This window comes from Macrotis lagotis, chromosome X (genome assembly GCF_037893015.1).
Source record: "Macrotis lagotis isolate mMagLag1 chromosome X, bilby.v1.9.chrom.fasta, whole genome shotgun sequence".
Taxonomy (NCBI): Eukaryota; Metazoa; Chordata; class Mammalia; order Peramelemorphia; family Peramelidae; genus Macrotis; species Macrotis lagotis.
Window position 1 is genome coordinate 406,530,703 of NC_133666.1, and position 144,179 is coordinate 406,674,881.

Consider the following 144,179-nt stretch of genomic DNA (forward strand, 5'->3'; position numbering starts at 1 on the left):
TTAATCATGTTGTGAAAGAGGAATCAGAACAAAAAGAAAAAAACCATAAATAGGAAGAAATAGGAATAAGAATAAGAAGAAATCCATTAAAATATAAAATCCATTAAAATATAAAAAAAATTGAAAAAATGAAAACACTAGCTTTGGTCTACATTCAGATTCTGTTGTTCCCTCTCTGATATGCTTGGTACAAAAATGTACATCTTGTTCCACATCTTGAATTCATCATCTCTCTCAGAAAATATAGAACATCATCAATCCTCTGCTAACACTACTGGTTATTACATTGATCATTGCATTTTTCATTACATAATTTAAATCTTTCGAAGTTGTTTATCTTTACATATTTTTTCTCCTGGATTTCCTTACTTCACTATCAGTTCATATAATTCTTCCCAGGTTTCTCAGAACCAATTCTTTTCATCATTTCTTACAGCACAACAGGATTTTATTACATTCATATACCCAAATTAACTAATCATTAGGCAATAGTAATTTTACATATTTATTTTTGACATATATGTTTAAACCAATTCTTTTCTATGAAATAATATAATATAATAAATTTCACTTTTGTCTCATATTCATCTTATTAAAATTAAGCTATTTTTAAATAGGATTTGGGGTTATTTTTGGTGAATTTTTCCAAATGTGAATTTTTGTGTTGTCATTGTTTTTCTTTTTTTCAAATGTGAATTTTTACTGACATCATCCTTTTAATTACATTCACACTTCATAGATTCCTCATTGCAATTTACAGTAATGCAAAAAGTATTGGTTTCATGAGCAATATATGTATGTATGTTTGTATGTGTATATATATATATGTGTGTTTATTGTCTATAGACTAAACTAGCACCTAAATCTTTTATGTCAAACAGGCTTTCAGACAGTCAATAAGTTGTGTCTTATAGAGGAAGGAAATTAAATTTGATTGTCTTTAAGAAATTGTGCCAGGTTTTTCATGATGTCAAATAACTCATAACTGTATTTAAAAAAATCCAACATTCATTTAACAGGACTATTTTTCTGAAGGAGCTACATGGTTAATGTTTCAGTTATGACCTTCACAGAATTAAAATTACAAATAAAGAGCAATAAAAAATGCAAGAAGGGTGCTACATACTATAATGATAACTTGGCTACAAGATAGTATAAAGGCTATTACTTAGGACTTGTATGCCTAGAAAAGTATCATCATGTAATAAGAGATATATAGATAGACATAAGAGATAATAGATAGAGAGACTGAGAAAAAGAGAATGGCCTCTAATATAAAGACTTTTGGAGGATGAAATCTAAGAAAAGGTGTTATAATAATCACTCAGGATGAGAAGAAAGGAGATAATTTGTTTTCTGTATTTTGAAAGAGAATAATCACATGTATGACATCATGTATGAAAATGACATCAAATGTTGCAAAGCTTTCAGTATATTATACCAGGTTTTACTATCTATATAGCACTGAACTAAGACTGAAGGCTGAGAAAATCAGGGAAGGAAATAGTAATGATATCCAAGAATAACCCAGCAAATTTATATCACCTACTATATGCCAAATCCTTTATAAATATAATCTCGTTTGATCCTTACAACAACCCTGGAAGATAAGTACTATTATTTTCCCCATTTTACATATAAGGAAACTGAGGCAAACTAGTTAAATGAATTGCTCAAGGTCACATTGCTAGTAAGTATCTGAGACCATATTTGAAATTCCTGACTCAGTAAGTGTCTGAGGCCAGATTTGAAATTTCTTATTCTAAGTTCAGCATTCAAGTCAAATGCCCAACCAAGCTGCTGAGACACTAGACACTGTCTTCCCCCCAAGGTGTTTAGTGGGGAAGATGAGACACATATAACAAATAAACATAATAGAAGAAGGAATGTGATTATTGCTAACAGGGCTGCAAGTAAAGTATTTGGAGAACCCCAGAGAGAGACAAGTTCCTTTCACCTGGGGAGATATTGAGGAGAATTTTAGGGGAAATTATGAATAGAAGAAAAGGTGATGTTTTATGCTAGAGAAGACAAGATAAAGAGGAGATAAAATAGCTATTTTCAAGTAAGTTTGTGAAGGGTTGTTATGTGTAGGGGGGACTTAGCTTCAGAGAACAGAATAGGAACAAATGGATAGAAGTTGTAACAATCTATTGATATCCACTTAATAAGGAAATACTTGTGCCAGTGATTGGCACTAGAGATACAAAGAAAAGCAAAAGACAAGTCTTCAAAATCTAATGAGATTAAACTATATACAGGAAACAAAAACACTTTATGAGGCAACGGGAAAGGCTTCCTATGGAAGATGAATTTTTACCTGGGACATAAAGCCAGGAGACAGAGATGAGGAGGGAGAGCATTCCAGACATGGTGACAGTTAGGGAAAAAGCTTAGAACCATGAGATGGAGCATCTTATTTAAGGAACAGAAAGGTCAGGGTCACTGGGAATGTGGGTAAATATAAGGTGAAAGAAGATGGATAGGAACAACCCACCTACCCCCTTTATATTATGAAGGACATTGAAGATCAAACAGAGACTTTTATATTTGATCTTGAAAATGATGAGGATTCACTGGGATTGACTGAGTAAGAGTGGGATGGGGTAGTGACATAGTCAGATATTTACCTTAGGAAGATCATTTCAGTGGCTGAATGGTGAATGGACTACAGTAAGGAAAGACGCAGAAGGGAGACCAACCAGCAAGTTATTGCAATAGCCCAGATGTGAAGCAATTTAGGCTTAGGGGAAAAAACTTCCTAACAATTAGCCATTCAATAGCAGAATGGTGGTGTATACACCCTCCTTGAAAGTCTTCAAGTAGTAATCGGACAACTACTTGTTGGGAAAAATATGGATAAGATTCTTTTCTAAATGGACACTGGAAAAGCAGTACACAAATTCAATGATTCTATATGTAAATTAATCACTGGTGGATGATTTATGATTTCAACAAGTGAGAATATGAGGCAGAGTTAGAGTTAGGTGAAATTCCAAAAGGGATTTTGAGAAGGAAGGAAGGAAGGAAGGAAGGAAGGAAGGAAGGAAGGAAGGAAGGAAGGAAGGAAGGAAGGAAGGAAGGAGGGAGGGAGGAAAACAAAGAAAAGAAATAGTAGGATAAGGTGAATGATATTTTCAAGGATAGTGAACAGTTGCTTACATAATATATAATACCAAAGTTTGAAATGACATCAGAAAGCCATCTAATCTAATATCTTTATTTTTATAGATGATAAAATTAAGATGCAATTAAGTTAACATTGGTTAAGGTTACTCAGAAAGCTAATAACAGTTTTATTTCCTCACAACCCAGTAATCCTCTCCCTACACTGACTACTGAGTTGGTCAACCAATCAGCAAGAGTTTAATAAGTGCTTGCTATGGGTTAGGAACTAAACTAATAATTGGTGATACAAGGACAAAAATGAAAAAGTCCTTATAGTTTATAATCCAAGGGAAAGAGAGCATTTATGTATATATATATATATATATATATATATATATATATATATATATAGTTATATATGAAGAATGCAAGATAAGCAAGATGGGGTGAGAAGGGAGTACAGAAGTAAAAAGGGGGATCTGGAAAGGCTTCATATGGAAGTAGGTACTTGGGCTGATTCTTGAAGAGATTCTAAGAGATGTAAGGGAGTGCCTTGCAGGCATGGAGGACAGCTGATGCAAAATAGAAAGATGGAATGTTCTATGAAAGGAATGGAACTAGATGACAGAGTGAAAGGAAGGTAGCAATGTCTAACATGACTGCTAAAGTAGGAAGGGTTAAGGTAAAGAGGCCAGGCTATCAAGAGATTTAAATGGCAAAAAGGAATTTATATTTTAGCCTAAAGATAATTGGGATCCATTGGAGTATTTATATTAAAGTGGAGAGGAGTATGACATGCTCACATCTGCATTTTAGGAAAATCAATTTGGTAGCAATGTGGAAGATGGATTGGAATATAGAGAAGTTTTTTGATGGTGTATATGGAAACTATTTAAACTTATATAAAGCAAATACTAAAATGAATCTTGTCTTATACCTGACAATAAATTAGATTCAGCTCAACAAAAACTTATTAAACCCTTATTTGCATGCACAACCCTGTGCGAGATGCTGGGGTGATGCAAATTCAAATAAATTCAACAAATATTTATTAAATGGTTCATATGAACCGGCCAACTAGGTGGTGCAGTGCCAGACTTATAGCCAAAAAGACTTATCTTTCTGAATTCAAATCCAGCTTCAACCATTTATTATTGTTCTGATTCTTAGTAAGTCACTTAATCCTGTTTGCCTCAGTTTATTCCAATATCTTTGCCAAGAAATCCCTAAATAGGCTCAAGAAGAATCAGACACTGGGGGCAGCTGGGTGGCATAGTGGATAAAGCACCGGCCTTGGAGTCAGGAGTACCTGGGTTCAAATCCGGTCTGAGACACTTAATAATTACCTAGCTGTGTGGCCTTGGGCAAGCCACTTAACCCCGTTTGCCTTGCAAAATCCTAAAAAAAAGAAGAATCAGACACTACTGAAAAATGACTAAACAACAAAAAACATTAGCACTTACTTTGTGCCAGGCACAAATTGATAATTATTATGTCATTTCATCCTTACAACAACCCTAGGAGATTGATATCATCATCATCATCATCATCATCATCATCATACTTATTTTATAGATGAGGAAACTGAGGCAAACAGAAAAGTAGCAAAGGGTAGTGACATGTCCAGGGTCACAATAACTAGTAAGTATCTGAGTCCAGATTCAAACTCATGCCTTCCTTTCTGTAGGACCTCCAATCTATCCACTACCTGCCTTGGCTATTAAAAATGTACTACACATAAAGTAATATGTTAGGTCCTATGTGAGATATCAAGGTAAAAATGTACTTACCCTCATGGAACTTAAAGTCTGGACATAGGAGAAAGAGGAAAAAGATATGTGAGGTAGATGTAAATTTTGCAAACTAGGAATCATTACATCTTTCCCTAGCTTGCATTATTATATAATCAGGTCTGGTATTTGATCCCATGGTAGAGAATACACCATATCTCCTCTGCATATAATCCTTTGATAGATCCTAGAGACTCTTTTAACTTACAAGTTTTCCCACCCTTTCCCTAAAGGAAAATATACATCTGTACTAACAAAAGCCCCATTTTCCACTTTTTGTATTGACTGTAAGACTTACCACAGGGGAAAGATGTGTAACCCAGGGCCATCTAGAGATTGGAAACTTCCAGATTCTGGCATCCTTCAATAAAGTAAACCAACCATGAGTTTGCTTCACTGTTGCAGACCACAGAAATTCTTTGAATTCATCATCAAGAAAATATGACACATCTAACAATTACTGAAAAAGAAAATGGAACATGATTGTTGCACAAGAGATTGGTCAACACAGTGCCATGAATGATTCATGGAAGTAAAAGAGGATCTTCCCTAGGGAGGTGACTTGTAAGTTGGTTCTAGAAGTATGAACCTGAATTGAGGAGACTGAAGGGAGGAGTGAGGAAGGAAGAAGGAATATTCTGAATAGTAGTTCAGCAAAAAAGGTGCATTGAGGGTTAAGAATCAACAAGGTAAATGACAGTCAAGAAAGTAAAAGTGAATTTAGAGTACATCAAAAAATTCTAAGAATAAAGATATGATAGTCTCACTACCCTAAGTTAGAGTTCATCTGGGGTTTTGTTTGATTCTGGGTACTATTTTTTAGGAAGAACACTGATAAGCTTGTGTTCACAATAGGGTACCCAATATAATTAAAAATTTCAAATCCATGTAATATAAGGATTAGTAGAAGTAACGGAGAATGTTTGCCTAAAGAGGAAAACTCTTAGGAAGAATTCCTTATTTTCAGGATTGTTGCATGAAAAGGGGATTATAAAATATGTCACAAAAGTCTCAGGGCAGTAAAGCTTTAAAATTCCCTAAGGCTTTTGGGACATCCCATACTTGTTCTTAACCTCAAGAGAGAGAACTAGGGTCAATGACTAGGAGTTGCAAAGAAGCAAATTTAGGTTTACTGTCAATATAAACTTCTTAACAATTAGAAACTACAAAGATTTTCTTTGAGAAGGAGAGTCCCCCCCTTCAAATCCCATCTTTCAAGAAGGTTTTGGTTTAAATATAGCTTGGACTAAATGTTCTCTGCTAACTCTGAGATGTTGTGATGATAGAAAATAAGAAATAGAATGAGTGTAATAAATATTCATCTCTTAGAGATGAAGCACAGAACCTGGAGGACTGAAGTTGGAAGCATAGGATCTACATTGAATTTCAGTTCTGTCCTTTACTATCTTGAGGCAATGACTTACCCTCTCTGATCTCATTTTTTTCATCTGTAAAATAAGAGGATTGGCTTCTGAGACTCCTTCCAGCTTCAGAGATATGAACCCCTAAATATAGCTAATGCAATTTTTTCCTTCTTTTTTCTTTTTTCTTCTTTTTTTATTTTTTTGCAAGTGGACTTTAATTTATTATTACTATTATTACAATAATTTTGTTATAAGAATAAACATAACCCCCCCAAGAAGATGAGAAACCAAAAGAATAGTGAGAGAGAGGGAAAAAAATGTACTTCAGTCTGTGTTCAGATTTCAACGGCTCTCTCTCTCTCTCTCTCTCTCTCTCTCTCTCTCTCTCTCTCTCTCTCTCTCTCTGGGGTGCGTTGCTTTCTTTATCATAAGTCCACCAGAGAAATTGCTTCAATCCAAAAGTGTGTTGCAGCTGAGTACCCTCTTCATCAATCTTCCCTCTCTTCTATTACCTACTCTCCTCTTCCCGAGCCCCATTCCCCTTATCCCATCACTTTCTTCTCATTTTTCTCTAGGGTAAGATAGATTTCTTCACCTATTAAGTATGTATGTTATTTCCTCTCTGAGCCATTCCTGATGAGAATGAAGGCTCACTCATTCATCCTTGCCTTCACCCTTTCCACTCCACTGAAAAAGCTTTTTCTTGACTCTTATGTGAAATTTCTTAGCTTCTTCTTCCTCATCTCCTTTCCCTTCCTCCCAGTACTTTCCTTTATCATCCATTGACTCCATCTTTTTTACTATATTATACCATTATATTCAACTCCTTCTTGAGTCCTGACTATATATGCTCCTTCTAACAGCTCTTATAAATGAGAAAGTTCATATGAGTTATCAATACCTTCTTCCCATGCAGGAATACAAGCAGTTCAATATCATTAAGTTCTTCATGGTTAGTCCTTCTCATATACCCCCTCTATGGTTCACCAGAATCCTGTACTTGGAGATCAACTTTCTATTCAGCTCTGGTTGTTTCAATAGGAAAGTTTGAAAGTGCCCTGTTTCATTGAAAGTCCATCTTTTCCCCTGAAAGAGAATATTCATTTTTGCTGGGTAGTTGATTCTCAGTTGTAAACCAAGATCTTTTGCCTTCCGGAATATCATATTCTAAGCCCTACAACTCCTTAATGTAGATGCTGCCAGATCCTGTGTAATCCTGACTATGGAGCCTCAGTAGTTGAATTGCTTGTTTCTGGAAACTTTTAGAATTTTCTCTTTGATTTGGGAGTTTGGAAATTTGGCTATAATATTCCTGGAAGTTTTTCTTTTGGGATCTCTTTCAGGAGGTGACTGGTGAATTCCCTCAATTTCTATTTTGCCCTCTGCTTCTAGGATCTCAGGGCAATTTTGCTGTATTATCTCTTGAAAAATGAAGTCTAAGGGGAAGCTAAGTGGCACAGTAGATGCAGCACTGCCCTTGGAGTCAGGAGTACCTGGGTTCAAATTCAACTTCAGCCACAATAATTACCTAGCCATGTAGCCTTGGGCAAGCCACTTAACCCCATTGCATTGAAAAATCTAAAAAAAAAAATTAAAGTCTAGGCTCTTTTCCTGATCATAACTTCCAGACAGTCCAATAATTTTTAAATTATTTCTTCTGGATCTGTTTTTCAAGGTCAGTTGTTTTTCCAATGAAATATTACACATTTTCTTCTAATTTTGGCTTCTTTGGAAGAGTTTTATTTGTTCCTGTTTTCTTGCAAAGTTATCAGCTTCCATTAATTCCATTCTGCATTTGAAGGAGTTATTTTCTTCAGAGAGCTTTTTTTATCTCCTTTTTAAAGCATTCTTCTCCTCCTTTGTCTTTTGTTTTGCTTTCTCCATTAGATCTAAACTGGTTTTTTACATATTATTTTCTTCAGTATTTTTTTGTATGTCTTTCATCAAGCTGTTGATTTGGTTTTCATGATTTATCTGTATCCCTCTTGTTTCTCCTCCCAATTTTTCTTCCACCGCCCTTAATTGTTTTTCAAAGTCTTTTTTTGAGTTCATCCCTACTTCTCTTGGAGGTTTTGGATACAGAAGCTTCGATTTTGTCATCATCTGAGTATGTGTTTTGATCTTCCATGGGTCTAAAGTAATTCTCTATGGTCAGATTCTGCTTTTCTGCTGTTTACTCATTTCCTCAGCCCAAGACTAATTTACAGCACTTCCAAGGCTTTGGGGTGTTTTTTGGAGGGACACCCCACTGGGACCTTTATTTCTTCAAGGTCTTATGCTCTCTTGCCTGTGCTTTGATATATAGATGACCACCATACTTCCCTCTGCCCTGGAGCTGTAAGGAAGAGTCCTGCTTGACTACTTAGTATGGAAGTACAAACTGCAACCTGGATCTGAGTGTGGCCAAACAGCAGAGTCCTATCCCAAGGAAGAGAAGAGAAATCTCTGCATTCTTCCCTGAGCCCTATACCATCTCTAGGGGTGTAGGCGGCTTTCTCCAGATTCTCACTGCAGGTTCTGCAGTTGGTGCTCCCTCACTCCACACTCATTCTGGTATAGTAGAATTCTCTCCCCATCCCTTCAACCTGTTCCAGGTCTGCGCTGAGACCAGGGCTTTTTCCAATTCTGGGTTCTGATGAAACACATCTTTCTCACTTCTAAGTTATCTTGCATTGGGAAAATGTATCACTCAGTCTTTCTGTGGGTTCTTCCCCTCTAAATTTTCACTAGAGTCATAATTTGTTGGCTTTTGAAGTTTTGGGGGAAAGGAGTTCCCAGGAAATGCTGCCTTCACTCCACCATCTTGGCTCTGCCCCACTAATGCAATTTTTAATGTATTCACAAAACATTTATCTTCTAGGGAAAAAATAATGAATACAGCAGAAGGTGATTGAATGTATGAAACAGTCACATTTTCCCTAAAACATTATGAGTATGCCAGTCATTGAATAAGCAAATCAAGGCCAGATCAAAGTAACTGAGTTTGATGAGTTTTGTTTTCTTCTATATCGGGGTACTTACCATCTTGCTGCTACTCCTGTCTGCTCCAGGCCCTAAGAAAAGCACAAGGAAAGCAATCACACATGTTGAGAAGCTCCATATCTGTAAATAATTAGAGGAAAAATAAATGCATGCCCCTGGTGCACGATTATGTGAGAACCACTTGGACAAGTCTAAGTGAGTGTTGGCTTAATCGGCTTTGTTTGTATATCCCCAGTCAGTTGTTTGCAAACATTAACAAGATAACAACTTTTCAGTATGAATTGTACTCTGTCTGTTTCTTCTCCTCTTCCAGATGAGAAACATATAGGTCAAGTGCTATTTCCTCCTACATTCCTGATCCAGTAGTTAATCCCAAATTGGAACTCACAGCTCACCCCACTGAGCTGCAACTGTTCTGTGTTATCATCTTTCTCAAAGAGAAAATTCAGGCCACAATAGCAATTGAAAGATTTTTCCTCCCTTCTTCTGGTTTAGAATCTATGGATTCAATTTGACAAATTCAACATGAATCATTTATTGCATGCAGAGAACTGTTTTAAGCACTAGGCAAGGGGTGGGCAGGGACAGGAAATTTGGATGAAAAATATATAGTGTATTACCCAGTGAGAGAATTTTTTTTTAATTTTCCAAGTATATATAGGAAAAAATCTTGTACTGAAGTGAAAGTGGAAAGCATATCCATTCTCTCAAAAGGTACTAGGATTAGGAACATGGACTTTATTTTAATGACTTGGATGTTTTACAGGATTTTTTTTGTAGAAGTAATGACTTGTGATCAGTTTCTAAAGGCTATAAAATGGGAAACTGGAATAGTTTGGCAAATACTTTCCCCAGCTCAAGCTGCAGCTACCCTGACTACCACTTTTACCTGGTACCAATCGTGATCCCTATCATCATGAATAATTGAGAAAATGGAGGAAAAGAAAGATAGACTAATAGTGTGGAAATGGTATCTTTAAGTGCTTAACATGTTAAGATAAAAGTTGCTTTAAAAAAAAAAAAGGTTTTTCCTTTATCAAAATCTGATCCTCCATTTGTTATTGTGTAACATTATCCCCAGAGTATCACCTTCTCCCAGGTAGGCTAATGAGTTTCAAAGTGACAAGTTCTATTTAAAGTCTTAAAATAGAAATATATATTCTCTAATGCTACTCTCCCAAACTCTACTCTTATTCAATATATCAGGTTCTCATAGTTTATTACTACTATTTTACTCACAACATTTAAGCATAATCCTGAAAAATTCAGGATTGATTTCTTATACTATAGCTCAAGAACCACTTTTTGGTGTGCTTCCCATCTCTTTCTCCCTCCCATTGATTATCCATTGATATGCCTTAGCTAGTCAGACTTAATAAGCTTTTAGTTAGTTTTTAGTAAAGTGGTATAACAAGAATAGTTGATACCAAAAATTTCCACTAAAAGTTTGTGGCACACTGTCCCATGAGTACATATAGAATTTAGGGAAATCAGGTTCAAACTTAGGGGGCATATGTGGCAAAAAAGAGTAACTCTCAGCTTCTGGAAATCTCTTCTCTAGAGTTTTTGAGATATTTCTCAAGTATGATTTTTAGAACAAGTTTCCTCAACCATTATGAATATGCTTTCTTTATGAATAGACTTCATTCCATCTAATGGTTTTCAAGGACTTCTGAATTGATTGAGAATGTTTCACATCTAGTCTATAGACTTTGGTTGATTAATTCAGTAGAGATGTTCTCACCTGGCTAGATATTAAGAAGTAGCATCTTGTTATAAGTACTTTAAGTATGGTGAGATGATTGGGTGATTGAGTTCTTGACCAAACCAATCCCCACCTTTTTACAATGTTTTTTTTTACAATGTTACTGATTGTTGCAATAATAAAATTTAGTTTGAGGTTTCTAAATTCTCTCAAACTTATTTCCTTTTTTTTTCTTTTTTCATGGATTGTCAGTTATGTGCAAGCAACAACTGCTTTCCAGAATAGCAGAATTATTAAACACTATTTCCTCAGATTTTAAGAGATTTTCTCCTCAGAAACTATGGTACTGTGTCTATCTGCTGGAGAGTTGTTCTAGTAACCGTGATGATTCAATTACTTCACCTTTCATAGATTTTTCAATTACATATTAGATTATATGCAGTGGTAGGATTCAACTGGTTCACACTGGTTCAGCAGAACTGATACCTAATTTTATGTTGAGTTCGACAGATTGATTGTTAAAATGAGACTTGTAATCGGGGTTCTCACTAAGGTGAGTGCCTGGGCAGCCACCTAATATGGAAATCACAAATTTACATTCCTTATTTTTTTTAATGTTCCTCTATACAACAGCATTTTCTAAGTGCCCGTAGGTGAAAAATATTTGATAAAACTATGCTTGTAATATTTATTTATTCATTTCTTAAATCTCATTATCCCTTTGATGAAATGCTACATTTTATTCCCTTCAATAAACAAACATATATAACATAAAGAGGAAAAAGTGATTAAACAACAAGGGGGTGACAAGCTGTCATTTGTCTCTGCTTTGTGTTACACCCAAAATTCCCCAGAGATATTATGAGTGCTCTGGTGTTACCTGAACAGTGAAATCAATAGGAAACTGAGACACAATGATCTATTAGAAATTATAGATCTCAAGGATTATCTTATCCCCTATTTTGGAAGCCATGGAAGTAGAAGAAAAAAAGAGTTAGAATAGGTAGAATGAGTTTTGGTTCTGCATATGCTCCAACATTGTTTGCTGTGGTTACAAGTCTTTTGCTCCATAAGGATATGCTTACTTACTGGGAGTAATATAATATAATCTAGTTTTTTCCTTATTTGAGTATTAAATGAATGAAATATTAAACTTCCTTTTGATATATCTTTTTGTATACTTAAAATGGTCATTAATTTATTTGAATAACACTACTGAATATATGTATATATATATATATATATATAAATACATAAGAAAGGGTATATGTGGAAATATTACTAACATATGTTATATATATTATGAGTATATATGTTATATTTGCTAATATGTGGAGACAAAGACAGAGAAAGAGAAAGAGAGAGAGAGAGAGAGGAGAGAGAGAGAGAGAGAAGCAAGAATTTTCATATAAGTTATTGGTATAGAAATTCCTTACAGTGAGGCAAACAGTTTTGTAATTTATAAACTGGAGAGTTGATTAAGGCATGACTTGCTCTGACATGTATCAAATAGGACATGAACATCTCCTGACTCCTGTACCATCTTGACTACTACAACATGCTATTCTTCCATTATAGGATAGAAAGATGATAGATAGATAGATAGATAGATAGATAGATAGATAGATAGATAGATAGATAAGAGAGAGAGAGAGAGAGAGCATACATACATGGATTGGATTAGATTAGATTTTAGGGACAACTTAGACTTAATATATCATTCTCTCTTTTGCCCTTTTAATGGAATCTGAGATTGGAATGTGATCTCTAGAAATTCCTTAGTTATCCAGTTCTCAGGAGGGGTGGGTCCTCAATCCCACAGGGCTAAACTCAAAGTTCAACAGGACAGGCTTCTCCACAACCTTTCTCCACAGCTCCTTCAATTGTCTTATGTATGTTGCTTAAGACCTGAGAATTTTAGAAACTAAAAGGGTATTCAAGGTCATCTAGTCTAACTTCCACATTTTATAGATGAGAAAAATAGGGTTCAGAGAAAATAACTTGCCCAAGATGATACAGTGAATCAGCATCACAGCCTGGACTAAATCTGGGTCTTCAATGATTCTAAATTCAATGCTTATGTATGCATTCAATCTATTTTTCATGCAGCCAATTAAAGCTAACTTCTCCTGTTCTGCTTTTGGCTAAAGCAGACAACAGCTGGACACCATCAGGATGAGCTCTTTTCATAAATCTAAGGACCATTATTAAATTCCACCTTTGGGATTACTTACTTTTTAAACAGCTGTCTTTATTAATTGTATGCAGGCATTTGAAAGAGAATAACAACTTATGCTTATATAGCTAAGCAAAGTTTACAAAACACTTCCTTTATGCTATGACTGTGAAGTCAGTAATATAAGTATTATCCTCATCTTGCTGACAAGCAACCTGAGGCTGTATGAGGTTAATTGCCTTGCTCAAGTCGCCAAAGTAAAAGGTAGAACTGGAACTCAGAATCAGGTTCTCTTGCTCTGAAATCAGGGCCTTTCTATAACTTTGACCTGACTGTCCCCAATACCTAAAATATCCTATCCTATCCTCACTTCCATCTTGAAATCCCTTTAAGACTTAATGCAAGAGTTACCTTCTCCTGGAGATCTTTTCTGATCCTCCTAGCTGCTATAATAGTCCTTCTACAAACTAGGTTGTATTAATTTTGTGTATATTATGAATATATACTCATATTTGTACATTATTTCCAATTAAAGCGTAAACTGAGAACACATATCATTTCACTTTTGACTTTGTTTCCCCAAATGCCCAGAACAATGACTGCCACATAGTACATAATAAATGCATGTTGATTGATTAATTGATTAATGATTTACATCCACTCATTGATGCTAATAAGGCCCTTGGAGAGCTTTCTATGAAAGCACCAGTTTGAAACCCTGATAACTCACTAGCCAATGTGTTGCTGATTTAAACCTAATGCACCAGAAATGACTTAAAATGACATCTGTTCCCACCTGCCTCCTCTAAGAGGCTAGGGACACAGCACAGTGAGGATATTCAGCTGTTCTCACAGCAGTTCGGCAAGACCTGCTGTAAAAATGCCACAGCAAGAATAAATGATTGGTTAGGGTGCCAAAAGCAAATACATCATGAATAAGAAAAGATTATATAAAAGAAAGTAGAAGGGACAAAACTGACATGGAGTCAGAGGGTTGTTCATAGAAACTTCAAAAGTTGAATGAAGGCAAAATGTTACATTCCTCAAAACAGCAAAATAGCCTCACAATTTCACCTTCATAAAGGGAAGAGTATTTTTTGTTGATAGCGGAATAAAAATCAAAATAATCCTTGGAGAAACACTTGAGATACTAGGGCCATAAATATTTTCTCAAAATATTCTTAATAAAGAAATTTAATATTTCATAAAGATTTCTTGGACAACTTTTGAATGCTATGAGTTAAATATTTAGTAGATGATGTGTCATTTTCCATATGACCCATTCTTCATAGGTGTCTGATCCAGGTAAGATGAGCTTCAAGTAAAGAAGCAATTTATATGAATGCTACCTGTAATACATACCTTTCCCTGAGTTCCTACTGCCCTAGAATGGACCATTAAAAGATGCAAGTAGAATATTCCTAACTTTCCCCTTATAGAGATAAGCGATGTGAATTCAACCTCCAAATTGAAAGTTTTCTTTTCAAATGCATCCTTCAAGTAGCAATCCAAAGACCCAAGCATGCATAAGGAAATCTAGTCAACATTTATTCAAAATAAATATAAGAGTTATCTTAAAACACAAACACAACTAATCATGACATGAATTGGAAAGAGGCTGCTGCATAGAAATTTTCAAAAGATTAAAAATCCTCCCAAGAGTATTCAAAAGGCCAGAGGCTCTTTGCCACTTGCTCTGCAATTTTTCCTAAGGTAAAATGCATAAATTTTATTTAGAGTTGCTAGTAAATTTAGCCATTTAGTAGCTTCTGAGGGGCACAATCCTTGATTCCTGATATTCAGAGTAACTTTTTTTAAAAAATTACTTTATTTTTAATTTATGGAATAAAATAAGTTTTTCCATAATATACTATAATAAAAATATGATTTCACATGAAACAATAAATTGTTTATGTACAAGCAGTCATTCTTTTTAAAAATATAATACTAGTGCATTATGTAAATGTCACTTTTTTTACTTTTTTTCTTTCCCTTCACCCTAGAAATGACTACCATCACATATACACACACACACACAAAACACAAACACACATATGCAAATTTATTCTATACATAGTCCTATTTATAAGTTTTTTCTCTGGATGCAGATGGTATTTTTCTTATATGTCCTTTTTGGTTATTTGAGATATTTATAATAGTTAAAATAACATTCATTCAAAGTTGTTTTTAAAACAATATAGCTAGGGGCAGCTAGGTGGCACAGTGGATAGAGCACCGGCCTTGGAGTCAGGAGTACCTGGGTTCAAATCTGACCTCAGACACTTAATAATTACCTAACCATGTGGCCTTGGGCAAGCCACTTAACCCCATTGCCTTGAAAAATCTAAAAATCTAAAATAAAAACCAATATAGCTATATACAATGTTCTCTTGGTTCCAGAAACACATTTCACTCAAAGGCAGTTATATGTCAGATATCTATGACCTTGAAAACATAAGAGATCCAGGACAGCAGTGACTTGTATTCACCTAAACCAGGGATTTTTAGTATCTTTTGTGTCATGAAGTCCTTTGGTAAACTGGTGAAGTCTATGGATCCTCCTCTCAAAATAATGATTTTTAAAATACACAAAATAAAATACAAAGGATTACAAAGGAAACCAAATATATTGAAAAACTGTCCAAAAAAAATTTAAACCTAGACAATCTCAATTCTAGTATTCACAAGGTAACAGGGGAAAGCAGTTTCAAATACCCTCTGGACTCAGAATTCTAACTTTTATCAAACTGGCAGAGTCCCTAAAGGGCAGCAGCTACTTTTACTTCTTTTGAGTTCTGAGACTATTGTTGGAGTACCCTCCCACCCCGAATTTCAATTACCAGTTGGAACAGTTAAAGAAACTCTTCATCACCACAGCACCAACCCTTCATTCACTCATAGCCAGACAAAGCTATTTAAACCTCCATATGTTGGGTTGAAACCAAGAAAGGAATTTTGGGCATATGCATTCAATTAGCTTTAACAAAAGGATATTTACTGAGAAGGCATATCAAGGACAGAAGTGACAAAAAAATTTCTAAAACTAGAAGGGAGAAGAGGTACACTTCTCTCTGTAAACACTCAGTCTCTGGGGAGAATAGGTTCTAATTTGAAGCATAAATGTAGTGAGATAGCCATGGAGACAAGTGAGAAATTCTTCCAAAGTCTTGGCTAAACCTGCAGGTTCTTATCTTGAATCAAGGTATTCTAACCAAGTTTTCTTCTGGATGTGGCATCACCAATAAATGAGCTGGACTAGTTCCTTATAAAATTCAGCATTTCAACTGCTGAGTCAATTAACTGTTGGCTTGGGTCAGACTCCTCAGATCTGACTCCTCGCCAGAATCAGCTACTGCTGCTCTTCAAGTTCAGCAGTCTCTGCTGCCAAGTCTGGTAAGTGAGAGAGGATTCTGAAGGCTCTTCTTACCTTTCAAAACTCAGGAGGCTATACCCTAGTCTATTTCATCACTAGATATTCATTCATTCATCTAAGAGCATCAAAAAATAAACAAAATGGAAAGAAGTACCATGCACTTAGGAATATCTGGAAGCTCATAGCAGTACTTACTTTCTGTCACCAAGGAAGAGAGAGAACCCCAAAAATAAGACCAAGGAAATCCTTTGTAATTGAACACAGTTAGGTCTCCATTATCAAGAAGTCCTCTCATCAATAAATCCTCAATTATGAATAAGTCCTTTGAAACCAATTTTAAAAATTCTTCTTCACCACAGTACCATTTAAAAAACCTCTTTTTCACCACAGCACCAATCCCTCATTCACTCATGGATAGACATGGTGCTCCAAGCCTCCCTATGTTGAACTGAAACTAAGCAAAGAATATTATAAATATTCTATCTAACCTGCCAGGAAAGACAAATCCACAAATTTTTTAAATCCAAATTAGCCATGGTAATTTTTTTTTTTGCTGCCATCTTTTTTTCTAAGTTTTATTTAAATTTTTGAATCAATATTCTTTAGTAATCTCAGACTATAGTTCTTTTTTCTTTGCCTCACCATCCTTGGTTTAGGAATTAGGACTATATTTGTTTTGTTAAAAGGATTTGGTAAAGTGATTTCTCTCTCAATTATTAATAATAATTTATATAAGAGGTATTGATTTCTAAATGTGATAGAATGCATCCATAAGTCTGCTGGACCAGAATTTTTGTGATTCACTATTTGAGCAGTCAGCATTTATGGTTTATTAATTATAGCGCCTCCATTTTATGCACTACTAATTTGGGTTATTTTTTATTTTAGCTCATCCTTTATTTTATTTAAATACTCAAATTTGTTAGCAATTAATATGTAGTAGGTTGTGATTTTTTATATCCTTCCTTTTCCTGATTTGGATTCATTTTTTTTTTATTTTGGTCATATAATTTTCCTCCTTTTCTATCAAGTTAGTTAAAGAATTATTGATTTTGTCAATCTTTTCAAAAAACCAACTCTATCAGTTTTTCTTCCTTCGTGCTTATTTTGAGATTTATTAATCATGATTCCTTTGTTGTTTATATTGAATATTTAACTTATGAATCTTCTATTTTTATATGTTAATCTGATTTGAAGAGTTATAATATTCCTCTGGGGACTGCTTTAGGGGGCTTCCAAAATTTTTGGTATGTTGTTTCTTAATTATCTCTGTCCATCTTGTCTCCAATGTCAGTTTCTTTGGTTTATATTTGTGAGTTTAAGTCTTTGACTTTTGTCAAATTTTCTTTTACTTCTGAATTGTTTAGTTCATATCTGTCATTCTTCTTTTAGTCCTCAACTACTTTTAAAAAAGATTTTACATCATGCATTTTAATTTGTCTGCTATTTTTTTTGCTTTTGAGACCTCTGATCTACAACCTAATTTCTATCCAATTATTTTTTAAAGTGTTATTTTTTTCTTGTGAACCATTCTAGAGTTTCTACTCTGGTACCATGATCACTGAGGGGTCTTTTTCACTGAAGAATTTTGTTTTCATATATGTTTGAAATAGTATCTGACAGTATATGCATCACTCCACACCCATATTCTCCCATATTTCTACTTCAGGGAAGTGAAATGTGTTTCATTATCTATTCTCTGCAATCCTTTGTAATTGAACACAGTTCTGTCTCCATTATCAATAAGTCCTCTCATCAATAAGTCCTCCATTATGAATAAGTCCTGAAATTGGTCACTGCAATTAACTGACTTCTAACTCAAGTTATTTTCATTTACATTACTGTAGTACTAATATGTATCATTCTACTAGTTCTTTATTCCTTCTCAAATCTCTCTAAATTCTTCATATACATCATTTCTTAGTCTAAAAATATCCATTACAATCATTTATACCATTGATATACTATTTTCTAATCAAAGGTTACCAACTTTGTTTCCAGGAAGTTTTGTTCTTCCACAAAAAAAAAATGGTGATATAAATATTTTTGTGCATAAGAAACTTAATGCTCTTTCTATTACAATATTTTTCTACAACTACTTCCTTTCCTATACCCATATAAATGCATACACATAGATATATTTGTCTATCTCCCAATTAATATATCCCAAAAATGTTGACAGAAATTCCATCATTAAAATCTTTCTTTTCTCTATAAAAATGAAAATATCAAGTCAACAAGCATTTATTAAGTCCTTTCTATGGACTAGACACTTTGTTAAGTCCTGAGGATACAAGAAAAGTCAAAATCATTGATCCTACTTTCAAGTAGTTCCCATTTCTAATGGAGGAGAGGACATGGAAATAACTATGCATACAAAATAAAGACAAGGTAAATTTGAAATCCAAATGAAAGGTACTAGATGTAGAAATAGTGGAAAAGGTCTCTTATATAAGATGAAATTTGAGCTGCAATTTGAAAAAATCAGGGAAGCCAAAGGTGGAGTTAAGGAGGAAGAGAATTTCAGACATATAGGACAACCAGTGAAAAGGGACAAAGAGGGAGATGGAGTATTTTGTGGAAGGAATAGTAAGGAAATCAGTTTCTCTAGATCATACAGGATGTGAAAAAGAGTAAAGTATAAAAGACCAGAAATGTAGTAAGGGGGCAGGTTGTGAAGAGTTCTGAAAGTGAAAGTATGTCATATTCAATTTTGGAAGTATACAGAGTCACTAAATTGAGGAGGACAATGATATGGTAAAATCTGTTCTTAAGGGAAACCATTTAAATATTATTATATTGTTGGAAATAATGAATATAAAGCATAACAAGGCATATACAAACTGATGAAAAATGCTGTTAGTATAACCAGGAAAATAACATAAAAATTATTGCAATAAGGAAATTTTTTTTAAAAAAAACTTCTAAATTGAAAACTGTACAATTATAATGATCAAACTTGAGTTTAAGAGGAAAAAAAGGAGGGGCAAGGGATGGAGTTACTTCCATCCCTTCTCTGAAGAGATGTGGAATATTAATGTAAAATATGGCATGGGGGCAGCTAGGTGGCATAATGGATAGAGTGACGACTCTGGAGTCAGGAGGACCTGAGTTCAAATATAAACTCAAACTCTTAAAAATTCCCTGTGTGACCTTAGGCAAGTCACATAATCCCATTGCCTTGCAAAAACCAAAGAAAGAAAGAAAATATAACATAGGTTGTGAAGAAAACTGTTAATGTGTTAGTTTTACAAATTGCCTTTTTTATCCACATTTCTTTTTTCTATTCCTTGTTATTAAGAAATAGTTCTCCAGGTATAAAAGGGGAGGAGGAAAATATATCTGGATATTAGAATACAATAAATCAATAAATGTCTTTTCAAAAGAAAAGTACATAGCATATTCTCTAGTATATAAAAGGAACTTGACACAATAAATGCTCATTGAAATTAATTGGATTAATTTGATTTAAACAGACCTAATTTGAACTAAATATGGGGAATCTAGATGACCAAGTGAGGTTTCTTTTTTAATTATATTCCCACAGAACAAAATGAAGTATATGCTTGGGAGAAAGACAACAGTGATAGAGTTCTCTGAAGACTTCTCAAAACAATGAGAGTAATCTGTAGTGCCCCTCAAAAATTGTGACTTAATAGCAAAACAAGTTTTCTAAAATATTAAGTCACCTGGAATAATTCTCAAGGAAAACTTGTGAAGCCTTTTTAGTTATAGCATTTTTATAATTCAACCAGACTAAACAATGGACATTGAAAGGACCCATGCTGCCTCGGTATGAAAAAAGAGTCTAAGAGAGCTGGATTTGGCATTTCCCCCCCTCTCTAATTTCTCTGATAAGCTGTAACATACTACCAAAGGCAGTTTGGCTAATAGTTCAAGAGAGCTGGTCATTCACATTGACTCTCATTTTAACACAAGCATGTATAACCCTACCTGGGCCCTGCCTTCTTTTCAAATTCCTAGTAAGATCCCAGGAGAGAGTAGAAAACTAGGAAACTCATATATCTTTTCTTTCCTCTTTTGGCTCTTGTCACAGCGCCAATTCCTAAGTGCATAAAATGTTGGCAGGACACAATACATTGACATAATTTTCCCAGGGTTCAAAAGAATGGATAAACAATGGTCTTCTGGCTTCAGGGTAGGCAGAGTTTAGGAGGCAGATCATCTTTTTGATATTTCTGGCACAACTTTAAATCTCCTACATAGGTGAAAAGGGGGCTGAGGAAAGAAAAATCATCTTGTTCCTGGTTTCTGACACTGTGGTTTGGAGCCTGAGGATATTTTCTGGTTCACACAAGTTTGATGTTATTTTCTACAGGTAAAACTCAGGCCATCACCTCATCAAAGATTGAGGCCCCAGTTTGGAAAATATATAGAGAGAATGAAACACCTAATTAAAACTGGTCCTTAAGAGGGATTTGGATTTTCTATGACAGCAGAAATCAATGAATTGAGTCACACTTGAATAGGAGGAAAGATCTTTTCACTAGAAAATAGTTGGCATGTTCCTTAGATCTTAGTAAGTCATTTGATTAATTCTTTCATTAACTGAGGCCTAATATTAGTCTTTTTTGGTTTTTTTTTTCCTCTAGGATGAATGGCAGCATAGTTCAGGGGATGGAGAGTTAACTCTAGAGTAAAGACAGACATGGGTTCAAATCCTATCTCTGACGCATACTGGCTGTGAGTCTACAGTCAAGTAACTAAACTTTTCTCTCCCCAAGGGAACTCTCTAAGACTATGACTTATTGATCTGCAGGCTGAATGGACTTTCCACACTAGGAATTCTGTCACTGTTCTGAAACCCTCCCTGACTCAAAAATACGAATTTTCATAACCAACCATATAATCCCATTTGTCCCTGACTATCCTATGCAAACTATTCACCTTTTTTTCTAGTCTATCATCATTTTCTCCCCACCTCACAAGGACCAGTGATAAATTCCAATTGTCCACAAATCCTTTCTTACTCTTGACATATGATCACCCCAGCTTTCCTCCAAACCATACAGTTCCTTAATAATGACTTCTTTTTTCTTTTAGTTTCTAATTGATGCTATGCCACACCCTGTTCACTTCTACGAAAACCCTTTGTAGCTATGCTAAAATTTAATTTCAAAGGTTAAGAAATAAATACCAATGGACAGCTAGGTGGAGCAGTGGATAGAGCACCTGTCCTGGAGTCAGGAGTACCTGAGTTCAAATCAAGCCACTTAAGCCCATTGCTTGCAAAAATTAAAAAAAAAAAGAGAAAGAAAGAAATGAATACCGTTAATATTAAGAATCCATTTAAATGCAAGGTGTTCCTGTATTTAAATGATAATTTAAAACCAGGACTTTGGCATTAACTTTCTGTCCTGAGATTTTTCTGTATACTCCACAAAGTCAAGTAATATTTTTTTTAATTTTGTGTTTCACCTTTCTATGGATAAAATACAAGGTTTTCACTATTGAGCTGAAAATTAAGAAAAAAATAGACTGAATTATTTTTTAATCTTGTTTTTGGGGATCTTTGGCTTGAGGATTTTTTTTTTAATATTTGCCTGGAATAGGGGCAGATAGGTGGCATAGTGGATAAAGCACCGGCCCTGGAATCAGGAATACCTGGGTTCAAATCTGGTCTCAGATACTTAATAAGTACCTAGCTGTGTGGCCTTGGGCAAGTCACTTAACCCTGTTTGCCTTGCAAAAACCTAAAAAAAAAATATTTGCCTGGAATTACTGGGACTGAAATGAAGTCAAATACAAATGTCACAAAAAAAAAACAGTATCTAGGGGCAGCTAGGTGTCGCAGTAGATAAAGCACAGGCCCTGGAGTCAGGAGTACCTGAGTTCAAATCCACCTCAGACATTTAATAATTACCTAGCTGTGTGGCCTTGGGCAAGCCACTTAACACCATTTGCCTTGCAAAAACTTTAAAAAATTTTTAAATTTTAAAAATTAAAAAAAAAACAGTATCTTCTCCCAATCAAGAAGTATACAATGTTGAATATCAAAGATATTGTGACAATCAAAACTAGAATCAAGTGAGTTTGAGGAACTTAATTTAAGTAATCCTTTGTTTCTTGAACTCAATCAACTCAATATCTATCCTCTAATTCTCTCCTAGTTTTATGAAAAAAGAGAATAAACATATTACTAGTATGTAAATAGAAGAGAAAGATAAGGAACAAGTCACAGGTACCATGTCATTCCAATCACAATCACCACCATTTATACAAAGATAAAAGCTGAAGGAAATAAATATTGAGGTCATTGAAACCTTCTAAGTGCAAAGGTTCCATTCCATCTTATCTTCTTTAGCAGATTACCCCTTCTTTAATACTCACCTTCATACTTATCCCTCCCTATTTTTTAGCTGCTTATCTAGTATCTACAAACCTCCTATGTCTTTCCTATCTTCAAAAAAAAAAGAAACTTCTCACTTGTTCCATCCATCCTTGTCAACTATTGTCCCTTTTATGCCTAAATTCCTTAAGAAAGTCATCTGAAATAGATGCCTTCATTTCCTTTCCTCTTGTTCTCTTAACTGCCTATAATCTCACTTCCCTATCATTCAATCAAAACTGTTCTCTCCATTATTAAATAATCTCTTTATTGCTAAATCTTATAGCCTTTTCTCAATCTTCATCCCTCTGGGCCATAGGGCATTGGTCTTGGAGTCAGGAGGACAGAAATTTGAATCCAGCCTCAAACACTTGACACAATAGTTATGAGACCTTGGGCAAGTCACTTAAGCCTGACTGCCTCCCATCCAGGGCCATCTCCAGTCATAATAATCTGGCCACTGAACCCAGATGGATCTGGAAGAGAAAGTGAAGCTAGTAATTTAGCACAGCTCCCCCTCACTCAAATACAATTCATGTACTTGAAATGGCATCATTCCTTGATGTCATGGTCTTCTTCAAGTATGAAAGACAAACATCAAAAGGAGACTTAAACTATGATAAGAACATTAAGGAAGCACTAAAAATACCCCAAGGGTAACAACAATAAAGAAAAAGATTGTAAAAAATGTGAGGGGGTTTTGAGTGGTAACAAGCCAAGGTAGATAGAAAATGTGGTTTGGAGCAACCCAGATCCACAGAAAGACCCTGTTCAGGATCAGACACATGACTGGCAATGTCCAGGGAGTTCAAGAGAGTTTCTTAGGGTAGGAAAAGGAAAAGGAAAACCCAGAGTAATATGTTTCAGAGGCAGGATTTGAATGCATGTCTGTCCTTACTCTAAAACTTTAAACTTCTGAACCAATTTGCCCCTAATTCTGGAAGGAAAGAACAAATAGACACAGTGATTGGGTTTCAGTTAATGGAAAAAAATCAGTAACATGTCTTAATATATCTAAAGATCATATCAAGTAATATTTAGTCAAAAAAAGTTCTTTCCTCCTGTTAAAGTTTGACTTATTCCATTGATTTCTATTATCAAAGAAAATCCAAATCCCTTTCAAGGACCAGTTTTAATTAGTTTCATTCTCTCTATGAAACAGGAGGTGAACTTGACATAAGAATTGAACTCCCAGAAAACTAAAAATGAACAAAAAGCAAAAACCCCATGAGAGAACAATAAATATTAAAACAAAAAAGAAAATAAAAGTTATAAACTATCAAAAACAACTGATCTAGAAAACAGATCAAGAAGAAATGATCATCAGTTTACTTGAAAATCATGACTGTCCTCTTCCCAACCAATGAAAAAAGCCTAGATTTAATCCTTCATAAAATCATAAATGTGAACCACCCACATCTATTAGAACCAGAGGGCAATCTAAAAACAGAACTAATATATAGACTACCTCTTGAAAGAAGCACCTAAATAAAAATTCTTTAGCACATCTTAACCAAAATTCAGAGGTTTAAGGTCAAAGAAAAAAAATACCAAATGCATACAGAGAGTGTGGAGTAAGACAAACCGAGAGAATGAGGACAATTTTCTTCTGTTTTGTTGAAGGGAAAAAATTAGATCTCACAGGATGGATCTGAGTCAGACTTGTCTTCTGGTAATTTAAATCTGATATTAGAATAAATTCTCAAAGAATTGTCTCCATTCATTCCACAATTGCTCTCTCAGTCCAATATACTTGCTATGGCTTCAATTGCTTTTCCCTTGGTTCTCTAATTAGCCTTAGCTTAAGGGACTGAAGGGGAAAAGGGGAAGGGGTGGGGGTGGGGTGTCAGGGGGAGGGGGGAATGAAAGTGAAAAGGCTACTCCGTAAGGATTTTATCTGGGTTTTACTTTTGGTTGTAAGTGAGATTTTAATAATGAAAATAAAAACAAAAACTGAACCTCTTAAAATATATTTTGAAGACATAAATTGGGACTTTTTTTGTTTTAAGAAAAATTCCTTCCAGTCTTGTCATAACTATATTGTATTTTTTCATTTCCTCACCTCCTTTCCCACACACCATTTAATATATACCAAGATAATCTTGGAACAAGTTACCATGGTATAAATTATTTTTTCTTTTTTTCTTCCTTTTCCTGGGACTATGCTTACAAACTTTTTCCAATCTCCTATTTATATCAAGTTCTAAATATCTGCATAATCTAGTTTCATCAATCTAACTAGCTTTTTATTATGAAGAATCAGGTATAATAAAAAACTAATTTTTCCAAGGTGAGGGATGAATCTCTATTATCATAGGAGCCAATTTTTAAATCCCCACATTCAGAATCTCCACCACCCATGTCACCATCACCAGTTAATATTTCCAATATGTGGTGAAACATTTTCAGAACTCAGCTTCATTGTTCCAACAAAAATGCAAACTCTTCCAAATTGGCTGAAGAATCCTGCTCCTAAACATTGTCCACCTCCTATTTACCCTTCTAAACATAGTTTTTTACCAAAGAGTCTAGGAAAAGTTCATTTTCGACATAGCATGGCTAAGAGCACTCTCCTGAGACAAAGAATCGACATATTAAATGAACTCCTAAATCTATGGCTCCCTTAAGCACAATTTCCACACATTTGCATATGAGGGTTTGGCCATGAAGTCACTATGGGGAACACTATCTGAATAACCTATGGAAAGGTTTACCTATATTATATTTCTAAGTCTTATAAAAGAAGATCAAATGAAAAGATATAGGATAGTGGATAGAACAATGGATTTTACAATCAGCCTCAGTTCTGACATTTACTACTTGAGTGACATTGGTCAGCCCATTATCACCTGTGACCATCAGTTTTCTCAAATATAAAACTGAGGACTTGGCAGTTATGACTTCAGAAAACTAATGGGGTTTTCTGTCAGAAAGGTGATGGACAAAGGATGCAAAATAAGAAATATTTTCAAACATGGTTAATATGCTGACAAACTAGTTATTATAAGGGAGGATTTCTATTAGGGAATGGAGAATGAGTACTATGGGGATACTGAAAAGGGGGGCAAAAGAGATGGAGAGAAGAAAGAAAGAAAGAAAGAAAGAAAGAAAGAAAGAAAGAAAGAAAGAAAGAAAGAAAGAAAGAAAGAAAGAAAGAAAGAAAGAAAGAAGGGAGGGAGGGAGGGAGGGAGGGAGGGAGGGAAGGAAGGAAGGAAGGAAGGAAGGAAGGAAGGAAGGAAGGAAGGAAGGAAGGAAGGAAGGAAGGAAAGAGAGAAAGCAAAAATAAATAAAATATTTAAAAAACAATGAAGAAAACCTCAAAACGGGACCCAGACAGAGAGGCCAATTTTGTTACTACCTTATTAAATTTAATATGTACTTTAAAAAACAAACTGCATATAATAGAAATTCATAGTTTCATATAAAATCTTTATTTTCTTTTTCTTTATATATTAAAATGTACATTGCTGATTTTTAAGGTCATAACAAAAAATTAAGTTAAAAATAATTAAAGATGTTGGACTGAATGTTCTCTAAAGTGTTTTATAATACCTAACAGTATAATAACCTCAATATGAATTCTAACTTTCATTCATTCTTTTGGTTTAAAATAGTCATTATTATTATAAATAGTTTATTTCAGTTCTTTTTAACTAATATTCCTTTAGGGGGGTTTTTTCAGGAAATTTGTATGGTATATTGCTGGCCTTGGAATGGGGTGAGATCATAGTTCAAATACCTCCCTCTGACAGATACTAGCTATGTAATTAATCCTCATCAAGTTGGTTAAACTTTGTGTTTCAGGCAAGTTCCAAGGACATGTACTAAGTCATAAATGTGTCCTCCATTAGTTTAGTTAATTCCCACACCAGGTATTCTCATATCCTGACAAAAATCTCAATCCTTTGATATACTCAAGTAAAGACTGTAGTACCTATTCTACAGGGTAGTTATGGAGTACACAGTAAAATTATATTTAGGGCTATATAAATGACAATTATTCTTATCCTAAGAAGTTTTACAATATTTAAAACACCCTTTTTGCTCCTGAAATGTAGCCATCATCTGAGCCTTATGGCACCACTGCAAGAATAGCCTAATCAGACTTCTTCTGCTCTTCTCTTACCTATCCCCTGAGACTTCAGCTTCAAAGAGTTCCAGTGCCTGTTTCAGGCACAAAGGTCACCTTCTTCATATTCCCATAAATCTCTTGTCTGCCAGGCTTTCAGATCTTTTCCTTCTAATCTTCCAAACCCATAGTCAAAGGATAGTACTATTTGAAGGCTTCTTTCTCCTCTTCTTCACATTTCTTCATCCTTCCCATTTTGTTTTTTCCCTCTCTCCTCATTGGGGATTTACATTTAAAACAGTGAATAATTATTTCAACTGTTTTTCATCTATTTGAATATTTTGTCCTAATAACCATTACTTACTTAATTAATTATTAATTAATATTAAAATATGAGGGACTTTAATGAGGATGAACTGCATGTATTCCTGCATAGAAAAATGACACTGATAATACTCATATGAAACCTTCTCAGTTAATAGAGCAGGTAGAGAGAGCTTTTATAGTTGAAGCACAGGAGAAAGCTGAATTCGAAGATAAAATATGGTGTAAAAATGGAGTCAATACAAAAAAAAGGGAAATGGAATGGGAGAAAGAAAAAGGAGAGGGAGAATAGTCCAAGATATTTCACATAAGATTTTTTTTATTACAATGAGCTATTGCAATGATATGGAAGTGGGGAGGCAAGGGGGAATGAGGGAACCTTTGCTCTCATCAGAGATGGCTAGGAGAGGAAACTGCATATATACTCAATGGGGTATAGATATCTGGAGTAAGAAGGAGCGGGGAGCAAGGGGAAGGGGTGGGGATGTGAATAAAGGAGGAGAGGATAGACCATGGGGGCACAGTGGCCAGATATAACACATTTTCTTTCTTACTTCTTGCAAGGGGCTGGGATTGGAAGGCCTGTCCAGGACCATAGGGCCAGGTGGATTCTGGTCCTAAGGGGTGGTATGGGGGCTCAGGGCTTCTTGGCCCCAGGACCAGGGATCTGTCTGCTGCGCCACTCAGTGACCCTACGGCAGAGTCAGAGTGAAAGGAGAGAGAAAATAGAGTACATGGTAGTGGAGAAATAAGAAAGGAGGGAGTTGCGATCAGCAATGGCAACGGTGGAAAAATATGGAAATAACTTTTGTGATGGACTTATCATAAAGAATGAGATCCATCCATGACAGAGTTGTTGGTGTTGGAACAAAGACTCAAGCACATTTTTTGTTATTATTATTTGGGGGAGGGTGCAGGGCAAGTGGGGCTGGATGGCCTGCCTGGGGCCACATAGCAGGGTGATCTTTGGGTGTCTGGGGCCAGATTTGGACCCAGGTGCTCCTGGCTCAAGGGCCAATGCTCTGTCTGGCACCCAGCCACCCCTACTATTATTACTATTTCATTTTATTTTGGGTCTTTTTTTCTTTTTTTTAAGTTTTTGCAGGGCAGTGGGGATCGGGTGGCTTGCATGTCACACGGCTGGGTGATTGTTGGGTTTAAGAGGCTGGATATGGGCTTGGATGCTCGTGGCTCAAAGGCTGGTGCTTCGTCCATTGCACCACCTGGCCATAGCTACAATTATTACTATTTTTTTTTTAATTTTAATTTTTTTCTCTCCCCTTTACTTTTTTCACCCAAGCAAGTCTATCTATATTCATGGGGGAGGAGGGGTATTTTGTTTATTTGTAAACAAGAATATTTTATTAATGTAAAAAAACATTTGTACAAAATGAGAATAAAAAATAAATTTAAAAAAAATAAATAAAGTTACTTTGGTAAAAGTTCCAAGAGTTCCTAGCTTCAAGTCATGATCTTGGCCCTGCCCCAGAACTCTCAAAGCAAAACACTTCTAACATCATCTCTATCCTTAAATCTATAAATCTATAAGTGTTTTATTCCAACAACTAATTGTTACTATATCAAGGGAAGATTTTTCTTCAATTTCTTCATTTTCTTCAAAGCTTCTAAGATAGATCTATATGCACAGAAGTTACTCAATAAATCCTTTTTAAAAGAATGAATAAATTATTAAGCTAATATAGGAAATGAAGACCTTTATGGCCAAATGATATAAATCTTACTATTCACAACCCTCTTATTCCAATGTATTTAGGCAAGCACATATTAGAAATTAAGTCCACATTTCTCATTTTAAAATGGTCAAATTTTCTTCTGGAAATCTACACATTTCATTTAACTTTCTTTATTCTCCATATTAGAGACTTTTACCCTAACTTCATAGACCAATGGCCTTAAACAAAGTATACTGATTATTCCAAAGAGTTACAAGTATTATTTAAAAGACATTCTCTCATATTTAAGTTTGCTTCAAGTAAAATTTATCTAATATAGTACTGAAAATTCCATTTCATAAAGACAGACAAATATGCCAAAATTCCAGTAACAAACATTTCTAATCATCATGTTTCTGAAAAATGCTAGCAGTCATAACAAATAGCCATCTACAAACTAGTAAAAAAACTTTCTTTTTTAAATATAGAAATTGTACAAAGAATCATATTCAGTATAAGGTAGTTTTCATTTAGTAAGATAATAAAGTGGGTCCTAAAACTTCACAAGTCAGCCTTGCTCAAAACAAGGAATCATTTAAGATAGGGACAAGACCTGAGCTGATTTGTATAGGAAATGAAATTACTTCTACCATTTCAGGTCAGTATTCGGGGGTGGGGGGGAGCTGGCTATTTTTTTATACTAATCTATTCCATTACTAATCTATCGCCATTCTACTAACCAAAATTTTAAAACAAATACCTGAATACATATCTAGTCTGCCAAAACTAATTTCAGCATTAATAACATCCAGAAATGTATGTTTCTTTCGTCATTTTGAAATCATCACCTCTCTGTCAATAGGTGAGTGAAATGTTTTCTCTTCAGTTTTTTTTTTTTGCACTTATAGTTCATCCATTGCATTGATTAGAATTCTAAAATATTTCAAGGTTATTTTCTCAAAAATGTGATCACTGTATAATTTGTTCTCCAATTCTGCTTATTGTTAGTAGCATTATCCAAGTGCCCATGAATTTTGATGACAAAAAAAAGCAGGGCTCAACTCTGTCAATTTCACATCTCTCTCCAATCCTTTCCTCTTGTCTAAAAGGAAAAAGTTGCCCTCTTTCTTGTCCAAGCTAACCACTCTACTTGTATCCTTGATTCCATCATCTCCATGACCTTGCTCCATCATGCATCCATTACACTCTCCCATTGCTTCAATCTTTCTCATTTCTGCTGTCTTTTCTACTCACAAGTAAACTATGCTAGTAATGGCCTTTATCTCTTCTCCTCGTACAGTTTTAATATTTCTTCAAAATGGCTTTCCTATATTAGTCATGGGCCCCCCAGTTCATCCACCCTAATCTATCTATGTATATGTGTGTGCTTGTGTGGATGTAATAAAAACAGGTGACTTAGTCCTCTGACCTTAGGCACCAGACCATGTTTTAGATTCATGTGTTAACACCCCCAGGGCATCTCCCAATCTATCTGCTGCCTCTAATTTGCCTCTCCCCACCTTGTCCAACACCTAGACCTGGATCTCTATACCTAGGTTTCCTGAATCCATAGCCCAGTTCAACAGAAATTAATGCATTCATCTTTAGTTGTTGTTATTCTGTGACCAACTCTATGTTGGACCTCATGGTGCAATTGTGTCCATGGAATATACTTGGCAAAGACATTGGAATGGTTTGACATTTCCTTCTTTGTCAGGAAATCAGAAAGTAAATGACTTGACCAGCGTCACATAATGAAGAAGCATTTGGGACTGGATTTGTACTCAGATCTTCCAGTCCAGGGCCAGTGTTATATCCACTGAGCCACCAGAGCTTTATTCATCTTAAGAGCTATTACCACCTTAGGACCTATTATCTTAGTTGACTGAATGTATGCAATATAGCCCAATTAGCCCACTATATCTACTAGCTGACTTTAGACATTAGACCATCTTTCAGCTTTATATTCCATCCACCCAGGCCATTTATTCCTCATTCTATTACATGTCCTTTTGAGAATATAGTTCCCTTTTCTGGTCACTTCTCCTCTATATCAGTTGTCCTGTCCTATTAGAATATAAATTCCTTAGGAGAAGAAATATCTTTTTTTAAATACTTGGATTCCAATTATTTAGCACACTAATTGGCATGAAATAAAAATCTAATAATGGTTTTTCAGATAGTCATCCATACCATTTATTAATTCATCCATCTAAACAACTAGGATCATCCATAGTAGTCTTTTCCATAATGAAAGACAAAATATTTATTGTTCTTAGTCATTTTTTTCATTGATTCTGATTCTTTGTGACCTCATTTAGGATTTTCTTGGCAAAATATTGCCATTTCCTTTTCCAGCTCAAATTACACATGAGGAAATTGAGGCAAACAAGGTCATATCATTTTCCTAGGGTCATACAAAAAGATCCTTCAATTTGTTTACTATACTACCTAGCCACCCCTTAAGATAAGTGTGGGTAAATACATACTCAGATAGAATCAGGATTTAAAGTCATTACTTTATCAGAGAAAAGCTAATCCCCAATTGAAAAGGTGGCTTATGTATTCCACTTACTATTCATCAAAATTAATTGACAATTTGAACTTTAACTGATTAGTATCTGACCATTTAAAACAGCATGTCTATTGATTTATTTATTTATCAAATTTTATATCTACTTATGTATCACAAAGTACTAAGAATGAGAGATAGCAAGAGAGATAACATAGTTTTGGCCTTTAAGTCCTGCTTTTAAGAGGAAATCTATAAAAATTACAATTACAAGTCAGAATTGGAGAAGGGCTGGAACCTGTGATTTCATTGGCATAAGGAATTCTTGGTGTGGAAAATCTCAACTAATGAAGCTTGGCAACTCATTCGAATCATATGGTCAGAGAGTTGCCAAGAGTCCTGAAAGATTGTGATTTATCCATGGTCATATAAGCTATTATGTGTAAGAGATGGGCTTTGAACTCGGGTCTTCCTAACTCTAAAGTCATTTTTATCCACTCTTTCATTATAGTTCAGATAAGAGTATATATACTGAAGCAAAAATTTTATGACGCTTTTTCTGTTTATTACTACATAAATAACATACTGTGAAGAACATGAAACAATGTACCCGAAAGATGGTGAGACAACACAAAAAACCTTAAAAGGGCTTAAATTGTGGTCAAAATCATGCAGCTTCTCTTTATGGAAAAACATCCTGTAGATTAGAGACTATGGACTATACTAAGATCAAAAGGATGGCAGAGATACCATTACTAAGAGGTAGCTGATACTTTTGATGAACATCACAGAATGATGGTACATGCATTAGAAGGTACTTTCATGCCCAAATGACTGCCATAAAAAGAACTACAGAATGAATGGTAATGAAAACAGGGAGGGCATAACTTTTGCATGATGATGATGATGACTAAGAGGAGCTCAGGCAATGAACCAACTATGGTTTGAGGAATAGCCACATACTCTGGCTAAATATGTGATCTAGTTACATAGCTATTCCATTGAATTATAAATGTCAGCCCTGAGGAAATGATTGCCAGTGGTATTTTCCATAGTTTAGTGAGGTGATGTAGCTAGAAAGTAAAAGCTCAGCTGAAAAAAAAAAAGTCTGTTACTCCACCCATAATCACTTCTCAGTGCACTTGGGGAAAACTGAATAGTTATTGTTACAGAAGCAACTGGTATAACCAGTCATTGCAGAGCAGTATTATTTTCTTTATTTTCTCTATGGGGAGGAAAAAAACAAAATTATTATAATATCTAAAGCTCAGAAGCATCTATTAAAATGAAGTTATGCAGAATATAACTTATTAACATATTTTGGAGAAAGAAAAGTACCACCCAGAATTATGGGACAAAGAGAGAGAGAGAGAGAGAGAGAGAGAGAGAGAGAGAGAGAGAGAGAGAGAGAGAGTGAGAGAATTTCTCTAGTTCTTCATACTCTATAGCCAATAGTATAATTCTCAAATAGTGTAGTTGTCAGGCCCTCTGCTAGGCATTGACTATGAAAAGATAAAATCAAAACAGTCTCTGAACTCAAGAAGTTTACATTCTACTAGAAGGTAATATAAAGTGGCTATATACAGTGGTCTGACTATTGGCCTCAGAACCAAAAAGACCTGAGTTCAAGTCCTCCCCCTGCTATGTACCAGTTGTATATATAGCCACTTAATCTCTCAAGGGTCTGTATAACTTAAAGACCAATTAATACATAGGAGTCATCCTTATAAATGAAAAGTACATCTTTGCCCTTGACAATAGGAGAGTTTGGAAAAGAGAAAGGTTTTTGAGGAAAGATAATGACTTCACTTTTGAGAAATTTCATTTAAAATGTCTACATGAGATCTGAAAATCAAATTTAATTTTAAAAAATATGCCTTCAGGACATGTAAAGTACAGAAAATTCAATAAAAAGCTGATATCCTCTGACCTTTTATCAAAGAAGGTTTAGAAGAAAGGAAGAGAAAATGAAGTAGAAACATTTACTACAGATTACTTGTTCAAGGAGTTTAGCCATAAAGGTGAAATGTATATAAAGGGTGATGGCTAACTGGGATGGTCAAATCAAGAAAAATGGTTTGCTTTTTTTTAAGGATAGGAGATTCATGGGAGATAGTTATAAGCAGCAAAGAAAGAGCCAGTAGATATAGAGAAACTAAAGATTAAAGAGAGAATAGGAATGTGAAGGCTGCTGAATAAGATGGCAGACAATAGGATCAAGGGTGCATATAGAAGAATAGGCCTTGGCAAGGAGAACTAGCTATTCATCTGATGCCAAAGTGAATGAGGGTATATGGTAAGTGATTGGGTGGAGGGGAGAGATGCCTGATTCATTTGAGATGAACAGGTAGAGGGATCTCTTGGAAAATGGACTCAAATTTTTTTGTTAAAACATTAAGATCCTCAACAGATAATGTAAAAGAGGGAATAGAGGCAAGAAGGTTTGGAATAACTGCTGTGGTATAGTGAGATGGGGAATCTATTAGAAAGGAGTAGAATGATTACTTATATGTAGGGAAAAGAAAAATATTCATTAGTAGCTCTCACTGTGCTGAGCGATAGAGAAACAAAACAAAATAAGAAATCCTTGCCCTCAAGGATCTTATATTCTAATGGGGGAGAAAATACATTTAGGGAAATGGTGGCCATGGATGGGTGTTTTGGTTTGATAAATCAAAGGGAGAGTTAGTTGGTATGCCCTTTCCAGTAGCAATAGTAGTCTAAATTTAATTTGAGTTCCAAAACTAGCAAGGGGAAGGAGAAAGATGTAGGGGGTTTCAAGAAAAATGTACAATATCAGGGCAGAGGAAAGATGATTACCAGTTTGGAAAGTCCTAGCATAGATAGGACAGACTAGAATTATAGAGGGGGCATTCACCAATCAGAAAAGTTAGGGTTGATGAAAGTTCTAGAGTTGAGAGGCTTAAGTGGCTTAGGTTATTGTTCTTTGATCCAGAGGGTGCAGTTGCAGATGTGGTGGCTAGTAGGAAGACCTGGGTCAAGGAGAGAAGGCCATACCTCCCAAAGTACTTCTGGCTTTCCAGTTTTTAATGCTGTCATGTCTTAGCTGTTGTCTTATTTAAAGCTCCATCAACGTATGGAATCTCCTTACCAAAAAAAGTCCAGCAGTCCATGTAGTCTTGTTGGAACAATACCACTATTATATTGCCCCCTTCTCCCAGTGGTGAATTCCTCCTGGTGATTCAGTCTTGGGGATGGGGCCAGACCCCTCAACTTTCATTCCCTTCTTGGTCCTGTTTCTGACTTTATCACCCCTAGTTCCTATCCTGACTTTTTTTTAACTTCCTTATGTGATGCTCACCCCCATTAGACTATATGCTCCTTGAGAGTAGTGACTATCTTTCTTTTGGTAGTATTCTTTTCTCCAGCCCTAATAATGTCTGGCATATAATAAACACTTAATAAATGCTTGTTACCTCACTGCAGTCACAGGAGAAGGAAGTGAGGCTCGACCATGGCACCTGTGTTTAGATGAGAGACAATAAGTATTTTTACCCCATTCCCCCAGATTCTATGATCAGGGAAGGTTTCTATGCATAGCCTATTTTAACCATTCCTAGGCTTTAAAGATATTTTACATTCTTGGATCACAGTTTATTCAAAGGATGCCTTTAAACCTTGAATTCACTGTTTGTCAAAGGTGGGGGGGGGGGATAGGGTGAGCCAAAGGACTTGCCAGAAGACTTAGAGAAGAAGTTTTAACAAATTGTAAAAACGGAAAGAGAACAACAGAAACAAAGAAACAGAGACAGAGACAGACAGCCCACAGATAGAGATATAGAGAGAAAAAGGCATGTTGGTTTTTAAACAATAATGTAAGTAAAATTAATTTTTTAAGATTTCATATAGATTTCACTATAAGTATTTTAAAACTTTGATAAAATTGTTTAACTGCTTTTACATATCATCAAAACATAATAATTCACATAATGTAATTATATATGACCTATCAATAATAATTATAGAAATATAATATTATAAACATTTTATAATCTAGTAATCCTAAAATCAGAATGATAATCATATAATAAAATCCTATTATGATTATCTTATAAATAAATATATTAGTAATTAATAATAAAAACTTATATTGTGTTTACTAATCTAGAGGAATACAGGATCAAAAGTAAGAATTCAGATAATGGGTGGGAGTTGGGGGGAGAAAAGAAGAGAAGAAATCCCAGAGACTCTTAAACTGGGAAAAGAAAGCAAGAGATGGAGTGAAATGATTGGTGATAGATGACAGATAGAGAGAGAGAGAGAGAGAGAGAGAGAGAGAGAGAGAGAGAGAGAGAGATGTGTATGTGTGTGCATATATGTATGCCAGTATGATAATATCACATATGTGAATATATAGTGCATATTGTCAGACAAACACATATGTGAATACACAAATTCATATATATGATGCTACTATACGGATAAACAAATCTCTTCCTGCTCTAAAAACTCATAATTCTATGTTCAGTTTAAATAATTTTGGTCCATGGAAATTTATGTTTAAGTGAAAGATAAAAACAATACTGAAAGACAAAAAAGTACAAAGATTGTTGTTTTTTTCCTGGTATATATCTCATGAAGAAATGAGGGCTGGAGTTAGAAGAATGTGTGCTGATGAAATTATCACAGTTAACTTAAAAGCTGATCTGAGATATTCTGTAAGAAATTTACTCATCATTGGATGGAGATTTTCAAAACTAATTCTGTTGCTAAGTTTCTAATAATTTGTGGAGGCCCTTAAATTTTGTACCACTCTACAAAAAAAAATAGTAAACAAACTTTTTTAATCTAAATTATTTAATTAATTACATAATGATTATGTGTAATACATATAAATATGTATACCTATATAATATTACTATATATAATCATAGATAATTTAAGGTACACATACCTTGTGACTTCATTAATCATCAATTCATTGAAATGATTTATTCTGCATGCTACTTTAGCAAACTTCCCAATTGTATTTAACCTTTCCCAGTATTTCTAATGAAAATTTTTCAAATTTCTAATCTCTTTAGCCATCTTAGTCAACTCTTGCCAAATACATAGTGGAACACCAAGGGAATAATATTAACAGCTGAAAGGCTACCTAGAGAGAGAATGTGTGTGACAAAAAATGGAAATGTCTCCAGTTAGCTTTCAGAAATTCATTTTCCAAGAAGATTTAACATGTCCTGCATAATTATTGTGTTTACACTTACCTAGAGGAGAACTTTATGAATGCGTAAGTAATTCTATATCTACACTACGAATACAGATCATCTTTTGTCTTTTAAACATTTATTGAACTGTCTTGTTTATTCAACTTTTGTCATGTATGTAATGCAAACTTTGAATTCATAATTATTAACCCTTAAAAACACTGATTTTCCCAAATGTAGTAGTTCTTTTTAGTTTAATTTGATATAAACTGAACATGATTCAATTTAAGAAACATTTATGATGTATCTATTATTTTCAAGATACGAAAGAGGTTGTTGACATGAATAAAGGGAGAGGTTTGAAATTAAAGAGTCATGGATTCAAATCCTCTCTCTAACACATACTAGATGAATTACCAAGAGTGAGTCATTCAACCAGTTAGTCCCCTCACTGAGACTTAGAAATGAGGTAACAAGCTGCATTAGCACAAGGAGTTTACATTATAGAAATTCTCTACGCTGATGAAATTATAGGTCTGGACAAAAAATAGATATTCAAGGTATTGTGTTAAATTTTGGAGTTACCAAGACAAAACCAAAAACAATCCCCCCCCTCAAGAAACTGATATTTTAAGGGAGAGGAAAAAGCACATGTACCCAGAGAAATAAATAAAAAGAAATATGAGGAGAAAGAGAATGCCAACCACTGGAAACATATGGAAAGTCTTGGTGTGGTAGGAAATGCCTATTATCAAACTCTAGAGGAAATTAAAGGTTCTGAGAGATAGAGATTAAGAAGGAGGGTACTCTGGTCAATGAGGATAACCTGGGCAAAGGTATAAAAGATATAAGATGTAATGTTTTGCCTGGGGAGATATTATCTCATTAGTGAGTATTAATTCTAAAACCCCTCTGCATCATCTAATTTGGTACAATTCTTGGTCATGCTTTTCTAGAATTTCCCTCTAGTTTCCAACCAATGCAATGGAGGACATGTACTATTTCTTTTTCTATTGCATCATTAACAGCAGAGCTGGTTAACAGGAAAACCTATTGTAACAAATTCTCCATTATAAACCACTGCTCCCCAACACCTTCACTAACCCCAGGCCAACAAAGAACTCAACCATGTTGCTTATCTGTTCACTCAACTTGGGTGGACTGAGAGTCATCTTCAAGTGAGATGAGATAACCACCAAGTTTGATCATCTTCTCTGCTAGTACCATCCACTAGACCTTGCCATCTACCCTTTTCTCTGCCCTGCAAATCTCTGGAACTGTCATCTGACCAAATGATCTATAAACCCTTGAGTAATAGAGAATTATGTCCAATACAATGAACAATCATGACTCTGGAAGAATGATGATAAAACAGGCTTTCTATCTCTTTGTAGAGAGGTGATGGAAGTGGAGTAAAGAAGACGTATATTTTAGGCATATCCAATGTGTGGCTTTCTTAAAAAGAAGGATTTAGAAAGGGGAATGGAAGAGTTATAATGAAGAGTAAAGGAAGGAATCATAATGATATTTTCCTTGTCCAAAAAAAGGGGGGGAGGGAGAGAAATGAGTAACAATTAAACACTAAAATAATACACAGAAAATTGAAATAAAGAGAAGATTGAAAAGGGAAAGAAGTCATTGTAGACAAGTACTTTAAAAAGTATATGATATGTCCCAGACACCATGCATTATCATTCAGCATATACTTTAAAAATAATGATTCATGGTATCAGGCACATAATCTTTTTATATAAACAAATGTTCATTTTTGCTAATGCTTGTCAAGCTAATAATAATAATAATAATAATAATAATAAATAAAAAACTTTAAATGAAAGAAAATAATTCTTGACATCAAAGGACCTGAATTCAAAATCCAGCTCTGTCACTTGATACTTATGTGACCTTGGACTTGTCACTCAATTTCTTTGGACCCCAGTTTTTATTCATCTGCAAAATAAGGGAAGGTAGACTTAATGATCTTTAAGATCTTTTTCCAGGTCTAATATCTATGATCTTATAATTCTATGATGCAAAAGTAAGAGCATACCCTTCTATTTAGAACATGGAAGGTACCAGGAAGAAGTTGGTGCTGTTCTAAGCATTTCAATCTAATTACATGAGCATTGGTTCAATTAAACAAAAATCAATCTATAAATATTTATTAAACACTTTTTTTGTGCCAGACATTGTGTTAGGTATCAGGGCTAAAATACATATAATGCAACAATCTCTACTCTCAAGGAGCATATATTCTAGTGATTCAAGAAAGAACCATAGAACTAGTGTAATTCAATATATTAACAAATAATTGGAGAAAATTTGAGAATTGTATTCAAGCGTTTTTTTTTTTCAAAGAAAAGTGTAATCAACATGTATTGAATTCTTATAGAAAATAAAACCAATCAATTCTTTGGAACTTGTGTTTATGGATTTTTTCAAATCTCTGAAGGTAATAGGAAACATTAAAGTATTGTCCCAAAGGTAAAAAAAAACCACTTCACCTGGGATGCACTGGTCCAGAAACCAGAAAGTTTCTCTACTGTTGCTAAGATTTTATGGGAGTATTTCTCTGTTTATAAATTCTTTCCTCAAACCAATCAAACCAAGCTAGAAACTTCAAGAGCAAAATAATCAAGGAGATAATGGCACTGGAAGAAATTTAGAATTCTAGAAACCATAACCAACCATTTTTAGAAGACCCACCACATGAGTTCCTTGTATGTTTTGTTCACACAATACTGAATATGTTTGACATGCAAAGGCATGAACAAAAAGCACAGTAGAATTAACAATATGACATTACTAAATAATGTATACAACAGTACTAAGAATGATGCCACAGTCTTTACCAAATACCTGCCAGTGGATGGGTAAGAGTCAGTTTGCTATTGATTTGTGCCTTTGAATTAGAATTAGGTATTGTAGACCATACTTATTTAGAGAACAAAGTAGACATTTTTGAAGGTTAGTTTGGTTGTATAAAGACTCCTCAAGTGTTCACCTGCCTTCCTTCAAGGGCAACAGATTTCATTGATACAATAATGGAATAGTGATTAACCAGAGATTTTGATTTCTAAACTTAACTCATTACAGGACTACTGAATTTCTGAACTAAGTTCAAAGATAAAGAAACATGACAGATAGCTATAGGACAAAAATTACTTTTAAAAACTAACTAGGAGGCGGCTAGGTGGCGTAGTGGATAAAACACCAGCCTTGGAGTCAGGAGTACCTGGGTTCAAATCCGGTCTCAGACACTTAATATATTACCTAGCTGTGTTGCCTTGGGCAAGCCACTTAACCCCGTTTGCCTTGCAAAAAAAACCTAAAAAAAAACTAACTAGAATCAATTTTTTAAAAATAGAGAATAAACTTGATTTTTTTTATTCAGGGTTTCAATAAACAGCAGGACCTTGATTTTTGACCCACCAAAGGACACAGACATGCAAAGAACGTGGACTGGCTGTACCTATATGTACCAGCACAGAACTTGAGAAAATATTTCTAGCAGGTCTTCTTATTCTTCTGTTTAAGGGAAATGACTAATAGTAGTCCTCATTTACCAATAGCTCTCTGCAAGGCTAGATTGAAAACTCCCAAGATAGGGGTGGGGAATTGCTCTTTTTTCTTAAACCTGAGGAAGGGGGGGCAGAAGCACCCAATATATGATGATGATGAAGGAGAAACTCTAATGGATAGAACCTTTAAATCATTACCTATCTCTTGTGGACAGACTGTTCCCTAAGAGAAGGCAAGAGAAGAGAGCTACAGAGAAGAGTTGGGAAGAAAGCTGGGTTAGGAAACAGAAACAAGTAAATCTTTGCGTTTACTAAGCAGACACAAAAGTCCAGTGGAAAACAATAGATCAGAACATGGTCAGTCCCTTAGGCACAGGGATCCTTGCCAGAATTAAACAATTCACATCCCATGAGGATGGAGAGAAACAGTTGTTTTTCTCCTACTCCCAGGATAATGGTAGTCATGTCAAGTTAATAAGCTTTTATTAATGGCGAAAATAGCTACTACTTATATAGCACTTTAAAAGACAAGCATTGTAATAAATGCTAAGGATACACAGAAAGGTAAAAGATAATTCCTTCTCTCAAAGATCATGCTGTATAGGGGAATAGGATAAACACCATGAAAACAAGATATACATAGGATAAATTGGAGTTAATTTCAGAGGGAAGGTATTAACAATAACGGGGATTGATTAAGGCTTCTTGAAAAAGGTAACACTTTAGCTGAAACTTTAAAGAAAGAGGGCAAAGTCTGGAGGTGGAGATGAGGAAGAGAGTTCAATCTGAGCTCTGGGAGTTCAATATTAATCTCCCCATTTATTTTTACATAAAGAAACTGAGGTTCAAAGAGATTAACTGACTTTGCACAGTTCAAAATTATCTAAGGTGGAATTTGAACCCAGGCCTTTCTAATTCCATGCCCATGACTCAAGTCACAACACAATAGTTGGTGGAGCCCAGTCTTAATGAAGAGTATTGGAGCCTAGTGAAAGGATCAGTGGTAATATTATTTACTTGAAAATGAAGTAAAAGAAAGAAGTGGGTATTGTTGGGAGATGTAGTACTGCAATTGGTCATTTGCCTTAACTTTCTTTCCCTATCTATTCTACATCCATATATACAACATATTCAACTTTTTCTCAATTGATGGGTGCTTCCTTCCATTGCCAATTCTTTGCTACAACAACAAAAATGCAACTATAAATATGAATTCATATATATATATATATATGTATATATATATATATATATATATATATATATGTCTTTTTCCTTCTTACTTTCAGTTCTATGAGATATATTCCTAATAGTCATATCATTAAGTCAAAGAGTATCATAGTTTAGTGAGTTTGGGGGTATGAGTTCAAACTGATTTCCAGATTAATTCATAGCTACACCAATAATAATAACAACATAATAACGGTATCCATCCATCCATCCATCTATCTATCTACCTATATGTGTGCATAGGTGAGTGGGTATGATTGTACTTTATGCTAAGAGCTTTACAAATATTATCTCATTTGATTCTCACAGAAACCTGTCATGAAAGTGTTATAATAATCCCCATTTTATAAATTCAAAAAGTGAAGCAAACAGGGTCACATAGCTTGGAAGTGTCTGAGGACAGATTTAAACTGACTTCAAACAGATCTAAAGCTCTATCCACTGCACCAGTTAGATGCCTAATTTACCTATGCAAGGACTCATTTACCTATTCTTTTGGGGCCAGTAGTACTTTAGATTCCTAATGAAATGATAAATACTGTCACCCACATGCTTACTTCCCAATATTGTTGTCAAAATAAAAACAATTATATAACTATATGCGATATTTTATAATGCTTTAATTTAAAAATGCTTTACATTCATTATCCTACAGGGATTATTATGCCAAATGAGGAAACTAAAGTTCAGAGTGGTTTAGTAACTTACCAATGGGATGCATAGTTCAGAAACTTCAGCTGGAATTTGAACCTATCTTCCTCACTCCAAATCCAGCACATTATCTGGTATTAATAGTCATTCCTTCAACAAACATAGTTTTAATACAAAAACATCTGAAAGTTTTTAGATACAACAAGGAAAAAAGTGAACTTCCAAGGATTTATGTAGACTATACAACATAGCACTGAAAAATGTAAAATTGATACTAGCAAAAAAAAACCCTATTTCTCATATTCCTTTGGAAATCAACAATTTCCAATTGGTTACCTAGTCACTGAGAACTTCTTAACTGAATCAGATCATTTTAAATTTTTAAATTATTTTAATTTAAATTTAATTTTAATTTAAAATTATTTTTTTTTTCAATAACTTTCCTTATGTAGAATGCTATGGTTGTAAGGATGTCTTTTTTTCCTGACTCCTGTTTCCTTCTCTACCTTATCTTGAGAAATTGCATTCTATAAAGTTTGAGTGTTGAATCAGGGTGTTTGACTCTCATCATGTACCCTTGTCATATGACTCTGGGTGAATCACTGAGACTAAGTTGTCTCTTCTATAGGATGAGGAGAATAATAATAATAACCATCCCAAAAAGTTGTTGGGGGGGGGGATCAGATCTTCAGTAATAGTAACACTGACCTACAACTTAGTATTCAGGACTTGACTTTGAATCATAATTCTGTCATGAGTCACCTGTTCAAGCAAGTGATTTAACCTTTCTGCAAAATTGATCTCTCAACAACAGTGTGCTGGTAAATGTTTAACAAGTGGCTCTTCAGGAAAAAAAATGTATGCACAACGCACTTTTAATTAATCTGTCTTTTTGATGCTTTTTCCAACACTTTTTAAGTCTAGACTATCAACAATACCATAATATATGTGAAGAACTTGAAAATTTATAAAATGCTATAGAAAAGTGAGTTATTATTACTAAAGGCTTTGATGTCTTCCCTCAATTATTCTTAGCCAATACTCAAAAAAAGGTAACTATAAAGTTCAATGGAAAGCATTTTCTCCTGATATTTTCTATTGTCTGACTGACCTTTCCATCAAGAAAGAAATTAAAATTATCAGAAAGTATTTATTGCACCCATTTGCAGATGTATTTCATTAGATAAATCCAATATCTCCCTAACAATGTTTATACAGCTGAACCAAGACCTATGAACAACCAAAAACCATGCTATATCCCAGCCCCCATTGGCTTCCAGATAGTTGCCAAAATTATCCCAGCAAACATAGGAATTATCTTGCTTCCTTGAGCAGGAATATGTCTCTGCCTCCTAGGACCTTTCATACACAGAGATATTATGGCTTCCTTCACTCATAATAAGAGAATAATAATGTTGACATTTACTGAAATATATGAGACCTTAAGTCAACTAAATAGTGCATAGAACCATGAACATACATTCCTAAAGACCTGAATTCAAAACCAGCCTCAAACACTAGCTGGGTAACTCTGGACAAGTCACTCAACTTTTGTTTGTCTCAGGTTCATCAACTACAAAATGAGGATAATAATAGCATCTACACAAGGTTCTTTCAAGGATTAGATATGTAGAAAGCACTTAACATAGTCCTTGGCACATTGTAAAAGTTAATAAATGTTTACTTCCTCCCTCCCTCTCTTTGTCACTTCTTTCTTTTCTTATTCCCTCCCTTGCTTCATCTCTCCCTTCCTTTCTTCATCCAGTTGTTTCTTCTTTCTTTTTTATTCCATCCTCCTCCTTTCCATCCTTCTTTTCTTTCTCCATCTCTTTATTCATTCTTCTATCTTTCCTCCATTCTTTTTTTTCTTCCTTCCTTCTGTACTTCTTTCCTGTATTTTTTATCTAAAACTTCTTTGGAATCATCTAGATGAGAAAATATTCCAAAGTATCTGCTATGCCAGCTTAACAGGAACAGTGAGAAAAGTAAAAACAGCACTAGATCTACAAAAAACCTGACTTAAAGCTGGTTTCATCAATTTAAAGGCTATCTATCTTTGGGCCAGTCTTCGGAATAATGGTACTTTTTCCACAATAATTCTTATAATTATTCCAATTTGTTTCTTTTCTACAGGTACTCTCATAGGATTCTTATACATAAAAAAATATTGTCTTAATAAAAAAAATGGTGTCTTAAAAAAATCACTTTATAATTCTTCTCTAGTTCACATCTCACATGCTCTCTCTCCTAATCTAGATTGAAATTTTTCTGTATGCATTTTTTCTATATCTTTGCCCCAATATAGTCAAGCCTTCCAACCACTCTTAGCAAGACACTTAGCACAAAAAATCCAGTCTTCCACTTCGTCCAGGACCATCCCCACTTGTCCTGATCTATATCTAGTCACTGGACCCTGATGACTCCAGAGGAAAAAGGAAAGATAACATTGTACAGTACCCCCTCACTTAAATCCAACTTATTTGCATATCATGGCTTTATGATCTTCTTTGAGAATGAAGAACAAACAACAAAAACAGCTTGTAATTATGGTCCCATCTTATCTTCCCAATAAAATATTAGAGCCCTAAAGGCATAGATTATGTTTTTTACAGAACTGGAAACCCCATACTCCTAGAACAGCACTATACATGTAGTAGACTTTCAAGTATTTATTGCATAAATAAGCAAATGCTGGACATCCAACAGGCATTCATTCAATGGCATCTAAATTCAACAAGTTACTGGCAACGCATCTAATATGAGGGTTAGAATAAAAGGGAGTAATGGCCATATTTGGTCTATATCTACATGGAATCAAAATATTCAGTTCTGGAAAAATCCAACTGGTTATTTGATCCCATATGGTTAAAAAAAATCCTCAGTCATTTGACTCAATTTTTCATTTCAGGGTTGACTATGTTGATATCACCCACATCATAGCCAGAGAAGTTCAAGGTTGCCAAATAATAAGAAAGTCTTTTATTTTGGAATTTACCTTGGGTATCATCACATTTCAAACGGCACGACATTCACAGCTAGTCTCTTACACTTAGAACCTTTCTGAATAGAGGAAAATGTTAGAATGATTTAAAGATGTGAGATCTATAATATTAGAGACCATTATCCATCTTTCTCTATCCTGAGAACATTGGCATGTTGTGGTCTTTGGATTTATTTCCTTCATACCAAAGACAGGAAACACTAAATGGTAGCAAAATGTTTAGCCTATTTTAATCATTTCTTTAAAATTTCATCCATTGGCAAACCAACTTTTTTTTTTTTACTTGATAGGTGGCCCAGAAAAAAATGACTCATTACAATGGGAAGTTGATCAAATTCAAGACAGCTGAATAGTGCCCCAATTCTTGGCAGGGGGGATTTTGGCAACTTTCTTATGAGCACTTAATCTCCTTTATTCCCTGTCCTTTTATTATATTTAATCATCTTTGTAGAATTCCGCTTCAGCCACTACTGCCAAACCCTCCAGTCACAGACAAGATCTGTTTGTTAAGATTAAGTATCCAAGAAGGTGGGACACACATCTGCCATGTATGTTTTCATATTGGTGGGCAGCTAGTTAGGAAAATTATCTATGAAGATTGCCTGCCTGGAAAATTTTTTATTATATTAAAATTAATGTTATATTATAGGTTTTCCTTGATTTGATGATCAGTGTGGATGACGAAAAAGCAGTATTATAAATATATTAGGTGGTGAAAGTCAGCTGGTTGGACTCTTTAACTCAGGTCAAACCCTTGGCAGCAGAAATATAACATACTCCATCCTGCCTGGTGTTAGGCTGAAATAGATTGTTTGGCAAGTTGTTTTGATCTGATAGCATTACGTTAAGGGAGTTTGGGAGAGAAAATCTTTAAAAATCATTCATTTCATGAAAAGAGGAAAAGAGGGATAAACTCTGATGCTGAAACCATACTCACTTTTGGACTTATACAAGCAAGACTGTATCATATTGTTTTTTATGAAAATAAACCAAGTTAACTTTTGTTAGCATTTAATATACTTTTTTACGTTCCTGTAGCCAAAAGACAGATGTGTGTCTTAATAAGGTTTATCCATATAAGGAGACAATTTGAACTTCAATTCTATCCAGGAACTTACCTCATTCTTTTGTTATTTCAGTAGCTTTGTTTGGATTTAGGACTCAAGACAAATTGAAAAGGGTGCAGGGCTAAGATTATTGAAATCCCCTGAAGTTTTGTGCCACTTAAAAATCATCTTGTGTTTCTATTCACGATAGTCATTATGTATGTGATTTATTTTGAGAAACAAGATATCTCCAAATCTTGGGCAGTATTTATATGCTGAGTCTTTTATCTACCTGGTATGGTCCATGTGTTATCTCTATTAACAATTAATTAAATGTAAAGGTCCTTTCCTAATAACTGTTATTCTGGTGCTATTATATTTCTGGTTTAGCAAACCCCAGAAAGGCAGAGATGCACTGTCAGATTCCTAAATTCTAATCTTAGCATTTGTAGCATCTAGACAAGTCACTTGAGCTCTTAGTTTGTTTCTTTCTTTGTAAATTATTGAAGTACTTTTCCAAATAAAAGTTCTACATTCATATTATTCCATAAGAAGGTACCTGGTGGTTCAGTAGAGAGTATTTTTGGATTTGTAGTCAGGAATACCTGAATTCCAGTTACTGACTGTATCCTCCCTTAATCTCTCTTAGTTTTAATTTCCTCTTCTCAGCAGGAATAATAATAATAACCCTTTTCTCAAAGGGTTGTGATGAGGATCAAATGGAATAATATGTAAGGCACTTTGAAAACTTCAATTCAATTCTACAAACATTAAACACCCACTATTGTACTAAGTGCTGAGGATGCAAAAAGAAGAAAAAGATGGTCTCTGCCCTCAAGAAGCTTACAATCAAAGCAAACTATATACAGAATGAACAGCACACAAATAAGAGAAGGAAGGATAGGACTTTAGTTTTAACTTAAATGAAATAAGGGAAATCAATAGTCTGAGTAGAGGAGAGAGAATGTTCTAGGCATGGGGGACACCTGAGAAAATGTCAAGAATCAATAGATGGAGAGTCTTGTTCCTGTAACAGCCAGGATGACAGCCTCACAGAATTGAAGAGTAAATGTTGGGTACTAAAATGTAAGAAGACTGGAAAGGTGGAATTGGGCCAGATTATGAAGGGCTTTGAATGCCAAAGAAAGCATTTTGGATTGATCTGATCTTGGAGGTAGTAGAGAATCATTGGAGTTTACTGAGTAGGACTGGCATGATTAGACCTGAGATTAAGGAAAATCACTTTAATGGCTGAATAGAGAATAGACTGGAATGAGGAAACACTTGAAGAAGGCATATGTATAATAGCAATGTAAAAACAACACATATAGAAAAACTTAAACATATAGAATTTTCTCCTGATATATATCAGCTCACTAGGATTTTTGTTTTAATAAAACAATACAATCAATTCTTATTATTTTTTAATTTTGGTGGGGGTCTTAACAAATCTACTCATGGTATCCTTTTGGATAAGATGAAAAAATGTAAATATAGTTTAAATGTCAATATAGTTTAAAAAGTATTTAAACTGAGCCCATAGACTAATAGCTAATCTGGGAAAGAGGTTCCTAGTGGCTTGGATGAAGATGTAAAAAACATTTTAAAATTTGTAGACAGAACAAATATGTAAACAAATATAACTAATAATATTAGATGATAATTGAGATCCAAAAAATTTTCCAAAAGCTAAAATAATGAACCAAAGCAAATAAAATAAACATTGATTGAAATAAAAACAAAGTCCTGCACTTTGGCTTAAGAAATTTTAATTAGACAAGTACAGGAAGGTAGATAACAATTCATGTGAAAATATATAGTTTATTTAATTCAAGATATTTAAGTATTTCCAGTAGTTTAAGATGAGTACATATTCAATGTCAACCAAATATTCAAAATAAAACAAACAAAAAAAGACCTTGTACCTTCTTAGGTTACATATGTAGCAAAAGAAGACAAATCAGTGATAATCATAATCACTATTGTTCAGCTACTCTGAAACTGATTAGATCACTCTGAAAAAAATTATGACTAGTTCTAGTTAACACATTATCATTCAATCACAATTCAACAAATTTTATTAAGCATCTACCATATTAACTACTAAGAGAGAGTCAAAGATCAGAGAAGATTAAGTTCCTTCCCTCAATTTATAATCTAGTAACACTATGGTTCATTGAAGAAGAGGACTTCCTGAGTTCAAATCCTGTCTTTGTCACTACCTGTTTCACCTCGGGCATATCATTTAGCCTCTCTGGTATTGTTTCCTCATCTGTAAAATGGAGGTTCCCAGTTCTGTGAGCCTATGATCTTAACAACTAAGAAGCTAGGGGCAGCTAGGAGGTAGTGGATAGAGTACTGGCCATGGAGTCAAGAGAACCTGATATTTACTACCTGTGTGACTTTGGGCAAGTCACTAAACTCCATTGCCTCACCAAAAATAAAAAAGTCAAATAGGCTATTTCTAGAAAAGAGGGTATTTAAACAATATCATATGAAAATACTTTAAATGAACTAGGGATATTTGGTCAAGAGAAGAGAAGAAAGGATGGTGGAACATAAAGCTATCTAAATAATTAGGGAAAAAGAATTTTAATAGTAGCTAATAATTACTTAGTATCTACTATTTGCTAGGTATTGTTCTGTGTGCTTTTCAAATATTATCTCATTTGATCTTTACAACAACCCTGAGAGTAATGTGCTATTTTTATCCCTATTTTACAGAAATTAAGCCACTTGCCCAGTTATACAGCTATTGAGTTTATGAAACTGGATTTGAACTCAAATCTTCTGATGTCAAGCCCAATACTCTATCTACTGTACAACCAGTTGCTTCTATGTTATACAGAAGGAAAATGAGACCTATTTCTTATAGATATTAGTGGATGACCTCTTCTGGCCTCCCCACCCCAAGAACATGCATAGATATTTGCTGCTTGCTTCTAAACAAAGATGTGAAACATTGAGGGAGCTCACATCCAACAGTGTATGAATCATCCTCTGAGAGTCCCATGATGGAATGCTGAGGGTAGAACAGAAGTCCCAGGGGACTTTGTAAGAAGAGAAGTTTCCAAAACTTCTTCTTGGTTGCACTCTAGAAACAACAAGGTCTAATCCCAATTTAGGGTGCAATCTCCATCTTGAAATCATGTTGATAGCTACTACTAAAGGTCATCTTACTAAACGAGTCATCTTGGGGGTCTCTGGCTCTCTTTGTTCCATTTGAATTTCCTTTTCTTTGGTAGATGACCTGATGAATTTGAAAGGACTGGAGGTCTGCAAGTGGTCATGGCACCAACTACCAGAGTTTTTACAGTCAAGGCTACAGTGGGGACAAGAATCATTAGTGGACAAAGCCCAGTACAGAGGTAAAGGGTGAAATGCCTAAGGAACAATCTCACAACAAAGGTAGTTTTATATTCTGTTGAGGTCTAACTATAAGCCTCCAAGTCAACTGTATCCTTAGTTCTAAGCTATTATTGAATCTCATTTAAATCATTCTATTTAATGGACCAAACATGTTCTCTAGTTACCATTACTTTTAACAACTTATTTTATGCCTGACTCATATTGTGCACTGGATCTTTTGTTAATTTCATTTCCTCTTTCTGGGTAACCACTTAAATTTTCACACTATAAATAATTATAATTAATATGATTATATTGGTTATGATTAATAATATCACTTTCCCTGGGAAAGGGATGAGTCAATGAATGTGAGAATGGAAAGCATGATCCCATAAAGAGAGGTCAGGCTTCTTTAATACCAACATTTAAATCAATGTAGGACCAATCCCAGGACAAGACAGGTAGGAGCAGGTGGTCTAGTCCCTGTGATTTTCAAGAATGGTTTCTATATGATAAATATGGAAAATCATTAATAAAATATTATTAAAATGTACTTTCTTCTAGAGAGCTAAAGAATATGAAAGCATAAAGGTTACTTGCAAGATATCATGTTTTGTCAGAGTATCACTTCCTCTGACCCCCTTGTAAGTGCTTGCCCTGTGTAAATTCTGCATTCAAACAATATTAATAATATTAAACAGCTGCTGTATTTAAGGCACCATCAATTCACTTGCTCTGCCAATAGGATAAGGGAGTGAATGAAAAAAGAAATGGATTTCAAAGAATAGGTAAACCAGATAGGGCAAAATGTGGACATGGTAAGATGGAATCTTTGAAATCTGGATAATTGATATTTTGGTCCCTCTCCAACCCAGTTTTACTTCTTATTACTGGAATGATCTAGAGCAAGATTCTGGATCTCAAATTTCTTATGTATTAAGAGAGGGATTTCTTGATTTCTGAGATACTGTCCAGCTCAAAATCTATGATCATATGGGTTTTTTAAAAATATTATTCCATAGGAATCAGTTTCTAGTAATGTCATGTAAAACAGTGATATAATAAATTATTAATTTTCCAATTTTTCATTTTTCTGCTTCTGTGTCTCAATAAGACTTCTGCAAGAATGAAGTTCAGTTTTAAAATACATTTCTTGAAAGTTCAATTATCTCACATAGATTTATTTATCCTAATATTCTTACAATTTCTGGAAAAAGAACATATGATGGACATGTTACATATGTGGATAATAAATTGAAAATGCTCTCTTTGCCAGAATTACATGAAAAATTGGTGCTAGTTTAAGGATTCACATTCTACCCTCTTAATCTAGTGGCTTTACTACCAGAGAAGTAAATCTAACATTGAAATTTGTTTTATAAGTCCCCTATAGCTCTAATATAATGCATGCTGCAAAAATCCCCTGGAAAGGTTCTTGCAGCCATTTCTTTATATTCACATGCTGTAGACCATTTTTTGTATGGATTTCACATTTACTAACATGAAGGATAAAACCTTTTCATCTAACTTAGCCAAAGCATGTAATATAATAATATTAGCACTAATAATTAATAAATAACATTTTATATAATGCCTACTATATGTCAGTTGTGCTAAGCATTTTACATTTACAACAATTAATAGCTATTACTATTCCCATTTTACAGTTAAGAAAACTGAGACAGGATAAGTTACACAGCTAAAAAGTGACCAGTGTTTCATATCATGTCCCATACAATGAATAAGAATGGATATTCTTCATTAATAAACAAAAGAGACCATGAAATACTCAAAAATAATAATCTCAGTCCCTTTAAAAGTTTTATGGGAGACAAAACCAACCAAATCAATCAATAAGCATTAATTAAATACCTATATATGCCTAAGGAATATGCTAGGCACTGGGGATACAAAGACAAAAATCAAGGCAGTCTCTGACTTCAAGGACCCTACAGTATCCTTGGAGGAGGTAATATGATCACAGATAAATAAATGTATGATTTATACAAAAGAAACATACAACATAATTGGGGGGAAGGGAAAGAGAGGTGACAAAATAGCAATAGTTCATATCTTATTCTTTAGTTCATATATTGTTATTCAATAACCCAAAAGGAAATTTGTGGAAAAAACAGGCTTGTGCATAAAAGCATGCTGAAATCTTAGAAGGACATTATTAATTGAAAAGAAAATTTGGAAGACTGCAGATAAATCTTGGAAACCAATCAAAAGTGTTTAATTCAGTTGACCATGCTTCTCCTATGCAAAGACTCTTGTACTAGCTAGAGTTTGCAAAGTGGGGGAAAATATGACACAAAAACAGATTACTACAATGCACAATAATAAATAGTAAAGACATTAGAATCAATGGATAGGGAGAGGTTCAGAGAGACCTCTGATAGTGACCCTGAGACCCTGGATAAGTCACTTAGACTCCAGGCAACCTTCTACAGGGCAATTACTGATCCACTTTGGAAGTCACAGATCAGCACCTTCCTGTTCTCCAAATAAATATTAGTTTTATCCTGAGGCCTCATTGTGACAAAGAAGTGACCCTCTGTTCTCAAGGATTATATTACAAGTACAAGTTATTCTTAGTACTTTTTAGAGTAAAAGGTTTTCATTATGAGTCTTACAAAAACGGTAAATCATTAGCATTAGAATATCAGTCTGTATAAATTTGGAGAGACATTATGTTGACCAAACTCTTCACCAGCTCAGATGGCCACCCCTCTCTTTATCTTATTAGATAATCTTCCTGAATTGCTGTGTTCATCCCCTTTGACATGACTGACTCATCAATCCTTCATTGAAATATTAAATGTATTTAGGATTCCGGATCTAGAGTGGAAGAGACCTTCTAGAGTTCTACTAGTCCAACTCCATCATTTTACAGAGGAAAAAAATGAGTCCAAGAGAGGTTGAACCTGGCAAAAAGTAGGTGAGTAAAGCGAGGAGTCAAAATCTGGTCCTATGATTCCAAATCCAATGCTCTTTCCACTGTATTCCTCTAGCTCCATTAATCAAAATTGCTTCAGTAATTAGAGTTTTTACAAGCTCTCTAGAATTCATTAATCAGTCAATCAATATACATTGAGTTCCAGGCACCATGATAGATGCCGGGAATATAAAACAAGAAATTAAATAATTCTTACTCACACGTGTATTTTTCTCCATCAAATATATTTTAATTGGACCAAAGGGAAAATATAAATGGTGACATGGAGATACTCTTGGATTCAGTCTTGCATAAACCCAGATGAGCCATATTCAAGAAGATTTATACAAAATCCAGACCTCCTTCACATTTCCTTATAAGCTGATCTGAATGTGTGTTCTCTCAGAGATACAAATCACCTAGTAGCCCAGTGCCCAGATCACAGGGCATTGACAGCCTCAAGAGTTCTGCTAAGTCACATTTGGCAATGGCGATTTAACACCTCATAAAAGTACTGCTCTTCAGGGGGGCACTCTGGTCTTCAGGCAGAGGACATAAAGGGAAGAGCTTGTAATAGGTCAATTAGCCAACTTTTTTTAAATCTAAAAGCCTGTACAGAGCATGATATCACACACTTTAAAACGTTCAAAGAGAACGAATAATGCTTCCTTTATGGATGCAGCAAGGAGATTAATGGCTTTTCCCTATACACAATGTTTTATTTCCTCCAAACTTTTGACTGTGTTTATCTTTGTAGGTTTCACCAAATAATAGGGCAGTGGATTCAGTTATTGAATTTTCTCAATTTAAACCTTTTAAATATATTTAACATAACATTTTTAAACCCTACTATGTGCTCAGCACTGTACACCATTCTAGGGATACAAAGACAAAAATAAAACAGTCCTGCCCTCAAGAAACTTACATTCTACTATAGGGAAACTGCTTTTACACAAATAGGTGAATGCAAAATTATAAACAAAATCAGGAGAAAGTAATTATTAAAAATATTTAGTTGAATCACAAAAAGCCATGTCCTGCATGGTCTTTTACATGATGCCTTTTACTATTCATTTTTATTATACTATTTTATTATACTATTAATTTTTCCCTTTGCTCCCACCAAAAGATTCCCTTATATTTCTTATATGTATAGATATACCTGTATAACTGTTAGATATTATTACATCTATATAGTAATAAATTCAAATATTATCTATTATCATTTTTAGAAATAACTAACATTTATATAATATAATGAGATTTACAAAGTGCTTTACAATTATTATCATATATTATGTCCAAATATAGCTTATATCACATAAATCCTTCAAGTTACATGCTATTAGCATTTCCATTTTATAAGTGAGGAAAAGGAGACTAAGAGATATTAAATGATTTAACCAGGCTGATTTTCTGAGACAGAATGTGAAGTAAGAATTTCAATACTCCAAATTCATTGTTCTATTATACTACAAAACAAACACACATGCATATGTATAGCATACTATGTATTTACCAAATAACTCATCTGATCCTCATAATAGCCTTGGGAAATAGGTGCTATTTTGATTTCCTATTAAATTAAAAGAAACTAAGGCAGAAAGAGGTTAAGGGACTTAACCAGAGTAACACAATTAGTGAGTGTCTGAGAACAGATTTAATGATTCTAGGCCCAGCATTCTATTTCCTGAGCCACCTCCCTATCTTAGTGCCTAGTTGTTTTCTTTAGTAACCTGTAAGATTGAGGGCAAGCTCTACTTCAGCTTTGACATTGTACCTCTAGTACCTCCCCCACCTACATTACTCAAAACTGCTTCATTAATAGAAAGAGTTTTTCAAACTCTCTATCATACATTAATTAACCAATCAACTAGCTTTGATAAAGTATTCAGGCATTGTGATAGGTGCTAGGAATATGAAACAAGAAATGAAAAAATCCTTCCTCCCACATGTAGCCTATGTCTGGAATATAGTGATGCTTTATAAATTCTTGCTGATTAATTGATTGGTTACTGGAAAAGATCCTAGGACTGTTTTTATTCAACCTAAAAATTTAAGTGTAATTTCAAGAACAATAGTTTTCACTTATTAAATAATTGCTTTGAATTTTGAAAATAATTTGAAATTATTAATCAATCCAGACAATTAGAAAGAGACACAGACACAGAGACAGAGTAGATAGAGAGAGAGGAGAGAGAGAGAGAGAGAGAGAGAGAGAGAGAGAGAGAGAGAGAGAGAGAGAGAGAGAGAGAGAGTTGGCTGTAGGCCTCCAAAAAGAAAGCAATTTACTTGAAAATTACTCTCAAAACCTGCCAAATGAAAATTCTGAGGAACTGTCTCTCCACTTTGGACATCCTGTTCTAGATAAACAATGATCTTGGGACAAAAAATGGCCTGAGAATTTTATTATATTGGCAAGTTAGTAGAATCCACAATTACAAACCTAATGATAAGTACTACAAGAAGGCCCTTCCCGTAATCAGTCGTGTAGTCATTTTCATCCCATTTCTAGTTAGGGCTACATCAAGTACCTAGATTTGATTCAAATCAATTCAATAAGTTTTTATTAAATTCATACTATGGGAAACATAGTATCTTGTTTACTATTTAAAGGAAGAATTTAAAATGTTGAATTGCATTTAACTCTGAGTTTTTTCAGTTGGGTTTTTAAAATCAACATTTTAAACACTCAGAAATTACAAATAAATGATCAAAATATTGTATAAATATCCAAATAAATCTTTAAAATTTGAAATATTTATATTTTAGCAGGAATATGTAATATAAAATGTTAACAAAATAGTAACCATGATAATTTATTAGTTCTGTATCCTTTTTTGACTCAGCTATCTGTGCTGTCACAATATTTTGTTTTCTTTGTAGTATTTTTAAATGTGATTTTTAATAACTGTATATGCTTTTGGTCAACAAGAGTCTATTAAACATTGACTTTATGCAATGTAGGCACTGTACTGAGAACTCTGGAATACAAATATAAGCTATTAGAAAGATAATTCCTATAGAAGTGCTGCTATTAAAGAAGTTTCCAATATAAAAAAATGGTTCAGAGAATAAGAAATCATAATTCTGGGTCTTCCCCAAAATGCAGGTTCCTGGAAGAACTCACCAATGAAATAAGGGGCCCACAAAAATGGAATGAGGGAGCAGCTGAGGCACTGTAGCATATTCATAGAATATTAGTCTTGTAACCTTGGTTTTTGTAGTATTTTATTGTCCTTATTCTGTGTCTCCACTGAACATTTTTTGCTTCCCAAAACCTCAATCTTTCATCCATTTATGAATATGAACAATACCATAGATGCCAAAGAAACTAAGTCTTTTCAACTAGGATGTTCTCAATAGGAATTTATTGGAAACTTTAACTTTGGAGTCCATGAATATGAGTAAGTAGATCCTGGAGCTGCTGGTGCCAGAACCATGTATCAAATAGCCTATTTTTGACTCCAGGTAATTCAGACCAAAATTCAAAATAGAGAATAGAGAGAGTAGCCTGGGATTTCTGCTGGAAGTTTAATGTATCAAAGATGACAACCTAGAGGAATGAATTCAGACCTTGAAAGATGGAAGTAGTAAGAGTTATGGTAAAAGACTGAGTCAAATTGACTCCATCAAATGTGCCTAGAAGAGTGAAAAGAGAATTAGTTTTGAAATTAGAGGACCTGGATTCAAGTCTATCTCTTTTAATGTATTATCTGTATGAGTTGGACAATGTTAGAGACTGTTGTGTGTGGGAATACTGTAAATCTTCATCACCTGGTGCACTTGAGCACCAGAACATTATTTTCCTAAGTGCCATAGGACTGGGGGTGGATTAGGAACTGGGGAGGATATTTAAGCACTTGTATTTTGGTAAATAAACAGAGACTTTGTTGTATAAAGGGAGAACTTGTCTTACTTGTCTCCTGCCCCTTCAATGCCCTTCAATGATCACCTGGGGAAGGTTAAGGGAGTCTGGAAAGGGACTCAACGGGACATATCACATCATTTCTCTAAGCAACAATTTCTTCATCTATGAAATTAGATGTGGAGTGATCTGAAAAAGAATACATATATATATATATATATATATATATACATATATATGTATAGATATATGTACATACATATATATACATATATATATATATTAGACTATTTTGAGAATAAGTCATGAGAATGACCACCTACTTATTGATGCCCTATGAATTATCATTCTCTATTTCCCAGTCTGAGAACTAAGCCAAAAGAGAAAAATAAAGGAAAAAATCCCCAATAAATTCAATCAAATGAAACTAGTGATTCACTTCCATATCTAAGTCAAATAAGTGGGAAAAAAATCTCCAGGTTTGTACTGTCTCATATTTCTTCTTGTTCCTAGTTTTTAGTAAGAACCACGATGGCACATCTGAGAAATTTTTTTCCAATGAAAGAACATCCTGTGGTTTGTCCTCAGTGGAATTCCATAATGGTGCACCTCAGAATTTCATAAGGATGACCTACTACAGAACTGGTACATTTTTATTGTTTTCAGATTGTCATTACCAGAAGGAAGAGGTAGATCAGATAGAAAGAAATGAAAATTTTTTTTCAAAAAAGCACCACCTATGATGAACCAGACTGATGAAAATGTGACTTGATTACTTGTTTATTTGGTGACCAATAAGGTCTAGAGGAAGTACTTTACAGTCCAACACTTCTGGTATGCTTTGGAAGCCAGGGTATTTTGGGAAATAGACCTATAATTTCATTCATATAAAAAACTCTTATGTGAAAACTTTCTCTATTCATGTAGATTAGTACCTATCTACCACTAATAATAATTGGGTATTAAATGATTAAATTCTAAAGATACTGGAATTTAGAACTTCAAAGTTGAAAATGCTAAACCAATTCCAGAGAAAAGGGTGATATATCCAAGTTTATGATAGGAACAGAATTTGCCAACTCCCAGGTCTTGCAGACTTCCAAGGACAGTTTCTAGCCAACTATGTCTCCTATACTGAATACTCCAACAGCAAAGGGGGGGGGCATTTTATTATCAAAACTAAAATAAGTCAGTATGCTCTAGGAAAATTTTGAGAAAGGAACAAGGTTTTGGTAGATTATATAGAATGTCTTGAATGGCAGACTGAGTCTCAAAAATCTAGAAAACAGAAAGTAGCCATGAGGAAGGGCTGGTCAATAGTCTGAAAAACACCAAAAAGGTTAAGGGGGTAAAAAGGATGACAACTGAGAAAGGTCATCAGATTTCACAATTAAGAGTTCGTTGCTAATCTTAGAGAAATTAATTTCAGTTGAGTGGTGGAGCTGACATGAGATTGCAAAGGACTGAAAAATGATTAGGAATTGGAGGTAATAGAGATGAATCTTGCTAAGAATTTGTCTATGACAGGGAAAAGATATAGGATGTTAGCTTGAGAGAGGATGATAGGATAAAGGAAACCTTTTTAGAGAATCAGGGCAGGGGAGTCTGGGAACATTTGCAAGTACTAGAAAAGTAGTAAGCAAATAAAGAGGGATTTAAAATGATAGAGAGAATGATAGGAAAAGGCTCTTTGATAATATAAGAGGAGAAGGTATAAATCGAGAGGGCTTAGCAAGAGATATCTCGCAGAAACTAGAACAAAGAAGAGATTGAGAAATGATGAGAAATTGTGTGGTACAGAAAAGTGGGAAAAAGGAAGTCCATGATGAACAGAGAGACTGTTCTCTCTCAATTAGCTCTGATCCAATCAATTGCCAGCCTCTCTCTATTCTTCCTCCTCCACAATGTATCTGCAGTAGATACCAAATTCAATGGTGACCATAAATGGGCAAAAGATATTTTTATAAAGAAAAATATTAATTAATTAATCTACTGAATTGTCTCCAATGAGAGGCAAAGTGATTGGGTGGGTGATGGGGAAGAAGGAGAGAATTTGGTAGAGAAGGATTGAAATAGAGATCAAGTTTATAGATTTGGAATAGACCTAGTTAATATAGGTGTGTGATTTACGCTAGTCCTACCAGAGTTGGTAAGTATAAGCAGATTGATAAATGAATCAATCAAAATCATTTATTAAGCACTTACAGGCACTATCTTGAAAACTAATACTACAAAGAAAAACAACTGCTTGTCCTCAATAAGTTTTTATTTAAGGGGGTAGACAAGATGTAAATAATTAGGTACCTAGAAGATACAGAATATATGAGAGATAATCTCAGGGAGGGAAAGCTGGAAAAACCAAGAAAGACCTACAGAAGGTGGAATTTCAGACTTTAAGGAATCCAGAAAGCCAAGAGGTATTTGTGAGAAGGGAAAATAATCTTAGCAGGAAGTAAAACAAAGAAATCAAATCAGATGTATAACTCAGAATTGGGGTTTACAATGACAATAATAATAAATCACTTTAAATTTTACAGCAAACTTTATATATAGTCTCACAGTCTTCACAATAACCCTGAGAGGTAGATGTTATTATGATCTCCTTTTATAAATGAGGAAACTGAGGCTGAGAAGGGTTGTGTCTTGCTTATAAGCATTTGAATCAGAATTATGAATCAGAATTTTAACTTGGGGCTTTCCTACTCCACATCCAACAATCGAAGGAATTCAAAACTAGAAGAAAGCATATAGTTGAACCAATTAAGAAGGAATAAATTACAAAGTGCAAAGTGAAGCTAGTACAAGGATGATGCATTGGTAAAGGAAGGAGGAGTTGAAAAACAGGAAGTCACCCTGAAGACTAAATAAAGATTTAGGAGAACTGAGGCAGAGGGAGAAATTAAAATGGAGGAGATATATAAAATGTAGAAGAAGAGGGGGACTTAAGATTTCTAGATAGTGGAGGTAAAACATTCTTGAATGATAAGAAAAATCAAGGCTATGACTGCTCTATTGTGAACAAACTGTAGCAAGTTATAAAAGGTCAGTGCTGAGGTGGATTAATGAGAAACAAAAGGACATAAAATAGCATATTACAGTGTGAAGACAAGGGTAACAGAGAAAAAGACTGAGGCAGTTTGAGAAATCAGGGATAATTGTCTAGGAACTGGTATGCAACCACCTTGGAATTTGGGTTGGGCACAGGAGAACTTTAGTTGGGGCACAGGAATTTGGTGTTAGAGACGGGGGGAAAGGGGAAAAGGAAGAAAGGGAAGGAGGGAGGTGGTGGAAGTAGATAAATGCATATACACAATTAAATCTATTTTTGATGACTGTCAATAGATTTTATTTCCTTTTTAATTTTATTCATTTTATTTTATAAATTTGACTATTATTTTGAAAAGGAGTTCATAGGTTTCACCAAACTGTCAAAGGGGTCCATGACACACATGCAAAAAAAAAAATTAAAAACATCTGGAAGGATGATGTTCATAGATGGAAGGAATCTTGAAATCAGGAACAGTTTAGGAGTGATGAAAGCAAAAGAAGAGAATCTGGAGGCAGTAGTGAGGAGCAAGGAGTTTGCCTCCTCTTTCTCCTGGCCCAGTGCTAAAGAAAATGGGAGAAATGGTTCATCCAACACTGGACAGATCAGTCTGCATGTTCTTAATTTTCCAATAAATTCAAGAGGATGGAAGGAGGAAAGATAAAAGCAAAAATCCTTTAGAAAGATCAGGATAGCTCCAGAGAGCAAAATGGAAAAGGTGAGCAAGAGAGAAAGGAGGAATTCAATGTGGATGGGGTTGAGGCAGACAAGAATGAGAGTGAGGAGTAATAGCAAAGTTAAGGAAAACTTACCAAAAATGGTAGCAATTCTGTGTCACCAGAATTAGAAGAGGAGGTTGTCATTTGCTCACCATTGGATCAGGAAGTTGGGCTGTCTGAACAATAATCCTATACTCAAGGTTCCTGTGATGACATCATTGTACTCTTTCTCTCTCAAGTATCAGGCAGAAAGGGAGATGGGAGCAAGCATATGGCTCTATGATTTCCCAGTGTTTGGGTGCCATAGCCTTGATTCAATTCACATTTCTTCCCTCCACTCACTCTAGTGCCTTCCTCTCTAAGGTTACCTTGTTTCTACTTTGTATCTTCTATATATCTATATGGGTCTACATTACGTTCACAATTAAAATGTAAGTTCTTTGAGGGTAAGAACTATTTCCATTTTTTTATTTGTAACTCTAGCCTTTATCACAGAGTCTGGCATATGAATTAATTAATTAATTAATGCATTTTGGTAGTTAATTGATTCATGGGTAATTCTTTTGCCCATCTCAGGATAGTAAGGAATAAATCACAAACCTAAGATTCCCTGAACATGAAGGAGATACTTGGCTCCTGTTTGGATCAGATGATTATCTGGCCAAACAATGGGAGATCTGGTGTCTGGTCTCTAATCCCAAGAAAAAGCACATATATATGTATGTACGTATACATGTATGCATGCAGCGTAAGTGCAACATTCATTCAGGAGGCATACCTCCTTCAGTATCCCTCATTACTAGGATTACCATTCCAACTCTCTTAGCAATAAAACTGTCTTTTGTTTTTATACTTCACTGCTATCTGATAAGGGAAACACATGGCAAAAAAAAAAGAGAAGAGTTTTTTAAAGCCACAGTCCTGGTGGCCAATGAAGAAAAACGTTTATGCATATTCATAGGTTAATGACAACTAAAAACTGGAGATCTCTCATAAATATTAGGCACTAAAAACTATAACATTTCCCTTGTTTTCCTGAGGTTGGTGGTATGGCTTCCTGAAAGTGGCAATCACATTTTCATGAGCCTGTCATTCACTCCTTTTAGGACGCATACAAGCTTGTTGACTAGATTAGCTTTGATTATAAAATTTATGCCACTTTCCTGATGCTCCCCATCATTGTAGCAAAAACATGTAACCAACTGGCCTTCATTTGCCATACTTTTTTCACTCAGGGCTGCAATTTGGATGTGATACTCCCTGAGTTTTCTAGCAACAAGAATTGTTCGTCTTTCAGATTTACTGGATTTCTTGTCCATAAATGTAAGCATATTCTATGTGCCAATAATGAATGTAATCATCTTCACAAAAGTTTTTTGTACATATTTTTGTGTTTCAACAGCAGAGTGGAATCCTTTCCTTCCATGGTAAACAGGCAAGAATTTTTGTTCACAAATAATTGTATACTCATTGCAGGCTCAGAGGCTAAGATAAGTACAGATCAATTCTCTGCTACTTTGCCAATATTGGTCTAACAACACCAAGAAAACGTAGGTTCTCTACAAGCTGTCACCACATCATTCATACTTGGAAAGATCAGTTACAGTACATCTGTATTTAATATTTACTGTACATACAATAAATAGAGAAGTTTTGAATGCTGTGGATAAGTTAATTTATCTTGGCAGTATACTGTCTAATGAGAGGGGGTACACCTAAATAATGAGATTGCCAGAGCTAGCTCAGAATTTGAGAGATTTCAAAGGAAAGTTGTGTGAGAAGAGTTATTAAGCTGACTACCAAACTGATCTACTATGTAAAGAAAGCCTACAGAGAGTCTTTGTGCTGACTTCACTGTTGTATGCCTGTGAAACCTGGTCATTACAATGGTGCCATGTCAGAAAATTGAACTTCTTCCATTTGTTTTGTCTTAGGAAGATTCTGACAATCATCTGGCAAAACTAAGTCTTTTCGTGAACTGAACTACCAAGTATTCAAATTTTACCAAAGAAAGAATAATTCTTACAGACTGATGGATTTGACAAAAAACCGTCTAAATAACTATTTTATAGAGAATTCACACAAAGAAGGAACTCACAAGGTGGTCAGAAGAAAATATAAGGACATTCACAAGTCTCTCTGAAGAACTTTGGTATTGACTGGAAGACATAGGAGACACTGACACATAGAACACTCAGCATGTCATACCCATCAAAGAAGGCACTGTGCTCTATGACCAATGAAGAATTACAGTAGCTAAAAAAAAGTTGAGATGTGCAAATTTGAGACATCTCTCTCCAAAATGGTTATTTGAACTATTTGTACCTGACCTGTGGTAAAGGTTTCTGAGCTCATATTGGTCTGATTAACCACAATGGATACACTGTAAACTGACTTCAACATTACAGTGTTATTTTGGTTCTCTTTAAACACACAGAACAAACAATTTCAGGGTAATGCAAATGGTAATTCAAAGTTACATATAGTTTTCACCACTTACCAAGGACTTTCCTCAAAGTAATTTTGTGAGATCTATAGAATAAAAGCATTTTTATATGATGATAATTTATGTAAATGGAATGATAATATTTAATAATAAATAATTTCTTTTAAACAAAAGTCAAGGGGATCCAGATAATTTGTTCAATATCACATAGCTAGTAAGTCAGAGCTAGAATCAAACTTGCTTCTTCAACCTTCAAATCTCTTTATCCTAACATGCAACAATATTATAATTAATAATAAACTTATGCTTGAGTTCAAAAAAACCAATTGTGCAAGATAGGGGGAGCACAGTTGTTGAAGTCCTATCTTAAAGAAACAGAACTAAATTTATTCTGTTTGGTCCCTAAGGAAAGAACTAAGACCAACAGATAAAATTTGCAGGGAAGTATGTTTAAATTCAATACTACACAAATTTACTGAGGATTAAGGATGTCCAAAAATCAAAGGACTTGCTTTCTAAAATATTAAGGTCTTTGTCACAAGATGTGTTGAGGGAGAGGTTTAATAATCATTTGTCTGAAATCTTTTAGTGACCTACAATTTCCCCCTGAAGGTAAAAATTGTTTCTTTTTTTTCTTATATTCCCTAGTACCAGGAAAGCAGTAGGTACTTCATAAATACTTGATGATTGATAGTTGTAATAGAAAACTTCTAAGGTGACTTTCAACTTTACTGTTCTATATATTGGATTAATTCTGAATGTAGTTTTTCACTTTCATTTTTCTCCATCTCCAACACCTATTTTTATACCATATTACTATATGTACCCTAAAGAATTCTGGTCTCCTAATTCATTAATCCACCTCAACATTGACACCTCTCACAATATACACCTTTATTTCATCTTATTCACGGTAGAATAGTCATAGCTTTGATAAATCAGGAGTTAAAGGAGTTAAGATGAATTATCAATATTATGCATCTCAGTATTTTTTCACAATTTTTTCACAACTCTCCTATGTGTACAACCTAGTAACTATGCAAGATGTTGTATTTTACACTCTCTTTTGCATACCAAAGTGACCTATTAAACCACCACCTAAGAAAATGGTCTCCAACCTGTTTTCCCAAAAACAGTAATGGACTTGGTCATAAGACTTCTAGAGTAATACTTTGTGATCAACAGCATGTCGCTGTAAAACACCTGGTCACTATTAAGGATGCAGCCTATAGCCTCAGAACAGTTTTTCCTCTAACAAAAGCTAAGCAAACCATATGGGGACTGAACCTCTCTCTGCCCTTGTCCTCATTAGGGCCATGCTCCAACCCACTCTGCTAACCAGCCCAGACACTTAACACCTTGAAGATTATAGATCCCTGTGCAAACGTTAACTATTCATACCACTGGCTAGAGCTCTCAACATTGCAACCCCAATCCATGTTTTCCATTAAAGTCAAAGGGAATTAAACTAATTTAGAAACTAAAGAATCTGACCCTGGGGACAAATACAGCTATGGATTTTTATAAGGTCTTGTTTTCCCCCCAGTATCATCTAGGTAGAATTCCCAAACCAGGATGGTTCAAAAACCAAGAATACCTTGTCTAGAGATTAGGTGACAATCAGTTGAAGGCACATCAGGATTTTATGTGAATTTGCCTGACCAGTTAAAGCTTGGAACACCTGGTTCTCAACAATTATTATACATACAATTCAGGACAGATTTTTATGAATGCTTTCCTTAAGGTAAAGTACTTAGCCTTCTGAGTCAATTTTATAGCCCCTTTCTGCTTTCACCTTAATGGATAACATCCAAACCACAAATCTGTAACATCAGTGAGTTCAAATAATGACTAGCAAGAATTTGTCCTTATTTAAAGGTTAGGGCATTTTAAACTTCATTTCATACTATTGCTTAATCTAAAAGTTAATCAGCCTCAACCTTAGAGATTTAACAAAGACATAAAGGAATAGCTCTGAGACTGACCTGTTTTCCACTAAGGACTCTAAGGGAAAGTAAAGTGGCTGATCTCTTTATTGGATCCAGCACTAAGAAGTAGCTCTCCAACTTGCTTGCAGACATTAACCCCTGCAGTCTACATTCAGGGGGAAAATGTTTCTCAGTTTGTCTCATAGCTAGTATATGGCCATAAAAGAAGGAGGTTTTCTTGTTGACCCATGAAGATCATTCCAGTCAATAAACCCCCAAATTAAAGAATTCTGAAACAGTTTCTAAATCCAAGGGCTATTTTCTCTTTGGTTCATGCTGAAAAGCAATGATGATGGCAGGGTGATGGTAGTAGTGATGGTAGTAATGGTGATAATTGATGCCATGTCATATATCCAATTGTATTGCCATCTAAAGTTGAGGGCGTGGTGGATTTCACCTTTTAAAACATTAGATGCCATTATTTTTGGCATAGTGGAAAACATTCTGTATTTGTTCTTGTAAAACCCATCTGGGCTCCATCACTTAACTACCCATATGACCTTAGGCAAGTCATTTACTTGGCTTTCTCGGCTCTACAGTTTTCTGATGTGTAAAAGGAGAAGTAGTATGTTGTTGTAGATAGATGGTCAGCCTTGAGGTCAGGAAGAACTGGATTTAAATGTCACCTCTTACATATGTTACCTATGTGGCTCTGAACAAGTCATTTATTGTCACAATACTCCAAAGAAAACCTCTAAGTCAATATGTTGGATTGGAAAAGAAAGTTTCCTTATTATGCCTTCCTCATATCCATAAAAATCACAGTTCTAACATAGCGCCTTGGCAACTCCTTACCCCCCCCAAAAAAAAATTTGAACTAAACTACAGTGATCTCTAAGATCTCCTTTAGCTAAAAGTTATGTGATCCTACTTATCTGCATTCATGAAATATTTTGGCAGAAATCACCAGGAAATGCAGATAGTCATTCAAAATATGGTTTAATCATTCCTAGATTATAAATAAAAAAATTGGTAATATGCCCCATTTCAAAATAAGGGGTTAAAGGGTTGTGGGCAAGGAAGGAAAAAATAATTTTACTTGCTTTGAGTTGACTTTAGAGCTCTTTAATAGTCTCCATGCTAAAACAAAAAATAAGATACCATTTAATGGCTCAATTCTGGAGTTGATTAGCTAGCTATCTAAGAAATAAAACAATACTGAAAAGTCAGTGAGGAATGTTGGAAGGAATAGTGGCTTTGGAATCAGGAAGACTTAAATTCAATACTGCTCTATCTGTCTCTAATGTTTGCTAGTTGTGTGTATTCAGAGTCATGGAGTCTGGGTTAGAATCATAATTTTGCCACTTACTATCAATATAAGCATGGATAAGTTATTTAACTTTCCTTGACCTCAGTTTCTTCATATATAGATTGAAGGACTTGAAACAGTTGATTTGTTGGGTGCTTTCTGCTCTTGTTGTTCATTCATTTTTCAGTTGAGTCTGACTATTCATGTCCTCTTTTGAGGTTTTCTTGTTAAAGTTACTAGAGTAGTTTGCCATTTCCTTTTCCAATTGATTTTAAAGATGAGGAACTATTAAATGACTTGCCCAGAGTCACATGGCTAGAAATGGCTGAGGTCATATTTTCTTTTTTAGGTTTTTGCAAGGCAATGGGGTTAAGTGGCTTGCCCAAGGCCACACAGCTAGGTAATTATTAAGTGTCTGAGGCCAGAGTTGAACTCAAGTACTCCTGACTCTAGGGCTGGTGCTCTATCTACAGCACCATCTAGCTGCCCCTGAGGTCAGATTTTAATACACAGAGATGAGTCTTCCTGTTTCCAAGTACAGTGCACCATCTAACTGGTTCTAAATCTAATGCAGTAGGGATCTGGTTCATGTGCACATAGCATAGTTAGCTAAAATGGCATCATCAACATGAAAGATATGAAGGATCTGCTAAAGGGAGAACCATGAGGATTAGAACATATGTAGACATTCTTCATTGACCTGTCATACAATATGAAGGAGCCTTTTTCCATTGCTACTTTGTTAAAACTGTAGGAATCTCTAAAAAGGCTCAAGTAAGCACCATTCATGGCTTTTGCTGCATTGTCATCTTGAAGACCAAGGTGACACCACTCACAGCTGGTGAGACCATGGGATAACAAGAGAAGACTCCAGGATCTCATTCTCCCCCCTTACTCCCCACCATGTGCCAAAGATCATATTGTCCCTAAAAAAATAGACTCAATCTTTCTCCTTTTCATTTTATTTTCCATTCCAAGTTTAAGCAATGGAGGGATCTCAAGCTGCAAGGATTTGGGAGTCCAGGAATTCAAAATGGATGTTGCAGACAGCCCAATGACAGCACTAGCAGAAGCAAGGGTTTATGGTTCCAGTCTAGCAGAAACAGGTACTAAGGCTGGCTTTATACTTACATACCAATGTTACTGTATGGTTAATACATAAGATATAAGATTTTCCATGGTAAGGCCTTATAGTTTAGCTACAGAGAATTACTGACCCCCAATTCACCCAATGTACAGGGAGGGGAGAAGAGCAGGACTGATTTCATGCACATATTTAAAACAGCTTGAGCATTTAAAAGAACTGAAGAATGTCCTTGACCGGTCCTGGCCAGACTCTCAAGGCCTTACTTGATTAACATTGGGCCTATCTCTTCAGGAACTAGCCATTCCTTAATGTAAACACTATAATTCTTGGGGTTCAGAGAGGGATGGCTCCCTCTTCGGACAACCTGGAAAATTTGGTTTTATTCCACAAAAAGTTGGCAAGAAGCCTTCTTTGTTCTCAAGCTATAGAAGATCTAATTACACCCCAGTTTAACGAAGTTTCACCCATGGAGAGGACACTCTGCCTGGGGTCTTCCTGATCGGGACTCTGAAGGCTGTACCCCCAGGACTCCCCAGCCATTATTGATTCAGATGTTGAAGCTCCCCCAATTGGTGATGTTTTCTTTTAATATCTATATTTATGTAGACTGCTCTTCTTTTTATTATATTGGGACTTATTGGTTACTTTTGCCATAAAAATGATTTATTTCTACCTATTTTATAATCACTTTATTAAATACACTCTTTTTAGTTTTGTTGGTGTGAATGTATCTTTTTGTAGGAGCGAATCGAAACCAAAACTCCTTAATCAAACAGTTACATATATGAATCGAGTTAAATTGTATACTTATCCCCGATCAGAGAGCAGGGTAGTCTATGAGGGATTTGCTCCCTTGCCATGTTAGAGAAAATATTTCTATGTTTGTTCTTGCTATAATCTGAAAAAATAAATCTCCCTTTTTAAAAAAAAACTATTGAAAGAAATTATTATTAATAACTAATGATTGGTGGGGATAAAATCTTTGAATAGAGTATCCAAGACCAGGGGCAACTTAAAAATAAATGAAATAATAAAAATTCATTTGAATAATTTAGTAACATGGCTCTTCCAATGGGCATATAAGCCATGACTGTTTTTGACCTAAGAGAGAGATGACTAAATGACCATCCCTTTATTTAAAATGTTGGAATTAAAAATAACGTGATTGAGGGGCGGCGAGGGTGTAGTGGATAGAGCACTGGCCCTGGAGTCAGGAGTATCTGGGTTCAAATCTGGTCTCAGACACTTGGTGATTACCTAGCTGTGTGGCCTTGGGCAAGCCAGTTGGCCCTGTTTGCCTTGCAAAAAAAAAAAAAAACTAAAAAAAAAAAATAATAATGTGATTAAATTACACAGAAAAAAATCTCTTAAACTTTTTTAAATGCCTCAGTATCCAATGTTAAATGGTTAAATGGAACTGGGGTACTAGTCATTGGGCCCCTAAAATGGGGGAAAACTAAGCCAGTGAAGGCTTTAGTCAATGACAGAAAAAAAGTATCACCCCAATCCATATGGGAACCTGAAAACCCTGAGAGGGAGATATAACTGGACCTCAGGGAGTGACTCCAGAGTCAATGATGTTATATAGGATCCCAAATCAATTAATCTCTTTATACCTATATATCTCTTAACATTCTTCTGGGTATCAAAACATGTAGTGTCATACTTTTAGACAGAGTCAACATGGGAATTTGTTTTACCTTATTTTACTTATTTGTTACAAGAGTTTTGAATTTCATTTTTTCCCAGTTGGGAGGGAGGGGATATATTAAAAGGGTCAAGTCAACTTAAGGTGGCAATAAAAAAGGATTATTAAAATTCTTTTAAATGAAGAGATCAGTCTAGAAGAAAGACCAAAAGAATCATCAGAAGTTACAACAAATTTGTTTTGATCCCAAGCTGTCAGAGATACCAAAGAAAAACCTGCATCTAAGAGGGGAATAAATAATATCATCTAGGAAATAGCTAAACAAAATTCATTATATGTTTTATAAGAAAAACAATCTGTACATAATAGGAATTTGTATTTTTATGACCTTTAGGTTTTTTGTATTATATATATATAATATATATATATATATGGAAATAATTTTATTTTATTTTTGTTAAATTAAGAATAAAAAAAGAAAAAGAAAAAAGATGTTACATATAAAGACCCAACAGGTTATATAAATGCCAAGACCAGCCCCTTCAACATTAGACACTGACAGGTTCTGATTTACAAATTAATGGTCTTTAATATCTAATCCTTTCAATCAAGCAAGTTTCTATTTTTTGCTTTATCTAGAGCATTCAAGTCTAGTAGATGATACAGTGAATAGAGGGAAGGGTCTAGAGTCAGAAAATCATCTTCCTGAGTTCCTGAGTTCCTGAGTTCCTGAGTTCCTGAGTTCCTGAGTTCCTGAGTTCCTGAGTTCCTGAGTTCCTGAGTTCAAATCTGGCCTCAGATACTTACAACCATGTGAACCTTGGACAAGTCATTTTGCTCTATTTGTCTTAGTTCATTCATCTGTAAAAATGAGATAGAGAAGAAAATGACAAGTCATTCCAATATCTTTGCCAAGAAAAACCCAAATGGGATCACAAAGAGTCAAAAATGACTGAAAAAAATGACTGAATAGAGCACTTTAAAATCTCTGAATGATTTGAATGTTTCTTTTTATCTCAGCTTGTTTCTAACCCAAAATTTGACTCTTAGACCTCTTAATAAGCTTTAAGACACAACTTAGTCAATCAAGCGCCAGTTTGGTGTTCCTCTAAACAGCCAATAATTAACATCTCTCTACTTACTTGGGTGATCAAGGGCACAACCATTTTTTTTTTCACAAGATCTCACTGAAAACACTTATGTTGGATTAAATTCTCTTGGAGAAGTTTGCCATGAGTTGAAGCAAAAAATAGAAATGTTTTTTAAAGAACTCCCAGAATTACATTGTAGGAAAACCACTGTCATATTCTATTTTGCCTTCTTTCTTCTCTAAAGCTAGGGTTGGAAAGCTTTGGCCCAAGGTTCAAAGAGTCTACCTCTTGTTTTTGAACATCCTCAACCTGGGAAAAAGCACCTTTAACTTTTAGGCCATACAAAAACAAAAAGAAGGTCAGATTTGGTCCAAAGACAATGGTTTACAGATCCCTGGTCTAGAGTACAGCTTCCTGAAATAATATTTATGTATATTATGTTAACAGGAATACCCTAGCTACAAAATTGTTCAGCATATTTCTATAAATTCTGCATGAAAATAATCTAGAAATATACTATGGGTAAATTTGAGGAAAATATGAGAAAACAGTCAAGAAGAGGAAACTACATAATTGATAGTGACACATACAATTGACTAGAAGGTGGAGATATTCCAAGGTCCTATTGTGTTTTTTGACACAAAGCATTTGACTAGGTAGAGTAAAATATAGCTTTAAAGCAGGGATTCTTAGTCTTTCTTGACAGTATTTCTAGCCCCTTTGACAGTCTGGTGAAGACTATGGACCTCTTTTCAGAATAATGTTCATAAATATACAAAATAAAAGACATTGGCTTACAAAGGAAGTCAATTACCTTGAAATACAAAGAGCAAAATATATTTTTCATTGAGCCCCAAGTTAAGAATCCCTGCATTAAAAGCTATCCTCCAAAAAAGACATCTTCCCATATTAAACTTGGACAAAAAAAAATTTGAAAGATTAAACAACAGATAATTTTGTTCCACAATACTCTTATTTTCAAAATCAAGCAAAATATAAAACAAGGAAACTGTCTACCAAAAGTATTTGTCACTGTCATGGAAGATGCCAAAGAGTCCAAATGGAAGAATAGTTTCCATTAGATGATGAGCTAATTCAGATACTCCTGCTTACAAATGACATTGTGTCTCTTTAAAGAGATTCATAGTCACGTAAAAGTTTCTAATCAAAAATCCAATTAATCAACAAATATGTATCAGACACTGAAAATCCACACCTATAAGAACACAGAACTTGGTAATGGAAGGCAGAATTATCTCTCCCCCCACCATAATAATGAATAAAAAGCTTATTAGTTAGCACCATAAATTAGAATCTTTATTCATTTCTACAGTAACTATCCTGTTATTTGTAATTGTTATATCACAGGACTGATTGGCCTTCCGAGATTGTTACTTGCCTTTAGGTTCTTAAACCATCTGACAGAAATGAATGTAACTCATGCTCATGAATCTCAAAAGCAGAATTGCAAGGATGTCACCATTTCTGTCAATTAGAAAAATCTCTGGATTATAAAATATTTTCAAAAAATAGGTATATAAATATTATTTAATGTTTATTCCTAGAAAAAAATCATCCACCTGCAGACTAATTAATTTTCTAATTGACTATTTCTTATATTTACAGAAAATTTTTATCCTCTTTCCTTTTTTAAAAAAGTAATATGGAATGCTTCACAAATTTGAACATCATCCTTGAGTAGTACAATACTAATCTTCTACATATGATTCCAGTTTTGGTATATGTGTTACTAAAGTAAGCACCCTCTTCTCATTTCCAATTTTATCCCATTTTTCTATTACATATCTCACTGTTATCACCCAGTCATTTGTAGACATTCATATTGGCACTATATTCTTTCCAGAATTTTGTCCCTCATTTATAATCCATATAATTTTACTTTATTTTTTCCTTCCAGAAGCTCCCAGAAGTTCTTTCCTCATATTCCTATTTGCCTCATCTTTTCTCCATTCTGTCATTTGTCAATTGACTCCATAATTTTTTGACTGTTACACAAATAACTGTCTGGTATTGCTAGGTCTTGGATTTGACCATAGATGTCTTCTATAGTATTTATCATGTCATGCATTTACTCATTTCTTTGAGTTCATATAAAATTGGTTGTTTTCAATATCTGTGCCCTCAATTAATTTTTTCTAATTGTATAAATACATTGCCCTTCCATTTTTAAAAATCTCTGGAGAATTTATTAAAGAAACAAAATATCTTTTTCTGTCTCTATAAGTCTGGAAATAATTGTGTTCTTACAAAAGGCACTTGTTTCACAATCCCCAAAAATGAAAATCTTTTTATCTCATGAACTACACACTTGGCTGCAAAATTCTATTTTGTTAAGACTAGTTCAGTTCTAGCCACCACACCAGCACACTTGTTTCATTCAGTGTCAACATCTGGTTCTGAGATGGTACCAAACTTTCCATCTTTACAGTGCTTTTCTACCAACATCAGCCCTAGAGTTTCTAGACTAGAATTAGCTTGTTCCCAGTTTCATGGATGCCAGGAAGTCTATCTGGGGATCCTCTTCTCTTTTTCCTCTATTTTCTCTCAAATGGTGATCTCAACAATTTGGATTCAATTATCTTCCATATGCATAACTGTCAGATCCATATAGCCAGCCCTCACTTTTTCCACCTTCAGTTCCCATATGATATTCCTATAGGGCATCTCAAACTAGATTCTCATAGAAAACATATCTAAAACCAAACTATCTTTTCTCCATTCTCTCCCCTCTTCCCAGTTTCTCTATTATTACTGAAGGTACTGCTATCCTTCTAATTACCCAGATTCAAAAACTCAATTTCATCCTAAACTCTTAACTCTCCCCCATGAAGGCAATATGCTGCCAAATATTTTCATTTCTACCTTCACCTCAGATATATCCTCTTCTCTCTCTGTTCACATAGCCATCTCACTAATTCAGCCCTTATCACCTCTCAGATATACTATTACCAGTGAAATGACTTTCTAATTGTTCCTCATGCCTCCAGTTTCTACCTTCTCCAATTTAGCTCCAATCCACACAGCTTCCGAAGTGATTTTTAAAAGCATGCTCAAAAGACTCCAGTGGTTCCTTATTAGATCCAGGATTAATAAAAAGACTTTTCTTTGGCATTTAGAGATCTTCATACCCTATCCACTTCCTACTTTTCCATTCTACTTATACTTTACTTCCTTCCACACTATGATTCAGCTGCACTGTCCTGAGTGATCTTCCCATATGACCCTCAGTCTGCACATCTTTGTACTTCCCCCTTTGTCTGGAATGCTTTCCTTTTCCACCTATACCTCTTAGTTTCTCTGGATTCCTTTAAGATTCAAATGAGATCCTACCTTCTATAGAAGATCTTCTTCAAACCTTAAATTGCTGGTTCCTTCTGACTCTACAATTACCTCTCTATTCTATACTATATGTCTTTTTTGTGCCTTGCTATTTACATGTTGTCTCTCCTATTAGAAGAGAATTCCTTAGGGGAAAGGACAGTTTTGGTCTTTATTTGTAACCCCAGACCTTAACAAAGTCTGGCATATAAGTACTTAAATGCTTGATTCAGCAAGTTCAATTATGAAAGAACCTCAAAGACTTCTAGTAACATTCTTCATCTCAGTCCAGAACTTATCAAATAGCAACACATGAGTAGGGATGGGAAAAGGAGAGAGAGAGAGTAGATAACCTCAAATTGCATTGTATTTCTAGATAGTATTCAGGACTATTCAACTTCCTTCATCCCTCTATGACTACAGGACTGGTAGTGAGCAGTATAGCCATTGGAATCCAACTCAAATTCAAATCTGACCAATTTTGAGAATGGGAACCAAATAGCCATTCAACTTTCACAGCAAATCTACTAAGAAGGGCATATGCACCAATGTTCCCACACACTCATATAACCAAACCCTTTAATCAAGGATATGAGCCCATTACTTCATATTTTCTTGTGGGTAGCAGAAATCTGTCATTCTTATTATCTAATACTCCCATAATAGTTAAAATGGAGGCCCTCAATTCTCCATGTGACTTCTCTTCCCTTCAGCAGAGTCTTCCAGCACTCAATCATTATTGATTAATCATGTCTGATATCACAGAATTTAAAATATTCAACAGAATAAATGAGAGGGAGTGTGGTATGGGGAGAAAATGCTGATCTTGAAGTCAAGAAGAGCTGTTTTTAAGTCTTACCTTTGATGGATACTAGCTAAGTGATCATGGGCAAATTATTCCACTTCTCAATCCCCCCAAGTAATTGTATTAGTCTCTAAATCAAGAAAGAGTTGCCTACCTCTTTTGGTGGAAAAAAAAGTTTCCACATTGTGAGTTATAAATCACCAATCTGGTCCAAAAGTTACAATTAGTAAATAATTCCAAACATTCAATAAAACACAAAAATCTGAAAATTCCCTTAAGAGACCAGGGTCTATAAAAATGTCATCACACTAATTGTTTTCCACATTGCTATTTAAAATTCTAGATTTTCCTAGTCCAGAGGAAAGAGACTGGAATTCAAAGCATCATACCAATCTTCATGGCATTCACCTGATTTCTACCTTCCTTAAAATTCCCTAGGAACACTGCTATTAGCATCATGAGATATATCACTACTGGTAGAAACTCCATAAATTACTTGAAAGTTACTAATTGAAATATACTACTGGGATATGATATCTGTCATTTATTCAGCACAAGAGTAGCTGTGTCCTATATCAAACTGGATTTGGTCCTATGCACAAAGCTTACAAATCTCTAATGTCAACCCATGTTAAAGTTCCATTTGCCCAAGGAAGATTTGAAGAACATGAGTGAATAAAGGAGAGTAGGTCCAGATGTTCAGTTTTAACCCAGGTGTGGTACAGTTGGCCTGTTTGGTGATGACAGATTTTCCAGAGCACAGGAAGTAGCACCTGTGCAAGATTACACACAGATTTAAACTTGCTACAAAATAGACTGAATGCTGTCTGATTTTCCCTTAATTGCAGTGTCTTGGACAGAGCTTAGATGAAACTGGTCTAAGCATAAGACATTGCTTGGATAGCTCTTGCAAGTGTCTGAAAATTATTTTAAAGGTGTGACATTTAGAAAGGTGGTTCTAAAATATGATTTAGTTTTATTAAATATGAAAGAACAATGAAAAACTTATAGTAACAAAACCCACTCAAAGAATAATTCATAAAGATTAGTGTCTCCATACTAACTCTTAGAAAGAGCACTGAATCTCTAGAACTTCTGTTATCCAAGAAATGTTCATCTAAGAGTAGCATTGAAACTAGAAAATAGGAATTCCCATGAATCCACCAGACCTCTGGTGGTGTTCCATACAGAGAAAACCAGTTTATTGCAAAGACCTGTTGAAGTCTCCGGGCTGCCTTGTTAAAGGAAAATTCTTCTAGTAAAACTGCACAGCACCGTTTTTTCCCCCTTGGATATCGTAAACAGATGTCAGCCTTCCATTGTAAGGCATTTTTGATGCAGTAGTTGTCACATATTACTTTAACAGACAGTTCCTGTCTACAAAGAATAGCTAACATTTGTAAGATGAAATAGCAACTCAAAAGACTTTTTTTTTATATATGTTAGTAATGAGGCGATATTTAAGGACCATTAAAAATAAATGGCTTTGAAAATCTGTTCTTAGCACTTTCAAGGTGAGTTCTGTGTCTGAATCTCCTATGGCTCATGATTTTGCAGTAATAAACATACAAGAATTACAGTTTACACACACATATATGGGTAGTGGGGGAGAGTTTTCCACCATCCTAAAAACCTAAATGCTAAGAACCATTTCTTTTTCGTAAAGTAATAATTTCTTTCATTCATAGATACATACCTAAAACTAGAAAGTATCTCCAAAAGTCACATAGTTCAATTCTTTGATGTGACAGATGGGAAAACTGAAACTCAGAGAGTTTGTGACTAGCTTAAGAGCATATAAGTAGTAAATACTATAAGTAATAAGTCAGATAAAGGGTTTGAATCAAGATTCCATTATCTTAGCAAAAAAATCCAGCGTAGTTAGCCAACTTAAGATAGGTCTCCCTAATTAAGTGAATGTCCTTCAATTGGGGGATGGCTTAACAAACTATGGTATATGTATGTCATGGAACACTATTGTTTTATTAGAAACTAGAAGGGATGGGAATTCAGGGAAGCCTGGAAAGATTTGCATGAAATGATGCTGAGCAAGATGAGCAGAACCAGAAAAACATTGTACACCCTAACAGCAACATGGGGGTGATGATCAACCCTGATGGACTTGCTCATCCCTTCAGTGCAACAACCAGGGACAATTTTGAGCTATCTGCAAAGAAAAATATGATCTGTATCCAGCATTATATTCTTATCTAATTTTACTATCTCGTACTTTATTTTTCTTCCTTAAGGATATAATTTCTCTGTCATCGCATTCAACTGAGATCAATGTATAAAATGGAACCAATGTAAACACTAACGGAATGCCTTCTGTGGGGGGTGGGAGAGGGAAGCAAGAATGGGGGGAAATTGTAAAACTCAAAATAAATAAAATCTTTCTTTAAAAATAAAAAGATAGGTCTCCCTGATGAAAGAGATCATTATTTTTAAGGCAAATGCATATTAAGGTTAACTTCCTTCCAAAGATAGAAAAGGAAACAAATTCTTTAAAATCTTAGCATTAGATCATGTGTCATAGATTTAAAGCTGGATGAAGTCTTAAAGGTTAAAGAGTCTAATGCCTCATTTTATAGATATCCAGAGTAATAGAATTGGGGCAGGATTCAAACCCAGGACTTCCTTACTCTAAGTCCAGTACTCTAGTCACTACAGCATCATGTTTCTATTAAGATAAATTAAATACTATTCCCTAAAGCAACAATTATTAAATTTATTATCTACAAAGAAATGTCTCTAATTCATCAATGAGGTTTCTCATAGCTAAAATTTGAACATAGATTGAGAGCTAGAGATACCTTCTTGTCAAATAAAACTGAAACCCAGAATGATGAGTCGCTAGAGGTTATACAACAAGCAAATAGCAATGTGAAGACTCAAACCCAGGTCCTTTGACTCGCAAATCTAATATTCTTCCTACCATAACATATTTTAAGCCAAAAATGTTATCATATACCAGATGTTATTTTTTTTTTGCTTTTTTCATAGGAACATAAAAAGATTTAGAACTGGAAGGGTCTTTTGAAATAAATTAGTTAAAAGCTTTCTAACTTAAATGGGAAAGAATATTAAGTAACATAGATTCTAACAATTAACATAGTCAACTATATATAAATATATAGTGTGCATATTCTTATGGTATATAAATATATACTGCATAGTATATTTTATATATATTAACATATTCATATAAAATAGTATATCACATATAAACTAAAACATTAACATAAATTCCAAACTAGTGAATAATTCCCTTAGTCAGTAAGAATATATTCATTCAATTAGACCACTTGGACCCCAGGTTCAATGTCATGAAAATATCAAACACTGAGAAATTCATTCTAATTTTTAGCAGGAATTTATTAATAATCCATTGGATGCCTAGAGCACTGTGACTTAGGATACAAAAGCAAAAACAATGACTTTGATCAAAGGAGTAAATTTTTATAGGTGGGATAAATATCTTCACAGAAAAACAACACAAAATACATTGAAAATAGGTACAAATGACTGAAGACATAAAGGAGATAGGTGCTAGTATTATTCCTATTTTTTATGTTGCCTAGAAGTTGCTAATCTGTGTTGGTAGAGTGTGTCCTCTGTAAAAGTTGCACAATATAGGCGGCATATTAGATAGAATGCAGGGCGGCTAGGTGGCGCAGTGGATAAAGCACCAGCCCTGGAGTCAGGAGTACCTGGGTTCAAATCCGGTCTCAGGCACTTAATAATTACCTAGCTGTGTGGCCATAGGCAAGCCACTTAACCCCATTTGCCTTGCAAAAAAACCTAAAAAAAAAATAGAATGCTAAGCTTGGAGTCAGGAAGACCTGAGTGCTAACACAAATCCAGTCTTAGATATATACCAGTTGGGTAAATCAGGTAACCTGTTTGGCTCTCTTTCTTCAATTGTAAATTAAACATATCAGGGCTATTGTGAGGATGAAATAAAATAGTACTTGTCAAGTACTTAGCTAGCAACTTAAATACTTGTATGTTTCCTCTCCTTTTTCATTTTTTCCTCTCTTCCTTCCTTCTTTCTTTTCTTCTTTCTTTCCTTTTCTTCCTTCTTTCCTACATCAAAGAAATTACAGATTTAGTCCCGTTTCTTATCCATGCTTTATAGATAAGATTCAGCAAGGTTGAATGAATTACCTAGAATCACATAGATAGGAAGTATCAGGAGCAGGACTGAAACCCAGTTCCTCCTGACTGCAATTCCAGTGTTCTCCCCATTTCCTAGAACTGCTCATATATTTAATATAGATCATCTCAATTGATTCTCACAACTATTCTCTGGTTAGTAAAGCAAATACCATCATCTCACTTTAGGGATACTGAAGATCTCAGGGAAGTCAGATGCCTTGACTAAGACTAGGCAGCTAGAAAGTATAGGCAAGACTGACACTGATTTTTTCTGTCTCCACAATCAGTGACTTGTCTACTATATGATACTTTCTCTTTAACAAGTCAATGAGCATTGATTAAAGAAATTCAGATTAAAACAACCTTGAGATATCATTTTACACCTACCAAAATGAGATAAATATTTAGAGATAATGTGGAAAAATTGGAACACTAATTCATCATTGATAAAATTGTGAAATGATTCAATCATTTTGGAGGGCAAACTAGCAGAGTTATTAAAACAGCTAGGCCTATTTCCAAAGAGGATTAGGGAAAAAAGAAAAGAATTTATATGTTCTAGATTGTTTAAAGTAACTCTCTTTGGGACAGTGAAGAATTGGAAATTGAAGAGATGTCCATGAATTGTGGAATGACTGAACAAACTGTGGTATATGATTGTGATGAAATACTACCAGGCTATATGAAATGATGAGATCAGTGGTTTTAGAAAAAATATGGAAAGACTTAAAATAATGAAGAGGGAAATGAGAAGAATCAAGAAAACAATGTATATAGTAATAGTAGTACTGTTTTAAGAACAACTTAGAGCAAATTGGTTGTTTTGACTATAAATTTGATTATAAATAGCCAAATTAACTATAAAGAAAGCTGTAATCTGCATCCAAAGAAAAATCTAATAAATAGAAGAATGTATAGAATGATTTTGTACATATATACTTATTTATGTCTTATGATAGTCATCTCTAGGACAGGGAGGTGGAAGAAGGAAAGAAAAAAGAAATTTACATGATAACTTTGTTATTTATTTAAAAGAAATGGCAAGTTCTGCATAGTAGATTTTCATGTACAATCATATTTTACTGCATTATATTATAAAAAATGTTTGTTATTCCGTAAGTTGAAAATTAAATTAAATTTAAAAAAAACTTGATGAGCCAAATAAGTTTCTATGAGTAAGTGGTACCACTACTGCCCCTACACAATACACAAAGTTTTCTCTCCAAAAGAGTTGTTTCAGATCTTGAAGACACATTTTACAATTGAAAGGGTTCTAGAGTTTGAGCAATCGGATTTCAAAACCTAGCTCTCCCACTTACTACTATCTGTGTGTCCTTAGACAGGTTACTGAACCTCTGTGGGTCTCAGTTTCCTTATTTGTAAAATGAAAGTTGATGCCTTCTAAAACCCTTTAGGTCTATATCTATGATCCTATAATAGAGACAATATCCTTTATTCAAAAGGAATCCTGAAAGCAAAATTACAGAAAAGGTATTTTTTTGTGTCATTCAAAGCCTCTCCACATACTGGTCCCACTTATCTATGTAACTTGACAATCTTCTATTTCCCACCCTCTACCCTTTATTCTAGTTAGAGTGGCTCCTCACCAACCCACCAAAATGGCATGTTCTCTGCCATACCTGTACCTCTATTATTACTGTTGTCCTATTCTTTACTTATTCCCATTCTACCCATCTTTAAAGGTCCAATTCCTTGGTATTGTTTTCTCCTTTTACACCAGCCCTTTATTGGGTAAGACTAGGCAGCTAGAAAGTATAGGCAAGGTCACACTGATTTCTTCTGTCTCCACAATCAGTGACTTGTCTACTACATCATGCTTTCTCTTTAACAACTCAATGAACATAGATTAAAGAAATGCAGATTAAGACATTGATTTTTTTCCCTTCTGTATACTCAAATATATCCTCTCATTAGCACTCACTTCAGCACTTAATGATAGTCTATATTCTATTTCAGGCATAGAAGTTATATATTCCCTCCTGGCTAATGATGTCTAACATTTACTTTAAGGTTTGCTAAGCACTTTACAAATATCATCTTATTTGATCCTCACAACAATGCTAGGATGCTATTATTACTCTCACTTTACAGATTAGGAAACTGAGGCAGATAAAAGTTAAATTACTTACCCAGATTCAAATATCTAGTATCAAAAGCTTATTTTAAACTCAGATCTTCCTGACTCTAAGTCCAGTCCTCTATCCCCTTTGCCACCAAGCTATGAGGTCTTTAAGAATTCATATTTTACTGATAGTGGCCTGCACAGTGACAGCCCATCATGGATATTAAATAAACATTAATTGAATTAAATTTCATTAGATCAAATGTATACTTGCCAATAATCTATTTTAGCCAGTGTGAGAAATAACACTGTGGAGGGTGTGTGACATCTCTAATACAGCAATAAATCAGTGTCAACGCAGTAATAACCCAAGACTTGCCAAAAGTCAATTCCAAATAGCTTTTGAATTTTGAAAAAGTTTGGACTTCTAATTGTATTGAAAGGGTAGGGGGGAGTGGGGAGTAGGGGAAAAGGAATGAGAAGCATACTAGCTATGTCTTTCATTTGTCTTCATTGGTCATTCCAAATCACCTACAATGCTGAGCAGTTTAACAAAATTGTTATGAAATTGTTATCTCTGTTGATAAGAAATTCTCTGGATCAAAATGCAGGCCAAGTTTGTTTCCTATGTCCCCCTGTGTTTCTGCTTTTCCATACTCCAGCTTATAGGAAAAAAAACTCTTCCCATTAAGGTATGTAGGTGGACTCCTGAAAATTCCCACACAAGCATTTGCACATGGGAAAACTAATTAGAGCTGAGATAAAAGAGGCATCCAAGATCCTCCAGCAGAAAATCTCTCAATACTGATGTCCTTAAGCACTGTCCATTGCCCACTGTTCCCAGGGGAAGCTGACAAGTAAAGATGAAATGAGATATATTTAAATCACTAAGGTGTTGTACCTTCAATCTTAGAAGGTGGTCTTTAATTGTCTTGGATTGGAATGAAAATGCCATAGAACTGTCTGCCACAAAATATATCCCTTTCTTCTAAAGTGTATTGGCTGAGGAAGAGGAGCTGGGGGAGAAATTCCCCCCTCCATGGTAAGGGGCTTTGATCACTTGGATCAAACACAGACCACCTATCAGCCTTCCTACTACCACTTTACGTCATCTGCATTTTCAATATTTGTATCGTAATCGCTACCAGTCATTGCAGCAGAGATAAAAAAGGGATTGTAATTAAACATATGATTGAATCCAGACATTTTAATCATGTCCTCTATCTATTTTGCAAAGCAGGCCTGCTGAGGTTTTTTTTTTTCCCCAGCAGTTCCTTGGAATCGCCCTAGGATGACAATTTGCATGCTAACTGAATTCATGGACCATGCAGATTACATGGGGCCATCTGTTGCTGATTGTTTTGGTCCTCTGCTTTTCAGACTCAAATATGAAAATGCAGAAAGTAAAAGGCAAATTATAGTGCCTGGGGCAAGAGAGCTAATTAATTGTATTCTTTTTCTTCTCCCTGTCTCTCCTCTCTATCTCTCCTCTCTGTCTCTATCTCTTTGCTTCTGTCCCTGTTTTTGTCTCTCTCACTCTCCCCATTTCCCTTGAAGAAAATAATGAAAAAAACTGAACAGTCTCTATGCCTATATTATCCTCTGTACTTATCATTAAAATCTTTTGCCCATGAAATGCTTCACTTTCCCAGATGCTTTAAGTTTTTGTCTTAAATTCAAAAAAGTTTGCCGACACATCCCCCTTCCCTGCTATATCCCTTTAGAAGAGGTAGGAAATGGAAGAGATAGAGACAAGGTATAGTCTTTCCTGGTTCCTGCTGTGCAGAGACCCAAACCCATGAGCCCAGGAAGTAACAGTAAAAGAAAAGACATTTATATCAGTGGGGGAAAGTACAAGATAATGATCAATCCAGACTGAGGAAGCATTCTTCCTCATTCCAATAAAGGGACAGGAATGTGAGAGGTAGTGTCACTTAAGACACTTACGGGATTATTAAAGACTTATCTTATTCAATAGCATTCATCCTGATGAAATCTTCAGAGATGGAATCTGACTGAGTAGCTTCTCCATTTTTACTAGAGATGAGAGGTAGAAGATGAAGTTGAGACATTTTAAGAAGCTCATTGAATTTGTATTGTGGGATTAAAGATATTAGCTCATTCTCCAAAACTTCTCAAAAGAAAGTGCTTGATTCACAATTCAAATTTAGACTTTGGCATGTTATTTAAACACACGAAATACAGTCATGAAACTGTTTAAGAATAGGAAATGCTTCAGTAGATCTTATGGAAATTTTTTAAAAAAGCATTATTCATTTTCTTCCCTTCCCTCTTCCAGATAGGACCCTAGAGTCTAGTCCATCTAATCCAAACTCTTCATCTTACAAATGAAGAAACTGAGACATAAAGAGTACATGCCCAAGGTCACACCAGAGATAAATGGCAGAATCTTTGAATCTCTTATCTTTCTTCTTTCAAGTCTTAACTCAATTTTATCTGCAATACATGGTCAATCTAGATGCCCTCAATTGCTAATGTCTCCCCTAAATTTATCTAGCACTTATTTTGGAAATAGTTTGTATTGACTTTGTACATCTTGTCTTCTCCTTTTTGTCCATAACAGGATGCAAACCCACAGAGAGTATCTATCTCCAATAACTAGCATAGTTATTTGCACATAGGAGTCAATAAATGCTTGTTGAATGAAAGGGTTAATTAATCAATTAGCCTAACACTATTCATCTCTCCTATTTAGGTGTGAACATAAATGGCACTGCTAATATTTCCATCCTTTCTTAAGCAATTACTCTGGTTCCTACTGTCAATCTACTTTGTCCAATCCTGCTCTGCTCCTTGTCACTTTCTAATTAACTTTTCTCCCTGATTCCTTTTCTACCTTCTATCCTTCAGAGAACAATTTGTTTTAATGACATGAAGGCAGCTTAATCAAACACTATGAAATACATGGAGCTTGGTTAGGCATTGAAGATACCAAGGTTAACCACTGCATCCCAGGTAATTACCAGTCATCTTAACATTTGTCCTTCCACTAGACTAGGGTGAAGCTGATAACTCTGCCTCAACAACATTTAATTCATGAACAAATCAAGATATCACCCCATGATGTCATTAGTCCTCTTAGAAAATGAAGGATGAGGGGGCAGCTAGATGCCGCAATGGAAAGAGCACAGGCCCTAGAGTCAAGAGGACCTGAGTTCAGATTTGAACTCAGACACTTGGTAATTACTAGCTGTGTGACCTTGGTAAAGACGCTTAATCCCATTGCCTTGTGAAAGAAAGAGAAAGAAAGAAAGAGAGGATGAACAATAACAACCTACCATACAAAGACCCTTTTCTCCCTCTATGTATTTCTACCATCCTTCAGCTCATACCATTGACACTTGTTCCACATACTACTTAGGCATTCATATATACTAGTATCCTCCACAAATGTGCCATCTTGTGTTCTTTGCTGAACTTCCCACTCACCAACCTTATTTCCAGTCTCTACTATTGCGTCATTTGCTTACCCAAGTTCTCTATTTGTTTAGTTGATATTTACTTGCCTGAGTGGGCCTAAGTGGCCATCTATTTCATTGAAATGCTTGGATAGTTAAAGGATCTCTCATAGCACATATTTATCAGTTGAAGATTGAGTGTAAACAGCTATCAAAGAAGCTAGTTCAAACAATCTTTTGGACAATATAAAGCACAGAGCACCTTATAATTCAAAAAGCATTTATCGAGTGTTTATTATGGCTAAGTCACTCAAATTTTCAAAATTCTGAATGTGATAAACTCCATTCTAGTCATCTATAATGGAAAATAGCATACAAAAAGAACCTCTCATTCCCCATAAAGTTCATCAACTACAAGTTACTGAATGCCTATATGTGTCCCACAGTCATTCCAAGATCCTAATATATCATCACTATTCTCACAGAAGCAAGTTAATTAGTCTCTTCACAAGGAGAATTGTTGGGATCTGTACATACAGCAGAACTCTATCACATTATTATGCTTTTTGAAAATAGGAATTTATGAGAACACTGTCCTAATCAAACTGGTCAGCTGAGAGGCCAGAGTAAATGGAAATAGACATGTTAAAGAGTGATATGCACAGATGGAGAGTTGAACAGGAAAAAATCTGCTGTCTTCCCAGGTTTGATTCCTGACTAGACCCACTTGCTAGATCATCTCCCTTACAGCCAGTGCCTTGGCATCTGGAACATATATACATCACATGGAACATTTAGCTCAGATGCTGATGACCTTGTAATGTGTCTTAGAAGAGGAGCATATACCTTTTTTCAACTCTCAGTTTAATCTCTTTTTGGTCTATCCTCAACTTCAATGTATTGGATTTCCTTCCCACCTTCCTGTAATCACTAAATTTCATCCACCTTTACTCAAGTAACTAATTCATTCATTAAAATATTAAACAGACGCCAAGAACAGAGCTCTAGGGTACTCCACACAGATTTCCCTCTCCAGGTTGAAAATCCTTTAATCAACATTCCTTGAGAGCCATCATTCAAATATTTCTGAATCAACCTAATAATACAATTATCCAACATATCTTTCTCCATCTCATCTACAAAAATATGCTAAGAGATTTTGTCATATATTTTGCAGAAATTTAGGTATATTCTTTGTGCTGAATTTCTCTGACTTACCAGCCTACTAAAACCACCATAAAAGGAGATGAGGTGGGTCTGGCATGACCTGTTCTACAGACATTTTTTTCTTTCACCCTAAGAACACTGTATTCACTAACTTCTAAATCTGATCCTACTTAGTCAAACACGTATCAAGGTCACAGCTTAAAGAGGAGTTGCTGAAGAATTGTTTGCAATTTCTTAAGAATTTAATTTGCCCCACTTGCCAAGTGTTCATTTCATTGTCCATGTTTTACTTTGAAACTCTCCATCAAGAAACCATCCAAAGCCAGACGAAGGAGTGAGAATAACGGCAATTATTCCTAATGCCACAGATGAAGATGCCAAAAGTTTTATGGAATTTCTGCACACTGACTCAAGGAGAGGGCTGAAAATAGTCTTTGTTTGAAAGAGATTGCATTCAAAACATAGCAACGCTTTTCCAAGTACTAGACATTACTTTAGCATGATCATTTTCGCTAACTCGTGAAAATTGCTGAAAGGGTTTTCCTTTGAAGTTCAAGGCTGAGCAGAGCACATGGATGCCAAATGTCATCCCCTCAACAGCTCATGGAACTGGTGCCAAATGGGAATCCTTGCTCAGCCAGACCTAGGTCATTGCCTTTGCTTTGGACAGCCTAACACAGCTGTAATTGAAGAATTAATCTCTTGACACCCAACACGGGGTAACTTCATTTACCAAATGCAAAGACGTTTCTATTTAAAAGGAATCTGAGCTGTGTGGCAGTCAAATGAGATGGTCCACCTAGAGCTTTCAAAAGTTTCTATTTCCATGCCTGCATTTCTCACTGGGTGTGTAATCACTGTTTGTGCCACTGCTCCTCCTCATTTGTTTCATGAATTTTCCACATTTTCATGTTACTAGTACTTTCATTAGTATCTTATATGGAACTTGCAAAGCACTCTCCAATAATGACTATAATTAAATACAATTTTATTACAATTTCCATCAAATCAATGTAGGATTTTAAAAAAAAAATACAATAACCAAATAAAACAAACCATCTGTTGATAATGCGTGCTTAGTTTTGTTTTTATTTGAGGGCATTTCACATAAGCCAAAATTACTACAGTCTCCCATTAACATGTTTAGTAGTATGGATATGTCCCTACCCCCAAGATGGGTTGAGAAACAATAGTGAAGGATGGAGGTTTGGTGATGTCAATGAACTTTTCAAGAATAAAGAATACAAAAAGAGTGGCGAGATGGTAATTTGTATGGAACCATTGAAACTGTGATGTCTTTAATAGTGAGTCCCACAAACTTTGAGAAAATCTAGTCAGGTCAAAGTAGGGACTGAAGCTGAGGCAGAGGGAGAAAACAATGACAGCTACAGTTGGCACATCCAACATCTAGTCTTACTATGTGATCCCTTGAGTGAATAACACTTTTTCTCCCTTGAGTAGAAAGAAGGAATTTGAATATAAATGTCAGAACTATGTTTCTTTGAGAATTTAAGTTTTGGCAAACAGGGGTATAAGGAGTCAATTCACTCAGAAAAGGAGTCATAGGCAGTCATCTTTCACGGAGTGCTTTAAAATATAGTTTCCATCCCTATTTTTGGACATCATGATTGAAGAACAACATAAAGTTTGTACCTTTTCATAGCACTTCAACTGAAAAGTACCAGGAATAGGAAGAGTAGCAGATTTTCCTGTTTTTTAGTGAGATGGGAACTGAGCAATAAGAACCCACAATAAATCCTTAACCTAATGAGGTAAGCACTGTTTTCTAGGTTAGGTATAGTTCAGAACAGTCTCTTTAAAGTTTGGGTATGATTTTAGAATAAAATAAGATACTTCTATGTCATTCAAGTTAATGAAACAAGATTTACTTGGTCATAGAAAGAGAAGATTTAAATAAAGAGAAGTATTGAAAATATCTGAGCTGGTTCAATTAAATGAAGCTCCCTTAACTGTATTGCCCTCATGGTCCAGCAGCCAAGTACCAGAGAGCACTTAGCTTCAGATAATCATGAATTGATGTTGAGAGCCTAACCCTATAAGTCCCTTGAGCTAATCAAGTATCTAGGATTGTGTCAATACATATTGGGGGAGTTAGATTAACTTACAGAGAGATGGATTAGGATGTTGCTCCTAAAACCCACTGCCTCTCACAAAAAGACAGAGCTAGGGGAGAGAGGTAGCCAACTCTCCAAAAGCCAGAGAAAGTTAAATTCGCCCTTAAAGTCTCTCTGGTATAAGATGTAATACATAACTCCTAGAGATTAACATTTCACTAAGAGCTCTAAATGCTTATTATGGAATCAAGCAAGTTGGCAGCAGCACTCCCTGGTGGTTATATGTGATTAGAAATTTAATTTTGCACAGTATTAGCAAAGAGGACCTTTTTCAAAGTCAAATATATCATTTCAGTATTCTTTTTTTTTAACCAGCCTTATTACAGATACTGATCTTTTATCAAGCATACGTGATTATATACACCTTTACATTTAAGATGCAAGAACAACATAGGTGGACACAGTTAGAGCACACGATCCTCATCATGGTCTTCTCATTAATCAGGAGTCTTCATTTGGATGGCCCTGGGTAAGTAACTCAATATTTCTTAGTCTAAGTTACGACATCTGAGGAATAGGTATGATAGTAAGCTATCACCAACCCATCCCTGTACCCTAGATATCATAGGAAGACAACTTGGTTTTTCCACCTATTCTTCTTAAAGTTATCTCAAGAAACTAAGATTGAAATTTGAGGAAGTAAGAATTCAAGAACACCTGAGTTAAAATCCAGCCTCAGTCACTTCTTGTGTTTACAATCCCTGTCACTTAATTGCTGTCTGCCTTAGTTTCCACACCTATAAAATAGCTCAGGATTATTATGCAAATAAAATGAGATAATAGCTGTAAAGTACTTTATAAAACCTTAAAGTGATATTTAGATACTAGATTTTTTTTATTATTATCATACTATATGTGGCATTTATCTTATCCATCTTAGAAAAATTAGTCCAAGTGTTATAGTGCCTATTTTAATCTTGGAATCTTCTCATCCTTCTCACAAAGGCGGTTAACTAGCTTTTTTTTTAAATCTTCAAATTGCCCACATGATACAATAGATTCCATATAAATTATGACTGTGTAGGCTGAGAAACATTAAAATATATGAGATAATTATAATAATTTAACACATCTTCAGATATACATGTTTTTCATCTTTGCATGAACTTATTCAAGCAAGTCATTCAAATTCCAAAAGTATATTAGGTCCTCGAGGTTTGAATTTTTTTTTTCTTTTCTTCTTTTTGGTCATTTTATCTCCAATACCGTGTACAAGGTGTAAGAGGGGTCTAACATAGTTTGTTTAATTGAACAGATCGATTTCTTGCAACTCCTCTGAAGGTGTTTCAGACATTTCAGTTTTGTCCATCAAGACTCTGACTATAGTCTATAAAATATCAAAATTGTGAAATGAATTAATGTTTCCTCATATCTATATAGGTGACATTATAGAAGGAGGGCTGTGTGTGTGCACATGTGTAAGAGAGAGGAAGGGATGGAAAGGCGTGGGAAAGAGAGAGAGGAAGAAAAGGAGAAAAAACAGAAAAACACAGGGGGAGGGAGAAAGACAGAGAGAGAGAGAGAGAGAGAGAGAGAGAGAGAGAGAGAGAGAATGAGAATTTTGGAAGTTCATTTTATGACAGATTTACAAATCTTGGAGAGAAGAGAGTAATGTTTCCATATAGCACCACAATATATATCATCAGTTATCATTTCAGATAACTTTGATCATATGTAATTTTATTTGGAAACTCCTTTATATTAGAAAGTACAGCCACTACAGAAAATATTATAGCAATGAATATGTATCTGTCATAGGAAGATAAAAATTCTATCAGATACGGTTGGGGTTTTTTTCAGTTTTCAGTTGTATCAAACTCTTTGTGACCTCATGGACCAAAGCACACCAGACCCTTCTTGCCTCCACCATTTAAAACTATCCATGGGGTGTTCCTGCCACTCCACCATAATAAGGCAGTGATCCAGGAGGGGTAAAGTACCAGTTCCCAAAAGGGGATACATAGAAACATGAAATATATCACTTTGTCATTAAGTTAGTTTGACAGCCCCAAAGCTCTGAATTGGCAAATGACAAGAAACAGTGATTCTTTAGGGCAAAAAATTTGCCTTTCTCTGTGATTGTTGTATATTTCAAGGAGAACAGAAGATTCTAAAAGTAACCATGAATCATACATACATCAACACTCCAGGATTTTTCCCCAAGAGTAGAGATCAAAAGATTTCCCACATGCTGCAACCCATTCTTTAATTCTGCTAATATAATTACTAAGCCAGTTGGTAAAATGTTAGCATTAGACTTATGGAAAAGTACTGTGTATTTTTTTCATCATCAGTAAAGGTGATTTTGGCATCATGCTAACATTGTTCAGTTCATTCGCTCAGAACATCAAACCTAGAGGTAAAAATGGCATAGGAAGACAGCATTCTGCCCTGGAAAGAGAACTGTTCACCAGGCAGGCAATATGGATCCTCATCATGATCTTCCCACTAATCAGGAGCTTACAGTTATTTGACCTTGGGTAACTCATTCAATATTTCTGGATCTCAGTTTCTACATCTGAAGAATAGGTATAGTAAACTATCAGAATTGCACTCAACTTCACCAACCCATCCCCCTACCTTAGATATTATGGAAAGACTACTTGATTTCTCCATCCATTCTTCTTGCTAAGGTTATCACAAGAAATAGAATAAAATTTTAGAGGATCTCATTGTTCAAAAGGGACACATAGGACCCAAAAGACATGTAGGGAGAAAATAGAATGCTCCTGATAATTAGAAACACTTTATGAGGTAAGAATTTTGCAAAACAATGAGAGAAACCCAGGGTAGAATATTTTGATTGGCATGAGTTTGGAATTAGATGCATGAGTTCTCTGCTAAGACAAGTGTTCTGAGAAGATTTCATGCTTCTCAGGGAAAACTGAAACTCCTAAACAGTGACCTAAATGAGACCCTTCTAAATGAGATATCAACTTTGCTTAGCAGACTGTCTGGTGTGCAATGGAAGGGGAAGAGGGAGTAATAGCATCATATGAACAAGTACTTGAATGGAAAAAGTTGCCTTTTGAAATCTACCCAATGCATTTCTGTAAGAAACTGAATGTACTGTAAGTATTATTAGTTTCAGGAGAATCTTGTGTGAATTTTATTTGTTATCATTGACCTGTAAATAAATTTATTCATTCTTTGAGTCTTGTAAATCATGTACTTGCAAGAGACAATATATCAACTCCCCAAATAATGTCAGACAGGAAGTTTCCAGATCATTTGGTTGAGAAAAATTAACCAAAGAGATGAGAAGACCTCCCAAATGTACCCAGAATTTTTATATGAGATTTATTTAAATGAAGGAGATGATTTCAGAGAAATCGAAGAAGACTTTATGAACTGATACAATATTCTTTCTTAATTGGGAGGGGGAGAGAAGGGAACTTTGCTGATCAAAAAATATTTAATATAAAAATAAAGTTTACAAGAAAATATTTAATGCTATTTCTCTATAAGTAGCATCATGGAGTTGATGGTTGATATTCATCACCTGAAATCTTTAATTTTCTCATTGAGGACAGAAGGGGAAAGATAACAATTTAACATTGATACATAATGGATCAGAAGTATTTAGGCTATAAATCTAAAATATAGGTATACTGATTCACTAAATCCCCTAAAGACCTGGGGGGGGGGGGGGAATAGGAAAGAAAGAGAAGAAGAGAAGAGGAGAGGAGAAGAGGGGAAAGGAGGGGAGGGGAGGGGAGGGAGAAAGGAAAAAACTACAACAGAACATCCCAACTTTTTGAATTACAGCAACAAATCATTGCATTCCTCCATTCCCTTCCTTTTTATGGTAGTTATTTAGCTACATTTATCCACCTCCATTAAGTTGCAAGCTCTACAAAGGTAGGGATGGTGGCTTAATCATTTTTCACACTCACAAAGCACATAGTCAAAACTAGAGCATAGTAGGTTTTCAATGACCATTAGTTTATTGACTGAAATTAAACCCTGAAATGTATTGAAATGTCATTAAGTTTATACCTGAGTTTTGAAATTGGAGATGGCTATATTTTACCTCATTTAAATCATTCTAAAAAGGAGTTAGACATAACATATCAAGAGAAACAAAAAAAGCTACAGCAAATGATTAACATCTATTGGTTTGATTAAAATCAGATAGATGGTAGATTTTTATGTCCTAATCAGGGTGACTTGTGCCTTCAACAAAGAACAATATTGTATAACAGACATTTCCTGAGCTTTACATCTCATTTCATACCTGAATAGGCAGAATCTAAGCTCCATCAGCAATGAGTTCAAACTTGTTTCTCCAACAAAATAATTAGGAAGCAGCCTAGTTACTATGACTATTTTTTATTTGAATTTTCAACCAGATCCAACATTATTGGGAGGAAAGCATGGCACAGTGGAAAGAGTGATAGATTGGAGTCAGCAACTGAATTTGAATATTGACTCTACCACTCTGTGATCTTGAGGCAACTAAGTGGTGCAGTGAATAGAGTAGATGGCTTGAAATCAAAAAGACCTGAATTCAAACTGGCTTCAGGTACTTACTAGCTATTTGATCTTGGGCAAGTCACTTCCTCTGTTTGCCAGTTTCCTCAACTGCTAATGGAGGTAATAATAACAGCATCAACCTCATAGGGTTGGTGTGAAGATCAAAAGCAACAATATTGTAAGAGCTTAACACAGTGCCTTGTATTTCCTTTCCCTTGGACAAGTCACCTAATCTCTCTGGGCCTCAGTTTCTCCATTTGGAAAAATGAGGAAGTTGGACTAAATAATCTTCCAACTCTCAATATATGGACCTATATTCTGTGATTCCTATTTTTTCTTTTTTTGGCCTTTCTCCACCCTCCAGTGATACATATGTATAGTTCATCTAAAGTCTATAATTTTCAACTCAACAGCCATATTCTACAGAATTCTGATCTTTCCTTTGACAGCTACACATTCATTGCTATAATATTTTCTGTAGTAACTATACTTTCCAATATAAGGAAGTTTCCAAATAAAATTGCATATGGTCAAAGCTGTCTTTAATGATAACTGCTCCCATAAGGAAACATTGGTCTCCTCTTTCCTTATGTATCAGAGGCAGAACACCTCTTCCTTTACCTAAGTCTGCTTGACTCCAAAGCAATTCATGATGCCTCTCTGTGTGAATATTAATTTCCCTCAATAGAAAATAATTCAGTTCCACACGATTGTGCCATATCTGACAGAGAAATTAAGATGAACATTTTCTTCACTGTTAAAGGTTAGGGAATAGAAACAAAATATTGACCTGAACAGACTAATAACTAAAAGCAGAATTGCCTGGGCAGAGAAACAGAGAAGAGTTCAGTAGGAAACAACAGATGAATAGTGGCCTCACCTTGCTATCTAGACCAGAAATAATAGTATGGAGTTTTTAACCCTATCATTTCCAGAACTCTGTCCTGGGAACCCACTGCCCTAAATGATATCTGTTTCACCTGATTTAGTATTTCAGGGAAGTCCCAGCTATCGTTCCCTTCCCTTTCTATTCCCTACATATCTTCCTTAAATCCTCATTAGAATCCATACCTCTTCCCCACTACCTCCATATTTGGAACCATCATATCAACTCTTCCATTGTTCTTAGAAGTGGCACATTATTCTTTTCTGATATATCCTCATTCACCACTACTTATAACTTTTCCAGTGCCCCTGCTCAATCACCACTCTTTTATATGTGTTGTCTCCCCCTTTAGAATGTATATAATTAGATTTATCTCAAAGAAGAGAAATGTGAAGATGCTGCCTCTCAGGCCTTTTCATAGAAGGGTAAGGAAGCTGCCAACATTTGTGAAACACTGCATATAATGTGAGGTTTTTCAATGTTTTGATGAGTTTTATCAGATTTTTTCCTCTATTCTTTCTTTTAAAAAATTTGTTTTAAGTTTTATCATAAGCTTTCTGGGAGAAAAATACAGGGAAAATGAAGACAATGTTAAAAAAAAGAAAAATCACTAAAATAAATACATATTCTAAGGAGAAAAAAACAATTTCCTTGCAAAAAAGGGATTACTATTGATTTTGTATTTGTATCCCAAGGATTAGAGTATTTCGAAGACAAGAAAGCTATTTTGAGACACCTAACTGGTTTAGTGGATAGAATTATGGGCCTTAAGTCAAGTAGACCTGAGTTCAAATCCTTACTCAAAGATTTACTAGTTGTGTGACACTGAACTTCACTTTAATCTATGTCTGCCTTAGTTTCCTGAACTGTAAAATGAGAATAATAATAGTACTAACGTTCTAGGGTTATTGAAAGGATCATACAGTATTTGTAAAACATTTAGTACAATGCCAGAAATATAATAGGCACTTAACAAATTTTTTTCATTCCTTCCTTGATAAATGCCTTTTCATTCATTCATTCATTGCTGAGCATGTCTTTAAGCATCCAGCACTTCACTAACTCCAAGGAGATAATGAAAGCTATAGTCCCTGTTCTCAGATGGCTCACTGGGGAAAAAAGTTTCACAAATGAAATAAAAATTTCAGTATAGAATTCATTTTGGTGCAGAAAATACATAATGGGGGTGGCTAGGTGGCGTAGTGGATAAAGCACCAGCCTTGGAGTCAGGAGTACCTGGGTTCAAATCCAGTCTCAGACACTTAATAATTACCTAGCTGTGTGGCCTTGGGCAAACCACTTAACCCCATTTGCCTTGCAAAAAAAACTACATAATGAAGAATGTCAGAAAAATTACAGGATCAATGCAGAAAAGAAGAATCATGGTGAGATGAGACAAGCTGGGTCTTGAAGAATAGAGAATAAATAGGTAGGTAGGAAGAAGTCAGTGTGATTCAACAAGGAGCCATAGCATGAACTATTTGTATGAAAATCAAATGACAAAAAAAATTTAATATTTGGGGTATTTTTTTACCTAACATGATAGAGACTCAAGAGGCAAATGAATTTGAGTGTATGCCTGTGATATGGACATCGAAAAGAAAAATGTCTGATAAGAGAGAAGAGTAACAAAAGGAATAAGAAAACAACATAGACCTAAATTTAGATATCTCTCAATAGATACAGGAAGTCCAGAAACTTTCTAACCAACAGTTTTCTATTAAGCAGAATCTAAGACCCATTGACTCCCATTATAAAATAAAAGATCCATTCAGCTAGTTAAATACAGAGAAAGAGAGAAAGGCAGGCTCCAAGATATAATGAAATCACAATAAAGAATTCAGCCACCTTTTTCAAATTACAGACCAAAAGATAAAAGTTGATAAAATTTGATAAAAGCATTGTGAATGATAACAATATTTAAATGTTAACTCTACCATTCAAACTATGAAAAAATCAGCAAAAATAAGATATAAAAAGTAAGATATAAACCCTCAGGAAGAGTTCCTAATCTCCTGGAATTCTAAGCATTTGACCAATAAAACATTGTGGTGGGTTAAACTTATTTCAATAAAACCGACACAATTTTTCAAGCAGTTATTCAATAAGGACCAGCAAACATGGAGACGTTAGGAAACATTTCTACCTCAATACATATTATTAAGTAAAAAAGTCCTTATAAAGAGAGAATACTAATAAGTAGATTTTAAAACCTACATCTCAGAATATGAAAACCAACAAAAAGTTGTAGGCTTAGTTGGGTTGGATCTAATAGCTGCATTATAACACATCAAAGGAAAAAGTAAGGAGCACAATTTTTTTTCAAGTACAAATTAATGGTACACATACATTAATCACACATTTAATCATGAAAAGTCAAATGTAAATTGAAAAAGACAGACATTTTATAGCCTATTTTAAGAATTAATGCACACTAAAACTAGAAGTAAATAATAAGAATATAAGCAAGAAATCATCTATATGGTAATTCTAAAAACAATTTATTAAATGTAAACTTGTGAGAATAAATACTGAAAAACAATAAAAGGTAGCCAAAGATAATAACAGCAAAAGCATTATACATTAAAAGAAAATATGGAAGTAGAAAAGGAAGATTTGAATCAAAAGTCCTAATAACAAGAGAAATTCAAATTAATATCACTTTCCTTCACAACAAAAATATTGGGAAAATGAAAAAAGGTGGGAATAATAAATACTGAAAGGGCTGTAGAAAAGCAAATAAGCTAATGTACCATTGTTGGGGCTTTGAATTGGCCTAACCAATAGAATAATACTTTCAGAAATTGGATAAAATGGACATTCTCTTTTACCTAGAGATAATTTCTAAGTATTATCTCAAAGATCTTAAAGACTGAAAGAAAAGTACCATTAAGCACCTAAATATTAATATCAGTGCTTTTGAGACAAGGACTGTAGCAAAGGACTGGGAAAAAATGTTCTCATCAAAAAAGGGAATGACTGAATCAATTGAAGACTTGAATATAATGAAATATTACTATGCTATGGGGAAAAATGAATGTTGTATAATTACTATGACCAAGTTTCTCATCAACAAAAGACAAGAGAAAAGATTCTATTCTCTCTCTTCTTTGGAGAGGCAAAAAAATTGCATGTGAAGCACTGTATATGTCATCAGACTAGATCAATGTGTTTAATAATAACAATAATAATAACATTCTCATATTTAAGGTTTGCAGAATGCTTTATAAATTTTACCTTATTTTTATCCTCATAACAATCACAGAAGGTAAGTACTATTATTATCCCCACTTTGCAGATGAGGAAACTGTAGGAAACAGAAGTAATCTACCCAGAATCACATGCTGGTAAATATCTAAAGTCAAATTTGAAAGCATCCTTCCTGAATCAAGATTTAGAGCTTTATCTACTAGACCACTAGTTTTGTTGAATCATTTTTTTCTATTCTTGATTATAAGAGATGTTTCACTGGGTTTAAACTAAGGAGAGATATATTCCATAAAGGTAATGTAAAAGCAAACAATGTCAATAAAAATTAAAAGGATTACTAGAAAAGCTACCCTTATGTATTAGGTGGAAAAAACTGATATAGGAGGAGGAGAGAGAGAGAGAGAGACAGAGAGACAGAGAAAGAAGAAGGGGGAGAGAGAGAGAGAAGAGAGAGAGAGAGAGAGAGAGAGAGAGAGAGAGAGAGAGACTATTAGCCTATTCCAATCATAGAGAGCAGCAAGAACAAAGACAATCAACCAATGAATTAACAAACATTTAGAAGAAATAGAATTCCTCAAAAAAAACAAGCAATGTTAATGCACTTGTGGGGGTCTTTTTTTAATCCATAAGACAAAAATATAAGTTGAAAATGTTTTTTTGAAATGAAATTATAATATCTATTTGTAATTATTTGTACTTAAAGTATACTTGCAGAAATTGGAGAAATTACAATAAATTATAGTAAAGTTACTCTTTTTTAAAAAATTTGCATCAATTGATGAACTCAGTACTTCTAGTATTAAGCATTTATATGCTAAGTATCATGATAGTAGTAGAAAGAAAAGTCAAAACAGTCCCTACTCTCAAAAAGCAAATATTCCAATTGGGAAATATAATATATAAAAAGCTAGGAACAAATATAATATATAGAGTACAGAAAGGAAGGAACTAGCAACTAGGAATGCTTAGAAAAAAGGATTCTTTAGAAATTGGTATATGAATTGAGGCTTGAAAGAAATCAGGGAATCTAAGAGACAGAGAGATGAGGAGAGAGAGAATTCAGAATATGGTTAACAGCCAGTATAAAGATACAACGATAAGAAATGACAAATCATACTGGAAGAGCAATGAGTCCTTCCCCCCCCTCCTCTTTCTACTACTTCTTTTCTTTCTTTTTATTCAGCGTATGTGGAAAGGAGGGAAGTCTAAGAAGAGTGAAGAATTGGGAAGAGTTCAAATTACAAAATATCAAACAAAAACACCATATTTGAACACATCATATTTGAACCTGGAGATAATAGAAGTCACTAGAGTTTATTGAATAGGATACACATTATGACAAAGAAGAGACAACTTAAAATCACTATACCTTTCATAATGCCATTGTCTAAAAATATAAATGTTATATGAGGGGTAACATGTTAGGAATTAGAAGCTACTGACTTTTGTTGTGAATTAATTTATCATAATAGTTGGTCAGGGACCTACAAGGGTCCAGAAAGAATGAAAAAATTGATGGGAAAGAAAGCCATCAGGCATGATCCAGATCAAGAAACAGTGAAATGGGAGAAGGAAGCTGGAGAGCATCAGGTACCTTGGAGAGGGACCAGGAAGCAGGAGGGAAAATAGAAAAGGGAAAAGCAAAAGTTAGAAGACATCATCCACTTTATAATTTGACTTAAAAGTAGCCCTGATGTTTAAGTCATTCAAGAGTATTTGTCAGGACTGGATGCCAGGACACAATTCCATAGTAGGTTTTCAATTGATGCTTGATGGTAATAACGATGAGTATCAGAGACTTCCTAGTTATTGAGGCAGTCTTAAAATATGAAGTTAAGAGACTTGGGGAGTTGGTGAGAGTTAACCTCTAACTCTAATACACTGTAATAAGATCAAAGGCAAAAAGTCATAAGATCATAGACTTAGACCTGGAATAGACCTCAGAAACCGTACTGTCTCAGCCCCTCCCCTTTACAGCTGAGAAAATGAAGACCCAGGGACTCCAAGCAGGTGGTAAGTAGCAGAACTAGAATTTAAATTCAGATACTCTGGATCCAAATCCAGTCATCTTTTCATTGAAATAGACTTCTCAAATTCAGTTAATTCAAGGAGTCTATAGTGAATTGACTATTTAATTTTCAGTTCTTAAAATGAAAGGTCTCTCATGTATGACTGGATTTCTCTCTCCCTCCTCATATCTGCCTCCTTGTTTCCTTCAAATCCCACCTTATATAAGAAGGCTTTCCCCCCATTTTCCCCTTAATGCTAATGGCCTTGTTCAAAGTCTTCCAAGGTAATTAATTCCATTTTTGAATTTCCATTACATTTTTATAATGGTCAGAATCTTTTTTCCTTATATTTTTCCTGTCTTGCTGTAATGTTCACCCATTATTCCTAGTTCTACCCTATAGAGTCAATTATCCTATATATCTCTTACATGTATATGTTGTCTACATATTCTCTCCCCCTTCTCCAAATTAGACTGTAAACTCCTTGGAAACAGGAACAGTTTTTTTTTTCTTTTCCCTTTCTTTGTATCCCTAGAACTTAGCACAGTGTCTAGGAGTTATTTAGAAAATACTTGTTGACTTGACTAGGTTCCTATACCATTGTAAATTGTATAATGTTTACCTACAAATATTTTATCACTCTAAAAAGATACTAAGTTCCTGAAGGGCAGAAACTGTGTGATTTTTGCATAGTAACACATACAAAATACTTAATAAATATTTGAAAAAATAGAATTTTAGTCAAATATGAATTCAGTGCCTCTAAGTAAATATTGTTTTTAAATGAGCACACAAGAATATGGAATTGTTAAGAAGAGACCTCAGAGAACTTGTAATCCTATGTTTCATTTCACAAACTGGTATTCAGCTTTAATATCTGATATAAATGAAATATGGATTTGTCTGCCTCTGAAGCACAGAGCAGAGATAAATAATAAGGAAGGAGCTGTCAAGAAGGAGTGGAGGGAAGAAGGAACAAGTTGGAGGGAAAAAGAAGAGGAGAAGTTGCCAGGTATTCAATTATCAAATTGTAAGAAATAAACTTTTTAAGAATTGAATTAGATTTTTTTAAATTTATTTTTTATTCTCATTTTGTACAGATTTTTTTTAAATTAATAAAATATTCTTGTTTACAAGTAAACAAAATACCCCTCCTCCCCCATGAATATAGATAGACTTGCTTGGGCGAAAAAAGTAAAGGGGAGAGAAAAAAATTAAAATAAAAAAATAATAGTAATAATTGTAGGTATGGCCAGGCGGCACAATGGACGAAGCACCAGCCCTGGAGCCATGAGCACCCAAGTCCATATCCAGCTTTGTAAACCCAACAATCACCCAGCCATGTGACATACAAGCCACCCAATCCTCACTGCCCTGCAAAAACCAAAAAAAAGAAAGAAAAAAAAAAGACCCAAAATAAAATAAAATAGTAATAATAGTAGGGGTGGCTGGGTGGCAGACAGAGCATTGGCCCTTGAGCCAGGAGCACCTGGGTCCAAATCCGGCTCCAGACAGCCAAAGATCACCCTGCTATGTGGCCCCAGGCAGGCCATCCAGCCCCACTTGCCCTGCACCCTCCCCCAAATAATAATAACAAAAAATGTGCTTGAGTTTTTGTTCCAACACCAACAACTCTGTCATGGATGGATCTCATTCTTTATGATAAGTCTATCACAAAAGTTATTTCCATATTTTTCCACCGTTGCCATTGGTGATCGCAACTCCCTCCTTTCTTATTTCTCCACTACCATGTACTCTATTTTCTCTCTCCTTTCACTCTGACTCTGCTGTAGGGTCACTGAGTGGCGCAGCAGACAGATCCCTGGTCCTGGGGCCAAGAAGCCCTGAGCCCCCATACCACCCCTTAGGACCAGAATCCACCTGGCCCTCTGGTCCTGGACAGGCCTTCCAATCCCAGCCCCTTGCAAGAAGTAAGAAAGAAAATGTGTTATATCTGGCCACTGTGCCCCCATGGTCTATCCTCTCCTCCTTTATTCACATCCCCACCCCTTCCCCTTGCTCCCCACTCCTTCTTACTCCAGATATCTATACCCCATTGAGTATATATGCTGTTTCCTCTCCTAGCCATCTCTGATGAGAGCAAAGGTTCCCTCATTCCCGCTTGCCTCCCCACTTCCATATCATTGCAATAGCTCATTGTAATAAAAAAAATCTTATGTGAAATATCTTGGACTATTCTCCCTCTCCTTTTTCTTTCTCCCATTCCATTTCCATTTTTTTGTATTGACTCCATTTTTACACCATATTTTATCTTCGAATTCAGCTTTCTCCTGTGCTTCAACTATAAAAGCTCTCTCTACCTGCTCTATTAACTGAGAAGGTTCATATGAGTATTATCAGTGTCATTTTTCTATGCAGGAATACATGCAGTTCATCCTCATTAAAGTCCCTCATATTTCCCCCCTCTCCTCCAATCTCCATGCTTCATCTGAGTCCTGTATCTGAAGATCAAACCTTCTGTTCAGCTCTGGCCATTCCAAAAGGAACATTTGAAATTCCCCTGGTTCATTGAAAGTCCATCTTTTTCCCTGGAAGAGTACATTCAGCCTTGCTGGGTAGTTCATTCTTGGCTGCATTCTAAGCTATTTTGCCTTCTGGTGTATTGTATTCCAAGCCCTACGGGCTTCCAATGTAGCTGCTGCTAAGTCCTGTGTGATCCTGACTGCAGCTCCACTATATTTGAACTGTGTCCTTCTGGCTGCTTGTAATATTTTCTCTTTGACTTGGGAGTTCTGGAACTAGGGGTTGGTTTTTTGGGATCTCTTCCTCTGGGGGATCAGTGGATTCTCTCCATTTCTATTTTGCCCTCTGCTTCTAGGATATCAGGGCAATTTTCCTGTAGTAATTCTTTGAAAATGATGTCAAGGCTCTTTTCCTGATCATGACTTTCAGGTATTCCAATAATTTTCAAATTATCTTTCCTAAGTCTGTTTTCCATATCAGTTGTTTTTTTAATGAAATATTTCACATTTTCTTCTAATTTTTCATTTTTTTTGTTTTGAAGTATTGATTCCTGATTTCTGTTAAATTCATCAATCTCCCTGAATTCTATTCTTTGTCTGAAGGATTGGTTCTCCTCAGAGAGTTTTCTTATCTCTTTTTCCATCTGGCCAATTTTGCTTTTTAAAGCATTCTTCTCCTCAATAACTTTTTGAACTGTTTTATCCATTTGACCTAAGCTGGTTTTTAGCATGCGATTTTCTTCAGCATTTTTTTGGATTTCCTTGACTAAGCTGCCGGACTTCATTTTCATGTTTTTCCTGCATCTCTCTCCTTTCTTTTCCCAATTTTTCTTCCAACTCCCTCATTTGATTTTCAAAGTCTATTTTGAGCTCTGTTGTAGCCTGAGCCCAATTTCTGTTTTTCTTGGAGTCTTTAGATGCAGGAGCTTGTGCTTCCTCATCTTCAGACTGAGTATTTTGATCCTTCTTGGGCTCATTTGCAAAATATTTCTCAATAGTCTTCCTTTTGTTTCTTTGCTTGCTCATTTTCCCAGCCTGGGCCTGGTTTGGGGCTGCTTCCTGAGCTTTTGGGGCACTCCCACAAGGGTCTCAGTGTTTGAGGCTCTGTCCTCCCTCCAGGGCTGTGAATGACAATAAGCACCTCCCTCTGCCACGGTGTGAGGTGCAGGGGCCCTGCTGTTCTATGGGGGGCCTAGACTGCTATCAGGATCTGAATGTGGTCAGAGCCCCAGAGTCCTGTTCCAGAGGCAGAGGACAGAGCTCTGCAGTCTCTCTTCACTCCCCTCCCTCAGCTCAATGGGCTCATGCCCTGGGGGCTCCTGCTTATGGGCTCCGCCTGCTTCTGTTTCCTGGATCAGGGCTGGGGAAAGACCAAGCTGCTGGCTGTGTGCCCTGAGGGCTGGGTTCCACTTGCTCACTCTGGCAGAGGTCCCCTTCTGTTCCCCCACTTTGTGCCCAGGGCTCCTCGGGGTGCAGCTCAGGAGACTCCCCCGCTGATGTGAGCTGAGACTCTCAGCGCCCTGGGGCTGCCTCTGGGAGGCTGAAGTTCTTTGGCTCTGGCAGGCCACCCCTCTGGCGGGCAGCCCCTCCAACCCAGGGAGCAGAGCCTTTCTGCTCTTTTCCAGGTTACCTTGAGTAGGAGAACTGCCTCACTGGGTCCCTCTGTGGGTTCTGTCTCTCAAAAGTTTAGTTAGAGTCCTTAGCTGATGAGTTTTATCAGAGAGCGCCTAAGACTGGATCCCTTCTTGTCGCCATCTTGGCTCCGCCCCTGAATTGAATTAGATTTTAAAAATTAAATTAAATATAAGAAATAAACCATTCAGAAATGGCTGAAAGCAAAAATTCCAGTGAAGGCATAGGTATCATGAACTGATGCAGAGTGAAGTGAGCAGAACCAGTAGAATCAGTCATTTAAGGACAGTAATACTGTAAAGAAAGTAATTTTAAACCTGAGACATCTGATCAAAATAATGACCAAACATGTCTACAAGGAAGATATGATGAAGCAAGTTACCCACCTCCTAAAAGGAAAGCAATGAATTAAAGGCACAAAGAGAGATATTAATGGATAGACATGGTCATTGAGTGGGTTCATTTTGTTTTACCCTGCTCTTTTGTAAGGTTATTTTTTACTTCTTTGTTTATAATTTAAATTAGAGGGACTGGAGAAGATGAGGGATTAATATTAATGATACCAAAAGAAGGGGACTATAAAACATTTATAAATGCATGTAAAAGAACAGAAGGATGTTCAGAAGAAAGTATAAACAAGCAGGATAGCTTTTAAATTAACATGTAATTATTATATACTTTTTAAGCAAATGATATGAAATAGAAATTTGTGATTTCACATGTAACCCTCTTTTTTGTATTCTTCTCTGTATATGGAAATACTCTTTTTCCTTGTTTAATTTCAGAATAAAAAATAAAAATTTCAAAAATAATTTTGGAAGTATTTTTATTGGCTAATACCCTAAGTTTCTTTCAAAGCCAGTTTCTATTGCCTCCATGAAATACTCTCTAACCACTCTAATCCTTGGCACTCATTCACTGTACATAATTCCTGAAGTATTTAGTCATTGTTACTCATTTGGCCTACCACTTATCTTGCTAGAAACCTATCCTATATCCCTAACTAAATTGGAAGTCTATTAAGATCAGGGTCCATCTTCTTTTTCTGCATCCCAATAGTTTAAAATATCCTATACATGATAGATGCCTGATGTTTGTTAATAAGGAAGAGGATGTTGGTGATGCAGCTAGGGATGATGATAATAAATATATTAATAATTTCAATTTGCCACTATGATGGTGCTGTGAAAGAAATACCTGTATTTCCCATGTTCCAATGTTTCAAATATCAATCATTAAGCTCAAAGATTCAAGATTTTCCTCAAGATGGACAGGGAATTTACTCAATATATTTCAGTGTTTCTAATCAGTACAATCTCGGTGCTGAACAAGATTTAAAGACAACAGAAGCCACCAGATGCATTATAAGTTCAAGAAAAGCTTGTCAGCATACAAAAGCCAGATGTGAAGGACCTGGAGAAGGTTTGGGGAAATGCAATCAAAGGAACTAAATAGTTGGGAAATAAGGTCTATTAGGAAAGTTAATGGCATTGGAATGATTTAGCCTGAAGAAGAGAAAGCTAAAGAGATGACTTTAAAACAGACACAAGTAGATGAGGGGGAAAGGGGGGGAATTGTTTAGCAGGTGGGCTATAGCTAGTCTTTCTATTACATACAGACATTGGGAGAGGATAGGGAGGGATTAAATTGCATCCATGTGGTTTAAAGAGTTGAGACAAACACTAGGAACAGCTTTCTGACCAAGAAGATTTTGAGACTCTAAAATGTACATTCCCAAGGTTATTAAATTTCTTCTGTCTTTTTAAGAATAGTGAAGACAATTTGAGGTGGTATAATGCTGTATAGAATCATGAAACACTTGCTTGAAGATACTTTCCAGTCCTATAATTCTCTTTCTTCAGAAGCTAATATCATCTTAGATAAGTCCCCTGGAATTTTAGTGGTTTTCTTGTCATTAGTTGTAAAGGATGGATCAGTTAGAATTTAAATAACTATCAGATCACAATGGTAACAAAATTAATTAGTCTTATAAAATCAAAGTTTTATGAATAAATTTTGTTCTATGATGAGTTCTACTTTGTAGCTTAGAAAAAATGTCAAGGACAACATAGAAAATATAATTTAACTTTATCTTTCTATGTGTACAAGGAAAAGTCCCTCCAGGTCACCAGAGTTGCTCTTACCATAGAATCTCTCACTGATCCCTGTCTGAATTAAAATCAGGGAATTTTCATTACATTCAATTCAATTTAACTCATCTGACATTATGAAATACCTACTAAGTGTAATGTCTATAGGAGGGGATTTGGGAGATAGTGCTCAATATAATCTGGCCAAAAGCAAAGCAAACCCAAAGTTAAAGGACTCGCTGATATCTTCATAAATTAGGTATTTCTAATTAATACATTTTTAATATCTTCAGCCCAATTCTATCCAAACAAGTTATTCCCATAAAGAAGCACATCTCCATATCCATTATAAAAGCAACCTGATAAAAATGTTCCGATCTGATTGCTTTAAAAAGGTTGCTACAAAAGTATATTCTGAATTGTCCCAGATGGTGCTTTGCATTAAAGGCATATGTTTTGTAGTTTTTTCTTGGCTGAGTCTCCCTGATTTATTTGTTTCTGAGATGTTCTTGGGGCTGTTATCATTTTCTTTTAAAAGCTGGCATCTGTTTATTTCAAAAACAAACTTGTAATTTGGGATGAAGTGAAACATGATTTCATAGACCTGATGAACTAAAGCAGAGCTCCTTGTGGAAATGCAAACTAAAAGAATGTTATTTGAAATATTTAGAAATCTCATATTAGTTAGGAATGACCTAGATCTGCCTGATGGATCATGTACAGGTCAAATTCCATGTCAATAAGCTTTTAATTCCTTTCTTCCCTTAAAATTTTATTGTGATGAATGAACTCCACTGTATCTTAGAGCACACCAGGAAAAATTTCTTGGTTCAGGCAGTTTCAATGTTGATATCATTTGTCTTGTATATTATAGGAAAAGTTTGGGGCTAAACTATTTTGTATCAGAATATGATATAATATTTAATGGACTTGCTCATTCCATCAGTGCAACAATCAGGCACAACTTGGGGGTATCTGTGATGGAGAATACCATCTGTATCCAGAGAAAGAACTGTGGAGTTTGAACAAAAACCAAAGACTATTACCTTTAATTTTTTTCAAAAGTTATCTTATTATGCAATTTTGCTCTGATACTTTATCCCCCCCTAAGGATATGATTTCTCTCTCATCACATTCAACTTAGATCAATGTATACCACAGAAACAATGTAGACCAACAGACTGTCTTCTGTGGGGGGTGAGGGAAGGGAAGCAAGCTTAGGGGAAAAATGTAAAATTCAAAATAATTAAATAATCTTTTTTAAAAAAAGATATACTATGAAATGCTAAGTAAATATAATAAGAATCACGAGGCATTGTTGATTCAGGAAAAAAAGAAGATAGGAATCCCACAGGTTAGGAGAGATTCCCTGAGAATCAGTAACTGTAATTAATGTAGGTCAAGTGGGTCTTGTCCGAGGATGTCAGCATAGGTAGATGGATACTTCATTGCTAGAGGAGGATGTTTTCTCCCCATAACATACTTCAAAGTATTCTACTGACTTGTATAAGGTTTTTGAACCTTGCTCTTTCCTCCAATGTCAAATTACTACTTCTGAAGTTTCATTGCTGATCTCTAGGACCGCACTCCCCCAGCACAACTGCACTCAAGATCAGACTACCCTCTGCATCTTCAGTATTGTACCATAAACTTATTTCTGATTTTGACCCTGATAAAAGTATTTGTAGTTAAAGTTCAGTCTGTGAACAGTATTTGAACTAAGGAAGGAAAGGAATCAGGTAAAACCTACATAATTAGTAATTTTATTTTCATTTCAAATGTACAGAGCACCAGTTATAATTTCAGTGAGTAGAAAAGCACATAACTGTACCCACAGGAATAACCCAATGACTTTGAGTCTTTTACCACTGTGGAGTGGGAAAGGGAGAGTAGAAAGTAAGCTTGGGTCTATGTTTTTGCTCTCTATCAAGTATCATATACATATATATATATATATATATATATATATATTTCAGTAATCACCCTGAGGAATTCTTAATTTGGGGTTCTGAAGGAATCTGTGGATATGTTTCAGGATCCATGAACTTAAAACATTTAATATTTTGATAACTGCATTTCAATAGAATTGATTTTCTTTGTAATCCCATGTATTTTATTTTATGTATTTAAAAAATATTACCATGAGAATAGGTCTGTCTATAGGTTCCAGGAGTCAGTCAAAGAAAAATATGGCACCAAAAGAAAGATAAGAACCCATGAATTAAATGGAGAGACAAGTCTAAAATAACATAAAAATTCAATTTTCAAGATGGAGTTAAGATAACAGAAGAGTAGGAAGCAAAGCAGCACTGAACTCCCCTGTCCTCCCCCACAAAAAAAAAAATAATAAACCTCCTCCAAAAAGACCTAGAAAATTCACCAGACCAAATCTTGAAGGGGGAAAAAAAATCTAAGGAAAAGTCACACAGAATGATTTTTCCAACCTAGATTGGCACAGGGAACCCAAGGGAGAGCTCTATACATATTAGAGTCTGACCAGGAGCAGACCATACTGTAAAATTCTCCAGCTCACAGGGATAGGTTGTGCCTGGGGCAAGAGAAAGAACCAGTTCTATAAAGAACTAACTACTAGAGGATCACATAGCCATCCATCTATTACTAAGTTCTGATTTCACAGATACAAGGTAGACTGAGGGGAATTGTGCCCAAAGATGGCATTCTGGGATAGAATAGGGAGTGGTAGAAAGTACTGGGCAGTGTGTCAAGAACAAACAAGTTCAAAAGCAAGCAGAAATAGGGTGGTTCAGTCCATAGAAGCATAATAGAGTCTCAGTTACAGCTTCCAGTCCAGTCTGAAGCCTGCCTAGTCATAGTCAGGGCAAGATTTCCAGACCAAATAGGAAGCTGCAGTTCTGTTACTTGGAAGCAGCCAAGGTTCTCAGCTGACTTTCTGTTGATTGGATCCAGATCCAGGTCGAGAATTCACACACCTAAGTCACCAGAGACAGCAATCAGACCTTTCCCTGAATCAGACCACTTTTGGAGCAAAAAAAGTTTGTAGGCACCTAGCCTGAGCTATCCCTGATATTCTGGAATAACAGTTCTCAATATTTCAAGAAAATGAAGCAGCAGGACCACAGTATTCTCTCCAAAAGAACACAGAGCCCAAACCTAACATAAGATCTGAAATCAGGAAATAGATTCAAAAGAATCCCACAATAAAAAAAAAAGTATTGGGGGGACAGGGACACTCAAAAAACATACCAAAAAGAAAGAGAGAAAGAAAGAGAGAGAGTTTTTAGAAAGAAAAATATGTTAAATAAATTAGAAATTAAAGAAATAAAAGGAAAAATTAAAAAATGAGAGAGCTATAGAAGAAATAATTAGAAAAGTAATTAATATCCTGAAACAAGAGGTATGAAATCTTTGCTAAGTAACAATCTCTCTGAAAATAAGAGTGGACCAAATAGAAGCCAGTGACTCCATGAAATTGAATAAACATTAAAATAAAATTAAAATGCTAAGAAATGGAAGAAAATTAAGGTATTCTATAACAAAAATAGACAACCTAGAAAACATATTGAAAAGAAAAAAAATTAAGTATCACTGGACTAATCTTAATGCCGTGATCTCCCCCTACTCCCCTCCAAAATAAGATTTTGTATTTCAATAAATCATGAAAAAAAAACTATGCAGATCTCTTAGAACCAGAGACCAAATTGAAAATAGAAGCTATTAGTCACATCCTGAAAATGGAACACCTTTGTAGACAGTCCCTTAGTAGTTTAGCCATGAAAGGAAGAAGAGCAAAGAGCAATAATCAGCTGAGATAGATGGATTGAGTGAGGGGTTTTGAGAATAGAAAATACATGGGCATGTTTGTAGGCTACAGGGAAGTAGACAGATTGGACAAGATGGGAGAGAAGAATCTGGTAAAAGGAAGGAATGGAATGGGATCACGAAGATGTATACAAAGGTTTGCCATGGCAAGGAGATGAACCAAGTCTTTGGCTTGGGCAAAGAAGGGGCAAAGGAGGATATTTCTAAGAATTCTGAATGTTCAGAGATAAAGAGGAGATGAAAAATACTCAAAAAATTGCCTCTTCTTTCTTTTTTAATTTTTTTTTTCCTGAAACAAAGTCGAGATGGTAGAGGAAGACAAGGGCATCAGGAGGAATGAAAAGATTTGGAATGGCTACTGTGGCAAATAGAATAGTAAATTACTTTAAAAAAGGAATGAAGGTTGAATTGAGATTGTGTAAAATAAATATGTAGTGTACCCTAAGAATTGTTGTCAAATAATATAAGTCAAAGTTATTTCTAATGCAGACTTTTCTTCCTTTTGAGTTTGATTTTTTTTGGGGGGGGTGCTTTTTGTTTTTTCTAAGTATCTGTGATTTTGTTCTCTTCTCTCTTCCTGGGTTGTATCTGTTCAATAAATTCCTGACTATGAACTGTTTCTCAAGTTCCAATCATAGTTATCTGAAAAAAAACCTGTGAATACAAAGACTGAAGTTATATCTATTCTGTCTAAAACACATGGGTTTCTATAATTGTAAGGTAGCCAGATTTGAGTCAGACTTGTGATTGAAGTCCCAAAACTCTGCCTCTAATTAGTTGTGATCTTTAGTTTGTTATTTAATTTGAACTTCAAATGTCTCATTAGTAAAATCAGAATAATAATATTATTTTATAGAAGTATTATTATATTATATGTAATAACTATTAGTGTATATTATAATATATTATGCATAATATATATTATACTATACTGATTGTGAAGATCAGAAGATATAAAAGGCATTTTAACCCTTTGTGACAATGTCAATTGAGAATCACCTCCCCTGTGAATGATAAAAATGTATCCCTGGTAATACTTAGACATCCTAGATAAATTAAATACTTGAATCTCAGTCAAGAATGTACTGGTAAATATTTAACAATCAGATCTCCAAAAAATAGCAATATGAAACATTTAAGTTTAATCTACATTATTAACATTTTCTCCATCACTTTCCAAAGGATAGACAAGCAATAAAACAGTAAATCAAGTCCTGATTTTTACATTTTTGCCAATTTATGAGATGCAGAATGATTTCACTGAAATTTTAACAACAGACTCCCCAGTCATCAAATTGGTCATATTACACACCTGATCCCAGCAATCCTTGACCAGGCAAGCCTCTTTCTCCACTGTCACATCCTTCAGACATTCTCTGCCCCCTCATTACCTTTCATAAGTCACACCCTACTCAGAATCTTATTCTCCACAGTTGCTTTGCATCTTGGTTTAGAGACCATACCTTGAAACTTTTCACATTTTGATCTCTAGGTTACCTCACCAGGTTCATTATTTGTCACAGACCCTAATGATGTTTCATTTATTCCCTATTCTCTAGGTATTTTCTCTTCAGCTGCCTTGCTACACATCCACATTCTACATATTTGTCTACCAACAATCCCTCCTCCCAGGCCCCAGTCATGATCAAATCAACTCTGCCATCCTTTGCTCCTAAAATGAGCGTTTCCATCTACACTCACTGTCTCTATTATCTTCTGGATCAAAGCATCCTCCCTGGCCACCAGTCCCCTGTGAATTAATTCTAATTAGGATAAAATTAGAATGTAATTATTATTGGAATGTAATTTCCTAGAGAGTAGAGATTTTGATTTTTATTTGTATATCCCTCACTTAGCACTGGTCTCGCACATAATAAATGCTTTTTATTCATTCATTCATATTCCCTTGCTCCTAGCCTGGAAAATTAGGTGATGATCTGGGTCTGATCTCATTATTATTTTGCATGTGTTCCTCCTCTTACTCTCAAAAGACTTGGTTTTAAGTAAAAGATCTTCCCTTGAACTTGATGAATCCCTACATTTTTTTCTCATTTGTGACTCTCACTCATATTTTCCTCTCTATCCCACCCTCCATAATGATTTTGGGTGAACTTTTGCTTGGTTTGACTGTGGCTTAGACTCAAGATACCCTGACCTGCTCTTGAGCCAGTAGCAGCAGGTAAATCGATCCATGACAGCTCACAAGCACTATTAAAATGTCAGATTATATTATTGTTTTACCAGTGCAATCAATCCAGATGCTGAATTTAAGGAGGTTATGAAAATGCTCAAACAAGGTTAAGGAGATCAGCAAGAAAAGTTCCCTGTTGAGCCCCAACAGCGCCTAGGAAAGAGTTTTGCACAATAGCCACTCTTTTTTCTAACTTAATTATTTGGGCAATAACTTCAAGCAGCTTCCCTTGCAAAAAAATCTTTGTTATTCTTTTGTGTTCCACTCTGTGATCTCATTTCATTTTGGCAAAGATACTAGAGTTGTTTGCCATTTCCTTCCTCAGCTCATTTTACAGATGACAAGATAAACAAGATTAAGTGACTTACTTAGGGTCACACAGTAAGTATCTGAAGCCAGATTTGAATTCAGGAAAATTCATCTTCCTGATACTAAGGCCAGTACTCTATCCAAAGCACCACCTAGCTGTCCTAACAAAATCTTGCTACAAAGCATATCTGCTGTTGAATCGTGGGTCACTGAAAAATATATTTCACAGTAACGTCTAAAAGGAAGATAAAGGTCACTTTTTTGTCGAAATATGTCTTCATCTCCAGCCCCAAACCCTTCATTTGAACCAAGCTGACTTTCCTACCACTTCCATGATAGTACTGACTAACCTGCTCCCAGGCCCTCAGGTGACAATACTCTGGGAACTGTTCTTGACCAAAAGGAAACAAAGTATGAGACCTCCCGACTAAAGTAGAAAACACTCCCACTTCAAAATTAGTTGCTGCTGCTGTTTGACTGCTTACCTTGTTTCTCAATCACTGATTTGTTTTCGTCTTCAATACCTTTTTATCTCTTTGTCAGACTCCTGACCCATATCCTTATCTAGCCAGACTTTCAAGACCTCTGGTATTGGACAGCCCTAGATTCTCTGTGTTGTCTGATTCTTGACTGTTTCCCTGATTCCTTCCATTCTTGCTCTACCTTGCCTAGCAGTGGCCATTGCCAGTCCTCCTGATTTATATCCTGCCACCAGACTCCAAGGATTCTAGAGGAAAATGTGAGGTAGTGAGTTTGTACAGCTCTGCCTCACAACTCCAATTCACTTACAATTCAAGATACCGTCCTCCTTATATCATTGGTTTCCTTTGAGAATGAAGGACAAATAACACTATCTTGCCTTGCCAAAATACTTAGATATATTTCAACTACTAACTCTTGTCTAAACTTCTAACTCTTTTGAATGGCATTTTACTGATAATCCTGAAGCAGGACCCAAATACTGGAACATTACTCTAGGTTTGTTTCAACTCTCCTAATCATAGTTTCTTGTCCTATCTGTGCTCTAATGATATTCACTATCCTGGTGTGATGCTTACCACCAAGTACATTCTGGATTATTATTTATTATAATTAGGTCAAGTCAAGAAGCATTTATTAGAAACTGCTTATGTGTCCAGCACTGTAGTAATCATTGGGGTTACAAAGAATAACAAAAACACAATTTCTGCCCTCAAGAATCTTATAATCTAATACTGTAATTATTGTTGCTGTTGCTCATCCTTCATTCTAGAAGAGGACCAATAACATCAAAGGGTGATATCTTGACTTGCTCATGAATTGGATGTAAGTGAGGTAGAGCTGAGTAGTCTTCAGTCTCAGTCTCTCCTCTAGAGTCATCAAAGTCTAGCGGAAAGACAAAGTCAAGATGACTGTGGATGGCCCAGAATTCAAAGGCAGTTGGGTGGGCCATGCATAGTGAATGAAGTCAGAAAAACCTGGGACTGCTGTGTTATAACAGACAAGTCACAACCACTTTCTGCCTGTTTCCTCAGCTGCAAAACAGAAATAACAGTAGCACTTACCTCCCAGATTCAAAGGAATTAATAATTACAAAGTGATTTGCAAACCTTAAAACACTATATAAATGCTGCCCGGCATTACTTATGCTACCTCTGAAAATCCTCATCATGGGGCATCTAGGTGGCGCAGTGGATAGAGCACCGGCCCTGGAGTCAAGAGTACCTGAGTTCAAATTCAATCTCAGACACTTAATAATTACCTAGCTGTGTGGCTTTGGGCAAACCACTTAACCCCATTGTCTTGAAAAAAAGAAAAAATCCTCATCATGCTTTCCCATATTTCATAGATTATATATATTATATATATATATGTATATATGTATGTATGTATACACACATGTGTATATATATGTATATATGTATATACATATATATATATATGAGAGCACGAACTATATCTTTTTTTAACCTTCTTATTCTCAATACTTAAAATAACACCAAAAAATAAATGCCTTCTAAAAGAATGAATTGAATGTATAGGCAAGGAGCCATGTTTCATATCCCAGAGAGAGAATTCCAACCATGTGGCACCACTTTGGATCTCAGAAATTAAACAGAAATGCTTATTCATGTGCCACATCACTAAATTCCTAGAGACAAAATGTAAATCTCTCCATTCTGCCCCAAGTAAACACAAAGAGCAATTTCCTCAATCGTTTTCTATGAACCAGTTTTCAAATATAGGGCAAAGAATTGGGGTCATTTCGTGGTTTTCTTAAAACCCATACCATTTCACAAAATTTTTAAATTATATGCTAAATATATGTTTATAAGGTTAATTAGATAGTGTGGTGTGGTGTAGTAAGAGACTACTGAACTTGGGAGACAGAAAATCTGGGTTAGAATACCAGCTCCAAAATATGTAGGCTTTATGACCTAATCCCCATCATTTTAATCCCTCTCAGTCTTAGTTTCCTTATTTGTTAAGAATAAATAATATTGGGGGGCAGCTAGGTGGTGCAGTGGACAGAGCACCAGCCCTGGAGTCAAGAGTACATGAGTTCAAATCCAGACATTTAATAATTACCTAGTTATGTGGCCTTGGCAAGCCACTTAACCCCATTGCCTTGCAAAAAAACTAAAAAAAAAAAAAGAACAAAGAATATTATCTGCTTCATGACTTCTAGGAGGAAAATATCTTGTAAAATATAAATCGTTACATAAATCTAAGTTAATATTAGCATCATTGCCAATTACTCAAGTGATTTTTGATCTCATTTATTAAAGTCTTGGAGATAAAAATAAAAGCATATAAAGTAGTCCCTGTCCTCAAGGAATCTATATTCTAATGGAAAGAGCTAATATATAAAAGGAAACTGTTGGAAAGCAGGCAATGGGGTTTGGGGGGAAGGAAGAATACACATATGCTTAGTGACGTGACTGGATATGTCATGGAGTGCCATCTAGATCTGGAACTAAGTGAGATAAGGGCAAATCTGACCCATTGATGCCAAAAAAAATCCCAAAAGTTGAAGGAACTTAATGATGGCATGAGCCAAAGTCATATTTGCAGAGGCAAATAGCGTTAAGTGATTTGCCCAAGGTAACACAGTCATTAAGTGTCTGAGACTGAATTTGAACCCAGAAAGAAGAGTCTTCCTCACTGAAGGCCTGGCACTCTATCCACTGTGCTCCCTAGGCAGTACAGATTTAGGAAATCTAGTCAGTAGAAATACTGGAACCTTCGATCCTTTTAATCTCCTCTGGCTAAAACTCTTCAGTTCTTAGTTCAGAAGCATTTGTTCAGATCAAGGCGGTATTAATTACACAGTTTGACTTAGAATCACATCTTTATTTCATCTTTGTTCATTTCTGCTGGCTGTCATAATCAAACCAATAAAAAATATTCAGTGGGAGTAGTGTCATCTGTTTGCTATTTCACGTTTGTAGTGTTTATCATATTGAGTCCAAACATCAGATTTTCCAAGAATTACAAACTAGAGCAAGAAAAATCCATAAATGGCATGTCATAAACGACATACTTTCCTATCAGTAGACAGGCTGAACACAGTTTGCTTTCTGTTGCTGCTGATTACAACATTTGAATTATATTCTAACAGGCATTGGCTGACACTTTTACCGCAAGATAATTATATCTCTAAAATAGACATATGCTCAGAGGCAGAACTTTATAAACAGAGCTTTGCACCTACTCACTTGGTTAAAGTAGAATAATGAAAAGAACTTTCTTCTATACAACAATCATTCTAAAAATTTAGATTTCTATGTAATTTTTCATTTGGGGGCTAACTCAATTGATTACTTTTCTAGACATAGTTGTCATAAATCACTAAATGACTTGAAGAATAGAGTATAGAATTTTAACCACTTTCAAGCCCAATTTGGATCAACTAGGTACCAACATAATCAATTTTGTAGCAATTAAGTCAATCAAAAAAGAGAATGCTCATGTAAATATTATTTCAGAAATATGACAATGTTTCTAGAGCCAGATAGCCCTATTCTCTTATTAGTGATAGATTAGGGATAAGGATGGGGCCTGGAAACAGTTTTCCAATTTACTGTAAGAGGGTGGTGTTTGCTATTTAAATGATATCTTTTTCTCTTCATCTGCTACATTTAAAAGAGTCTCTCTTAATAAATATGCTTCGGGGGCAGAGCCAAGATGGCTATATGAGAACAGCCTTTCCTAGGCACTCTCTCCAAAATATTCTAAAAACCTCAAAATTTTGGTTCTAACTAAATTTTCAAGAGACAAAACCCACAGAAAGATCCAGGGAGGCAATTCTCTAGCCCAAGGTAACCTGAAAGACCATTGGAAATCTCTGTTCCACAGGGGTGGAAGGGGCAGTAGCACAACCAAGAATATTGCACTAGAGTGAAGGAACTCAATTTTTCTGTGAACAGCCAGCTGTGCGCCTGGGCACCTGAATCCCTCCCAGCAGTAGAAGCAGTTTCCTGACCTGCAACCCAGGGAACACTAAGCACAACTTGGAAGATCTGCCAAAGCAAGCACAAGGTCATGGCCATCAACACAGCCCAGATCCCAGGAAATAGAAGCAAGCCCACAGAGCCACTGAACAGGAAGCCCCCTACCACCACCACCACCAACACCAACACTGCTTCCAGAGTGCTCAGCCCACAGAAGGTAAGGGGTTGGGGGAAGGAACATTGTCAAGGTCTCTCCTCTGGCCCTGGAACAGGACTCTGGGGCTTTGTCCATATTCAGACCATGGTCACAGTCTAGGCCCCCATACTGTCATAGAGCAGGGACTCTCCTCACAGTCCCAGGGCAGAGGGATGTGCTTGTGGTCATCCACAGACAAGAGCACAAGCAGGAGAGTAGTTAGAGCCTCCCATAAGACCTTGAAGGAACTGAGGCCCTTGTGGGTGTATCCCAATAATACTAGAAAGCTCAGGAAGCACCCCAAAACCAGGGCACAGGCTGAGGAAATGAGTAAACAGAAAAAAGGAACCTGACTATAGACAATTACTTTGGTCCCATGGAGGATCAAAACACACACTCAGAAGATAACAGAGTCTAAGCTTCTGCATCTAAATCCTCCAAGATATATAGAAGTTGGGCTCATGCCATGACAGAGCTCAAAAAAAAAAGATTTTGAAAATCAAGTAAGGGAAGCTGAGGAAAATTGGGAAGAGAAATGAAGGAGATGAAGGAAAAACATGAAAACCAAATCAGTAGCTTAGTCAAGGAGATCCAAAAAAAGCTGAAGAAAATTACATACTAAAAACTAGTTGAGGTCAAATGGGAAAAAGAGGTTCAAAAAGTTAATGGGGGGGATACCTTAAATAGTAGAATTGACCATATTGAAAAAGAGATAAGCTCTCTGAAGAAAACAAATCTTCAAATATAGAATAGAGCTAAAGGAAGCTGATGACTTTGTGAGAAACCAAGATACAATAAAACAATATCAAAAGAATGAAAATCTAGAAAAAAACATGAAATATCTCATTGAAAAAACAATGGTTCTAGAAAACAGAACCAGGAGAGACAATTTAAAAATTATTGGGCTATCTGAAAGTCATGATCAGGAAAAGAGCCTTGACTTCATTTTTCAAAAATTTCTACAGGAAAATTGTCCTGATATTCTAGAGGCACAGGGCAAAATAGAAATTGAGAAAATTCACCAGTCTCCTACTGAAATAGATTCAAAAAAAAATAACCCCCAGGAATATTATAACCAAGTTCCAGACCTCCCAAGTCAAAGAGAAAATATTACAAGCAGTCAGAACAAAACAATTCAAATATTGTAGAACTACAGTCAGTATCACACAGGATTTAGCAGCATCCACAATAAGGGCTCATAGGGCTCAGAATATAATATTCCCGAAAGCAAAAGAGATAGGAATGCAACCAAGAATCAACTACCCAGCAAAACATACTCTTCCTGGGGAAAAGATAAGACTTTCAGTGAAACAGAGGAATTTCAAATGTTCCTGTTGAAATGACCAGAGCTGAACAGAAAGTTTGATCTTCAAGTACAGAAGGTGGAAGAGAAAGGTAAATTATGAGGGATTTAATGATGATGAAATGATATATTCCTGTATGGGAAGAAGATACCGATAATACTCATGTGAATCTTCTCATCTATTAGAGTAGTTAAAAGGAGCATATATAGACAAGGCACAGGAGGGAGTTGGATATGAAGGTATAATAATATTTTTAAATGGAGTCAATGGGTGAAAAGGAAATGTATTGGGAGAAAGGAAAGAAGAGGTAGAATAGATTAAGTTATTTCATGTAAAAGAGTCAAGAAGCAGCTTTTGCAATGGTATGGAAGTGGAGAAGGTAAGGGGATTGAGAGAGCCTTCATTCTCATCAGAAATGGCTCAGAAAGGAAACAACATATACATATACATATACATATATATATATATATATATATATATATATATATATATACACACACACTTAATAGGGCATAGAAATCTAGAAGGAAAAAGGAGAGAAAGGGAATGGGAGAAAAGATATGAGGGAAGGGAGGGTGGATGGAGGGGATAGAGGAGAGGGCAAATCATGGGAGAGGATAGTCAGATAGAATACATGTTCTTTTTTATTTTTTGCAAGGTGGTGGGATTAGATGGCCTGTCCAGGACCATAGGGCTGGGTCTCTGGTGGGGAATGTAGACCTGGGGCCTGTTGGTATTGTTCCATTGCGCCACTCGGCTGTCCCACAGCATACCTTTGAAGAGGAACAGTGAAAGGAGAGAGAAAATATAATAATAGGTAGTGGAGAAGAATGGATGGAGGGAATGACAATCAGTAATAGCAACTGTGGAAAAGTATGGAAGTAACTTCTCTGATGGACTTAAAGATAAAGAATGTGATCCACCCCAGAGACAGGACTGATGGTATTAGAACAAAGACTGGAGTACATTTTTTCTCTTTCTTTCATTTTATTTCTCATGAAATTTTTTATTTTTGTGGGGGAGGGGTATTATGTTTACTCTTACAACAAAATTGCTTTAGTAATGTGTAAATAAATTTTAAAAGAGAAAAAATATACTTCAGGAGAAATTTCTGGGTAGAAATTTTTTATTGACCTGATTGCCTTTCATCTAGGAAAAATATAAAACAAAGTGTTGCTATGGTCAAATCTGGTTATTTATATCCAATCAAAGAATTTTTTTTATTTTTTTTTACAGTGAGACAGAATAAATGCAGATTATTCCAACTCAAACTATATGATAAAGTCAGTCAATGTGATTAAAGAGAAAAATCTGCTGAGTGGAAATCAAGATGATTACCATCTTGGGGGCAAATTAATTAGAAAATCTTACCAGAAACTCATCAGGCACATTCAGACCAGTAAATTCTAACTAGACTAACATGAATTGCCTCATGAACTTTGACATCTCCATTTTCCAGAAGAGTCATGTAGTTAAGGGAACCATGGAGCTCTTGCCCCTTGAGACTTCATCTACTTCAATGATCTTTACTGCCCCCATTCTCCTGTACAGCACTCATTTATCTCTTACTTTTTATAGAAATGTCTGTTTTATCCAACTTTGTGGGGGGAATGAAGTTAGCTATGAACTTCACAGAGCAACAACAGAACCACAATGGCTTATGGACCCACAGTATATAGAATACACATTTGTTTCCCCCACCTAAGAGCTCCCAGTGGGGCAACTACCTTGTCAAAATGGTCACACACGAAAACAGAAAGAACATGTTCCTTTGGTTGGGGCAAAAAATTTCCTGCCTCATAAGAATCTATATGCTTATTAGCAAAGGCTATTTCTTCATATGTGACTTAAGAACATAGAAAACTGAAGTAAATTTAAAAATCATTAGACTGGGAGGAAAAGATCAAAGAAATGAAGGAAAAACCAAAGATTATTAAACTTTTCTGTGTTGTTTTGTCAAACATATCTCAGAATATGAACTTCACAAAAATTTTATGTACTAACTTATAAGCTACTTGCTACTAAATTTTGAGTAATCAAAAAAGTTGCAATTCATGGAATTTCCTTGCAATTTCTACCAATATTAGATTGCATTGCTGAATCGTAGTTAGAAGGGCTCTCCCAGAAAAATGGGCATAATCCCTTTCCATTTTTTTAGATAGAGCATTAAAAGGAAATAGAAACATAGATTTAGAGCTTGAAATTGAATCCATCAAGTTCAACCCCACATTTTACATTTGAGAAGTTAAGTGATTTTTTTCAAGGTCCTGCAGCTACTAAGTATCTAAGGTAGAATTTGACATAGGTCTTCCTGACTCCAATTCCCAATCCAATACAAGGTAGATAATTGATTATAGATTTATAACACTGAATAGTTCATCAGACTCAGTAGATAGGTTGGTAAATTTGGTGAATTATGTTTGTTTTTCTTGGTATTCTTTGTTATAAGAGAACTCACTGAGCAGTGAAGTGGGAAGGGATATATTTGGAAATAAAATATAGTAAAAACAAAAGATAGTTGTTTTAAGCAAAAAAAGAGAAGAAAAGGGAAAGACTGACTTTCTGTTTTTCTCATTCATTCCATTACATTATTTTGAGTTGACTAATTATTAAGCAAATAGGGGAAGTTGAAAGAGCATATTTATATCCAATCAAAGAAATTTTTATATAGACAGAATAAATGCAGATTATTTTGAGTTTAAATATATCATGCAAGAACTCCAAGACCATCAAAAGAATTAAAACACATGAACACTTACAGAGGTAAAGAGAGAAGGGTCTTGTATCTTCCTTCTCCTGACCTGAGTGGCTCCATGTTTAAACTTGGCTCCATTTCAGTGTAAAATGAATCATCTCGTTCCCTTTCCTATATTTATGTTTTCTTCTTCTTCAGTTCTCTATGAAAGGTTAACCACAGAGTAAGGCAAATTTGTATCACTCCATTCTCCCAAGTCAGTAACAGAAATGCAAACCTCTGTCCAGTTTCTAAAGTCGAGTACAGACAGGTGATGATGCATGTTAACTATCCTCCATTTTTTATATACTATCTTATTACACACACACACACACACACACACACACACACACACACTGGTAAAAACATCTTCTAATAAGAGTCCACTTGATTTTCTGGAATTTTTCTCTGTGAGTCAACTGGCATATCTTTCTGCCATGACTTATAAAACTGATGCCTGCTCCATACCCTGAACTTTGATCTATGAGTACTTTTTACCACAATACACTCCAGGAAATTACTTCACTACTTAGAAACTTAAATGTAATGAGATCAAACAGAAGGTTCTTGGGCAATCTGGGTACATCCCTATGGAGAATTTATGGGAATACATGAATAAGAGTTAATTCACTTCACAAATATTTTTAAAATCCCTTATCTTTAAGATATTATACTGTTTCAAGAGTACAGAAATAAAAACAAAACATCACCTGACCTCAGGGATAGTACATTTTCCTAGAAAAGAGTTGGTGATAGAGTTGAGGAGATGAGTACAGAAATAAATACAACATAATTTGAGGGAATAGCAAGCACTAATGATTAGGAAAATCAAAAAACATTTCTAAGTATAGAGTCAGATTTGAACCTTAAGAAAATCCACAAAGTCTAAGAGGCTGAGTTGAAGAAGGAAAATATTCTAAGATGAAGAAAAGTTGCCATCACTTGTAAAGCAGGAGATGGAAAGATGAATTTGAGAAATATCTAATAGGATGGTTTAACTAAATTATTTACTGAATGAAGAAGAAAAAAACAAAATCAGCATTATGAGAGTTCCTATACAAAAGACACATTCATCTTGACCTCTCTGCAGTCTTTGACACTCCTCCTAAGATACCTCTCTTTGTTCTAGTTTTCCTAACACTGCTCTCTTTTAGGTTCTTTTCCAATATTACATCTCATTCTCCTTTCCTGGATCTTTATCCAGTCATGTCTGATAACTGTAGATGTCCCCCAAGTCTCTGTTCTGGGCCTCCTTCTCTTCTCCCTCCATACTATTTAGTTTGGTGATCCCATCAGCTCCCACTGATTCAATTGTTGTCTCCATGCAGAAAATCTTCAGATCTGTTTATCAAGACCTAACTTCATTCTCTCATTCCACCTGCCCATTGCATATTTAAAACTGGATGCTGTTTAGACATGTTAAACTCAATATGTGCAAAACTGAATCTATCTTTTTCCTCTAAACCTTCACTCTTTCCAAACTCGCCTCTCAGTCACTCAGGTTTGCAACCTAGGTGTCACCCTTGACTTCAAATTCTCTCATTCCCCATATCCAGTTAGCTTCCAAGTCCAGTCAATTTTACCTTTGTAGCATCGCATATATGCTGCCTTCTTTCCTCTGAGGGTGGTGCAGCTCATCACCTTAAACTTGAACTATTACTATAAACTATTATTTGGTTTCTTGTCTCATGTCTCTCTTTATTCTGGTCTATCACTCAGTTGCCAAAATTATCTTCCCAAATCATAGATCTGATCATGTCACTCCCCTTATCAATAAATTTCAGTAACTTCCTATTGCCTCCAGGCCAAAATAAAAAAGCTGTCTCCTCTCCAATTTTCCAAACTTCTTACACCTTTCTATGCACTCTACAACAATGACTTCCTTATTATTCCTCATGTAAGACACACCATATGTTGACTCCAGGAATTTAGGGGTGGGGTTGAAGGTAAGGAAAACAGTTGGAATTAAGTGCCCAAGATCACACATCTAGTAAATGTCTAAGACTAGATTTCATCTCAGGTCCTCCTGACTCAAAGGTCAATGCTGCCACTACTCCACCTAGATTCAGTGGTTGTTCCACAGACCTATAATTTTCTCATTCTTAGTTTCCCTGACTTCCTTCAGATCCCAGTTAAAAAATATACCTTTTTCAAGAAGGCTTTCCTAAAAGCCCTTTAATTCTGATGCCTTCATTATATCCAATTTGTCTGGCTTATGTTTTATTTTTACATAGCTGAATGATGTTGTGCCTCTCAATAGAACAAGAGCACTTTGAAGGTATGATCTGTGGAGGTTTTTTTATTTAGTTGGTTCATTTTGTTTCTGTTTTTTTGTTTTGTTTCACCTTTCTTTGAATCTTTAGAGTTCAGTACAGTCCCTGGAATATAGTAAGAAGTTAATAAATGCTTGTTACTTTGGTTTTAAACCTTACAAAGAGTTTTATGTACATAATCTCATTTGATCCTCATGATACTGATAATAGCACATATATAACTCCATAAGATTTGCAAAACCCTTTACAAATATATCATTTGAGGAGGCGGAACCAAGATGGCCACTGAAGAGTCTCTCTTAGATGCTCTCTCTCAAAACTTATAAAATAAGGATTCTAACTAAATTTTCGAGAGACAAAACCCATAGAGGGATCCAGTGAGGCAGTTCTCCAGTCCAAGGTAACATGGAAAATAACAGAAAGGCTCTACTCCACAGGGTTAGAGGGCCAGTCGCCAGATCAAAGGAACCTCAGCCTCCCGGAGGCAACCCCAGGGTACCTAAGAGATGCAGCTCATAGCAGCAGGGGCAGTTTCCTGACCTACATCCGGAGAGTACCAAGCACAACTTGGAAGATCGGCAGAGGACCTCTGCCAGAGCCAGCCCATAAAGCCAGCCCTTAGGGCACTCAGTGAACAGCATGGCCACCGTAGCCCAGATCCAGGAACCAGAAGCAGGCAGAGGGCCTAAGCAGGAGCCCCCAGGCAAAGGAGCCTTGAGTGCTCAGCCTAGGTAGAGGAGTGGAGAGAGACTTCCAAGATCTGCCCTCTATACCTGGAACAGGACTCTGGGGTTCTGATCACATTTGGGTCCTGATCACAGTCTAGGCAGTCCCCCCCACCTCAGCCCTGTGGCAGAGGGGTGCGCTTGTGGTCTTTCACAGACCAGGAGTGAAGACAGAGCTTCACACACTGAGATACTTGCTGATGGGCAATAATACCCAAAAGCTCAGGAAGCACCCCCAAACCAAGCACAGGCTGAGTAAATTAGTAAACAGAGAAAAAAAGAGGAACACCAATGAGAAATACATTGTCTATGATCCCAAGAAGGATCAAAATATTCAATCTGAAGATGAGGAAGTACAAGCTCCTGCATCTAAAGACTGAAAGAAAAACAGAAATTGGGTTCATGCTATGACAGAGCTCAAAAAAAGATTTTGAAAATCAAGTGATGGAGATAGAAGAAAAATTGGGAAAAGAAATGAGAGAGATGCAGGAAAAACATGAAAAAAGAAGTCAGCAGCTTAGTTAAGGAGATCCAAAAATGCTGAAGAAAATAACATGTTAAAAACCAGTTTAGGTCAAATGCATAAAACAGTTCAAAAAGTTATTGAGGAGAAGAATACTTTAAAAAAGCAGAATTGGACAGATGGAAAAAAGAGATAAGAAAGCTCTCTGAGGAAAACAAATCCTTCAGAAGTAGAATGGAACTAAAGGAAGCTGCTGACTTTATGAGAAATCAAGACACAAGACACAAGACTTCAAAAACCAAAAGAATGAAAAATTAGAAGAAAATGTGAAACATCTCATTGAAAAAAACAACCGATTTGGAAAACAGATTCAGAAAAGATCATTTAAAAATTATTGGAATACCTGAAAGTCATGATCAGGAAAAGAGACAACATCATTTTTAAAGAATTCCTACAGGAAAATTGCCCAGATATCCTAGAAGCAGAGGACAAAATAGAAACTGAGAGAATCCACCAATCTCCCCTGGAAAGAGATCCAAAATAAAACAACCCCCAGGAATATTATAGCCAAGTTCCAGAACTCCCAAGTCAAAGAGGAAATATTACAAGCAGCCAGAAGGACACAATTCAAATATCGTGGAGCTGCAGGCAGAATCACACAGGACTCAGCAGCAACTACATTAAAGGCTTGTGGAGCTTAGAATATAATATTCTGTAAGGCAAAAAAGCTCAGAATGCAACCGAGAATCAACTACCCAGCAAAACTGAATGTCCTCTTCCAGGGAAAAGATGGACTTTCAATGAACCAGGGGAATTTCAAATGTTCAGGTTGAAATGGCCAGAGCTGAACAGGTTTGATCTTCAAATATAGGACTCAGGCGAAGCATAGAGATTGGAGAAGGGAAAAATATGAGGGACTTAATGATGATGAACTACAAATATTCCCACATAGAAAAAATGATACTAATAATACTCATGAGAAACTTCTCATTTAATAGAGCAGGTAGAAGGTGGTTCTATAGATGAAGCACAGGAGAGAGCTGAATTTGAAGATATGATATAGTGTAAAAATGGAGTCAATGGCTAAAAGGGAAATGTAATGGGAGTAAGAGAAAGGAGAGGTGGAATAGGCTAAGATATTTCATATAACAAGATTTTTTTATTACAATGAGCTATTGCAATGATATGGAAAGGGGGAAGGTGAGGGGGAATGAGAGAATCTTCACTCTCATCAGAGGTAGCTAGGAGAGGAAACAGCGGATATACTCAATAGGGTATAGACATCTAGAGTAAAAAGGAGAAAAGAGGGATGGTGGAAGGGGGAAGGGGGGATCTGAGTGATGGAGGAGAGGGTAGACCATGGGGGAGAGAGTGGTCAGATATAACACATTTTCTTTTTAACTTCTTGCTAGGGGCTGGGATTGGATGGCCTGTCTGGGACCACAGGGCTGGGTGGATGCTGGGCCTTGGGGGTGGTATGTTGGCATGGGGCCTCTTGGCCCCAGGGCTGGTGATGTATCTGCTGTGCCACCCAGCTACCCTACAGCACATTTGAGAAGAGGAACGGAGTGGAAGGAGAAAGAGAATATAGTTATATGGTAGTGGGGAAGTACAAATGGAGAGAGTTGCAAGCAGCAATGGCAACAGTGGAAAAATATGGAAGAAGCTTTTGTGATGGACTTATCATAAAGAATGTGATTCACACGTGACAGAGAAGGAGTTGTTGGAACACAAACTGAAGCACAATTTATTATTATTATTATTATTATTATTATTATTATTATTAGTGTGGGTGGGGTTTGCAAGGCAAATGGAGTTGGGTGGCTTGCCTGGGCCCACACAGCTGGGTGATTATTGTATGTTGGAGGATGGATTTGGACCCAGGTGCTCCTGGTTCCAGGGCTGGTGTTCTGTCTGCTGTGCCACCTGGCCACTATTATTATTGTTATTATTGTTATTATTGTTATTATTATTATTATTATTATTATTATTATTACTATTATTGTTACTATTATTACTATTATTTGTATGTTTATTTTTCCCTTTACTTTATTGCTCATGAGGGTCTATATTTTTTTGGGGGGGGGGCGAATAGAATAGCAGAAAAGTTATATAGAATAGGCCTCTGCAGGAAACTGAATGGAAATAGAAAGGAATATACCTTTTTCTTCACAATACCTGGCACCTACGCAAAAATTGACAATGTATTGGGGCATAAAAACCTCACAATCAAATGCAGAAAGATATAAATAAAAATAACTGGAAACTAAATAACCTTATTTAATAATGAATGGGTCAGATATATTATCTACCTCTCTTGTCTTAGTGACATCTGCAAATTTGATAATTAAGACTTAATGAGGGGCGGCTAGGTGGTGTAGTGGATAAAGCACTGGCCCTGGAGTCAGGAGTACCTGGGTTCAAATCCGGTCTCAGACACTTAATAATTACCTAGCTGTGTGGCCTTGGGCAAACCACTTAACCCCGTTTGCCTTGCAAAAACTTTAAAAAAAGACTTAATGAGAACTCTTTAAGAACTTGAATGTTAGATAAGTCATGTTATTTTCAATTAATGTTAATAATCCTCCACCAAATTCTAGTTCTGATATTTCATTGATAAGTGGAATGACCCTGAGTTTTCAAAGACTGTGCTAGGAGAGCAGAAGCTCTGATATGTTAGGAAATATAGATCTAGAAATGAATGGTGTCTTCATGATCCATGGGTCCAAAAGACTGGCTAACAGGTGATGGATTTTTAATTGATTGAGATGGCAGCTCTGGATAATAGATTAAAGCATCAAACTTGATGTCAGAAAGACTAGGTTTCTAATTTATTCTAATTATAATCTAATTACTGTATTTATCCGGGGGCAACTAGGTGGCATAGTGGCTAGATCATTAGCCCTGGAGTCAGGAGGAACTGAGTTCAAAATTCAGCCTCAAACACTTAATAATTACCTAACTGTGTGATCTAGGGCAAGTCACTTAACCTCACTGCATTAAATAAATGCAAAATAAATAAATATTTATTTGGGCCCCTGCTTCAATTTAAATTCTATATTCAAGGTGAAATTGGGGTGGGGGAGGGCTATTGTTTGTTTTTTAATAAAGACAAAATATTCAGGCAATGATAAGAGCATGGGGAATATAGTCAGGAAGACCTAAATCCAAAGCACTCTGAAATATGTATATATACATATATGTATATGTATATATATATACACACACAATATTATTTAATATAGTATATACTCTCCTACCTTCTACACTACATTTTATAACAGAGTTTACTATACAGTAGAGTATGCTTTATGCTATTTTATATATATATATATATATATATATTCATCTTATTCTATACTATACACCATGCTCTAGTATCCTATATTGAATACTATGTTGCTGTTCAGTCATGCCTGATTTTTTGTGACCCCCATGAACCATATCATGCCAATGGGGTTTTCTTGCAAAGATACTGAAATGATTTAGCAATTCTTTCTTTAGTGGTTTAGGCAAACAGAGGTTTAGTGACTTGCAGAGGGTCATACAATTAGTATCTTGAGCTATACTTGAACTTAGGTCTTTCTAACTCCAGACTCAGTGTTCTATCTACTGAGCCATAAACTGTCTCACTCAATACTGTACTCCATACTATATTATGTAGCCTGGTATAATATGAAGTATAGAATATAGAACATAATTGTACTATAATACTTTAATATAGTATATATTAAGCTATAAACATAGTATAGTATTTTCATATATGTGCATATATGAAATATGTGCAATATATACTTAACCTACAACATACAATTATATGTGCATGATAAATTATATATTATGCATTTTTATAAAGTATATATCATGCAGGTGTGATAAATAAAATAGCATTTCTGATGGATGATTTATTTTTCATGAACAGAAAATGTTTCATTAAGTTTGGACAATAAATAACTTTGTATGCATTCTTGCTTAATAAATATCACACCTGCATGAAAAATGCCATTGTGTATATGTGACAAATAACATAACATTTGTATATTACCTAGTAAGTGCTACATATGGTACATATTATATGATATGTTAACTTTCATTTGTATATTAATCATTCATTTACTTGTTTGCTTATTTATTGATTGGTTTATTTAACTAGCTATTTGTTACACTGTACTAATATATACATATATATATATATATAAACACTAGGTTACATATTACATATGGTCTTATATAGCCTGCTGTAGTATAGCATATAATATATGTTCTATAATATATTAGAATATAGTATATGATAGTATTGAGTGTAGTGTCATAGAGCATAGGATACTAATTGACCAGAGAATGAAACTTCCAGATACATCCTAACCTATTTCTCAATGGGCTAGTTGTCAGCACAATCTTTCCTCTCAAACCTTCCATCTTTATTTTGCAAGCTACTCATTAGTATGCTACAATTGGCAATAGTTTTAACACTGTCAGGATGAACCTGTTAGTCACATTCTGCCACCAAATGTCACATGCTGGTGTTTGCCCAGTGTTAATGATGCACTGTGGATCCTCGCTGATACAGGAGGAGTCTAGTAAAGGCAAATGAGAAGAATGACTTGTACAGCATACACCTCACTATAATAAATAAAATTGTGCAACTCATATCTCCAGTCACTTGACTGGTTGGTGTGGTCCTCTTCTATACCAAAGGACTAGTAGTAATAGTAGTAGTAGTAGTAGTAGTAGTAGTAGTAGTAGTAGTAGTAGTAGTAGTAGTAGTAGTAGTAGTTGAAATGAAATGAAATGGGGGCATTCATCTCACTTATACTACTTTACTAGTGTCTAGGAGCTCACATCGGATCATACCTTACATATTTCAGAGATTCTGAACCCTATAGATCACCATGCAACTCCCATTCCCTATCTCCCTACTATGCAGAGTTGCCATTTCGACTAGCATAGTACTATATTCTATTATACCATATTCTTTACCATATCATATACTGTAACATATAGTTTGCTATAATACTAGAAAATTGTGGTAGATATACTACAAGTCATATATAATCCTACACATGCATATATACCTACACATATACCATGATATTAAACTATATGCTACATTATATACTGTTACATATACCATACTACATGCTATACTATCAAGTAAGGAATGGAATATAGGGTATAGCTTTCTAAATAATCTTGCATATATAACACAGAATATACTACAGCATAGCAAATTGTTTAAATAGTATTTAAACTATATAGTATATGCTATCTACTATGTACCATATCTTTTGTAGTATATAGTAGTGTAGTCAAAGTCAAATAAAAATTGATTCCTACAGACAGCACGATAATCTTGAAAACCACAAATTTCCTTTATCTATATTGTTTTATATTTTCATTTATTTTGCTATTTCCCAAGTATATTTTAATCTGATTAGGGCTGCTCTGGGAAGTTTTTCAGGTAGCATGCATACATAAGCAATGAGCCCACTATAATAATAAAGTACAAAATATAGCATAAAGTATTAAATACAATATAAAACAGATAATACATATTACAATATTCAATACAAAATATACAATAGTATATTATATATTGTAATATACAATATGATAAAATATACAATAGTATATAAAATACAACAAAACAATAGTATACTGCATGTTGTAATACACAGTACAATAAAACACAATAATATATTGTAATTTGTAAGATACAAAAAATAATTACATGCAACATAATATAAAAATAGAAAAACATTATACAGTATAGTACAATTTATATTTTGCAGAATAGTCATATATACTATCATATGCATAATATAAGCCATCCTATACACTATATTGTGTTGTACAGTATGAATATAGTATAATAATTGCAGCAACGAGCCTTGACATAGCACCTACCATATACTTAGTACTGAGTTAAGTGCTTTACAAGTATCAAAACATTTGAGCCTCACAATAATCCTGAGTTAGGTGATATGATTATCCCCATTTTATATATAAGAAATCTAAGACAAACAGAAGATCATACAACTAGTGAATGTCTGAGGCTGGGTCCAAATTCAACTTCCTGACTCTAGACCCAATACTCTCTCTCTATTGTATCATTTAATTGTATGCTTAGTATAATATGTAATATAATCTATTGTGCGAGACTCACAGTCTGCAGCAGTGTACAACTTTCAAGTATGGTAACCAGATTAAAGTGTGATTAGTAAATGTTTAACAAAATAAAAATACAATAGAACATGATGTTAATATGTGCTTTTCTAAGTCAATATGCAAACCACAGGAATTTCTATTTGTGTTTAATGCCAATGGTAATAGTATTCCTCTATATTAAATATTAGAGTATATGATATAGTATAATATATTATAATGTACTAGTATATAATATAGTATACTTACTACACTTGTAAATGATATATATATATACTTTGTTGTATGTCTTAGAGTAGGCAGCTAGGTGGCTCAGTGGATAAAATGCCTGAAATCAAGATACAGTAAATTCAGCCTCCAACTGAATTTACTAGCTATGTGACACTTAGAAAGTCACTTATTTTTTGCCTCAGTTTCCTCATCTGCAAAACAAGCTGGAGAAGGAAATGTTCAAATCTTTACCAAGAAAACACCCCAGAAGAGGTCAAAGAGTCAGAAACGACTAAAACAACTAAACAATATATGTCACTCTTTGTCCATAGATCGAAAACTAAATTCTCTCTTAAGCAATCTCCTTTATATTAGTCTCTCCTCCTCCTCTTCTTCTTCCTTCTTCCTTCTTCCTTCTTCCTTCTTCTTCTTCTTTCTTCTTCTTCTTCTTCTTCCTTCTCCTTCTCTTTCTTCTTTTTTGCCATCATAATCTCTTGGTTAACCAGTTCAATTCTAGACTATTTCTTCTCTAAAGTCCCTATCATACCACCAATTGCACTCTATCAAACCTCAGCATTGGATCACTGCCACCATCTTCCCCCTTCACTCCTACACATACTGCTAAATGAAGATAGAGAAAATCTGATTGATCTGTATTGTATTACAATACAGCCTACTATACAACATACAATACAACTCTACCTGCTCAATCACTCATTTGCCCTCATTGCTGGTAGGCAATCCAACTATATCTCTTACTTATTAAATTAATATCCTACTTTCCATAATGGCTCTTCCAAAACTTTTCATCTCTTCTCTAATCCCCCAAGATTCCCCCTTCCCATTTAAGTTGAGAAAAAAATTTATAGAAATTTTATGGAAAAAAAATTAGGCCATTTACTATGAACTCTCCTTTATCCCCTTTTCCTCATTTCTTGTTACTTAAATGCCTTCCGTCAGCCCTGTCATACATAAAGAGGTGACTTTACTACTTAACAAGGACAAACCTTCTAACCAGATCAAGTGATTCCAAATTGCCTCCTCTGAATTCTTGTTCTATCACTTATTTTCAATCTCTCTGTCTACTATCTTTCCTATTGTCTATAAGAGTGCTTCACCTATGATTATAAATTGCAATCAATTAATTAAATTAGATTTTTAAAGGTATTTATTAATGTGAGATAGTAAGAAAGAGTTGATACAAAATAATGCCTTTTTCCCACCAATATATAGAGTACTGGGAAAGTGAACTCAGGCTTGAAGAGTACGTGGAACATCCCTCCTTGAACTCCTTTTGCTAGAGTTCTCATGATGTGCTCCTTAGGTGTGTTGAAGTTTTTCTACTGGGATTTTTTTTATTATCTTGAATATGCTTTCACCAACTAATCCAAGCACTCCTTGGCTCCCAATATAGACAAAACATTCTGAGAATTCTAGCAATAATAAGAATGATAACTAGTATTTATATAGTTATTATTATTAAAATTCGTTAAGCAAATTTTAGCTATCTTACTTGATCCTATCAACAATCCTGTGAATTAGTTGCTATTACCCCCATTTTAGGAAACAGTTTGAAAGAAAAAGCTTATTTGAATTGCCCAAGGTCACACAACAAGTGATTGTCTGAAATAACATTTGAACTAAGTGCTTTCTGATTCTAGAACAAGTATTCTATCATGTTATGGCTGTTCAGTCATGTCTGACTCTCCATGACCTCATTTTGTGGTTTTCTTGGCAAAGATAATGAAGTGCATTCTCCAGCTTATTTTACAGATGAAGAACTGAGGCAAACAGGTTTAAGTGACTTACCCAAGTTCTCACAGGAAGAAATGCCTGAGGTTAGATTTGAACTCATAAAGACGAGTATTCCTGTTTCCAAACCCATGATTCTAACCACTATACAACCTATCTGTCCTATTACTCTATCTATTTAGTCACATAGCTGGCTAGGAATGTTACAGTAATGTTGATGAGAAAATGGAGTATCTTCCAGACTCTTCAAAACTTTCAAGGTTTTCCTCTTAACAAAGAAGGGAAAGTGGAAAGGATCTTTGGGCAGGAGAGGGGGGAGATGCTAAGAACAAAGTCAAAGTATTTGCAAAGTAGTTCATCCTCAGGGGTTTCATTAGAATGTTTTCTTTAGCTCCCTGCTCATTCAAATATCCATTTCCAATCAACTCAGTGGTTTTTATATAGGCCCCATAGGACATTATTAAGTCTCTCAACCAATTCAAACAGACTTCCAGTCATACCTAGAGAGATGGCAGGGACCTAGTCGCATGTAGTTATGGATTGATATCTATTTTTAAAGAATAAATATATCAGGGGAAGCTAGGTGGCACAGTGGATAGAGCACCGACCCTGGAGTCAGAAGTACCTGAGTTCAAATCTGTTCTCAGACACTTAATAATTACCTAACTGTGTGACCTTAGGCAAGTCACTTTAACCCCATTGCCTTGCAAAAAAAAATAAAATAAAATAAATGCAACAGCAATGATATGTTAAGGATAATAGTAGTAATCAGTGATTTCAACTCCACATTTACATACAGAATAGAACATGAAAAATGCATATAGTGGCAGTACAAATTTGGATCAAGGTCTAGGGAAAAATGATGCAACTCAGGGTATCAAAGAAAGCTTCATGAAAAAGGACCTATTTTAGCTGTCTTCAAAGTCAGTTAACATTTCAACAAGTGAAAATAGATGAGGAAGAGCCTGCTAGTTCTGGAAAATATGAACAAAGGCAGGAAACATGGATGATGGGATGGCAAATAATACTGGAAAAGAACTCCTTTATGCCTTGTTCCTGTTACCATAATACAATGCACAAAGAAAGGAGACCAATCAGTATTTTTTAAATATTATCTTGAGCTTTCCTTCTCAATGGGTAGAAGAGGGGTGGGATGGAAAGAAAGAATTTAGAACTCAATTTTTTAAATGTATATTAAAAATTAATTGAAAGAAAAAAATTAAATTGTATGATGATAAAGAATCCACTGAGGCTATTGCAAAGTTATCCCAAGTGAGTTTTCTATTGGCCCCACGAAGAAACCTTTCCCTCACTGACTCTTTTATGTTCTCTGCATTTCTACACTCTTAAAAAGTTGTGTGGGGCCATTGAGATAGTCTTTCCAGGGTCACATAACCAGGACTTGAAAATGGATTTTTCTAACTCAAAGACCAGCTTTCTAACACACTATGCTATTATTGCCTTTCTGTGCTCTAAATTATCGATTTAGCAAATAGAAGTTGCAGTTTTAAGATAAAAAATTGGAAAGAACCTGAGATCTCAAAGCTGTGTGATCGATATTGTCATAGTCACTATTCCATATCTGATCAAATGGATCAATAAGAGCCTGAAGGCTCAAATAAACAATCCATTTATAAAAAATATGCATATACTCCCAAAAGCTATCCAAAGGAAGATATAAGATAGTAAAAACCACTTATAAAAAGGCAGAAAGTTTTCTAGGGCTTCTCCTTACCCAAAAGAGCCCATAACTGGGTCCCAAATCACTCCACCAGAGGGCAAAGTTAACTCAAACTGCCATAATTTCATTACTCAAAACGGTCCTAACAATTGTTGTAGAAGTGTGGAAGTTTCACTCAAGTCCCACTAACTCTGTCAGTATACCAGCCCACAGCAAGCTGGAAAGATTTTGAATCTGGACTTGGCTTGTTTGTTTTCAGAGAACCAACCTAGGTAAATCCAAAGTTGAACTGGACTCCAGTAAGCCTTGAAGATTTTTTCCTGATTTTTTCCTAAGTCAAAGAAGAGTTGCAATCTATACCTATGTGACTGATATCAGATTCTTAAATTATTGAAATGGTATTTCTTTTTTTAAGGTTTGAATTGTACTTTATTTTTTTCTAATTCTACTTTATTTTCCCCCAGGTACATGCAAAAACAAGTTTCAATATTCACATCAAAAGCTTGAATTCCAAATCTTCTCCTTTCCTCCCACCCCACTCCCCCTCATTGTGAAAGCAAAGTTACTTGATATAGGTTGAACATCACTATATTAACTACAATAATCATGTTATAAAAAATTACTACAATAGTCATGTTGTAAAAGTAAACATAACCCTCCCAAAAGAAAGAGAAAAATAAAGTGAAAAAATAATGCTTCAGGCTGTATTCAAACACATCAGCTCTGTCCTTGAGATGGACAGCATTCTTTATGATAAGTTCTTCAGAGTCCTCTTGGGTCACTGCATTGCTGAGAAAAAGTAGATCATTTACAACTGATCATCCTGCAGTATGGCTGTTAGTTTTGTATAAAGTCTATTTCCCATTGCATCTATTCATGTGATTTTTTTTTTACTGAGAGAACCCTATTCATCATTTCCCATATCAGAACAGAATGAAATGGTATTTCCAATGTCAACTTGACTCAGCTGCTGTTAGAATCAGAATATACATGAAAATGTATACATGAAAGTGACATGCAAATGTCATTATGGTTTTAGGGGTTTCGAGCTGAAAAGATCCTTACAAGGTCTTAGTCCAACTCCCTCAGTTTACAGATTTATTGATTCATTCATTTATTCCACAAAATGAGAAAACAAAGATGTAGAGAAGTCACTTGAGTTTCCAAGGTCAAGCTAGGTTTTGAACCCAGAGTTTCTGAGTCACTGCCCTTTCATGTTCATTTTGTAAAACTGTTGCCTTATGATCAACCTTTCTTTGGACCAGGATCTTGGTGGAGAGGAAGGTTTTATCCCATGTCTGTCTGGTCTTTCAGATTAAGTCTAATATCCTTTCTTAAACTCCAAGCTTCTGGCCCTTTTTCTAAAAGTCTTATCCTGTGTGATATCTGTTAATTGCTTGTCTTCTATGACAATCCCAGTTGAGACTAATAGTAGTGGTGGAGGTATTTTAGCAATATCCTTTGAGGGGGAAGTAATCAGGTACTATTAGAGGGATAATGACTGTGATTTATTATTTCTACAAGTCCAGTCCCACCTGTAGACTGAAAGAACAAATGCTTTGGCACTTAATCTGATGTGAGAGAACCACTAGGGGAGGAAAAAAAGAACATTTTTACACTTCACCTGATGATCTCAGAAGCCTTTAAGGCATTTATTTATGGAATCTTAGTAGAGAATAGGAAGGGACTATTGTACTGCTAATTTTTTAGTCCTATAAAGCATCAAGTTAAAACATTCATTTGTCTGCCAAGGTCACATATAATAAAAAATGAGGCAATAATTAGGACACACATTTCTAGATTCTTAATTGGAAGAATATTATTAATTAATACTCTAAACACAATACCTGCAGGTTAAATTGCACTTTTTCAAGAATAATTTATGACTTTTAAGAAGAGTTCCTGTATTAAAATACTTTATTTTGAATACTTGAAGATTATATAATTAGTACCACATCCTGCCTTCTTGTTATAGATATCTAAGAAGAATTTATTAGTGCCAATCATTTGCAAAGTACTAAGGGGAGTCAAAAGCTAGAGTGAAAGAATCACTGCCTCATGAATTATGCATACAATATGTGCGTGTGTGTGTGTGTGTGTGTGTGTGTGTAATGGAGACTGAGACATTAGCAGTTGGAGTATCAGGAAAAGCTTCATATGGTAGCTGTTGAATTTTGAAGAAAATTAAGGATTCTAAGACATGGGTGAAGAAGGAATATATTCCAAGGATGGGGAAAAGTCAAGTATCCTGGAGGAAAAAAATGACTAGACTGTAGAAGGGATGAAAGGGAATGATATATAGATTGGAAAGGTAGATTTGGCTCAGGTTTAAATCATAGAAAGTGTACAATGTATTTGATGCTAGAAGTAAGAGGGAACCACTAGAGTTTTATTGAGTTGGAGGATAGATTAGAGAAGGGAAAAGGTTGAGGAAGGGATATTTATTAGAAGGTTATTGCAGTAATCAAGGAAAGAAGTGATAAAGACATACTAAGGTAAAGGATGTAATCACTAAGAAAGGGAAAGAATTAAGAATTTTTGTGAAACATAAATACAAAAGTTTGGAAGAGAAATTTGTTGGGTTAAGGGTGGAAGTAAGGAGGAAAAAATTCTGAGAAAAATTTCTTAAATCAGTGACACAGTAGGAACCCAAGTGCAACATGGAGGCAATATGCTATATGTATATATATATATATACATATATATATATATATACAGATATATATGCAAATATGAGTCAGTTTTGTGATAGGAAAGATTCTCCCCATAGACATTACCAAATAGATCCATTTGGAACTTAAATAACCAACATGCTTGTATGGAGGATTAAGAAGGGTCTTTATGACAATCATTGAATCACACTGAATTTGAGTGGAAATGCTAGAAGAATAGGATAGCAAGACATCAGATCATGTTTCTCAGTTAGCCACAGAGATCATGATCAAGCCCCATCCCAACCCATAATCCTCATTAATAAATAAAATAATTGTTTCATTCAAGATCAGAGCAAGCAGAATAACAATCCATGAGTTCCACTTCAAAAAGTTTGCAATAGGCATAAATGAAACTGACTAAAAAAGAACATTTCTTTAAAATATCTGCTTCCAATCTTTCAATTAAATCTTCCCCATCAATGAAATGAAAGTCAAAACTATCAATAACCCATTTTGTTGTGCTTTGTCTTAAAAAGAAGGGAGGCAAGGGGTAGCTAGGTGATACAGTAGATAGAGCACCGGCCTTGGAGTCAGGAAGACATGGTTCAAACCCAGTCTCAGACATTTAAGAATTACCTAGCTATGTGACCTTGGGCAAGTCACTTACTCCACTGCATTGCAAAAATAACTATTAAATAAAAGGAGAGAGTCAGGAGTTCAGTCCCTCCTAATATGTTCCAAGGGATGTGCTGAACATACAAAAAAGATTTTAAAAAATAGTCCTGGGGTAGCTAGGTGGTGCAGTAGATAGAGCACCAGCCCTGGAGTCAGGAGTACCTGGGTTCAAATCCGGTCTCAGACACTTAATAATTACCTAGCTGTGTGGCCTTGGGCAAGCCACTTAACCCCACTGCCTTGCAAAAAACCCTAAAAAAAAAATAGTCCCTGTCTGCAAGGAGCTTATATTCTAAAGGGAGAAATGTGCAAACAACTATAAATAAATAAATGAATGAGATATTTTCAAGTTAAATTGGAAGTAAGATACTCATATTAAGGAGATACCAGAAAAGATTTCTTGCAAAAGGTGAGATTTTAACTGAAACTTAAAGGAATTCAGAAAAGTCAAAAGGCAGAAATAAAGGATAACATTCTAGACATGGATTGTTAATGAAAATGCTCAGGGTCAAGAGATGAAACAATAAGGAAGTCAATATCATTGGACCCTATTATAGAGAAGAAAGACTGGAAAAGTGAACAATGTTCTTATCCTTATTTTATAATTCTTTTTAACTTTACAGTTCATTTTACAGATAAAGAAACTGAGACAAACAGGGTTGACTGACTTGCCCTGAGTGCCACAGGTAGAAAATAAGAGAGTCATCCCCTCACAGTTTTAGTTTCCTCATCTAGAAAAATGAGTATAAAAATTGCACCAACCTCCCAGAGTTATGAGGATAAAATGAGTTATTTGCAAACTATATTAAATTAGTTTTAATATTAAAGTAACTATATAAATGTTAGCTATTCTCTATGATGCAAGGTACAGTGCATTGGGCAATTCATGACTCTGAGAGAAGCAAAAACCTTCCCTACCTGACTGATCCTAAGTTTAGCAATGCTGAGAGTAGTATATTACTATATCTGGCAGATACTACTGCAAACAAGCCTTCAAGATGTCAAGGTTGATGAGTATCATAGAGACAAGAAGTATCACCAGTTAGTCCTTGGTCATATCTGTGGTCTTCCAATATGCAATCACCTATCATCTTTGTATGGCAGGATTCACTTGGATGGATCCCAGATTCTGAGTAGAGACACATATTCTAGAGACATAGTTTTCCACCATTGAGTCTAAGTTCACCTTTAGCTTTAAGAGATGGGTTCAGATCTCAACTCTGCCACTTCCTATCTAAGATGTGATCTTAAATTTTACTTCCTTTAGTCCTCTGTAAAATGAGTGGGTTATAATTGATTCCCTTGCAGTTCTTAATTCTACTTTGAAGTGAAAGAATATATCACTTAGCTTTGTTGGTATGATCTGTGTCCTCTAAGGAGTAGTCTTGAATTCTTATCTCCTGAGCAACTGCCTCCCACAGGGAAGAAGAGAAGCCAGCCCTCCAGAAGAGCAAAGTATTATGAAGAGATAGAAAATATTTGCCATGCAAGGCAAAGCACTACTTTGACTTCTACCTCCCTTTAGACTTGCATGACCAGGACCCTAAAGCCAAGAGTTCAGGAATAGTATCATTGATTCTTACTGTGTAATCTTGGACAAGTCACTTAACCTTGATTGCCTCAGTTTCCTCATCTATAAAATGAGATGAATAAAGAAATAGCAAATCTCCAGTATCTTTGCCATGAAAACCCGAAATGGGGACACAAAGATTGAACAACAGCAACTACCCTTTTATATTCATTCTTCCATTCCCTCTCTCCTACTTCCCTGAAGACAACTTGGGACTTTCTAGGCATCCCATTTCAGAGAAAAGCAATCATAAAATCTCCATAAAGCTTAATAAGTGCTTATAGATCAATTAATAAATCATTTCATACTAAGAAGTTAGTAAATTAGTACCCTTCACCTCCCAGGGGTATCAGAACTTGAAAAGAATAAAAATCTGGGTAGTATGGAGAATAATTGAAAGAAGTTTAAGGACTAATCTTACACCATTTATGCAACTACGATAGCTAATCCAAGCTCAGGTCATGAACTCTATCACAGAGAAAGCCCTACTGGTTATGGAAATTTTTTAAAGCTTGTTTCAGGAGATAAGAATACTATAGGCATCATCTTCCAGTTAATAGAATATGTGACATTAGAATCAAGGGAGGAGAGTGCAGGAAAAAGTCCACAGAGGGCAATCTGTATGAAATGCTAGTCATACTTTAAAACTGTCAGTATAAACCAGCAAAACATGTCAATTTGCTCTTTTTACAAACAGCTGGTACTGACAATTTGCTTTTAATTCTTAGTCATAGATATAGAACTGGAAGGGCCTCTGAAAGTCATCTAATCATTCGTTTCACAAATGGAGAAACTGAGACCTTAAGAAGGTTAAGTGACTTGTCCAAAGTTTCACAAGTGAGATTTGCTTTGAACAAGATCTTTAGAGTTTCATTTTAGGACAGACTCCTTTACATTTACACTGGAAAAGAGAGATTTTGCAAGAAGATATAACAATTGGGTTCTCAGAAGTTGGGTTGTTTTTTTGGTTTGGTTTTTTTTTTTTGGTTTTTGGTGGGGGGGTATTTGCACTCTGACTCTTCTCTCTTGGGGAAACTTACTTCCAGATCCTTCATGAATTTAGAGTACTCCAAACAAATACCAATTCCAGGGCCTCATAACTGCTTTGCTATGTACAGAGCATTTGCAATGTAAATACAATGAGCTCAAGGGTATTCTTGTGTGAAGTGCTCACAAATATTTGTTCTGTTCAGTAGAGGCCCAGTGACTCTCCCTCATCAGTCTGGGATAGCAGTGTCCTGGTCCAAGAAAAACCCCATTGTGCCTGCAGAGGGGTTCATCCAGGGCTCTGGCAGTCTCTAATGCTGACCTCCTAACTCAGTAAAGTTTTAAAAAGTCTTAGGCACAAATTAATATATAAACAACTCATTTTCTTTGGCCTATATTAGGACCTCGGCTCCCACCAGAGAAATTGAGCTTTTGGAAAACTGGGCTGTCCTTTGAAGATGCTTCTAACTCACTGTCAGGATGACACAGACTTTCAGTTGTTGGTCCAGAATTAGTGATACATTTTCACCATTCACATTCTCTCTCCCTGGTCCTCTCTGTGGCCAGCAGGAAGGATGCAAGTCATAGCCATGGAAAGTTCTTCCTGTCTGAAATAAATTCATCCAGAATAGAACTCAATCCATTAAATTCTTTCTCCTCATTAGCACCTTTCTCTAACCTGAGAGATTAGATGGAAGTGCAACAAATGATCCAAAGCTGAAGAAAGAGGATAATAATAATAAAGAAAAGAGTTGACTTTTCTCTACCCACTGAGAACTGAAGGAATAAATGTTTAGCTGTCCATGGACTTCCAAAATAAATAAACAAACAACTTAAATAAGTGAAAATACAGCAAGTCCTCATTTGAATTTGCAAACATATTGAGTTGTTTTTTTTTCTTTTTGGATAAAGTTTTCATTGGGAAAAAGAAAGAAATTAAAGAAAGGCAGCAACTGGAGAGACAGATAAAAGGGGAAAGGGTGAGTGAGAAAAGTTAGTTTATTTAGAGTTTCTGCTGAACTATGCAGCCTGAGGCTAAAACTTTCAAAGAGACATTAAAAAGAGTTTTCAGGAAGGACTCCAGTTATCAGGTGAAAGGGAATTAAAAGTCATTTGTGTTCATTTAACATGGAGTTGTGACAAACAGCTCAGGAACAATTTCATTTGTTTTGTTTCACTTTTAATTTGATGGGAACATACCGGTAGATCTACCTTTTTCCTCCTCTCCCAACACACTTGTCTCTCCCATGGAAGGGGGCTGTCCATGCTCCAACCCAGTTTCTTAAGTTAAACAGATAATGACAGTAAAGAACCCCAGTTTAGAGCCTGTGGATTTTCCTATTTGCTGCGCTGAGAGCCCATAAACATATGTATCTTTGGAAAACTATCATGTGTTTCCAACTTCCTGAAGAATTCTTGTAAAATATAACTGAACCACATTACCCTTTGTCCTGAGCTTTTATTCCACTAATGGACAAATTGGGAGGAGGCTGAGAACAAATGTGCTATTAATTACCCAGATGGTTTTTTAATAGAACTTTGGATTATTCTGCACCCTCTAAACGTTGTCCAGAAATTTCTTAATAACGTTGGTGAGCAAAGCATTCCTTCCAAGAGAATAAAGATCTCATTGACCAGCCAGAGAAGCTATGTCAGGTTAGTTTAAGAGCTAGGAGACAAAGAGTGGGTATTGTATAGACTGGAGAAAATGACATGCCATATCCAAGCTGCCCAGTTCCTCCAGCAATGACAGATTTTCTAATTCACTGCAGATTCTCACAAAACTGGGTGGTCAGCCCATGAAGAAACCAACAGTGGGTCTATTGATTCTGGGTGGGAGCGACGTAATTCTGAATTAACCTGGATTGATTTAATACAGCCAAGAGTCTTGGTATTGGGATAAAATTGGGATTAATACATTAAATGTTAGGTCAGGAAGTTAAGTCCCTCTGCTGAAAGAGCAACGTGTGGTGAGCCAAAACTAATGCATGCAGGTATTTTAGTCAAACAGGTTATTGGGAGACCCAGGATTCCAAACAAAAACACATCCCTCTCAAATGACAAATGGATTTTAGGGTCTTTTTTTAAGAATCTCTTGTGTTGTGTTCTGTTTTCTAGTGCTTAGAACATAAGCACTAATTTTGAACTTGTGCCTTTTTAAAATTCATTTTAGATTTTCCAGCTTTCATCTGACATGGTAATGGCTGAGAGACAGACTGGCTGATTATTGTTCCTGCTTTTGTGAAATAATCTGGCCAGGGGCAAAATCTGCTGCTCTGAGCTTTCCAAGTAGACAGCAATTAACTTTCACCCGGTACTTTAGCAGAGACATGCGACTATCAGATCGCAAATGATGTAAAACTCCTTTTAAATCTGTTTTTACCACCTTCCAAATAAAGAATTTAATCTTAGGGGAGTAGAAGAAATGAGGCATATGTCATATATGTTATTAGAGATAACAACAATCAGAACTCTCCTTATTATCATTTAAAATATATCCTAATATCTACACATACAACACAGAGCATCTGTTACAAAACAGGTCTTAGATGGCCAAGTAAAATAGTCAACAATCTGGCTGAAATAAAAATAATATATCTCAGAGGAAAAAAATTAATGTGACATTTTGCTTGTGTATGCATTCTATTTCAATTTTCAAATGCCTTTGAGAATTTTCCCTATTTAAGATTTCTTCTAACTTAAACAAGAAGATGGCTTAATTTGGTAGGTGGACTTTAGATCTAAATCCAATGATCCTGTTAAGGTAGAATTGGGCAATGGGGTTGTTTATGCAACTCTGTATGTGTGTTTGTGTGTGTGTGTGTATGGTATGTGTGTCTGTGTGGTGTGTGTGTGTGTGTGTGTGTGTGTGTGTGTGTGTGTGTGCATGTGAGGGGGGATGAGAGGAAGAGAGAGAGAAAGAGGAGAGAGAAAGAGAGAGGGGGGGGGGTAAGGCATTTCCACAGAGGAAAGCCCTTCTACTGTGGAAAAAGTTCAGTCCCTGAAGTCAAGAGGTTTGGGTTCAAATCCTACCTCTGAATTGATTAAGTATAGCCTTGCGCAAGTCAACAAACTCCCCTGAACCTTGATTTTCAAAAAATGTAAAATGAGAGGCTTGAACTAACTAGATAGCTTTTACAATCCCCATGAATGCAGGACAGGTACTCTGTAATTTTTGATAATAGTAACAGAGTTGTCTAGAGCATTGAGAGATTATGTGACTTGCCCACTCACATAGCCAGGATGTGACAGGCCTCCCAGGCCTATTTTCTATTCATTATGCCATGATGCCTCTAAAAATAGTCTCCTTTTATTGATAAAACATCTAATGGAAGTCAACCAGCAAAGTCAGATTTGATCCATTAGTTTTCAACAATTTACAGATTTAAACATCAGTTCAGGAGCTAAATTACTGTCTTCTTTTCTAAGTCTTACTTTCTATGATCCAATTCCCATGGAGAGCTAGAGGGTAGTGGATAAAAGAGGAAGGGAGAAATTATAACCAAGGTCCTCCACTGACACAATTGTAAACTGGTGTCACTCAAATTCCTCTCTCAGTCCCTATCTCACTTGCAGGTATCCAGCACCCTAGGACTGATCCCTTACTTCAACCAAAAAGAAGCTCGCTGAGGTCTGTTCTGATATACTAATAATGAGGATAATGGTTTATAGTTGTATAGCACTACTCTATTTTATAAAGAACTTTTATACAGCATTATCTTCCTGATATGCACAAATCTTGCTGTTAGAATATTTTATAGATGAGGAAATAGTAACAAGGGTCTTGCCCTAGTTTCCACAACTAGCATGGAATTTAGGATTCAAACACAAACTCTTGGAAGACCAGCCACTATATGACTAAGCTAATAATGGAGGACATTGGCTAATATTACATCCTTTCACTTTTATAGATTAATCAATCAGCTAGTTTCAATGCTTAAACCCAAAGAAGTAAATAGTGTAGGGAATGCTAAGTACTACCAACAAACCAAGAGAAGAGAGATTATTAGCTAGTTTCCTTTCTAGGTTCCACTTCAATCACAGTTGCCTGTCCACCCAGAGTAAGACTTTGTTGGTAGGGATGGGGATGATGGGGGTATACTTTCTGGTTACAGTTTAGGACTTTCACCCAAACCGAGACATCCAGAATGGAAACAGAAAGTAGCATCTCTGTTTTCCCGTTTCTGCTCTCTTAGTTAAGAATTTTTTTTAAAAAGTGCTGATTAGCAACAAACCAAATTTTTGAAAAAATCCCAAAACAGGCAAAATTGCCAGAGATGTCTGTTTATACAAACTTCTCACACAGTCAATAGAGGACTAACTACTCTGTAGCCATTAGAATAGCTGAAACATAGTTCTATCATCTCATCACTTCCTTGATCAAAAAAAAGAGGATTAGTGGTTGCTGGAATTACTAAATCATTTAGCTTTTCTTTGCTCTGATGACTTCTATTTTAAGCCTGTGCAATTTTTTTAAGGAATCAGCTAAAATTTCTTGCTCTGCTTAGGAGAACAAGCATGTGCCTTTCCTAGATCCAACTCTGCTTCAGCAGGTTGAACTTATAAGAATGAAAAGTAGAGAAGGTTAAAGTTTTCATTACAAATAATGCTATGAGATTTTACCCATGGGTTAATAATTATAGAATATCTAAAAACTGTATGATCTTTAGCTCCTCTGTGACAGATTTTTGGAGAGAGCTTTCTCAATGGAAAAAAAAATTCCCAGAGAATGGACAGAAATGAATGAGTTCCAGCAGTATGGTGGCCCACACTGAGATGAAGGGAGGAAAATAAGCTTTTATTAATCTCCTACTAAGTGCAAGATACCCTATTAAGTGTATAATAATATCATTTAATCCTTGAAACAATTCTTGGAGGTAAGCATTATTGTGTTTCCCTTTTACAATTGAAGAAACTGAGGCAGAAGTGAAGTGATTTGCCCTAGGACACACAAGTAAGTGTCTGAGACTCAATTTGAACTCGTCTATCCAGTGTATTACCTACTTGCCAAATAATACCTGTTCAAATGTTCAAGAAGTAATGAATTAATAGTTAAACTAATATTCTGGCCCCATCAGAATCCATCAAATAGTAGTTCTTAACCACCGCACTCATATCAAAGACTTGTCTTTCACACCACCAACAATATGCTCCTAACCTTCCCTTCATTTAAGCAAAGGAATTATGGAAACTTTGGAAGCAGACTTTCTAGCTGTACACTATCTTAGTATTTAAAACACAAGGAATAACTAGAGAAAAATTTCAAAATTGCATAAACAATACATAACAATAGATCAAACTGAAAACTTCATATAATACTTTCAAAACACTAAATAAGCATTTATTGAGAGTCGACTATACTTCAACAAGTCTAGGCAGTGTTCTTAAATATTGAAATAACAATAACAGTGATGATAATAATAATAATCTCAGTTTATATAGTAGTTTATGGTATACAAAGCATTTTGCACACGATTTTAAATGTAACACAAGTTTCAGACTCTATATTCCAGATTTAGAAGAACCAAGTTCTATCTTCTTAGCAAGGGGATTGAAGAATTCCAAAAATATTATTCTTTCTTTGGTTCATCATCAAATATAAGTTTCCACAAATCTGAGCCACAGGATCCCCAGTTGTTATATAAACATTCAAGATAACAGATATATATCAGATAACAGGAAAATCTTTATTTTACCCTACAGAAAAATTAAAATAATACAGAAGGCTCTTAGGAACCTATAAACAAAGTAGAAAACTTGTTTCTGGGCTTACCAAAGTCTATAAATTATCAACACAACTTTCTTTCTACGAGTCATTGTCATATAAGCAATTCAAGGCAATTGAGGATCTAACTACTCTAATCATCCTTGCTTTTGCAAATATACCTCTTTTGAAACTTATACCAGCCTGTGAGAAAACTATAGATATTCTAATGCACATTTTATTTATAAATCTTCCATAAAAGGAAAACACTGATGGGGGCTTAGTGCTGCTCCAAAATATATCGTGAACCTGATTGCAATTTTTAAGGGCACCATTTGGGATGAGAGAAGTAAGATTCATTTAAAATTATACTTTATATTTTAAAGTTGAAATATTTAAGTTTTTAAGGTACTTTTCCCAGAAAACTCTATAAAGTAGGTGCAAGAACTGCTAATCCTATTTTATAGATGAGACAACTAAGGTTCAGGGAAGTTGTAATTTTTCATACTCACTACTGTTAGAAACAAAATGCTAATATGTGTGGATTAGGAATAAGATGATGTGCTTAGCACATAGCAGGTACTTAATAAATGTTTATTGAGTGACTAAATGGAGCAAGGTGTGAATGTCCTCCCTAAACTCTTTTATAAATTCCATTTACTCTGAAATGAGAGCTAAGTAAAAGTTCTGACACCCTAGATACCTTCTTATTTACAGTGAAGTTATTGGTCTCTCTCCACTTGAAAGGTTAGCTCTCAACTGATCAAAACTGCTACTTCAAAGAAAACAAATTCTTTACTTTGACCTGGGATGTGACAAAAAAAAAAATGAGTATTTGAATCAATGAGATTGACATGAGAGCTAACTGGCCCTACTTAGAATTGGAATTCTAAGAGAAAATTGGATCACATTCACCTACCCCACTTTCTGTAGATTTTATTTTAATAACTATGGCACTAACATTGTAGCAAAGGATCTCATTTATTCTTT

At 35.3% G+C, this 144,179-nt stretch overlaps 1 non-coding gene across 1 annotated transcript; it reads right to left on the reverse strand.

Annotated features, from left to right (window-relative positions):
* Positions 1-71,127: 71,127 nt before the first annotated feature.
* On the reverse strand, positions 71,128-71,233 carry LOC141503778 (U6 spliceosomal RNA). Its single transcript, XR_012473089.1, has one exon. It is a non-coding gene; the product is annotated as a U6 spliceosomal RNA (small nuclear RNA).
* Between the last annotated feature and the right edge of the window lie 72,946 nt (positions 71,234-144,179).